Below are 144179 nucleotides of genomic sequence, written 5' to 3'. Positions count from 1 at the left end.
TCTTTTAAAAAATATGTAAAATTGTAAAGTTTCATTTTAGCTCTTTCAAAAGACTAGTGCTTATTAATTCGCTACCACAAGCCTGGAGCAATTATGTATCTTTCTCTCTCTTTGTAAATAAAATTTTCACTTTATTCACAGTGCACAGACAAACAGTTTTGAGCTCAATTTTCCTTCCATTCTGCCCAGATTTTTGCAGTGAACTTGAACAAATGATTTCTTTTTTACTCCTTTTATCAACAGAAATGAAATTACAGGATAATCTTTTGACCCTTAGTAGTTGATGGCTTTAAAAAGTGCTGAAATTTCAGGAAAAAATGTGTTATATAAATTTTAATATTATCAATTTGTTCTTTGATAACCTATTATTTTAGATGTGCTGTTTTGGGGAGTCACATTGAGAAAAAACACATTTTAGGAAAAATGAAATTGTGTTAAGAAACTATTATTTGTTACCGAATTGGTAAATGCTTATTGAGTACCTTCCATGAGCTAGGCATGTGATTAGATACAATGCAATCTTCAAATAATATGACATTCATGGTCCAATGTAGTATTCAAAGAATTACATGATGCTTCTACTAATCAGGCCATATTTGTAGTGGTTAATAACATGGATTCTAGAATCGGATGGATCTGGGTTTGAATTTAGGCTTTATCATTTGCTAGCTGTTTGGCCTTGGGCAAGATGCTTGAACTGTTTAAGCCTCAGTTTGCTCATCTGTAAAATAAGAACAGAAATAATACCTACCTCATAGTGTTGTTGTGAGACTTAAATGAGACAATACATATGGCATAAAGATACTAATTTATTTTTAATTTTCCTTAATGCCTAGAAATCAGTAGGAATAGAATGGTTACCATTTTATTCCCCTTTGTTTTTTTCTTCCTTCTTCCTTCTCATCTCCTCCCTTCCTCTTTCCTCTTTCATCCTCTTCCTCTTTCTCTCCAAAGCAGCCTACGTAAAATTCCTCTATTTTGGTGTGATGGTGGGATGGGGTGTGAAGATAATTTCCTCTTATGGCTTTTCTTGTGTTTGTGTAAACTTAAGCCAATTGTGGGAAATATACTACAGAAAGAAGTGGAAAACAGAAGTGACAGGAAGGAGGAGAAAGATTTTTCTTAGACTGAGAAGGGCCCAGAGATATGTGGGTCCCATGATGAGGAGGAACTTGCACTCTGCTCCCTGTAGGCGGGGCCCAGCACCCAGACTTCCAGCCTTTCAACATCCCTACAACCAGGCTTACCATGGACATGCTAGAACTGCCTGTTTTCAAAAGACCAAAGCGTTTGAACAATATTAAGAGAGTTTATAATAAACAGCAGTCATAAAAGTGGGTCAAATAATAGAGATTGATCCTCATTTTCTGGAAATCCCATAAACCTTACATATTTTTTGGTGATCCTGGGAAGAAAGAAGTACCCATCAATAATGACTGAGTTTGAATTTCCTAGTCAGTTTGGCAGGAATTCGGATTGGCATATAATTTAATTTGATTTCAAGGCTGAAAGTATATATAACTTCCCGAATAGCAGGTACATGTATATAGAGCATTCAAGACAGTACCTGGTAAATAGTAAGCACTTAATAAATGACACCTGTTACAATGACATCTTTAATTCCCATAGAAAACATTTTACTACTTTAATCTTTCTAAAGTTGTAGCTGTTTGGAAAAGTTGTTAAGTTTCCTGTGCTAAAGGAATCACCAATATCTGAATTGTTCACGTGCTCTCGTTGTATTGTATATCAGACATAACATCAGGTTGCAGCACAATAAGAACGTATATCACATCCACTTGAAATTGAGTGTTCTAAGTATGTTAAAATATGGAATGGGAGTTGTCAATTATATGGAGCTATCACTCTGTTGTCAGCCAAGATTCCAATGTATATGCTAATGTCAATGACTTAGAGATTTCAGAGTAAGACAGTTAATAGACCTATGAGTTTCTCTCTGCTCTCCATGATTGAGCTTTGAGGCCTTATGCTGGAACAGAAGTTATCTGGATGGAATGGAATGAACCCCTAGGGTTTCTACCCAAGTCCGAATCTAACCCAGCTGCAGGAAAGCTCATTTAACTTGCAGACCTTTGCATCAGCTTCTGATGAGCTCCTCCTTCTTGAGGATTGCGTTCTCAGCATTCATCTCTCACCCTCGCCATGGAATTGTACTCTGATGAGCATCTGAGAAACCCAGAAACCCAGAAATGAAACTATGTGGCTCTGGCACTGCTGATGTGGAATCACCAACAGTTCAAATAGAATTCTCAAAAAGAAAAATATAAACACCCTCTTCCCATTATTATTCAAATTATTATCTTTGAACACTTGTATGTTTCTCTATTGGACCTGATTAAAGTACCAAGACATATCTTACTAAATATTTTAAAGTTAGTAAGTGTCCTGAAATGAACATTTGAAAAATCTCATGTTAAACTAAAATCCCTATTTGTTCTGTAGAAGTTTGCCTTTTGGATAGAGCATGGGCAAATTCGAACTAAATAAACAGGTGAGAAAATAGAGGCAAAGAGAGGTCAGAAGTCATGTGGTTAAGCACTGGCAAAGCATGAGTTTAAACTCAGACAGTTTGGCTCCAAGCCCTGATTTGACCATTGTGCTGTATGTTTGTTTTTACACTTACATTTCTCCTTTTCCAAGTTGCTTATTCATGTCATTTGCCCATTGTTCTGTTTCCTCAGATATATGTAAGAGTTCTTGGAATGTTACAATTTTGCCCTATATTAGTTGCAAATAGTTTTCCTAGTTTGTCCTTTACGCTTTATGTTGTTTACATGTTTTGACGGTTTTAAAATTTTGTTATTTAAAACTTTTTTGAGTCAACATCTGTCAGCCTTTTGACACATTTAAAAAGCATTTTAACTACTTAAATCACAAAAAATATTTGTCTTTTTCATTTATAAATTAGTTTTTCCTTTTTTAACTTTAATTCTTGAATCTGTAAGGAATTCATTTTGGCAAAAGATAAAGCTCCAACTGAATTTTTTCTCCCAAATGACTGTGCAGTAATAAAAATAAGTTTATTGATTAATAAATCTTTTAACACTGATTTAAGTCACAGCTTTGGTTATATGTTAATTCCTCTTATAGAGTTGGGTCTCTGTCAGTACTATCTGACTAAACTTAGACTGCATTGTTTTATGCATTATTTCGTGATTTTAGTTTTATATCCTGCAGTAGCCAGTACCGAAGGTCCCTACTTCATTATTCTTTTTCAGAAGGAAACTGCCTGTTATGACTCAATGATATGGTTTGCATTTGTGTCCCTTTCCAAGTCTCATACTTAATTGTAATCTCCAGTGTTAGAGGAGGGGTCTGGTGGAAGGTGATTGGATCATGGGGCAGACTCTCCCTTGCTGTTCTCATGATAGTGAGTGAGTTCTCAGGAGATCTGGTTATTTTAGAGTATGTAGGCCCACCCCTTTCTCTCTCTTGCTCCTGCTCCAGCCCTGTAAGATGTACCTGCCTCCCCTTTACCTTCCATCATGACTGTAAGCTTCCTGAGGCATCCCCAGCCATGCTTCCTCTACAGCTTGTGGAACCATGAGTCAATTAAACATCTTTTCTTAATAAATTACCCAGTCTCAGGTAGTTCTTTATATCTATGTGAGAATACACTAATACACTGAGTATTTGTGCTCCTTGCTAAATTTTCATGTTGAAATCTTGATCCCCACTGTGATGGTCTTAGGAAGGGGGGACTTTGGGAGGTGATTAACTCATGAGGGTACAGCCTTCACAAATAGGATTAGTATGCTTATAAAAGAAACCTCAGCAAACTCCCTATAGTCCTCTTGCTGTCACATTAGGGTACAATGAGGAGTCGGCAGCCTGAAACATGGAAGAGTGCTCTCACCAGAGCCTGATCATGGTGGCACCCTAATTTCAAATTTCCAGCCTCCAGAACTGTAAGAAATGTATCTCTGCTGTGTATAAGCCACCCAGTTTATAGGACTTTGTTGCGGCATCCCAAACTACAATACTGACTGCCTTTCTCTAACTTTGTTATTCTAGTGAAGTTTAAGAATAATTGTAGAAACAGTATCGCCTGTCTACCCAAATTCCAGTGAAATTTTTATAGGAACTGCATTGACCTGATTAAGTTGATTGATTTGGATGAAACAGAAATCTTTAAATTATCAAAATTTTTTATCAAAGAATATGGGATTTTTCATGAATTCAAAGTCTTTTAATAGAATTTTAATCATAGATATTCCATATATCTTACTAAATCTGTTCACAGATTTTGTTTTATCCAGTTATTGTGAAGAATATCTTTTCCTTTTTTTTATTTTCTGGTTGTTGCTTTACAAAGGCAAGTTTTTGATTTTTTTAGTGTATTTTAAAATAAATACTAACTAAACTATTTTAAATAATAACTGTGTTATTGAGCCCTCTTTTTATTTCTAAAAGTTTTTCAGTAGGTTTTCTTGGGTTTTCAATTCAACAAATATATTACCTGCCATAATGGTACTTTACTGCATTGTATGTATATGTCTGCATATGTATACTTTTATATATATCCTTGACTTTTTTGAGTATAATTGTATTAGTTAGTATTTAGAAGTCTACTGCAAGTGAGCAGCCATTTTTACTGTAGACTTGGAATTTTTGATTAATTTGATATTAATCAAATTTTATTATAGTAGCATTTTTCAACTTATTAAAAGCCGTAGCCCCTAAATACCTTATCGTTCTATATTTTGTGTATCTCACACTGAAGAAAATATTGTCACATTTTGCCTTCTGGTGCTTTTTAAAATTGTGAAAACAATTTGTAGACTGAATATATACATTTTTCAAATGTATCTCTTTCCCATCCATCTCCATTTCTACCCTATAGACTCTGGCAGACTGGGGCTGGAGGCTGTGGTTAAGAATCAATGTTCGGCTTTTCATCATATAGCGTGATTCCAGTTGTTTGCTGGATCTTGAGTATTTTTAAAGGTCTGGTTAGTTATTTTAAATGGATCTTATCATCTTGAACTATCACCATATTACTGGAATGAACCCCACGTTGACCTGATATAGTGTTATTTTAATATATTCTTTTAACATAGCATGAGATTTAAGGGTTTCATTTTTTAAAAATTTCTCATAGATCCTTTCAGTATGTAACAAATCAAAACCCTCTTAACAAAATGGTTTCAAGAAAAGTGATTTAAGTAATTAATTAGCTATTTAGAGTCAATATTTGATCACTTAGAAGTAAAAGGAAAAGCAGAAACTGCAAAATAGTAAGTGAAAAAAGGAATCTGAATTACCAAAAGCTGAGCTACATACATTTCCTATGTATTAAATTTCTTTGAATGTAACTGTCTGAAGGCTAATTCATTGAGGTAAATGCTTTGCTGGGCCATCAAGACAAAGCATCCAGAAGTTTAAAATGTTGTAATTTACTAAATCTTTAACTTACCAAACAACTAACAGTGAAAACTACTTTATTCCAGCAAGAATCCTGTTTTGTAAACAACAAACTCATATTAGTCCATTCTTATGCTGCTATAAGGACATACTGGGGACTGAGTAATTTATAAAGAAAGGAGGTTTAATTGACTCACAATTTGGCATGGCTAGGGAGGGCTCAGGAAATTTACAATCATGGTGGAAGGGAAAGAAAACACATCCTTCTTCACATGATGGCAGCAAGGAGAAGTACAGAGTAATGTGAGGGGGAAGCCCCTTATAAAAACAGCAGATCTCATGAGAATTCACTCACTATTCTGAGAATGGCATGGAGGTAACCGTCCCCATGATTCAATTATCTCCTACTGGTTCTCTCCCATGACACATGGGGATTATGGAAACTGCAGTGCAAGATGAGATTTGGGTGGGGACACAGCCAAACCATATCAAAGATTTAGTATCAGCTTGGAGAAATAAAAGTTTCATGGACATCTTCTAAACTTCTATCTGCTGCTTTAAGTTTAAATCAGATTAATTCTAGCAGGAAAATCGCCAGTTATCTGTGTATAATTGAGACTGAGTTAGGCAGCACTTTCTAAGACACCTCTTGTGGTTGTCTTTTTCCAATGGTCCATTCAGATCCAAAGTCTAGTTTACCTTTCTAAGTTAGTTAGACTAGTTGCAAAACAGTTACCAGATTATCCGGTTATAGTAGGTGGCCAGATAACTTACTTACTTATTTTCTCTTGGCAGGAGGAAAGCTGAGAGGGTGGAGAAATTGATCAAGTTAAAAAATACTCAGAGCTCTACTTCTTAGGAAATTGAGATTTCTAAGAAAATGGATATATTTCTAGCTTTCTGGATAAATATCCATTCTTTCATTTACTTGTAAGTCCTGCAAGATGAATAAAGTAATAAAAATAAAAAATAAAATGAGAATCATTTAGAAGAGTTAACATGAGCTAATTTAGTGGTCTGAAAAACTCTGATAAGCCAGTATCCTCATGTGAAGAACAGATATTTTGCAGTATTTTGATAGATGAATATATACTTATTGACATTGGTGGTATAGAACTCACAGTCACCACTTAAATTTATTTCAGTTGGAGAAATAATTGTTTGGATTCCTCTTAGCATGATGAGAGGGTATTGTCATCTTCTGCTAGTGTGATGGTACTAGTACAACCTTTACTTGATGGAATTAAAAAAAGAATCTGAAGAGGAAGTAAAAGTCAGAAAAGTAAAAAAAAAAAAAAAAAAAAACAAAAAAGTAAGAAGCAGGAGAAGAACTGTGAAGAATGATTTTCTTAATGCTAGGGTTAAAAAAGAAACTTCTAAATTCATTGTCTTTTCTAAAAAATCACTTGGAAACTGTTATGGGATGGATTGTATGCTCCCAAATTCATACACTGAAGTCCTAACCCTTACGACCGAGGAATATGACTGTGTTTAGAGACAGGATCTTTAAAGAGATAATTAAGGTCAAATGAGGTTATATGAGTAGACCTTAATATAATATAACTGGTATCTTTATAAGAAGAAAAGAACATGGATAGCAGAGAGGAAAGACCACATAAAGACACAGGGAGAAGATGTCCATTTCCAACTAAGGAATGAGGCCTCAGAGGAAACCACCCTGCTGAAACCTTGACCTGGGACTTCCAGCCTCCAGAACTTGCAAGAAAATAAAATTTCTGTTGCTTATGCCACCCAGTCAGTGGTACCTTCTTATGGCATCCCATGCCAATGAATACATACGGAACAAAGTTCTTACTTAACTGAGATAAAAGTGAACAAACATTATACTCCAAAGGAAGTGATATGAAACTATGCATGATTCCATATTCCCTTTTCTCCTCATGAAATTCTACTTCCTATTTGATTGCTGTTATAAACCTGGCATCCATTCAGTATCAAATAGTGTCATGGAGAGAAAGAGGCCAATTACACTGTCATGAGTACTGCTGAGACCCAGGGCGACCGTGGCACCAGGCCAGGGTTTCCCGGGTCCACCTTGTTTGATCTAAGTAGTCCTCTTTCAGTGGACAAAGGATAGAGGATGCTAAGGCTGGGGTGCCCTGGAAGGAGACCCAATCTTAGAAGAATCGATCTGAGATTTACAGGCATATCAGTGGCTTGGTGGCTTGCACATGTCAGTTCAAATTGCAGTTTCCTTGGTACCCTTCACATCTAAGTGGAGCTTTTTGAACGTAAAATCCCTCTTAAAATCCTGCCTCATCTCCTCTTCTTATTAAGAAACACTGATGCACACAAATGAACAGTAAGGGCACACTGGCTTTATCCCTGTTTCTTCCCTCTTTCTAATGGCACTATCAAAGACAAAATGGATTGAAATAAAGAGGTTGTGTTTTATTGTATTGCCTTAGGCAACTAAGTCAGATTGGTATCTGTAGAAATGATGTATTTTCTGATTCTGCTATGCATCTGCTTAAATATTCCTATCAAAAATGAGGCTCATCTTTGTAACAACAGAATTCTTGCAATATAGCTAAAGTGGTATGATCCTCAATGATTTGCTGAGTAGAAGTTTGTCTTATTAAACAAGTTACTTGGCCTGAAGGTACATATGTTACCATATTACATACTCATGCTGAAAAGCAAATATAAAATGATGTCTGTGCATATAAAAAAAGAATAAAAATAGGTTTTGATAAGGCAACTGCTTTATCAAGTATTCTGTGCCACCTGCATTTTTTGCATTTTTTTGATGCAGAAATCTGAGTTACTACTGGCTTCCAATAAATAAAATGCTTAGTAAAATATAAGCATTTGATAAGTTTATCATGTTTGCTTTAAGCACATTTGGAGAAAGGGGTTCTTTCTACTTAGATTTTACTAATACTTTTGCAAACCATGGTTCCTGGTATGCAACAAACTTACCAGGAAGCATGGTGAGATCATATCACCAGTAAATGGCAGCATGTAAGATCCCTTCTTTGTTCACATATTTTTCTTGTTTCTTGGACTGTTTTTTGTGAGTCCTTATACAAACTTTGATTTTGTCAATCAGAATTGGAATTAAGGTTCTGACTAAATGCCAGACTATAATGGATGCTGAAATATCATTGCTGCATTAAAATTCCCCTGGAAATATAATGAAATGGAGAAAATGATATTCATTAGAGTTGTTCTCATGGAGATGTTCTCTGTGCAATTGGAAGGAGTACTTTGATGTTGCACTCTCTAGTAGCAAAGCATGGTTGCAATTGCCAGGCTGCTTTTCAGACAGGTGGTTCTGTTTGCATGCAGGGTTTTATTTTGCTAAATAGGATATGTGAGTTTGGAGGCAGAGTGCGATTACTAGAGATAATAAGAGAAAGGCCAAACTGCAGCAGTGATGCATCATCACCTGTTTTCCATGAAGCTTTTGGCATTACCTCAAAATAAATATCAGACAAATGCTTCAAAATACCAGTGTGACTATCTATAAAAATAACAACAGAAATGCAGGGAAAAGCTCTGAATTGGAAGATGACAGAACAGAAACCCAAGAGCAAATGTATACATGAAAAGATGCTCAACCACACTGGTTATCAGAGAAATGCTAATTAAAACCAGAGATATTGTTTCATACTAATTACATAGTCAAAAAATTTAAGGCCTGGTAATAATAGGATATGGTGAAGTTCATTACACTATTTTCTATAATTTTTGGTTTGTCTGTGAAATAAACACAGATAAATTTGAAAGAAAAGAATATTGATTTGAAGACGTTGTCTTGGTCTGTGTAAACCATTTGTCATTTGGTCTTTGATCACTATCTTATGTGAAAGACTTTCTGATATTCCAGTTTCCATGCATTAAGCTGCCAAATACCTTCACCAAAATTCCTCGCAGGCACTGGCATTTTAGGTTCCAGGCATTTTGTGAGGAGCCGAAGGACTTAGAGCTGAAGGTGTAGGTGCTGGAAAAGGAGAGTCTCAAAACCAAACTACATGTCTGTTTCATTTTCTTCTGAGAAATTTCAGAAATAAAAGTTACAGATTTTATGTTGGGTTGCATGTCTTCCTGGTTCTTAATAACAAGGCCAGAATTATTAAGCAATGCACTTTGGATTTAGGTGAGAAGTCAAATAAAAATGCATTAAAGACCAAAAGAGGAAATTATTGCAGACAATACTATATGTTCACCAAATTGTTTCATTCTCTTTTTATGTACAAAGGAAGACTACCTTGGCAGCTGTACTTATTACCACTTGTGAATATGTGACTGAATTCTGGCTAAGGTGATTTTTGCTAATTCTAGACTTGGCCATAAAACATCTTGTGCCATCTTCCTCTGTATCTTTCACTGTTCGTATGTCTGGCACTAGAGCACTAAGAGATGTGGAACAACCTGATGAAAGGAATCTCAATTGCTCAGTCATCACCTGGGGTAGAGCCACCCAGGACAGCAAGAAAACCAGGAATACCTACACTGGGACTATACGTATATGCAAAAAATCTTTTTAGTGCTAAGCCTCTAAGATTTTGGGGTTGTACCAGAAATTATCCAGTAATTTCTCATAGTAAGATATGTTGTTTTAAATGTCCCAGGAGGCTCTGTAAATGTGCCAGGACAGCTACCACTTATCTTAGAATAATTGAACTATTAGTTAGACATTTAAAATAAACAGCTTTGAAATGATAAACTCTGTTTTCCTCCTGCCATTGTCACTATAGTGAAGGCACAATGCTAAAAATACTAGAAGCTGTATGAACAAATAGTGTGAAAGCTGGAGACGAAACTAGATTTTTGCACTCGACTACATATGCCTCAAGGTTAGATGTTAGTATGGACTATTTCCTTTGACATACTAAGGGTGAATAATTCCCAGGAAAATGCAAGGAGGTGGCTTGCTTTTTCTGGCCGTGGTAGCTCAGCAAAATACATTTCTGACTGCTAGGACTCCTTAGATTTTTCAGTATTAATTTTGGATTATTGTCATATGAAGTGTTGGGGTTTTAAAGATATTCTTTACATTAAATAATTTTTACTTTTCAAATAGGGTAATGAAATGAAAAAGATTTGAGATGTAGTAAATTTGGTGGGATGGATCTGAGCGGATCACTCCATTTAGATACTTGGAGGAACATAGGCCCCCTGGGACTGGGAAGGAGTAACTGTGTGATGGTAGATGACGGCCTTTCCAAGATGTGTAGTCATAACTCAATTCAAACACTTTTTGTCTATCCCTGCCACACTGCCACCATCTCTCGCCTGGATTATTTTAATAGTTTCTTAACTATTCTGTCTGCTGCTGCCTTTGCCCATGGCTTCCCATGTCATTCAGAGTAAAAGTCATCTCCGTAAAATGGCTTCTAGGTTTTACACCGTCTGTGCCCTTCTCCTCCCTCAATTTGTTTCTCACCTCATCAACAGTCTCTAATCCCTGCACTTGCTCCCCTCACACTGACTTCCCTGCTGTTTCTAGAATATAGTCACCCCTGAATGACCTCAGGGCATGGAATTTGCTGCTTTCTCTACTTGGAACACTCTTCCCTCTGTGGACTGAATGAAAAAAGACATCCAAGACGCCAAGGTCACTTCATCAGTGAGACCTTCTCTGACCACCCTAAATATAGCAAACCTTTTCCTAGCACCCTGTCCTCTGGAGCACGTTCTTCCATTCACCCTCCCAGTGGGTGCTCCTAATGCTCTCTACTCATTATATTTTCCTCTGTAGTACATATTACCAGTTGATATTTTTATGTTTTTTAAAAATTTGTTTTATTTTAAGTTCTGGAATACATGTGCTGAACGTGCAGTTTTGTTACATAGATATGCATGTGCCATGGTAGTTTGCTGCACTCATCAACCCATCATCTAGGTTTTAAGCTTTGTATGCCTTAGGTATTTGTTCTAATGTGCTCTCTCCCCTTGCCCCCCACCCACCACCAGGCCCCAGTGTGTGATGTTTCCTTCTCTGTGTCCATGTGTTTTCTTTTTTCAGCCCCCACCTCTGAGTGAGAACATGTGGTGTTTGGTTTTCTGTTCCTGTGTTAGGTTGCTGAAGATTATGGATTTTAGCTTCATCCATGTCCCTGCAAAGGACATGAACTCATTCTTTTTTATGGCTGCATAGTATTCCATAGTATATATGTGCCACATTTTTTTTATCCAGTCTGTTATTGATGGGCATTGGGTTGGTTCCAAGTCTTTACTATTGTAAATAGTGCCGCAATAAACATACATGTGCATGTGTCTTTATAGCAGAATGATTTATAATCCTTTCAGTATATACCCAGTGATAAGGTTGCTGGGTCAAATGGTATTTCTAGTTCTAGATCTTTGAGAAATCACCACACTGTCTTCCACAATGGTTGAACTAATTTACACTCCCACCAACAGTGTAAAAGTATGTGTTTCTCCACATCTTTGCCAGTATCTGTTGTTTCCTGACATTTTAATGATCTCCATTCCAACTGGTGTGAGATGGTATCCTAATGTGGTTTTGATTTGCATTTCTCTAATGATCAGTGATGATTTTTTTTCATATGTTTTTTGGCTGCATAAATGTCTTCTTTTGAGAAGTGTCTGTTCATATCCTTTGCTCACTTTTTGATGGGGTTGTGTTTTTCTTGTAAATTTGTTTAAGTTCTTTGCAGATTCTGGATATGACCACCATGTTTTTTGTCTCTTATTTTAAAAAGCATCTTAACCATTTTTAAGTGTACAGTTCAGTAGTGTTAAGTATATTCACATTGTTGTGCAACAGATCTCTAGAACTTTAATTTGGCAAAATTGAAACTCTAAACCCATTAGAAACTAATTCTCCCTTCTTCCAGCCCTTGGTAACCACCTTTCTGTTTTCTGTTTTTATAATTTGACCATGTTAGATACTTCACATGAGTCAAATCATATAATATTTATCTTTTATGGCTGGATTATTTTGCTTAGCATAATGTCTTCAAGGTTCATCAATCTTGTAACATGTAATAGGATTTTCTTCTTTTATCAGGCTATGTAATATTCCATTGTGTGTATACATCACATTTTCTTTATCCATCATCTGCTGATGTACACTTAGGTTGCTTCTGCTTCTTGGCTTTTGTGAATAATGCTGCAATAAACATGGGTGCGAGAATATCTTTAGAGAGCTTGCTTTTAATTCTTTTGGATGTGTACCCAGAAGGAAGATTTATCTCTTTTTAATTATTTTTTCTCCCACCCCTAGAAGGTAAGCTCCAAAAGGGAGGGAAGCTCTTTTATTCAATTCTAAATGCCCAGTACCTATACAGGAACATGCAAAACATGCCTGTTGAACAAACAAATGAATATTATCTCTTTATTTGAAAACTATCTGCCTCTCCACTAGGGTGCAAGCTCTCTGAGGGCAGCATTACTTTCTGTTTTGTTTACTGCAGTGGCCTTGGTACCAAGAACAGCTCTTAGTTTGTGGTAGGCCCTTGTCCTAATTTGTTTTGTGTTGCTAATAAGGAGTACCTGAGGCTGAGTAATTTATAAAGAAAAGAAGTTTATTTGGCTTCTGGTTCTGTAGACTGTATACAAGAAGTATGGTACTGGCATGTCTAATGAGGGCCTCAGGCTGCCTCCACTCATGGTGGAAGGCGAAGTGGAGCCAGTGTGTACAAAAATCACATGGTGAGGGAGGAAGCAAGAGAGGGTGGGGAGTGTTGGCCCCTTCATTTTAACAAGCTCTTGTGGGAACTAATAGAGTGAGAGCTTTGCTCACCCCTGAGGAAGGGCAATAATCTAGTCATGAGGGATCCACTCCCATGACCCAAACACCTCCCATTAGGTCCCATTTCCAACATTGGGGATCCAATTTCAACATTAGGGTTGGAGGGGACAAATATTCCAACCATATAGTTCTCAAAAAATATTGCACATATTTTTATGAAAAAATTAATGTTCTTATATGAGCAGATAGGTAACAGAGAACCAAATATAAGTTGGCCAGAAAAATTTAAAAAAAAATTATTCTATCTAGGGATAAAAATACGTAAGATCTTTTTGCCCTATCACATTAATACTTTTTCAAGTGTGTATTTTAAACTTTAAACTTAAAAGGGAAGTTGTGAGAATAAGTTCAATGAGTTGAATTTCAGCTCCATTTTCCTTTGTTGAAATTTTTGTTCAGATTTGCTTCTCTCTCTCTCTCTCTAAATCTCTCTCTTACTGTATGTTTATTCATTTATTTGCTGTCCCATTTGAATTTGCTGCAGATATCATGACCCTTCATCTTTAAATACTTTGGCCTGTATCTTGCAAGAAAAAGGAAATTCTTATACATAATCATTATTCAAAACTGCACTCACATAATTTATCATTAATATAATACTACTGTATAATTGTAGCCTGTATCAGTTCATTATTATGCTGCTGATAAAGACATGCCCAAGACCAGGTAATTTATAAAGAAAAAGAAGTTTAATGGACTCACATTTCCACGTGTTTGGGGAGGCCTCACAATCATGATGAAAGACAAAAGGCACATCTTACATGGCAGCAGACAAGAGAGAATGAGAACCAAGTGAAAGAGGTTTCCCTTTATAAAACAAACAGATCTCATGAGACTTAATATCATGAGAACAGTATGGGGGAAACCACCTCCATGATTCAATTATCTCCCACTTGCTTCATTCCAAAACATATGGGGATTATGAGAGCTACAATTCAAGATGAGATTTGGCTGGGACATAGCGAAACCATATCTTAGCTCCTATTCAGATTTTCCTACTTTTTCCAACCATGTTCTTTATTAGTATCTTAAAAAAAAAAATCCAATATCTACTCAAGGATCATTCTTTGCATTTACTTGTAATGTTTCTCTGAGTCTCCTTTAATTTAAAACAGTTTCCCAGACACTTTTTTCCGCTTTCATGACATTGGCATTTTTTAAAAGTCCTTGCCAATTGCTTTGCACAATTTCTCTCAACTAGGATTTGTTTGATTGTTTCTTTATCATTATATTCAAGTTAATCATTTTTGCAGGAATATTACAAAGTTGGTATTGCATTATCAGTGCCTCATGTTAGGAGCACATAATATCAGTTTGCCCCAAATTTTAAAAAAATCAAATTTAACCCCAGGTTTAGCAAGAGTGCAGCTTATAGGCACTCATATACTGCTGTGTACTTCCACGTTATCAGTTAAAAAAACTTGTATGAATCTTTGATAGCTTGTTTAGCAAATATGTATTTTCTCTTGGAGGAAGAAAGGTCAACTGTTTTCCCCTCCCCTCCAGTGACGGAGAAACTGAAAGCTTGTGAAGTAGACACTGGACATTAGCTAAGAGAATTATAAATTTGAGATTCTGAGCACTGCAGCAGTTCCTGCCATTGTCCTTAGACAAGTTATTTAGTTATCGGTTGCCTTGTTTTATCTTCAAAATGATGGGAAATCATGCCTGCTGCTTACCTAATCTCTCAGTCTGGGCCAAACAAAGGCATTCAAAGAGGTGCTAATTTTGTAATGTAGATAAAAGACATGTAGAGGCAACACTCTAGTATTATACAGACTGTTTTTATAATTAGCTTAATAGCATTTTTTGGAAGCTGCAATTTCAATGTATTGTACATTTACTAAAAAGTAAACAACAGATGAGGCTGGGATGAGCATATCCTCAAGAGCAAATAATACTCTTATATCCAAAATCTTTCCTGTAGTTAAGAATTTACACGCTTAAATGCAATCCTGTAATTATAATTAAGTCTCATTTATTATGAAAAATTAATTGTCCTTTTGTAAAAAAGTGGTATATCAGTTTAATGGATCAAAACCTATTAGGCTGGATATTGTCGTAATTCCAGATGTCAAGGTTTTGGGATAATGGCACTGCAATTATTACACTAGTATCTGTATAGAAAGTGGACATGGTATAGCTGAACAAGATTAATTATATTTTAGCCAATTATTTTTTAGATAAAGTTTACATAACTGTAAAAAATGCACATAACTGTTAGTCAAGGTGCTCTGTCTTCCTCATTGTGCTTCTTGGGTTTGATTCTTGACAGAGTATAGTGCACCAGGCAGCAACTTGCTCTCCCAGATCTCATGTACCAAAAAGTTATGAAGGGCATTCTTTTGGCTGACCTTTGCTTTCAGACCTTGGCTGTTTTATCACTGTGAAGCTTAGGCATCTAGCTAGAGCCTCCAAAATCCCATTTCTATTAACAATCTGATGTTCTAACCTTTTGTCCATGTTTATTCAACATCTTGATATCTAGCTGATCATCTGCCTCAATTCATGCAATGGGAAATTTCAAAGTATATAGTCAGATAGATAGATAGATAGATAGATAGATAGATAGATAGATAGATAGATAGATATTGTAATGCCCTTGTGGAAGGTGCTTGGGTCATGGGGGTGGTTTCCCCCATACTATTCTTGTGATAGTGAGTGAGTGCTCATGAGATCTGATGATTTTATAAGGTCTCTTCCTCCTTGCTCTGTCTCCTTCCTGCTGCCTTTTGAAGAGGTACCTGCCTCTTCTTTACCTTCTGCCATAATTGTAAGTGTCTTGAGGCCTCTCCAGCCATGCAGAACTATGAGTCAATTAAACCTCTTTTGTTTATTTTTATTTTTATTTTTTTGAGATGGAGTCTCACTCTGTCACCATGCTGGAGTGCAGTGGTGCAAGCTTGGCTCACTGCAACCTCTGCCTCTTGGGTTCAAGTGATTTTCCTGCCTCAGCTTCCTGAGTAGCTGAGACTACAAGCATGTGCCACTACATCCAGCTAATTTTTGTATTTTTAGTAGAGACGGGATTTCACCACGTTGGCCAGGATGGTCTCGATCTCTTGTCCTTGAGATCCACCCACCCCAGCCTTCCAAAGTGTTGGGATTACATGTGCGAGCCACCACACTGGCCTCTTTTGTTTATTAATTATCCATTCTCAGATAGTATCTTTATGGCAGTGTGAGAATGGACTAATACAGAGATGCTAGCTGGCTAGATTCTTATATAGCCAGCTTCATGAGTATGTAGCCTATGCAGTCATACAGAACTGTGCTTAGAAGGGCCCATCATATGGTAGAATGCTCTGCTATTGCCATCTTGAAGTTCTTAATTTTTTAACAAAGTGACTGCAGTTTCATTTTTCTCTGGGCCCCATAAATTATATAGGTGGTCTTGACATTTGTTACAAGTTGAATTTCCCAGGAAGGAGATTCTGAGATGGAGATTAGCAGAGAGGAGGTTTATTGGGATTGCTTTTGGTATCACCTCTTGTGAAAGTGAAAGGAAGGAAAAATATTGAGCAAGGAAGGAGCTGATATTCTGATATAAGCAAAGGGAGGAGCTAAGTTCTGATGTGGTCTTGAAGGAGACCTCAATAATTCCATAAAAAATTGATGATAGGATGATGTTTCACAGTTGTCCCAAACTGAGGCAAGGGAGCCAGGCAATTATAAAACTATGTTACCCAGTCACCGGATGTAGGACTTCCCAAGAAGGGAACATGGCGTTGGGAGAGCTGAATCTCTTTTCAGCCAAGGAAATTCCAAAGGCAGCCTGCAGCTGAGGGCTGTCTCTCAGCAGCCTGGGGAATGTTGGCAGTGCACCACAGCATTCACTTCGACTATCCACTCAACAATTTAGCCCGTAGGTCTTTTTCAAATGCCATTCATCCAATAAGCTCAAAACATTCCTTGGCACTGTGTCATTGCAGGGACCTGCTTTATATTAGAAATCTTCATGTCCACGTCCTCCCACAGCTGCTGTGGGTGAGTTGATGTATGTTTACCATATAACTTCCTTTTCTGGGGACAAGGCAGACTAAAATTTCCTTGTATTTAGGTTGCAACTGAGTCCTTGTCAATAGAAGTATAAGTGGCTATAATGTGCTACTTCCCATCTGAGACAGTTAAGTGTGGATATGGGTGCTTCCTACTTTTTAATTTTTTCTCCATTGATTGTCTGTAAAGATCTCCAGCACTGGGCAGAGTTACAAGATAGAAGCAGCTCACGACTTATCTCCTTTGGAGGAAAGCTTTGAAAGAGAACTGCCTTTACCATATTGGACTATGATGAAAGTGACTGAAGCACTGCTCTTCTACTTTAAATCAAACCAAATCAAAACAACTCCATGATATCCTCCAGGAAACTTTGGGCTTTTAATTTCTGCTTGTATTTCCCCAAAGCTGTCGGTTCCACTTGGCCGTCTGCCTTCCCAAGCCAGTCTGCAAATAATAGTTGATAAAAAGCAGTCTTTCATCTACACCTTTATTTGCTTTGCACATTTTTCTCCTGCTGTGTTCTCTTAGCAAAACCCAGCTCAAGAGCAATTCAGCAACCCATTTTTTCGACTCCAAGGCCAGAATGGCTATGGATTGCAGGAAACAATCGTACCATTTATCTGACTAACATCACTAAAAAGTCATTATTTTAATTTTCAGTGGGGTCTTTAACATTGCCTGGAAGTCCTGGGTCAGAATGCTCCTCAGTTACCTCAAAAAACTTTCCCCAGTTTACCCCTTTACTACTATATACTACTGAGTAGTAGTATGCTCTCTACTCAGTCCCTATCCCAGTCAATCTTAGAAACCTTGCTTTCTTTTCAGAAAAAGAAAATACTCTATGAAGAATCTTCCTCTGACTTCCTTCATCTATAAACTTTTGAGCCATACTTAAGATAGACATGGAGCAGAAGGCATGATTTTGCCCCTTTAAATTTTTCTCCTTTGTGTTTTGAAACTAAATTACAAATTAAGCTTGACTTTGGGTTCCCATTCACCAGGGTTGTGAAAACTTCAATTATATCTTTGTCCTGAGGTTGATTGAGGATCCTAGGAACTTGTGTAGGGCCTGGCCCCTTGGAACTTCATCTGCTGTGGTTGCTGTTGATACTTCAGGGTCCAAACCTGAAGCCTGGCAGCCCCATTATTTTGTTTCTACGTTCGGCTTGTACTCTGAGAGGAGGAGTACTTCTCTGCCTGATGTCCAGCATCCCTAGATGGGCCACATCTCATTCTCCTCTGAGTTTCAGCCATCTCCGGAGATGCTTTCAAAGACTGGGTAGTGGGGAGTGGGTGGCAGTGGTAGTGGGGAGCGTCATCTAGATTTCTCTCCAGACAAGCCAATGCCTTCATGCCTCCCAAGCTGAGGAAAATTCCATCACCATTCTTCTCTATTTCAGCCTCTTAAAATTACTCAGCCTGTCTCCCTACTTGCCAAAGAAATGACCTAGTATTGACTCTCTCAGTGCATTTCAACTTTCAAACAACAAAAACCTAGGGCAGTCTGTCTTCAATAGACTTCTGCTTTCTGCTTTCTCTATGCAAGTGTCCCTAAGAAAGAGAACACAAATTCTCAGTCACATCATTGGAGAGAAAAATAAGATCAGATTTAAAATTCATAAATTTGTCACTTATTTTGCCATACTTAATTGCATTTGTCTCCTTCCTCTCTTTCTTTAGGCTTAAGACAATTTCTTAAACTTTAACTGTATCTTTTTCCTTTCTTCTCCTCTGAAATCTAATAGGAAATGTCTTTTCTTTTTACAGCATCTTCACTCTTTCTCTCTCTTTTTCCCTCACCCTGGAAACATGCTCTAGTCTCTCCTTGTCTAAAAATTGTCCTTCAATCCCATGTCTCTCTTGAGGCTTTCCACTTTTCTTTTATAACCAAACATTCTCAGAGCCAGTTTTCACTTCCTTGCCTTGCATTCACTTCTCAAAACCCAGTTATCTGCCCTCTGACCATAATTCACTGAAAGCACATCTGCAAAAATGACCTGTGACTTCCAGTTGCCAATGCCAGTAAAACAAACAAACAAGCAAATAAATGAACTTAATTCTTATTTCACTAGACCATCTTAATACCTTTTAAGTCACTGTTTGGCCCCCTTTCTAGAGGCTGTCTATACAGTTTCTGCTTAACTCCACAGTCTTTCTCTGACCCCTTGCAGGGCTCCTCTTCCTTTGGGGACCTCTTATATCTTGGTGATTCCAAGGCACTGACCAATAATCACTGCTTTCCTCATTGTGCTCACCCTTCCTGAGTTATTTCATCCACTCCCATTTTTTTTAATAGGTAAAAATGAGGTCAACAATTTATATTCAGAGGTCTACTAAATAAAAAACTCCAATCCTAAGCTCTCTGCAAAGGCTCAGATGTTCTTATCCCGTGGTTTACTGTGCATTTGTGCTGGGTGAAAAACAAATTTACCCTTAGTGGCCCCCAAGTAGACATATATGGCAAAGTCCTACCATCTTGTTATGATATCTGCATGTTGCTTTAAAATACTGTCTCATAGGTAGTACAGAAGTGTGTATATATATATATATATATATATATGTGAATATTTTAAAGACATTCACCAACCTTGCATAAATAGAATATAAGCATTTCATGAGATCTATAGGCTGTAACCTTTGGAATGGTGTTCTAAGCTGAAGTGTCCCGTGGGCCTGCAGACAGTCCAGATTCTTTGATACCGTATGATTAAAACAAATGCTAGCCAAAGGCTATCTCTGGAATGGCTTTATACTTGCCTCAGGTGAAGCTTTTCATGAAAAGTATTTTTGGAGCTAAAGGACAAAGAGCTGAGACTTTATCATTTTTTCTCATCATTGTTAAAGAACAGGTCGTATGACTGTGCTGTGCCTGTTTGCTAATTTGTGGCAGATTGTATTTGCCACAGCCAGCCAGCATAGGTTGTATCTTCCCCAGAAAGATGTGACCTTGTCATTCTCCCATTAAGATACAGGAGCCTCTTTCTTTACCCTGTTAAATCTGGAGAAGCCCTGTTGGCATTCTGGTGATAGAATATGGCAGAAATGACTCTGTGCCAGTTCTGGGCATAGCCCTTAACTGGCCTGGCCATTTCTGTTTCCAGTTGCTATGCTGTGGGAGGCCCAAGCCCCATGGAGAGAATATGCATAGGTGTTCTGGCCCTAGCTGAGCTCTTGGCCAAAGTGAGCATCAAAAACCAGCCATGTGAGTAGTCATCTTGGATATTTAGTTCAATCTATCCTCCAGAACCCCAACTGGAATGACTCCTGAAACTCCTCAAGAACAAACAATCCAGCTGAGATTGGTGATATCTCAGAATTGTAAGAGATAATCAAATTGTTTTCTTTTTTTTTTTTTTTTGAGACGGAGTTTCGCTCTTGTTACCCAGGCTGGAGTGCAATGACGCGATCTCAGCTCACCGCAACCTCCGCCTCCTGGGTTCAGGCAATTCTCCTGCCTCAGCCTCCTGAGTAGCTGGGATTACAGGCGCGAGCCACCATGCCCAGCTAATGTTTTTTGTATTTTTAGTAGAGACGGGGTTTCACCATGTTGACCAGTATGGTCTCGATCTCTTGACCTCGTGATCCACCCGCCTTGACCTCCCAAAGTGCTGGGATTACAGGCTTGAGCCACCGCGCCCGGCCAAATTGTTTTCAATCCATTAGGTCTTAGGGTGGTTTGTTATGAAAATAGCTAGCCAGAACACTAATAAATGTATGTCTGTGCTACCGTGTTTGATTTGTTTATAACCTGACATTGAAGTTTTAGGGAGGCTTAGCCCTACCTCTAAACATTCTTGACCACTGAGATATAACAAAAAGAATGTTAGAGTTGTACATGACCAAATTGACTTGGGTGGATAAGGTGTTTTCCCCAGTGCTAACACAGCAAAAATGCCAACGCCCATACCTCAAATATTAGGCCTGTGTGATGTGATTTGTGGAATAGCAGAACTGTGGCTTTAAATATGACCTTAGTCACTGGTACTGGCATGACTGAGAGTACAAAAGACAACAAGCCCATAGATTCATAATTCTTTTGTCCTAGTGGGCAAAATTTCCATATAAATTGCTAAGACAGTGCTTTTTTAAATGCATCTCCTTAAGATAACAACGAGACAGGGAGCTTTGTCAGCCAGTTACATCCTTATCTTTGCATTGCTCATTTGTTGCTTAAGAAGCGAGCCAAGCAGAAGCAACCTTGCATGAGTCCAAGTCAATATTCTCACCCATTCTTGAATCTGGACCAGGTGGCCTAATGCAATACATCCACCTGAACACTCCACAGGCATCTCAAATGCACTGTGTTCCAAACAGGCATGTCATATTTCCTTCTCAACATACAGCTATTATTATCTTCTCTATCTCAGTAGGTGTTAATCTCCTTCCACCTGTTCACCAGATTGTTCTTTCTACATCACTCGGCACTTCAAACAGTACTTGAGGCCAACTAATATGACTTCCTAAACAGTTTTTAGGAATCTCTCCCAAATGCTGTGTCAAGAGTCTGTTCTTGATGGTGGTTCTCTGGGATCTCCTGATTCACCTCCCTGCCTCCTCTCAACTAACACAGTAAGTTATCCATCATGTAAATCTGACCATGCCATTTCCTAGCCTTAAATCTGTTATCTTAAAGGCAGTACACTGGGATCCCTGCCCATCTCCCAGTCCTCATTTCTCACCACCCCTGTGGTCTGAACTTTCATGCCGTGTTTTTTTTTAACCTTTTTTTAGAATGCCTTTCCTGCTCACCAAGCTCATTCTTTCCTTAGTGCCTTTGCTCACACTCTTCTTTGCTTGGCATAGCTGCTCTCTGTGCCCTTTCTCACCCTCTCTGTCTTCATCTTGAATAGTTTCCATTCATTCCTTGAAATATTAGAGCTTTAAAAAGTCCTTATGCAGAGGCAACATCCCAGGTCAATTACTACAGAATTTATGTGAGTGAATTAAAAAATACAGGAATCAGAGTTTTAACAATCATTTTCCCAGGTGACTTTCATGGAAACTATGGCTGAGAACACTGCTTTAGAGTCAGTTTAATCATCCTCTCTCCAAGGATGCTTTATCTGATATGACACTCCTTTTCTCCCCAGATTGAAATGCTCTTTTATGATCCCATAATGTTCTGTAACATCTCTATTATTGCACATTCAACAGTGCGTTATAATGAGCTGTTTACAAGTTTGCCTTGCTAGAGGATATGAGCTCCTTTAGGGTAGGAGCTGTGGTTTCACTATAGTTTGTATTTTCAGCATTTAGTGTAGTGACTGGTAGGTACTAAATGTTCAGTAAGTCTTTATGAAAGAACAAATGAATAAGAGAACAACTAAGCTTAGGCTAATAAACATTTTCAGAATATCCATATATAAATAAGTGAATTGTCCTTCTGTGTCACTCCAGTGCTGTTCATTTATTTTTGTAAGTTCCAATGCACATAATAAATAGGGTTGGAATAACAATAGTGTTAGAATAAATAAAGTATGTTTTGTTAATTTTGGAATAAAGGTGATATGATTTGGATCTGTGTCCCCACCAAATCTGATGTCAAATTGTAATTCCCAATGTTGGAAGTGGGGCCTAGTGGGAGGTGATTGGATCATGGGGTGGACTTCTCCTGATCCTCTTGGTGCTGTCGTCCTTGCGATGGTGAATTCTCATGCAGTCTGGTCATTTACAAGTGTGTAGTACCTCCCCCCAGCTGTTCCTGCTTTTGCCATGTAAGACTCCTCCTTCCCCTTTGCCTTCCCACATGATTGTAAGTATCCTGAGGCCTCCCCAGAAGCTGAGTAGATGCCAGTATTATGCTTCTTGTGCAACCTGTAGAACTGTGAGCCAATTAAATTTCTTTTCTTTATAAGTTACCAAGTCTCAGGCATTTCTTTATTGCAATATGAGAACAGACTAATACAGAAGATTTTAATAAAGTTGTGCAAACACTGTGGGTTTTGAACAAGGTCCCCTTGAAAAGGTACTGACAGATCCAAGAATGGGACCCAAGCTAGTGAGCTGGCAATGGGAGGTAAGGTCCTGCATCACAGAGAGAAATAGAAAAGGGAAACATTTAGTATTTACTCAATATCTCTGTAGAAAAAAAAGTCTTTTATTTGCTATAGGTTGACAAGAGACTTCAAAGGGATGGGCTAGATAGAATATAAATGTGTACTTTCAAGAGTTGAAAATCGTATAAAAAGGACAATACTAATCTAGAGCAGAACATTGGTAAAATGAGAATGTTTGACAAACATATAAACCTGAAAAACCATACTTGAAACCACTTCAATTCACAACCCGTTTCTGAGCATCCACATTTCAAGTTTCTTTGAACTTCAACAAGGATGTCCGTGTGCCAAGAAACTTAGTTAATAATAATGGTAATGGGAACCATAACAGAATACATATTTTCAGCATCAGTTATGTGCCAGCTATTGTCCAAAGATCTTTATATGTGTATGTCATCTAGTCTTCCCAATAACATATGGTTAACTCCTTATCCTCACTTTTTTAAGATGAAGTGCCCAAGGCTTAGGGAAGGTAAGTCGTTTGGCCAAGGTTGGTGGAACTAGGATTTAAATGCATATTTTTTGAGTTTTAACACATTCTGCCTTCCTAATAGGTGAGATTAAACATATATATCAGTGATAAGGTTTAGATTGTGATATATACTATAAGAAATTTTAAAAGCCCATGAAAGATTATACTATAAAATTTTACTTCTAACCAAGGGTGCAGAAGCAGACATCATGGGGAAGATAATATTGGTTAATAAGTCTAATATGAGGAGTAGAATTTTTGCCATTGTTCTGAGTTGATTAACTTTCCTGAAATTTTTTCTTTAGAAAGTACTTATTATAGTCACATTCTGCATAAAGACATTTTGGTCAGTGATGGACCTCATAAATGATACACCCATAAGATTATAAAACCATATTTTTGCTGTACTTTTTCTATGTTTAAATGCACAAATACTTAGCATTGTGTTTCAATTGCCTACAGTATCCAGTATAGTAACATGCCATGTGGGTTTGTAGCCTAGGAGCAATAGGCTATACCAGGGGTCCCCAACTCCTGGGCCATTTACCAGTACCAGTCTGTGGCCTGTTAGGAACTGGGCCACACAGCAGGTGGTGAGCAGTGGGCAAGCTGCGTTACCGCCTGAGCTCTACTTCCTGTTTCAGATTAACGGCAGCATTAAATTCTTACAGGAATCCTAACCCTATTGTGAATTGTGCATGAGAGATCTAGGTTGCGCACTCCTTATGAGAATCTAACTAATGCCTGATGATCTGAGGTCAAACAGTTTCATACCGAGACCATTCCCATTCCCCACTATCATCCGTGGAAAAATTGTCTTCCATGAAACTGGTCCCTGGTGTCAAAAATTTGGGGACCGCTGGGCTATACCACATAGCCTAGGTGTGCAGGAGGCAATACCATCTGGATTTGTGTAAGTGAGCTCTATAATGTTTGCACCATAATAAAATTGCCTAATGATGCATTTCTCAGAATGTATCCCAGTCATTAAATGACACATAGCTGTATATTTGGATTTACAGAAGACTTGTGTGGGAGACCAGAATATGCCTTACCATAGCATGAAGGACTGTTGAGCTGAAGGCATTTAAGAAGAAATGATACAGCAGAGCTTTCCGCCCTCCCTCTGTTTGCCTAAAAGCTGGACATAGATTTATAAACACAAAATATATTCTGGCCCTACCCTTTGTTCCTCTCCCCAGCAAGAACAAAGGTTAACCACTGAAGACAGCTTTAGATCCTCATCTGCCTGGAGATGATACCAGAGGAATTTATATTAACAATCTTTACTCACTAGCCTTTATCTGCCATATATTTTCCTTTCCCCGTGTTACTATCCATAGAAACTGAAAGTTATTTTCCTTTGTGTTGTTACTTCTCTTAGAATTTACTATTCTTTGTTAAAAATGCTATATAATCCAGAATTCAAAGCCACCTCTTTGAGCATTACTCATTTTCTAGGTGTCTTCCATATGTATATGAAATATACATGTTAACAAACTTCTGTTTGTTTTTCTCTTGTTAATCTGTCTTTTGTAGCAGAAGTCTGTGTTCCAATCACAAATCTATGAGTGTTATTATTTTTCCCCTAAGCTTGCAAACAATACACATAGAATTTGTGTATATCCTTCACCCAATTTTCCCTCATATGAAGAATTTCCCCTTCATGTTACATATCCTTGGCACAACTAGAAAACTAATATTGGTACAATGCTATCACTAAACAATAGGTTTTATTCAAATTTCTCCCTTTTTCCACTAATGTTCTTTTTCTGTTCCAGGCTCCAAGGAATAGAATTTTATCAAAAGACAGAAGAGGAGGATATTTGAGAGGAGGGGAAGTACCTAATACTGAAAACTAATACAGTCCAGGATGCATGGAAGATGATCAGTAACACTTATTCAATCTAAACTACCCTATTAGATAGTGCAGAATTTTCTCTGCATTGCTGTTTTCTTTCCTGCAGTTAGCTCTGTCAGGTTGAACAGAAAGTGATCAATAAAGAGGAAAATAATTCATGTTGTTCCCTTGCTGCCTTGTTGTGTTGCCTACTGCACCACCAGTAATAGAAAATTAGGCCGTGAGCATTTCAGTGCTAATACACTCCAGTGGCTTTTCTGCCTTGGTCTTCCAGCTTTGGCCTCATTGCATCACACTAGTGATTAGAACAAATATGCCAGTCTGTGCTGTGTTTTCCCAAATAATTTTTTTATTTTGCAGGGTAGAAGGAACTAGGTGTGGAACCTGCTCTATAAAAAGGGATAAACAAAGGCATTTTCATCATGGGCCTTCCTTCTAAAAGGCTTTTCCAACAGCCTATTTTTGAAAATGAACAAATATCCATAAACCCATAGATCAATAGTACACTAGCATACATTTAAGGAGTATGTCTCCATTAAAAACAACTGTGTAAGAAACATGCACCTGAGTTTCTGGGGGAATATACATAATAGAAAATCTTAAACCTGGCCAAATTCTCCAAGTTAATCTTATTTGTTCTAATAGGATTTGATGCCATTTAACCATGCTCATCTACTTTTCCATCTTGTCCTATAGGTGGACTATCTATGTATATATTTTTAAAAGAGAGTCAGGAATAACTGATAGAAAATTTGTGGTAAGAACATTTAAGATCTCTCTTAGAAAATTTCAAGTAAAAACACAGTATTTTTAACTCCAGTCACCATGCTGTATATTAGATTTAGATCCCCAGAACTTACCCACCTTACTACTGAAAGTTTGAACACTTTGACCAACATTGCCCTATTTTCCCCATTCCCTTACCTCCTGGCAAACACCATGCTACATTCTATTTCTATTAGTTTACTTTTTTTAGGTTACCTATATAAGTGAGACCATACAGCATTTGTTTTTATGATTTTTTTCTTTAAAATAAAAGAGCTAATGGTATGATCTAAGGCAGAGGCAGGGCTGCAAGCTAGAGGTGCCCATGTGATCATGGACAATGGTGCACAGGTCACCACTCATCACTACTTCTCGTTATTGGTGGGACTGCAAACTGGCACATTTTTAGTGACATTACTCATAAGCACACTGTGGTTGTTTAAATTGGTAGGGATGATAATGAGAGTAACTTGTGGGTAATTAAGTCTCTCCTTTCCACCTGACAATTATGCAAACTAGAAGGAGATGAACAGCATAGTTATGTGTTGCTTCAACTAAGAAACATTTTATAAGAATTTTGAGTAATGTCGGTAGGTGATTAAAATGTTAAAGAGGAAAAAGTTAAAAACTGTTATGTTTTTTAAAAAGTTTTATTGAGGTATAATTTACATGCCATAAAGTTCACCCATGTTATACAGGTCAGTGAATTTTAGTATATTTACAGAGTTGTACAATCATTACAATCTAGTTTTAGAACATTTCCATTATTCAAAAAAAATCCTTTGTGTCCATTTATAGTTACTCCCTATTTCCACCTCCTGTCTAGGCAGCCACTAATCTACTTTCTGTCTCTATATACGTATTTGTCTTTCCAGGACATTTCATTTAAATAACATAACACAGTGGGTGTTCTCTTGTGTATGGCTTCTTTCACGAAGAATAATGTTTTTGATGTCCATCCATGGTGTATATCAGCACTTCATTTCTTTTCATTGCTGAGTAGTTCTCCATTCTGTGGCTAGACCACATTTTATCTGTTCACTCATTAATGGATATTGGAGTTATTTCCAGGTTTTGATCAACGTGAATAATACTCCCATGCATACTAGTGTGCAAGTTTTTGTGACATTTAAGAGTGAAATTGCTGGCCTGGCATGGTGGTTCATGCCTGTAATTCTAGCACTTTGGGGAGCTGAGGCAGGTGGATCACCTGAAGTCAGGAGTTTGAGACCAGCCTGGCCAACATGATGAAACCCCATCTCTACCAAAAATACAAAAATTAGGCATGGTGGCTCACGCCTACCAGCTACTTGGGAGGCTGAGATAGGAAAACCACTTGAACCCAGGAGGAGGAGATTGCAGTGAGCTGAGATCATGCCACTGCACGCTAGCCTGGGCAACAGAGTGAGACGCAGTCTCAAAAAAACAAAATGAAACAAACAAAAAAAAAGAGTGAAATTTCTAGATCATATGGTAAGTCAATGTTTAACTTTTTAAAGAAAATTGATAAGCTGTTTTCTGAAATGGCTGTGCTATTTTATATTCTCACCGGCAACGTATGAGTTTCTAGTTTCTCCTCATCTACAGCAAGACCTATTATTTGGTGGCTTTTTATTACGCTTATCTTAGTGGGTTTAAAAAAAAAAAAGGTGTCTCATTGTGGTTTGATTTTGTACTTCTCTAATGAATAATGATGTGGAGTATATTTTCATGTGACAATTGGCTTATTGGTATAGTTTATTGGTATAGGTTATTTGGTTAAATATCTGTTCAACTCCTTTACCCATTTTTAAATAGGGTTATTTGCTTATTCCTTCTACTTTTTACCTCCAGGATGGAAGCACTATCTCAAATTTTAAGGTTATTATTCCTTTGCATTAAAAAAATTTCCACCATGTATTTCTAAATAACATATTGTTTTGTTTTGCTTCTTTTTGAACTTTATAAAAAATGGATTTATACTGTATGGAGTCTTCAACATAAAATCCTGAGTGTCTTCCTATATTAAGTTTTCATGTTGGGCAAAAACAATTGTTTTCCAACAATGGTACTATGATATTTAAAGCAGAAGTTGTCTTTGAGAAAAAAAAAAGATTACAAATGGGAACACAGAGCTGCTGATTCTTGCCTTTTGGAATATTGTAATGGAGTTATTTTAAGTGGGGTATAAGAACTACAAAAAGGTTTCTTAGAATGTATGAACATCAACTATTATGCTCGTTTGATATTAGAGCGTAAAGGTATTTGCCTCTAGGTAGTTTTATCCTACAGATTTTTATTTTTCAGTTTGTGAGACTAATTTTTCTAGCTTTCATGTCTCTTCCTTACCTGGAATCTGTTAATTACATCTCTTATTCATTTTACTGCTTTCAACATGCTGTTTCTTATCTGATACTGTGATAAGGATTAGACTGAATAGGCTCTGATTAGGAGTCTGAGGGATTCCCTCTGGGATAAGTTAATGAGCTTTACCACATGGACTTTGTGACATTTATTTTGGTTGCAGAGGTCTATTTTTGTTTCCTTCCTTGTTCTCAACTTTTACTGAGCAGAATTGTAGGAGTATGGACTTGAAAACAAACAGATTTGGTTTTGAGCCCTTGCTCTGTCATTTGATTGTGTTTTTTAAAGAATAAATCACTCCATTAAAAACATTTTCTAAATGAGGCTAGGAAGGTATTGATCACAGTATGACATAAAATAGGATGATATATTTAAAGCACTCAATAAATTATAAATATTATTATCTTTTTAATATATAAAAAGCCTTAACCTCAAACTCTTAAATTGCTCTTTGGTAACATCTGAGAATAGGCAAAATAAGAAGAGTTTAGACAATAAAATACAAAAATTAGTCTCATGAGCTGAAAAAAAATCCCTGTAGTATAGAACTACCTGTAGACAAACTGTACTTCTTAGGTATATAATGCTTATTAGACAGGACACGGGAGGCAAAACTGAGAATAAATATTGGATTGGTTGGAAGTGGTGGCAGTAGGCATGGTGATAGGAAGAAAGAACACCAGCAAAGTTAGATAAGAAAAAACTTCCACATTCCTGGTGAGCAAGTTAATGTCAGAAGTTATACCATCAAGAAAAAGAAGCCCTGTAGGGGGGCTTAAATATAACATAGCTCAGAGTTCTCAAATTTGATCACCACCAAGACTTTCTTTTATTACTTTTCCCTCCATCAACTCTGTTGAATAAATCGGTTTACCAAGAGAGCTGATCTGTCAGTGAATTAATAAGTAATGTGCCTGGGAGAACAGAATCTGGTGAGGAGAAGGATTTCTTTTTCTCATTTTCCTCTCCAGATAATCAATAGGGGATGAGTCTGGGACAGCAGAGACCATGAGATAGAGAGGTTAAGAGGAGGTGGACTCTTAGTTCTCAGTTTGGCCAAGGTTTATGGGCTTTCTCTGAGCCTTATGTAGAGACACCATTATTTTTCCTTCTGTGCTGAATTGAGTTCAGCATAAGTGCAGTAAAACTATAGGCTTCATTAGCGCAAGGGTCTTGCAGCATTGGAAAGTCAGGAAGACAACTTCATGGGCTTGGTAGCCAATCCCCAGAAGGTACCTAGAGCTGTGGTACTGTATTTATGATGGATTTGCAGACAGCAGACACCATCTAAAAGATAGGAGGGGAAGAATACAGTTTTACTGTTTTGTGAACATTTGCGTAACTTCCCAGGGATTCTCAGAAGTGGCTATGGGAAATATGATTAAGGATGTAGCTGATAATTGTGCAGATGAGGGTAATCAGATACATTTTGGTTTAAGTCATGATATATGGTCACTCAAATCCATAGAGATGTAAGAGCTAAAGATTTTTGAATTATGTAAATAATTTATTTTTTCAAATGTATTAATCTAGGACAAACGTAATTATAATTATGCAATTATAATTAAATTCTTTAGAAATATGTTATTTTAGTTAGCATACACATGCCATTCATGCATGAGTCTCTGGTAAGGCATAGATCCTTTCTATTCCATTCTAGAATAGCTGTGTGTTAAAGAAGATAACTCAGAACCATGAGTGGATTGTACAGCAGTCAGCTATGCTTGTAGCCAGTTTTGCCCACCTCATCTCTAAAGATAAAATACTTCAGTTTTTTGGGTGGAATTGGTGAAGAGACAGATGTCTAAGGTTTGTGGCAGAATGTCATTTTGGTAATTAATGGGGAAAGCAAAGACCCATGGCTTCCTTACCACTAAGTAAAAAGCCACAGTACAGACCTAGGGAGAAGAAAGATCTAGCATGGTGGCAGGTTGGAGCGGACAGGGTGGAGGCTGTAGCAACTAGCTGAGGGAGCATTTATGGGCCTAGTTATTTGAACAAATGTGAACTTGAAAGAGCCAGTCCTTCAAAATGGAACCAACCAGTCAGAGCTTGCCTGTCTCAGCCAATCAGGTTTTGGCTCTATCAATCAATCAATCAGGGCTCAGCTGTATTGACCAATCAGAACTCAGCTGTGTCAGCCAATCAGAAAAAAAGGAAGTTTGAATATTTACATAAAGGGACCTGCTCAGGGAAGGGAAGCTGGGCTGAAACTTTTGCTATAAGACACAAACTCTTTCTTTGTTCTCTGGAATCACCTTTATTTTACACCTAAGGCTATGTCTCACCAGACTGCAAACTGTTCACTGAAATAAAGTCTCTTTCCTTCAAATTTATTTTCAGATAACTTTTGTTCACAGTTGGCAGGAGGAAGAGTGGAGGGGAACCACCTCTAGGACCTACCAAGGAGTTTCAGAGACAGGTCATTCAGACCTTTCCAGCAGAGGGCAGTCACAGCTTGGTTTTTCTCAGGCAACTGTGGCTATATTCCTTGGGTTTCACTGTTTGGGCAAGGCTAACTCCAGGTTCCAATACTTTGGGTAGGGCAGTTTCCTCTCTTTTGTGGAGAATCTTCTCTAATCCGTGGACAGGGAAAAGGCTTTTATTGAGGCCTCAAATTCCAGAGAAGACCTTGGCGATATTATAACTACATTTTTTCATACAGGGTATAGAAATGATGACATATACACATAGATTTTCTTTTTGCCTCCCTGTTCTCAGCTTTGATCAATGATCACGTTGGAATGTGTCTGTTCAAAATTTAATATGATTTAGACAAAGTCTTGAAATTATGGTTGCTTAATTAAAATTTTCTCTTTCAAAAGAAAAAACATAGATGTTTGAAGGTGGAAAACTTTAAGAGATTTAAGAAATATATGAGGAAACTCCTCTCCTGCCTCCACCAGCTTAAGGAACTTCAAACACTTAGAGGGTACTTATTATTCAAATAATTATTTTGCTAGTGATTCCTGATAATTTATTAAAGCCTATTGTCCACAAATCTCTGTTAATTAACTTTATATTTAAAAATTAAAAATGAAATGTTGTACCATTCTTACCACATTGTTATTTTAGACAACGATGTGGTATGAATGATTTCAATTAATTACTGTTTCCTTCTTTTCTTTTATTTAAATTTAGGATTCAATATTTATTTTTGCCAAATTATTTAAAAATTTTTTTCTGTTTCATTAGGGAAGTTAGTTCAAGAGACTTCCCTTGCAATAAACTGCCAAGCAGACAGTTTATTACAAAGTCTTACATAGTGCATTCTTAATTTAAATATTATTTGTTTCTGGCTGTATTTTCATGAATGATGTAAAGTTATCAGTTACTGATACTACAGCTGAGTAAAGTAAGTCTTTGGTTCCAACTGAACCAGGAGAGAAAGGCCATTATATTTCTAAGAATTGGGTCCGCCTTACCTTGGAGGAAGGGTATGAGAGAGCATAGATTATATGGTCTAAAGATGGCGGCACCATTATAGTTATCAAACTTGCGTGCTTTCCTTACAAGATGATTGACACACCTCTCAGTGGGGCTTGCTTTTCCCCCTGGAATCTGGGCAGGGCTTGAAACTTCCTTGACTAATAGAGTATCTCAGAAGGGATGCTATATAATCCTTAGTGCTAGTTCATAAATGGGGTGTAGTTTCTGCCTGTCTCTACTAGAGGGGCCTAGGAATGGTATGCCAGGTGTAGGGGACATCAAGGAGTTCTGCTGATAGCTACAAACACTACCACTTTTAAGGTGTCAGCTTATATTACAGGCAGCATGTGGGCTTAGAAGATTTACGTATTACTCCTATTCATGTTGTGGGTATAGAAACCCTCTGAAATCTAAGTCAAATTGTGAAAAGAGGATTTCTCTTGGGCTCTTTTGAATTAAACCAGAAGAAATTTAGTTTTAAAGACTCGTCAATATCCCAAGAGTATAGTAGAGACTAAAAAAGAAAACCCAGGCCACCATAACCTTACCTGTTTCCGTGACTAAGACATGCATTAAACACAAGATAAGCATTATGAAACATAACTGTACAACCTTTGACCATGTAGGACAAGGTTGGAAAACAACAGTGTTGTCTCTCAAGAACTCAAAAGGATGTGTTAGAGAGTTTTTGAACAACGGCAAAATTTTTTATTCATTCCTGTTTCTTCTTTAATTTCATCAATAACCAGTCAAGACATGGACAGTGGGGAGCCCTGTCGTCTGAACAGGGCTGCTAATGCATTGGTATCTGCTGTCACAGGAGTGCAATCATTAAATTGCATCTGCCTCAAATCCTGACATAGCAAAATCCTGATGGCTGTGTGAGAAACACTCCTTCTGCACTCTAGTTCCTAGTGTGGGGGTGTGAGGATACTGAGCACTTCAAGGCCAACCAAGTTAGAGGTCCCCAAGGTGAGCACGATGAGAAGTAGATTCCTATTTTACACCAATTTTGTGTTGATTCACATGACTTCTCCACTCAAGAATATCATGTGATTTGTTGTTTTTATATTAAGAAACACTGAACACTGGTAGGCCATTTTTTTTCTGCACTGACATCTGGCATTCTTTGTTATATGTATGTTCTGTAAATCACAAACACAATAGGTAAAAGTAAAAGGAAACAATGAGTCTTATAGATTTTGTAGGGAAAAAAGCACACTTAAAGATTATTTTGAAACAGATGTATCTTCCTCAACTACTGGTTTCAAACATGATTTAGGGATTCTGAATAATGAAGTTCATCTCTTCATGTCATATATCATACTGTAGCATCTCCTCATATTACATATATATTTTACATAATACATAACTTTTTTTGTTTCAGTGTTCATTCACACAATGATTTTTCATGTTACAGTCCACTTAAAAGTATCACATCTAATCAATTTTGTGACGTGAAAAATTATATTAGTAAAAATTTATCCATGTGTCTAGTGACAACTTATGACATTATAATACAAGAAACTATAAATGTACAGGAGTGCAAATATACATACAGATAGTGTGTACTGTGTTCTTCTATTTCCATCCTTTGTCTTCATGATTGAACTCTATAGGGAGGGCCAATGCTCATCTTCTGGTCTCCTATAGTAACTGATATGGCTTTAACATGGCCCTTCTCATACTGCTGTGTTTAGTGGTTTACGTATCTGGGAGCCTCTGAATGGTAAGAGCTGAGGGTCATTCACATTTCTAACACATGTTGGGTGCAGGTGCTTAATATATGTCTACTGAGAGTAAAAGAGTGGTTCTTCTGATTTCATTTTGTTTGAATCTATTTTGGGTTCTAGGTTTCAGATTCAGGTTGACATTTGACCTAGTGCAGAAAAATTCTCCTAAATATAGGCAGAGCTGGTTATTATGCCTTGGAAAGTTTTCAGGAGGAGATATGATCTGTTCCTGCTTTTTCTAAATTGACCAGTTATCTAGCAAGTCATCTGTGTCAGTGCTTATTTCTTTAGTGTTTCTGATACTTTTCCCAAAGAGTATTATTAATGCATTGTGTTTGTGACTTCCTTTCCTTTCTTTATAAAAAAGTTTATTTTAAAAAATGTCTCCTTAGCTTTATTGAGATATAATTAACAAATAAAAATTGTATATCTTAAGGGTACACAACATGTTTTGATATACATATGCATTGTGAAGTGATGACCACAATCAAGTATTCCTTCTTCATCTGTGTCAGATGTGTGGCTGGCTCCTGTTTTGTTGCAATGTGCTTCCTTTGAAAATAGATTAAAAATTGTCACAAAATGAAATGATTGCATCACCTATAAAGTCATTATTACATTAAAGTCCTACCTTGGGCCAATGTTACTAAGATTAGTATCTTTATATGAGCGGTTCACCTTAGAGGGAAAAAGGAAATTACATTAGGTCTCAGTTCTTTCATCAAGGAGGCTGGTGGTAAAATTAAAAATTTATTTATACTTTCCAATAATTTTCTTAATTATTTTCAAATATGCTGAAGGCTTGCTCATATATTTTATGAGTTGCATATATAAAAATCATATAAACTTAATTATTAAAACACTAGTGAGGGTAGAAAGCAGTCTCATTTGCCACAGTCTCATTTGCTATACGAGACAATACATAGCCTTTAGTTAATCTGTACAACCGTACTTCAGATTGAACATAAAATGCCTTCATGTACCCATAGTTTTTTTCTTTTCCCAAGAAAAGGTCAAGTAATTTTATATCCTTTCTCTTTACATCTTTGTATCGTTTTTTAGTGTTTTCCTATGTTTTATGCAGTTACGGCATAAAATTGTTAATGTGAATATGAGGTTTGCATACAGTATGAGTGGATATTTTGATGGTTTAATCTTTTTTTTCTTTTCTGCCATTTTCTATATTACTTAGAGGAAATATATTTGAATGATTCTTATTTACTTTGTAAAAGTAATTTTTCCCCTTTTTATATTCTGACCCTGGTTTAGGGAAAGTTGTTACTTTATTAGTGACATCAAATAATTCTCTGAGCTAATAAAACATTGTGTTACTAAAACAGTGTAATGGTCCACAGGAGAATGTATTAGATAGGTCACAAGGAGAAAACCACTTTTGTTTTTATCAGCATGTCAGTGTACAATAAGGCAGTGCCTGGTTAGGTGCCTGGATGATGACACCAGGCTTGAGTGGTTTGGGTCTTGGTGCCACCATTTGCTTATTATATGCTCTTCTCTGCATTTTGGCTCACCATGTGTAAAATGAGCACAATAGTAATAATAATGCTTACATTGTAGGTTATCGTGAAGCCTAATAAGATAATTGATATGATTTGGCTCTGCATCTCTATCCAAACTTCATCTCAAACTGTAATCCCCTTGTGTCAAAGGAGCAACCTATAATCCCCACATGTCCAGGGAGGGAGGTGATTGAGTCATGGGGACAATTTGCCGTATGCTGTTCTTGTGATAGTGAGTGAGTTCTCATGAGATCTGATGGTCTTATAAGCATCTGGCATTTCCCCTGCCTGCACTTCTCTCCCCTGCTGCCATGTGAAGAAGGTTCTTGCTTCCCCTTCACCTAAGCCATAATTGTAAGTTTCCTGAGGCCTCCCCAGACATGTGGAACTGTGAGTCCTTTCCTTTACAAATTACCCAGTGCCAGGTAGTAGAGGGTGGAAGGGTTTGGAAGGATCAAAAGAAGATAGGAAGATGTGAGAAAGTCTGGACCTTCTTAGAGACTTGTTGAATGGTTTTGACCAAAATGCTGATAGTGATGTGGACAACAAAGTCCAGGCCTAGGTGGCCTCAAATGGAGATGAGGAACTTACTGGCAACTAGAGTAAAGATCACTCTTGCTATGCTTTAGCAAAGACACTGGTGGCATTTGCCCTTACCCTAGAGATCTGTGGAACTTTGAATTTTAGAGAGATTAGGGTATTTAGCAGAAGAAATTTTTAAGCAGCAAAGCATTCAAGAGGTGACAGAGCATAAAAATTTGGAAAATTTGCAGACTGACAAGCCAATAGAAAATAAAAACCCATTTTCTGGGGAGAAATTCAAGCTGGCTGCAGAAATTTGCATAAGTAATGAGGGGCCAATGTTAATCATCAAGACAATGGGGAAAATGTCTCCAGGGCACAGGGCACATCAGTGACCTCCACAGCAGCCCCTCTTAGCATTCTATAGATAAGAAACACAGAATAATGCTTAGTATATAGTAAATACTTAATATACTTCAGCCATTACTATTAATAATTGTAACAGTCTGAAGAAAATACTAAAGCATAATCATTTATGATATGATTTGGCTGTGTCCCCACCCAAATCTCAAATTGTAGATCCCATAATTCCCATGGGTCATGGGAGGGACCCGGTGGGAGGTAATTGAATCATGAGGGTGGGTCTTTCCTGTGCTTTTCTTGTGATAGTGAATTAGTCTCATGAGATCTGATGGCTTTATAAAGGAAAGTTCCTCTGCACATGCTCTCTCTCTTGCCTGCCGCCATGTAAGACATGACTTTGCTCCTCATTTGTCTTCCGCCATGATTGTGAGATCTCCCCGGCCATGTGAAACTGAGTCCATTAGACCTTTCTCCTTTATAAATTACCCACCCTCAGGTCTGTCTTTATTAGCAGTGTGAGAACAGACTAATACAATTTATATATAAATTTGTGATCAGGGACAAATAATACTAACTGTCCTATTTTGTGAATGGGGAAAATGAGGCATATAATTTCATGAAATATTTATACGTGAAGACATCTGTGACAAGTTAGTACCTATTTTACACTAGTAGACTTCTCTTTTACTAAAAATGACATTTTATCATATATTAAAGAAAATCATACATACATATGAGCTACACTATTTACACAAAGAAGTGCTTTTCAAATTTTATGCAGTATTATCCTTAAAGGTGGGTGAGAATAGTAAACTAATAAAACTGGAGGGTAAAGGGGAATTGATGAAAAAAGCCAGCCAAAGAAAAATCTATCTAAAATCTCATGTTTTATCATTTAAAAATTGTGAATTTGTCCTTTGATGCCTGTATTAGTCAGCTTCTGGCAGGAGACAGCTGTCATTTTCAAACTGAGTAATTGAGGAGAGTGTTACAAAGAGACTATTTATAAAGATATAGGTAGGTTTTAGGGCAGTCACAAAGTAATAGCACAGTACTATCTAGCAGCAAATTGGGAACAGGCACATCACTTTTAGACCTGATGAGTCAAGGGGAAGGAGGAGTAGCCAGGACCCAGCCTAATGGAGAGGTCTGCCTGGTAGGGGTTCTGACTTTGTTGAGTTTGACACAGCCAACACGAAGCATCCTAATGGCGGGGTGAGAGGGGGGCGAGGGGGGCGGATTAAGGAAACAAATGCTCTAACCTTGCTCTCCTCCCTGCAACTACCTCTAGCCAGCACTTCTGAATGGCTGAATGCAATGGTTAGCAGGATGGCAAGGGAACCTGTTAAATCTGCCTATGCAAGTCAGCCTCCAAGTACATAGGACAAGGTGAATAGGGGTGAAGAATGGATATAGAAGAGCAAATGACAGATATCCAGTATAATAAATTTATATTTGCTACAATATTCAAATGACTTCAGCATTTACCCATTGAAACTACCATCACATTTTTCAGTAAAATTGATGGTTCAGGATGGAAGGGTTTGTGTGTCATGGTTTGGGTAGCATGGACACAAGCAAATCCTTTACTACAAAATAGATGTTTGGCAATTTTGAATCTGTAATTGAGTTGAATGGTGTTGTATTAGTTTTTTGTGGCCACACAATGAACTGCTGCAAACTTAGCAACTTAATATAAAATAAATTCATTATCTCACAATTTCTGTAGTCCACACACAGGCTAGCTGGATTCCCTGATTAGGGTTTTGTCTAGCTGAAATCAAGGTGATCACCAAGGCTTCAGTCTTCATCTGAGCTTGGGAGTCCTCATCCAAGATGACTGGTTGTTGGCAGAATAGACTTCCCTGCAGTGTGTAACTGCGTTCCTGTTTCCCTTCTGGCTGTCAGCTGGGATCATTCTCAGCTCCTAGAGGTTGTCTGCAATTCCTGCAAATGATGCCTCTGTAGGCAGTTCACAAGGATGTTTGCTGTCTCCCAGGGCCAGTTGGAGCATCTCGCTGATTTCGTCTTCTGGAACCACCAGAGAATACTCTGTCTTTTAAAGTGCTCATGTAATTATGTCAGGTCTACCCAGATAATCTCCCTAATTACAACCTGTATTACATCCAGCAGTAATTGAATAACTGGGAAAAAGGTATGTGTACACCAGAGGCTGGGAATCTTGGGGACCATCTTCAGGTTTTGCCTACCACAGTGGGCCTTAAAAAAATTGCAGTGCTCTTTCTTTCCAGTCCCTGTGGAGGATCTGATGTTGTTGCTGAGCCCTAAAACCTATGGTAGCTTTGGGGCCTCTAGACTAGCAGGAACCACACATGTAGATGCCTTTAGGGGCTCAGCAGATTTCATAATCATGATAAGGTCATCATTAGTGACAACATCTATTTCAGTTTTGAGGACACTTCTTGATTCAGCCACAGGTCATTCAAAATTGCAAATATAGTCTCAATTCAAATTTAAAATGTGAAGTCTCATGTAGTAATCATGTAAATAATACTGTAATACTTGCTTATAATTCAGGACTCTCTCCTTACAAGCATGATAGACCTACATTGGGGAGAGGGGTGTGATTTTGATTATTTTCTTTTTCCATCCCTAGAGATTCCATTTTTGCCAAATAATGTAGTTGAAGATCAGGGAAGGAGAGGAAGAGAGAGGATCTGGAAAGGTCACACTTTCTGAGTACTGCACTCTGCCTGTGTCAGGTTTTTATACTGAACTCCTCTCATGGGCTTCCAGTTTCTCTTTGGAGAGCCTTCCCCCTACAGCCTCACTCAGACACTCCTTAAGCTTTGTGTCCCCACCCAAATCGCATCTTGAATTGTAATCCTCATAACCTCTATGTGTCAAGGAAGAGAGCAGGTGGAGGTAATTGAATCATGGGGGTGGCTTCTCCCATGCTGTCCTTGTGATAGTGAGTTGTCATGAGAGCTGATGGGTTTATAACGGGCTCTTCTCCCTTCACTTGGCACTTCTCCTTCCTGCTGCCTTGTGAAGAAGGTGACTTGCTTCTCCTTTGGCTTGCCATGATTGTAACTTTCCTGAGCCCTCCCCAGCCATGCTGAATTGTGAATCAATCAAGTCTCTTTACTTTATAAATTACTCAGTCTCAGGTAGTTTTTTATAGCAGTATGAAAACCGACTAATACATACACTCACACATCGCCAGATATCTCCAACTGGAAGATCTCTTAATACAGGCGAAGGACTCTGTTCTAACTCTTGCACATAAAGTTCTTAATTCAGCTTCCATGAATCTGGAAGATTTCCTCCAGCAATATTAATCTGTGGGGATTAGAGATTTGTTAGTGAAGTTTAGCATATTTTCTTTTTTGTTTGTTTTGTTTTTTAAATTTATTTTTATTTTATTTTATTTAAAAAAAGTTTTTTCCCATTTATTTATTTTATTGCATTTTAGGTTTTGGGGTACATGTGAAGAACATGCAAGATTTTTGCATAGGTACACACGTGGCAGTGTGATTTGCTGCCTTCCTCCCCATCACCTGTATCTGGCATCTCTCCCCTTGCTATCTCTCCCCAGCCCCAGTGTGCAGTGCTGCCCTCCCTGTGTCCATGTGTTCTCATTGTTCAACACCCACCTATGAGTGAGAACATGCAGTGTTTGATTATCTGCTCTTCTGTCAGTTTGCTGAGAATGATGGTTTCCCGGTTCATCCATGTCCCTACGAAGGACGCAAACTCATCATTTTTGATGGAAAGTTTAGCATATTTTCATATGTTTATGATACTTGCTTATGTAGTTTGACTAATCTATTTTATTGTTCATCTTTTTAAACTAATTTGTAGGTGTTCTTTCTATTTGCTAGATTCTAGTACATGACTTCTCTTAATTTTTCTATGAAGTTTTTTTTTTATCAAAGTTTTAAATGTTAATGTAGCTCAATTTACAAATTTTGCATCCCCTTTTCTCTCTTTTTTGAATTGGTAATATTTTATTAGTATTTAGCTTTATATTTTAGAAATCACATTTAATATGATGAAGTTAAACTTAATGAAAATCTTTTCCTAATTCTTAAAGGTGTGACAATTTTACATGTTGAATGTATTGCCCTCATGCTTTAAACAAAAAGAAAAATACTTTTAAAGTCACATGTATCTCACAGGTATACATTAATACCATTCTTAGTATTTACCTAGATTTACAAATAGTTTATTAAATAGAATAAAATGGCAAAATTCAAGGCTTTTAACAACAGAGTGGTAAAGTTCAAGTTAAATAAAAAACTAAAGTCACAAGAGTAGGAGAAGGAATGAACATTATTTTGCCTATGTCATTTAATTCCCATGAATTTGCAAAGTGAGTAGTAGTATTCTCAATTTCCGGAAGAATGCACTGAAATAGTTTGGACATTTATCCTCTCCAAATTTCATGTTGAAATTTGGAGGTGCATCTGGTGGGAGGTGTTTCCATTTTCTCGGTCAAAGAATTTAGCTTGTTTGATTTGAAGCTGAGATTTGAACCCAGTGTCCTTTCATTTCAAGCCCAGGTATTTACCATGATATCTCTGTGATCATCCAATTTATATGTTCCAGATATCTGTGCCATTGGGAAAAAACTGAAAAACTGTTCTTGTATGCATTATACCTCCTAAGGTTCAGACAGAGGTGCAAGTGCTCAGCAAAACACTTGCCACAAAGGCATTATTTTTTGTTTTGGCTTTGGGCTAAAAGAACATAGATAACAAGCAAATGCTTTTGAGCCCTTTAAGAAGTCTTATCTTGCTTTTAAACACCTATGATATCTTTGGCAATGACATTCTGCTTATTATTATTTTTAATGGCAGGTCAAGGCTCTTTTGTACTTTGATTGAGAGGTGTCAAGTGGGACTACAGAACTGTAAGGAAATAATCATTCTTGAGATGCCAATACTCCCACAAGAAATCTTTGCAAGCAATTTCAGCTTCCATCCAGAAAATCTGAATTTCAACTATGTTAGACCTCGGTGATATATTTAGAAAAACCAGCTGCAGAACATTGTTAAGGTAGTTATAAGGGTCTAAACATTTTAAAACTCTGTAAATTAGCTCAGTGGTTGTGTAGAATGGTGTTGAAGCAAGTATGATAATGTTGGCATTCCAAAGTTCATTAAGAATGTGTGTGCTATGGTCTAAATGTCTGCATTCCTCCAACCTCATGTTGAAATCCTAACTCCCAAGGCAATGGTATTAGAAAGTGGGGGCTTTGAGTGGTGATTAGGTGATAGTCACAGAGCCCTCATGAGTGAGATTAGTGCCCTTCTGAAAGTGGCCTGGGAGGGACCCTTCATCCTTTCCGCATGTGAGCATGGGACACAGAAAGATGGCACCGCATGTGAGCCGGCAAGTGCGCCCTCAGCAGACACTAAATCAGCCTTGATTTTGGAGTTCCCAGCTTCTAAAACTGTAAGAAATAAATGTATTTTATTTACATGCCTCCCAGTTTACGATCCTTTATTATTATAGCAGCCCAAATAAACTCAGACAGAGCGGGTGACCAAAAATGATCTTACATGGTTTATAAAATGCAAACCCTTCAGAAGAAACAATAGATATTTTGAGTTCACATAGTCCAGTGAAGCAAGACTATGCTAAGAAAGATGTTCTTCTGTTTGCTACTCAACACTGAAGATGTGGAAGAGTGGGAACATTTGGCTGGAAATGGCACCTAATGAAACAAACACCTGTTGGTGGGATGTAAACAGCTATAGGCATAAGACAAACTATCTCAGCCCTCCTGAAACTTGCAAGATCTACCTTCTCCATGAATGGCATTTATATCTTTGGAAATGCATGAGGCTTAATTTGGCCAAGAATAAATGTCTAAGTGTGCAAGAGTTAGATAATGGCAGCCACAGGGCACGATTTTAGATTAAAATAGTGGGCATTTATACACACACACACAGCAGTTGGAGGGAGAGTATGGCTCTTGGAAATTTTGAAGCAATCACTGTTTAAAGTTCATGGAAAATTCACTAAATCATTGTTTTGAGATTTGGGCTTCATATACCTTGTACCTCTCCTTCTTTACAGATCCTTAATGAATTGAAGACATTCAAGGAGGCAAAAAGGGATCAAAATGCGTTAGTTTTACTACTGGTCAAGTCAAACTGGAGGATATGGCTGGGCTTTCCATCTCCTTCTAAGAATCCAAACTGCAGGAGCCCAATTTATCTTCTCAGGAGTAGGCAGAAAGGCTGGACTACACAGCAGACACCTGATGGCTCTGGGCAAGAGGCAGCTAAGCCTGGACAATAAGGCAATCTAAGTGCCCTGGAGCCCCACCCAGCCCTGTTACCTTGGCCCCGCCTGTATTTTCACCATGCTCAGCTCTCATCACTCTCACCAAACAACACACACACAACACACACATTCTGCTGTGCCAAGTACAGGAAAAACCTCGCTTTTGATGACCAGGAGGCATTGTTGATTCTATGGGAATTCTATTTTAATTAAAGAAAAAAGTTCTTTCATTGCAAATACTTCCAGTTCCACAGCAGATTCTTGGCAGAAGTGTGTCACATGGAAAATCAACTGATTCTGCATATCCACGGTTAAAAGAATGATTTAAATAGCAGTGGAAAAAACAATAACAACATTAACAAAGCAGAATAAAATGTATTCTATATTACATTTATTATGCAAAGTGAGATGCAAAAAAATAATATTCTAAATTTTTTGAGGGTAAAACTAAGTCGTTAGTTGAATTTAGGAATTTTAAGCATCCATTCAAAAATCAAATCCAAATTGAAGGTGTAAGTATATGTAATTCCAAAAGCTTTCTCCATCTTTGTATGAATTATAACATTTCTTCTTTTGTCTAGGAAGTTAAGTTTATTGGTCAATATCTGGAGGATGAGAACTTTCTTAAATGATTTATGACATTTGTATATAAACATTATAAAAAACATAACTTTAGATTTTAATATTGATATATTCATAAATGGACTTTCCATTTTAAATATTTTTGTCTTCAGTGATTTCATATTATACTATACTTTTGATCCTTCTCAGCTGAGTATTTACACACATAATTGATTCTCTTATTGAAAGTTATCATTTTTCTGGGTATTATTTAAATTAATATACACCTTTCAAAAATAATCACATTTATCTTTTAAGCAACAGTAAGTATTGACAAACATCAAGATTTCCGGTATGCTACACTTATAAACATGTATACTTTTAGCAGTTAAAAAACACTGCCACTCTATTTGTAATTGTAGTGTTCTTATAGCTGGTTAATTTTTATTTTTATTTAATATATAAAGATGGCACATTGATTCTTTAAAACATGAATATGTATTTAAATGTTATTCTTAACTTTCTACTGAGAAGTGGTTGTTTGTACTTTGCCAGATGGAATTCTCTATCAAAGGGTGATTCTGGTACTTTTTGTAGACGGAGTCTTGCCCCGTCTTCCTGGCTGGAGGGCAATGGCATGATCTTGACTCACTGCAACCTCCGCCTCCTGGGTTCAAGCGATTCTCTGGCCTCAGCCTCCTGAGCAGCTGGGATTACAGGCACACATGCCCAGCTAATTTTTGTATTTTTATAGAGACAGGGGTTTTGCCATGTTGGCCAGGCTGGTCTTGAACTCCTGACCTCAGGTGATCCACCCGTCTTGGCCTCCCAAAGTGCTGGGATTACAGGCATGAGCCACTGCGCCTGGCCTCCATTCATATTTTCAATCCAATACCCAACCAACATAATTTTTAGTGTCAAGGAATCAGGGTCAAATTGCATTAGTTGTGATAACCAGATCAAACTCTTTGATCCCTAATAGAACATTTCCTTTGAGAAAAAATGAGATGAATTCGAACAATAGCAATTCACTGGTTGGAACTTTGATAAGCTGACCAACCTTGTCTAGAGACACTTGCCAGCTAATGATTCTAACACGTTACCTAGTCCACACAGTATCTCCTATTACTGAGAATACTTTTTATTTGAGTCCATCTTAAGGAACTCAAAATATGAGGCAATTTAAGTGCCCTGGAACCCCCCGCCCCCCACCAAGGGTTCATTGCTCATATCCTATTATCTCACTAGCATCATCTGCATTTTTTTTTTCATTTAAATCTTTGACTTCTCTTTGGTGTTGGTAAACATAGTTTTGCTGAGCTCAAAAGAAGAATGCCTGTAATGATATCCACTTTGAGTCATTGTACATGCTTGAAATCTAGGGATCTATCTCCAAAAAATGTAAGGCTTTTATTGGTTTGTGCAAATCAACACGTTGATACATGTCTAAAAGGAGTCTCATTGGTTTTCACCACTGTTTGCCATTTCCAGATATAAAATTAGGTGCTTAAGGAACAGCATTAATTCTCTGTAGCTACTCAGGTAACAGTATGTGTTTCACATGCCTCGGGAGCCCGATTTTTCTTAGCACAAAATCTGCTACGAGGGAGTAACACCATCAAGCGAGGGGCATCTAATACAATATTAATATTTGTAAAACAAAGCAGTCATGGAAAGATGTAGCTTTCAATTAGTTGTTTTAATTGGCGATTTATTTGAATATAATAGTATAAATAAAATGCATTACGTGTGCATATATATGTGGATAAGCTATTTACATTTTTATGTGTAGAAATGAAATTATATATTGACTAGCCCTTTTGAGGCTTTTGAACAACCATTTCATCTTCCCTCTTTCCTGCAACTGCTTTGAGGATTTAGATAATTCATACAAGGTATGTACACAATCACACCCATAGTATGTACATCCTAATCACACACTTAACACAGAGAGGATGTGTGAGGAATGTAAATCATCCCAGTGGTCAAAGAACTGACCTTACCTGTGACTAATGGCATGGTTAATTAGCCCTGGCATATTTAATAATATGCCAATGTACTGATTACTATATTCAGCCTTTGTGATAATTATGTTACCTACTCAAGGAGATGATAAAAAAACAAAACAAATCAAACAGCCCTTTCTGACCTTCAAAAATAAAAGAACAAATTCTGTTACTGAATACATGTGGACACTTTTGTTGGCCTTTTCACGTATGTACATGTGCCTACCTGATGATAGAAATTGGCCTTTAAATGGGATACAACAAGTTATCTTTTTCTACACATAAAAATAGAAAACTGATCACTCAGACTGTACACACTCACAGAATGTATTGACATACCACAACCAGCTACAGTATTATGCACAACATATTGTTCACACATTAGGACAGCAGAGATAAACACATTTAGAAATTTAGTAATTGCTAGTATATATTTTTCTTGTTTTCAGGCTGTGTTGACCTTTCTCAACCTCAATAAAAGATATCTCTAGGGGCCCTTAAAATAAGAATTATTCTTTCCTCTCCTCTAGGGATTGGAGAGTATGATTATAATACTGCAATCTCCTGATATACCAGCATCATTTTAAGACATGATGAAAAACATTAGGAAAAGTAAGTTACTTAAAGAAGTGATCTAAAATAAATGTTAAGGAATCTAAAATCATTAAAGATGCCGATTAACATGAGTAAGCCCTTTCTACTCATTTTATATAGTTTGCTCTATACACAGCCTTCACATGTTATTAAAAGCAATGCTATGAATCAGGAAAAATTATTTAACTGCTAGAGAGTTTTTCTAAAGAGACACAATTTTTAAAGCAACAAACAACACCACTAGCAGCGATGTCAAAAAACAAGCTATAATTTTTGCCTCAGAAATAAATGGATGACATTGTCTTAGTTAAGAGATCAAGAAAGTTGTTAGCATTTCTCTCCCATTTAATTCTTTTTAACTTGTTTAAATCACTGGGGTATCCAATCATAATTATCACCACGCTGGTTGATCATCAGTATCTTTTTCTAAAGTGTAAAATACGAGATTTTTATTCCTACTATTTTGCAGCCAATTAATTTTGAGCTTGGATCAGAAAGATACTTGATAAAGAGTTACCATTTAGAAGTGCTCATCTGGAACATCATTTTCTGTAAGGCATCATTTGAAGCCTCTTTGGATACAAGTACTCATGTTTTAGTGATTTTACATCGGGGAGCCCATTTTTTTTTCACAGCTAAAGCTGGTAATCCTCTGGGCAGAGTTAATTGAATTGCTTTCTACATGCTAGTGTCCAGAAAGAGTAATTACCATAAGTTTAAAGTCTCCATTTCAACAAAACTTCTGGTTGGAGCTGTCTTGAGTTTTAAGCCAGCAAGACTTTGAGTGGTTCCTCTTTTGTCTTGGCTAGCACAAAAACAGGGATGCCAACTGTATTCTTACAAATGATCACTAGTGTTGTACTTCCTTATGAAGCTTCCAAACAAGTTTTTCTAGGAAGAAAGCAGAAACTATGCCTTCACTTATTTTGTCCTGTGGGTTACAGTCAGTCTTCATAAAGCAAACCATCATTATATAAAGGTGTGCCCATAATAGATGCATTTGCTGGTATAACTGCCTCTTTTTGGCACATTATTGCTTGGCTTTAATTTCATATTCAACAGTCTTTATTCTCATGATAAGTATCTGAGATACTTGGGTCTTAAAAAAAACTTGTAAATTACACCTTGTTGCACCATTCTGGCCACCACAAGTCATTTCACCAAGGTCCATGGTTATTTGAATGTTCTTTATAATTATCATCACTTTGATTTACTCAATAGCCAAAAGTAATGTTTCAGGATTATTTGTTGCTGCTATCTACACATATATACAGATGTACTGGATTTACTTTGAGAGAGGTTATTTGGTTGTGGAAAGTGAGTAGTTTAGCTGGTGACTGTTCACAGTAAAAATAGCTGTAATGACCTCTGGCAGATGTCACTGATCACTTGGGAGACAGAATTTTTCCACTTCAATCAATCTTCAGTTATGTTCTTGGTCATTGCAACCCAAGCTTATTTGATTTCTGCAGCCAAGGAGAATTGTTTTCTTTCCAAGAGTAGGATAAAGTTCACGGAAATCTGTTTCAGTATTTACAAGACCATTTTCTCCCCTGTTTGCAAAAAGGTCTAAAATATTGTAGACATCCTTAAGCCCATGTATCTGCACAGATGACATTAGTAATTACTCAGCCAGTTGAAGAATTTCATTAAGAAGGATATCGTTACAAGGATGGACAGGAGATTCAGCATATTGCCTGTTATTTGCCAGGTGGCAGCAGCTGACCCAAATTTGGAGAGAATCAACCACAAAGGGCCACGCACAACATCAAGAAGCATTGCTAGCAGCAAACAAAATGCTCAGATACATATGTAAAATAACAAACAAAGAAGGGGACGATTGACTTCTGAATTCACCATATAGACAAAAACGGTGTGGGGACAAGGTAGTCGGCTCACTTATCCAAGATACTGCTGAGTTCACTGTTCTATCACAAAGGGAAATTCACAGGTCTTATTTCTCAAACACCACTAGAACAAAGCAGGAGAGAGTAAACAGCATCATCTTCATGACAGCATTAGAGATAATTAGTAAATCAGGCAGGTAGAGGTCTACACAAGGCTACAAGTCCCCAGTTTTCAATAAAAACACATATACATATGTGCAAACCTTATCCTAATGTATTGTTTTTCCTTATACTGATTCATAAAAGTAGACAAGGGATATGGTGAATTATGTGTTACTAGAAGTAGACAAAATTTTAAACATTTGGCACAATATATAGGAGGAAGAGAAGACACACATTTCTCACATTTCGGCAGCAAAACAGCAACAAAGTCAATGCAGCAAAGGCCAAACAATTTATATTAACAGCACACTTGCATGTATCCTCTGTAAACACATTTGAAAGTCACATCATACTCTGTTCTTGGTATGATATATACAGGGATTCCCAGAATGACAGGCACTCCCAGAAATGAGAGGAAAAAACATTAGTATAAGCTAGGAACGGCGAAACCTCAATATGCTGGAATACAAACGAATGCTATTTTCCTCTTCTGCTTTCTGCTTTAAGACAGCAAGCTCCTATTAATTTGATTCCGAAATCCAGCCTCTAAGGTATATGTTACACATGCATATTCAGTCCAATTTATTTCAATTTTGATGTTTAAACTTATAACACAATGAACACTGATATTCAAAACAGTATCAGAGAATTCTCAAGATTAAAAAAATTATCAAAGATCAAATTACATTCAATATAGGTGAACTTATCAAGGTAGGAAACATACTAACACATTTTATAAATATTTCATTTCAGACGCGAACAAAAAGGTTTCTGGTTAACCTTGACTTAACAGGGTGTTCAACTTTTGCCACTGACCCAAAGCACAAAGGTTAATCAGTATTTTACTCTATGTAAAGTAGTTGGTCGGTAGTATTCAAAGTCAATAATCCAGAAACACATAATTAGAAAAGCATTCAAGATAAACATGACAGCTGAAGCTGTGACATTTTTCTCATGATCATAAAAATAGAACAATCAATCAACCTTTAAATTCAAAATTTTTAGTATTCACTTGTTAATTGGTATAGCATCTTAATATTTTAAATGTTGAACTGTCTTTCAGGCATGGAGTTCATCTTTTTACTACTGGTTTAAGGAATGTTTCTTATTTCTTGATTTAATAAAATATTTCCTCTCTATATTTCAAAAATAAAAATGCATGAAAAAGAACCAAATTATATCTAAAAGAAATGAAGGGTAAAACCAAATAACTTTCAACCCAAAGTGTGTCATGCAGGTAAAGTAAGGAAAAAACTGAGCAAGTTCAAAGAGTCTGCCATAAAAACTGTCTTGCAACTTAATTTTTGAATGAACCTTAGGTTTCACAAGTAAGAAATACTAAACACCTAATGCTATGTCACAGATTGATGTGAAGGAAAATTCTTAAATAAGGTTTTATTGTGAGAGTAACTTAGGGTAGGTATCACAATATAAAAATGCTGCTGTCTTGAATAGGTCCCTATCTTATTTATCCATCTGAAGATATATTTCTGTTATTGTCCTTAAAAGCTGTTAGTTCTATAGGATTTAATGAGCAACAAAACAAACAATATTTTGTAATATTTTGTGATAATTTTTTGAGTGTTGTAGAAGTAAAGAATTTGGTTCTAGCACCAAAGAAAACCAGTTAAACTTAGTGCATTAAACAAATTTTCTTAAAGTTTTGAGTGGCATAACCACAACAGCAAATCTAGCAATTCTGATATATTTAATGTGAGACAAATGTCTACAACTCTGTCAGGCCTCTGCCTCATTTAACTGTTTACAAATCATGTGGTTATTCTAAAGTTGTGAAAATAAATATTATTACCAGATGCGAAATTCCTTTTTCTTGCCTATTTTAATGCAGGGACAGCCCGTTCTAGCCACTTCACAGCAGAGGATTACCTGGGGCCCACCCATCTGGACTAGGCATTGTTGACAGCTGCTACTGTGTACACAGGCTGTACTCTGTGTATACGCAGCATGTATGCCCACGTGGGAGGGAGACGCCAGTGAGCGGAAGCCAGCAGAGAGGTTTATGTTCTGGCAGAGGCATCCAAGACAGAAGTGACACAAACACGGCTACAAATGGGTATGTAAGGCCCAAGCAGAGAAGTTTAGGCTAAATCTCTAATCATTAATAGTAATTTGCTTGGTAATTTGATGGCAATTTTGACATTACATAGTATTCTTAATAGATACCAATGAGTAAGAAACTGAAAAATGTGCCTTATTAAAAAATTCCTCCTAAGTTCCAAATAGAACAACTATAACAACTCTCAGGCTCTGAGAATACTGGTTCACGAATGCAAGCTTTGTCTACAGTTAAATTGCTTCAAAATAAATCAAAGTCTTTTTATTAATTTAGGTTGTGCCGGGTGTAGTTTGTGCTGTTCAAGTTCAGGAATGATTTTTTTCCCTGCATATGTTCAGAATGTGCAAAGCAGAATTAAAGTGAAAAAAGCCAGAACAGATAGTGTCAATTGACTGTACCCATGGGACACATGAGTCTCTGGAGAGAATACTCATGGTTAGGTACTCTTTTCTAGCTCATCATGGGGAATGAGTTCAGAGAAGGCAATTGGTGCCTCTCCAGCGTCTAAGTCTGGTTTTCTAAATGCCAAATGGAGATCAGCACTCTCCCAACAACGTCTGCAGGAAGGGAAGCCTTCCCAGGGCTGTTGTTCGTTCCTTCTTTCCACACTACCCCCTCAAGCCACTGCTGCTCATCCAGGCCAGTGCCTTTGAGGATACTCGTGTGTCTTGGAACATGCTTCTCTTCTGGAGACACGTGAGGTCTGAGGTCAGACAGGTGCCTATGTTCCCAAGGAGCATATTCCACCCAAAACACAAGTCATGTTTTTGTAAAGGCCTCTTCTTTCATTGGGTTTGAAGAATATGAAGGATATTTCTCTTAAAATCAATAAGCTTGCTGAAGTTACCTTTTTACTCCAGAGTATACACTTAAGCAATTAGATGATAGTCTATGTACAAAAACTGAAAAGGAGCTCACGTTCTAATTTGGTGTTGACTACATTTGCTATTGGAAGTTACTGCACGAAATTAAAAATAATCACAAATTGCATCCTGTTTACAGAAGTCTAAATTAAACATTGTTTTTGTTACTTATGAGGTTTTTATCATCACAGAAAAAGCAGTGTTTGGTAATCTGCTATTTATAGTTCCTTACCAGAATCTTAGCATCCTCAGTAGAATATCACTGGAGAACACTTGTACAATATCAATTTAGTATTATCCCTAATTCGATGACTCTTTCAAGAATTCAGTCCCATGTACTTCCTCTAGGGCAAGAAAATATGAATATGTCTGGTCAGAATCACAAAGATGCACCTTGCCTTCAGTGCAGGAAAATGTGTCTATATAAATCCATGTTTAACGTAGGCAGTTTTCACATTCAAAAGCTTAGCTAATATTCCTAATGTAACTTTCTTATATTTATTAACAGCTGTAAGAAGGTTTATACAAAGGTTGTCTGCAGATGTTTACAAACATTAAATCACAGTTGGTATATTTAATGTTATCTGGCCTAGGAATGAATCAAATTTTTTCTCAATTTTTTATGATTCTTATCATCTATTTAAAATTTGTGTGGTTACAGTATTATTATTGCAATAGAACTAGAAATTATAACAATGTTTTTTGCCAATAGTGTTTTTGCTACTTCCAATATGAAGCAGGGATTTTAATGGAAATACTATTGTGTGATTAACTGAGGCAGTAATACAAAATGATACATGTATAATAATATAATAATAATGCTCTCTCTATGAGCAACATCATATTTTTAAAAACCCAGTGAGTATTCTTTTCAATTAATTAAGATTGCAAACCTTCAGTGAAGCATGTTTCTCTTCTCTTGTTCCTTCTTTCAAATTGAAATGACATTTTTGTTTATAGAGCTCTAGGTCAATTTTTAATAGCAATTTCTTACAGTGAATACTTGCTTTTCCTTCCTGGTCTTGCAAAAAAAAAAAAAAAAAAAAAAAAAAAAAAAACAACTAAGCAAGCTTTGACACAGAGGGACACATGTGAATACCATAAATTTATACAAAAACTCCCATAAATATTTCCTTTCAGTCTAACACAGAAGAAGGGGCAGGACGGACGCAGCAGTTGGGGCGTCGGAAGTTCTGCAGCATGGCCTGGAAAACACTGTGCTGCCTTCCTTTGAGCTTCTTATTTGAAGAAGTATCTGAGGAGATGGATCTCCGGGTCTGGCTATTTTGAGTTTTGATTAATTTCTCATGTTCCCTGATTTGTCTTTGTAAATGGTTCTGGATTGCGATTCCCAGGGACTCTGCATCCAAGGAAGCACCATACACTTCCCAGGTCATTCCCTGCTCATCCCACACCACGTCCCTGACACGCTTGGACTGTTTCAGCTGGAGCTTAGAGTCCGCGCCAAGCTGCTTTTTCTTCTCTCCCGAAGTGAGTCCCACCTGAGCAGCAGCTGCTGTCACATTTAACTTCTGCTCCTTGAGGAACTCGCTGACGCGGCTGGGCCTGCGGGGGCTGGCTTTGACGGAGCGAGATGGTGTCTTCTTGCTCGAACCTGGGCTGGAGTCACTCATGGGATCAGACGGCAGGCTCAGGCTTGTGGCTGTCTTGGTCTGTCTGTCTTCTTCTAAGGTACTCTCCTGGTTGTTCCTAATTGGGGAGGGTGTAGGATTAGCAGCTGATTCTGTGCCTCCACTTTCTTGAGATTTAGGATTGAGCAGCCGGGTTTTGGCTTCCGGGGTTTCGGTGCCAGTGGACTCTTTTTCTTTTACTATCTGAGGAGATGCAGGCTTCTTTTCCCTTGCATCTCCTTTATTCGTGGGCTCCAAGCTTCCAGAATGGTCAGCTTTGCCGGTAAAGCCACAAGAGTCAGATAGTTTGCAACCTGACTCTGTTTTGTGGCCATTTGTGGTCTTCTCTGCAAACTCAGACTGCATGGTTTCAAATTTTCCCAATCCATAACTTGTTTCAGCTTGACTGCATGCACTGACAGAAATCTGGTCAAGGGGGCTAGATTTCAGGGAGCTAGAATTAGTACCTGCAAGCTTTTTAGAAGTTGATTCTTCCCTCATTGGACTCATTCCTGCTAACCTCCCATCTTCTTTAAATGTATCCTGGGCATTACTGGAGGCCAGACTGATTGATGAGGTTTTAAGGACCTCATCTGGTAGGCTCACTAGTTTATTTTCCTGTTGGAAGGCTGTAGAAACAGTTGCTGCTTCCTGAATGTGTACCCGTGGCATGATGGCAGGGCACTGACGGGATTCCTGGGGGGCTAGCATGCTATCAGAGAGCTCCAATGTGTGGCTCCCACTGCTGTGGCAAATGACACGCAGCTGCTCTTGCTCAAAATGCTCAGGGGCAGGGCTTTCCTTCAGGAATGCAGTGAGGATACTGGGGCTGGTGGAGACCGATCTGCTCTCCACACTTGCCACTGCCTGTACCTCTGCATCTTGCCAAGCCCTGCTGGGAGCTTCCTTGATCTCACTTTCAGTTTGGTTGGTCATAGTACTGGCTTCTTTGAACCTTGACATCTGATGCTGTGCTGGGAGCAGCACCTTCCCTGGACCTGGAGGGCATGCCGAAGGTTTGCTAGTGACAGGGGATGGTTGAGGTGTCACTGAAGTTGTGCCCTGGGGGCCTGAGGCAGTGACAGAGGGCTGCGTGTTCTCTGAACATCCAGATTCTCTAGTTAGAGGTTTATAGGATCTCATTTCAGAGTCAAAGTTGGCTCCCTGCCTTTCCTGTTCAGGTCCGCCTGCAGGAGAGGATGAATGACTGACCACCCTGGCTGCTGTCACTGGAGTCTGCACTGTTCCCTGGATTGCTTCTGGAGAAGGAAATTCACAGGACACCTGATCTTTGCTGCTACTGAGGATGTCTCCCACAGGACAACTTGGTTTCTCAGATTGCTCTCTATTTGAGGTTCTCTGTGATCTCATCAGGGAATCTTCAGGCGTGGAAGAGGTGATGGCATTGGGCTGATCACCTGGGATGGACTGGTGGGTGTGCTGATTGGCTGGCATTGTCATTGGTGTATGTATAAGATCCCTTTCTGCTGCAGAACTTGCAGCTGGTGCCGCAGGCTGGTTGCTCCCTGGCAGCTGGGGATTGCCTGGAGAGTTGAATGTGGCAGAAGCTTTCTCCACTTCATTGAAGACACCAGGAGAAGACATATCTGGCTGGGTGGTCTCATGTTCACAAGCCTGCATCAGGGCTTCAGCAGCTGCCCTGAGGCTGAGGTCTTCTTCTGCAGGGGTACCAGAAAAGCCATTGGCATTCTTACACAGGAGAGCTGGTGGATGCTGAGGTGAGGCAGCCTGCAGCTCTCCTAGATCCTCTTCTTTTCCGGAAGCTGCAATCAAGGAAGTTTTAGCTGATCTCAGAGGGTCAGGTACAGTCCCCATGGAATTTCTCTTCAGGAGCACTCCAGAGCTCTCTCTTAAGTAGTGTTCCCACTGGTGGGGGAGGAGTGATGCAGTCAGGGCTCAGAGTATTGACACGGTCAGGGTTTATTCCTCTGAAGAGCCAGTCTGTGAATCAAGGAAACAGCATCATTAATACAGTATGTCACTTAAGGATTGAAAAAAATACCAAACTGTCATTTTTATAAGAGCATATTAAAAACTTTTCTTCCCATATCTGCTGATATAAAAATAGACTTTGGTGGAGAGAACAAAAAATAAATAAAAATAGACTTCGGAAAAAAGGTTTTGAAAACAATTATAATTACAGAAATATTATTTTGCCATATTAGTTTCTACTTGCATCCTACTAATGTCTAGCAAATAGGTTTCTCATGTATCTACCTAAGTTTGCTAACTACCTCAAAAGTTATTGGTGTAATTTGATGTAGCAGATGTCAGAAAATCCTGTAAAGTCACTCTCATTAAATCAATACGTAAGCATGGAAATAGACATAAACAGATATGCGAAATAGGAAACCTAGGGATAGATCCAAATATAAACGGGGATTTAATGTATGACAAAAGAGGCATTGCAATTTGGTGGTGAAAAGCTGAGTTCTTTCATAGAAGAAACTGGCAAACTTTATTCATCTGGAAGAAAAGAAAAGTAGATCTTAATATTTACCAATTCCAAAAATAAATCCTAGGTGGATATAGGTGGATTAAAGTTTAAAATAGAAAATAAATAAATAAAATCACATAAGAAAACCTAGGAATCATAAATGTAATCTAGGGACAGGTGAGCAGGCTTTTTCTGAGAAGGCAAATACACTGTAAGAGAAAACATAAACATAGGTGACTACAATTTGAAACCTGAATTTGATGGCATGACAAAAGATGCCATAAAAAATACAAGATATTTGGGGGAAATAAAAAGTGTATAACCCTATAGGACAGGCAAAAATACCTAAAATATAGCAGAAGCTCTTAAATATTTACAAGGTGACTAAATAACCCATTGAAAACATGGATTATGAATATAAAAACATAGTTTACAAGGTATGAAATTCAAATAACCATCAAGCTTATGGAAAGACGATCAAATTCATTTGTAGTCAAATAATGCAAATAAAGTAACAATACAATTTTACTTCACACCAATTGCGTCTGCAAAACTTAAACAAAATAGACTTTCAATAGTAAGGCCTAGGGAGACCTAGCAAAAGTATTTTGATTTTGTAGGTGCAAATAAATATGTATAGTTACAGTTTTCTTATGGAGGCAGTTTAGTTTCTAAAATGAAAAATACACATTTCCTCGACCCAGTGATACCAACTCTATCAACAGAAATGAAAACACCAGCATATATGAATACAGGGATGTTTCCTGAAGTACTATCTGTAGAAGAAAAACAGACTGGTCTTTATAAATAGGGGGAATGATAGGATAAGTCATGACATACGTCAACTACAGAATATTATGCAACCAGTAAAGTAAATAATTTGGCTGTAACTTTTCACATGGAAGAGATTTTCTCAAGATATGACTGAATGAGAAAAGGTTCAGAAAACAGTATATGCATTTTCATTTTTGTAAAACAATGATGTAAAACACTACATATGTATGCACACAGACATGCACACACACACAGATACGTTTGTGTACAATTACATAAATTCTAAAAACATTTGGCATGAGACATATTAGGCGTTAAATACAGGGGGAGTGATAAGTTGGGGACAAAAGGGGAGATGAAAGTACCCAAAGGTGGAGAAATGTTGAATCTAAAAAATCTGATATTATTTAGGGCATATGATTATGTAAAATTGTATGCGTGTGTTTATGTATAAATATTTTTTTTCTTTTCACACAGGGTCTTGCTCTGTCACCTAGGCTGTAGTTTAGGAATACAGTCATGGCTCACTGCAGCCTCAACATCCCAGGCTCAAGCTATCTTCCCACCGCAGCCTCCCAGGTAGCTGGGACTACAGGTGCATGCCACCATGCTCAGCTAATTTTTAATTTTTTTTTTTTTTTTTTTTTTTTTTTTTGTAGAGACAGGGTCTTGCCCAGGCTAGTCTTGAACTCCTGGACTCAAATCATCCTCCTGCCTCAGTTTCTGAAAGTGCTAGGATTATAGGTGTAAGCCCATGCATGTGGCCTGTATGCATTTTTTAGAAAGGATAACTAAACATTAGGTCATGTGGATAAAGCAATGGATCTGAAATTAGTGGATGACTGTGTTTTAATATTTATCATTAATAAGCCATGTTACCTCAGGCTAATCACTTAATCTTTCTGAACCCCAAACTAACTCATTGGCAAAATCAATTAAATAATATCTAAGGATACTTCCAGCTCCAAAATTCAAGGATTCCACTTCTTTGCACACGATGAATAATACATCAAACTGTTGAATCTTCACTCAGGCTACGAAGTGTCAAAATAAGGCAAAATCAAATCCAGCTGGGCTCAGGTTTTGAAAATACAGAATTTTATCTTTTAGTTCAATGTAATGCAGCTGATTTACTATTACATAAAATCTAACAATAAATGGAATGTATTTTCTCCTCTAAACAAGCTCTTCCTTCTAACTTCATTCTTTATATCAATGGGTTTAATATTTTCCCATCCCTGGTCTGAACTGCTTTCTGCTCAAACCATTTCTCTAGGTTTCTATTCTATTTCTTCCTTACGCCAGTATTCTGTTGCAAAATCACTTGCTGTGCCCCAGACAGTCTTTCACTGTCTTTTGCATTTGTATTTATTATACTTTTCCTCCCACTGTCTGCCCTCCTCATCCTCAAAAAGCCTACCCATTCTCCAAGGCCCCACTTAAATCTCATTTTTTTCTGAAGCCCTTTAAAGTCTTTTTTTTTTTTTTTTTTTTTTGAGACAGAGTTTTGCTCTTGTTACCCAGGCTGGAGTGCAATGGCACGATCTCGGCTCACCGCAACCTCCGCCTCCTGGGTTCAGGCAATTCTCCTGCCTCAGCCTCCTGAGTCGCTGGGATTACAGACACGCGCCACCATGCCCAGCTAATTTTTTGTATTTTTAGTAGAGACGGGGTTTCACCATGTTGACCAGGATGGTCTCGATCTCTTGACCTCGTGATCCACCCGCCTCGGCCTCCCACAGTGCTGGGATTACAGGCTTGAGCCACCGCGCCCGGCCCTTCAAGTCATGAAGTTTCTCAAAAAAAAAAAAAAAAAAAAAAAAAAACAAAAAAAGAAACAAACAAAAAAAAAACTCCCACAGGTTGGTTGGTCATCTGTGTCCTTTGTATTATTCTTTTCAGGCACTGTTTTTGCACCATTGTTACTTACATAAATGCCTCATTTCTCCAAAAACACGTCAAGCCCCAGAAGGAAAATAAAGAAACCTGTTGATTCTTTTGTTGACTCCACAGGGCACAGTGCAGGGTCTTGTGCATAAAAACTTGTTAATTGATCCTGTTACCCTCCAACATGCCCATTATTGCAGCTCTGTCAAATGTCAAACTTACAGGAAAACTTAATCCATGGCATGAAAGGTTAATAAAAACACAATGTAAAAGAGTGCTTTTGGAAGTGAGAAAATGGTGTTATCTTACTTATTAAACTTTACGTATCTGTAGTCCAGGTTTAGATGATTAAAACCAAGAACGCTGGGCACCTGCTGTGAAAAGTTGGAAGGTCTCATAAAGACAGGAAGACAGAATATCTCCTGTGTTGTAAGGCTGGTGCCAAGGAAGCTAGTTTGCCAAAGAAGGCTATAAAATATGAACAGCTCAAAGTTCGGCAACTGAAAGTTAAAAGATTTAGATGAAGATGACTTCATAAAAGTCTCAGAAGTCCATTGCATTTACTTTTATTTCCAACACACAGCTGTTTAACTTTGAAAGGGTGTTCTCTTTCATTTGCTTTGCTGATAGAGGTTTAATTGTCCATCAATTGAAGATTAAGAAGAAAAACCACCACATTGCTTGGCTAACACCTAGCACTTGAAATCTCTGGATTTATGCATAGATAACAAATCAACATTACTCTCCAACCTGTCTGCTAATGGAATTGTCACCGCATCTCCCCGAGCCCAGAAGACTCACCCAAGCTCTGAACCAACACTCCTTCCCTCCCTCACTAAATGGGAGAAATCTATAGGTTCCAGTAGGTCAGACAAATTGGACATTTAAAAAGTATAATTACTTGTTGGTTTGGAGTGGGGAGTATGTGTGTCTTTATCATCAACCAGAGTCCATTATGATAACAAAATTTAATAACTTGCACTAAAAATGAAGTGCAAATGGGTGGTCCCCAGACTGAATGAGTCCCTTCTACAGAAGGGTGTGATTGCATTACTGTGTGTGTGTGTGTGTGTGTGTGTGTGTGTCTAGTGTATGTCCTGCATGGTTTTCCTTCTTCCTTCTCTTCCTCTTTCCTTTCCCCTTTCCCATCCCTTTCTTTTCCTCCTTTCTCTTTTTTTAAACTTATTTTTAGGTTCAGGGGTAAATGTGCAGGTTTGTTATATAGGTAAACTCCTGTCACAGGGCCTTGCTGCACAGATCATTTCATCACCCAGGTATTAAGCCTAGTACCCATTAGTTAGTTTTTTCTCACCCTCTCCGCCTCCCATCCTTCACCCTCTGATAGGCCCCAGTGTTGATTATTCTCCTCTGTGTGTCCATGTGTTCTCATCATTTAGCCTCCACTTAAAAGAGGACATGCAGTATTTGATTTTCTGTTCCTGAATCAGCTTGCTAAGGATAATGGCCTCCAGCTCCATCCACCTTCCTGCAAAGGACATGAACTCATTCTGTTTTTATGGCTGCATAGTATTCCATGGTATATATGTATCACATGTTCTTTATCTGGTCTATCATTGTTGGGCATTTAGGTTGATTCTTGTCTTTGCTATTGTGAATAGTGCTGTGATGAACATACACATGCATGTGTCTTTATGACAGAATGATTTCTATTCCTTTGGTATGTACCCAGTAATGGGATTGCTGAGTTGAATGGTAGTTCTGTTTCTAGGTCTTTGAGGCATCGCCACACTGTTTTTCATAATGATTGAACTCTTTCCCTTTCCTTTCCCTCTCCCCTTCCCTTTCTTTTTCTTTTGAATTGAAGAGCTCTTTCATAAAAATCCAGATCTTTCTTGCTTCTATTTAAATATTGCAAGGTTTGCATTTCCAGATGGCCACAACTAGGTGGAGCTGAGAAAGACTGTTCCCCTTCCCCACTCCACTGCTCGGTGGTGTGGACTCTCTAAGTGACCCATTCCCCACAAGTCCTGCTTCACTTGTTAACACTACTCACCTGGAGTTGTGTGTGCAGCTGGGTTTGAATACCTTGCTCGAAGAGTACTGACAGGGTAGACTTCCCACTCTAATTTTCATGCCTCTGAGGGCAGTCTGACATTGTGTTTAAGAACATGGATTCTGGGGCAGACTCCTTGGATTAGAATATCAGTTCTACTACCTAGCTCTAGCTCTGTGTGCTTGGGCAAGGAACTTGACCTCTCAGGGCCCCAGTTTAATCTATAAACTGAGGATAACAATAGTACTGCCTCATTGAGTTGTCATGAGGAATAGATTTGGCATTTAGAACAAACATCATCTTGGCACATATTAAGCACCATATAAGTGTTAGCCTCTTTTAGAAACCTTGATAGTTAGACTTTTATCTGTGTGAAAGAAACAGTTATTCTGACACTTCTTAAAATGGCAAGAAGACTTTATGCAGGACTTTTGTGATGGGAGTCAAGAGTACTGCAATAGGATGGAGAGATGGGACACAAATTCAAATACAACCGGAACAAGTAGAGATACATAGCCAAGGAGTGGGCTGAGGGGAGGCAGGCGTGTCACTGGATGTAAAATTACTAAACGGAGACATCAAGGGAAGGGGGATTTCTGCTAAACCACTTAACAAGATTCTTGCTGAAAGCATGGTTGGCCAAAGGGATCAGATGTCAAGGGTGGGGAATTCTCTCTAAACTGGCTTAGCAAGATTCTTGCTAACGCTAGTCTCTGCAAAGGATGAACACAGAAGCCTAAGGTCACAACCTGGTTGAGAAGAGGGCTCAGCAAATAAGGATTTTCTTATAAGACTCTGTAACATTATAAATTCTTCCTGAACTGGGCAGAAATCACACAGAAGCTAATGGTACCTCTAAGTGAATTTATCTTTAATGGGAACTGTATCCTTGACAACAGACTCTTTTGGCACCTATCCTTAAAATCGTGAGCAAGACTTAAAGCCTTGTTCTGGCAATATAGCAAGACTGCAGGGCAAACATTATCCACCTTTTACGGGGAAGGAAACTGAGGCCCAGAGGCTAAGTAACCCACTCAAGGTGGAATACCTGTAATTCCTGTTGAACTGAATTTTAATGGTTGCTAATGCCTGGGCCCTTCCTATGCTACTTCCTTATTGACTATAACTCTGAGAAGAAAATGGAAAGAAAGAAAAAATCTTAAAATTAATATAGATATCTATATAGCTATATATACATATCTAGAGGAGAGGGAACCTTCTATTTGCAAATGACTTTCAATCCAGGGGCAGCCTACAATACCCACTACAGTGACACTCATAACTGGTCACCTTAGGAAAAGTCCAGCCAGCTCCTTGAAAACTGACACTGCCACTGCCCATTCTGAAAATAGTGGTTCTGCTACTTTGCCACGCTGCCTATTTTCATAACAGACACCCACACTTGATAAGAGAGGCAGCAGGGAATCTCAGCCCTTTGTGACTTCTTCCAAAGCCACGCTGATGGGAAGAGCATTAAGCAGAAAGGATGGGGAGAGGCGTGGCGGCCCTGGACCCACAGGAGGCTGATGCAATGCAGGTCATGGTGATAATCCTTTGGGCATTAATTACCTTTGCCCACTTCAGAACCACTGCACTGCTAGAACAAGGGCTCCACTATGTTATCATGCCTCTTTAGTGACATTAAATAAGAGTTACTGGGACCTCTGTGAACATCTTTCTTTCCAGCCATCTGAGCCATTTTTAGTCATCAGATAGCTCATGCAAAGGCCCTTAGAGAACACCAAGGCAAAAAGTAAGAGATTACTAATCCTCAAGAAAAGAGTAAAGAAAAAGCATCATCTGGCATCCTATTCAATATGATCTAATTGCTCCCTTTAACTGGGAACTTTTGCCTAGATAATTTGCATTCTGAACCCAGCAGATTCTGCCAGTGCAGAGTTTTAAGGAAAGGTGATTCTATCCCAGGAAACACCCACAGGCTGGGAAGAGCAGTTCCTTCTTCTTTCATTAAAATTTATACCCTGGCATAACAGCTGCCTAAAATGCACTTTTCAAAGATACTAGCTGAAAAATTGTTTTGTTCCTTCAAACTGTGGCTAAAGCAAGTTAGAATGACTGAAGAGAAAGGAAGGCTGCTTTACCTCATGCTACTAACAGTAGCATGTGGACTTTCAATGGTAGTGGTTACTTTAGTAAAAGGCTCCTGAGAAACAAGCTGCATCCCTTCTCCCCATCCAGTTTGTCTTTTCAACATTGTTCTAGAAAATCGAGTGCATGGCCTGTTATCTTACTGAATTCCATGGTAAGCAGGACTGGATAAAAACCAAGAGGTTAAAAAAAGGGGCTTTAAGAAGCATGATGACCCTATATGTACCCCCTCTTTTGTCAAATACAATTTGAGCAGATGGCTTCTAAATTCACAACAGATTAGAATCATGGGACAGCAAGCACTTATTTATCGCTTCTCTATTGCAGACACTATTCTGTATGTGAACTCTTTCACTCCTTAGAACGACTCTTTGAGGATGGTCTTACTATGTGCCCGGCTTTGCAGATCGGGAATCTGAGGCAAGGTCACACCACTAGTGAGTTGTGCAGACCGAATTTAAATCCAGACCATCTGGTTCTTGAGTCCACATTGTTAACCAGTTTTACACAGGGGAGAGAAACGTTTTTTATTTGTAATTTTTTTGTGGAGGCAAACTCAATGACTTGGGCAAGAAGCATCATCATACAATAAGAACAGTAACAGAAAACTCAAAAAACATAGCAGTATAGGAACACTCCTTTAAACCCTATTGCTAATCCAAGCTAATAAAGGTCAATAAGGCAATACAGAGATCCCTGGTCTTCATAATGATTAATCCAATTTGGACATTTTAAGAGCCATTGCCTCTTCTGAGAAATTGATGAAAACCATGAACCCTCTAAAATCACATGCATGTACGTGTGCACACACATATTTGCAGATCATTTTAGGTTTACGCTTGGTGTTGAAGGGGAGAGAAAATTCTTTTTCCTCCTACCTTCCCAGGTTCTCTGGCTGGGGCCTTGAAAATCCAGGAAGGTAATAGGATAAAGAGCTTTCCAGACGAAAGCCAGATTATCAAGAGAAAAGAATGTGACTGTATTTAATATAGGTTTTATGTAACATAGAAGCCTTCATAAAGAAATGAAGGCCTGTAGAAATGGTTAAACCTGAGCATTTTTTTCTTTTTTGGAGATGGAGTCTATCTCTGTCGCCGGGCTGGTGTGCAGTGGCACAATCTTGGCTTACTGCAACCTCTGCCTCCTGGGTTCAAGCGACTCTCATGCTGGGATTACAGGCATGCACCACCACACCCAGCTAATTTTTATATTGTTAGTAGAGACGGGGTTTTACCATGTTGGCCAGGATAGTCTCGATCTCCTGATCTTGTGATCTGCCTGCTTTGACCTCACAAAGTGCTGGGATCACAAGCCTGAGCCACTGCACCCCACGAAGCCTGAGCATTTTTATAATAGGGTTGATGAAGAGTGGAAAGTCATGGAAAAATGTGATAAGACAAACGGGCAGGAGCTAAGAGTAGTAAACTGCGAGAAACTTAGCAAGGTCTGTTTTTTTGAACCCACTTGGATTCCCTCCTGGTGTAGGGAAACCTCCTATACCTGAGGGTTTGCCCCTCACATGAGGGTTTTATGACCTGCTTTGTTGAGAAAGGGGGGTCAGAGTCTCTCCTGTACTTGCCGTTTCCCAAATTCCTTCAGCTTAAAATACTCACTATGCCAAGGCACCCTATTTTGGGGTAGTGTATTCGGAGCCCTGTTGCTGGTCACCTTTCCAAGGCTGCACATCAGTATTCTTTCCTCTATGGCATTGCAAAAGTGTCACAAAATAAAATTCACCTGCTCAAAGACTTGTTATGGAGCTCAAATGGAATAATCTAAGTTAAACACTTAGTATGCTGCTTAGAATATAAGTTATTATTCATAAGTTATGAATAATTATTAATCATAAGTTATTATTTTTAAAAATTATTATTTTGGCATAATTTACCTATGGAGGCAGAAATTATGCAATATATTTTACAGAGAGAGTCCATCTTACAGGGCTTACTTACATTTAAATAAGTTTACTATATGTTCCCCCAAATCCCGATCTAAAGACTATCACTTGAAGAAGTAACATTTAGCTAACTTGAAAATTAACACCAAAATGAGCTTTATTCTTTTTCAATCAGGTGGGAGGAGTAGACTTTTTTGGCTCATTTTCAGCAAATTTTTTTTTTAAAAAACTTGAACTCTTCTCCAGAAGAGATGATTAAAACATTTAGGTTTGTTATTCTTACCTTCTCTAATCAAGCTGAATCTTATCTACTTGGTTTGCCTGATAGATATTCAAATCTGAATATTTTCTTCTTTTGCAACTCAGCTTTGAAGGGCTTCAGTGCAACAGGACTCAGGGCTAAGTGGTGGTTAAACAACACGCTAATACAAGTAAACTAGGCAGCCTCCATTTGCATGTTTTTGAATCTGCATTTTAAAATCCTGTGCTAGATATGATCAAAGCTGCTCTGCATCCCAATTCTCTACAGGATATATTTAGCACCAGTAAAGTGCCACTCAGCCTTACAAACAAGTATTCTTGTCCTTGCTGCATTCCTGACCTTGCTGACCTTGCTGCCTTTTTCCCTGGCTACCACAGTGACCTCCTCTACCACCCCCAGTCGTTCCAGGTTCTCATTAAAACAAGGCTTCCACTCCACTTGCTTGCCTTGCGGCAAAGGCATATTCCAAATGCAGAGGTGGATACCTAAGTGGGAGACCCCTGCTGCACTGTAACAGGCAGAGAGCTTATTGGTGATTTCTGCTTTTAGCTCACATCAGACACCACCATGTCTTTTCTCTGGGTCTTTTTTTTTTTTTTGAGATGGAGTCTCCCTCTGTTGCCCAGGCTGGAGGGCAGTGGGGCAATCTCGGCTCACTGCAATCTCCGTCTCCCGGGTTCAAGCAATTCTCCTGCCTCAGCCTCCTGAGTAGTTGGGATTACAGGCATGTGCCACCACACCCAGCTAATCTTTTTATATTTTTAGTAGAGATGGGGTTTCGCCATTTTGGCCAGGCTGGTCTCAAACTCCTGACCTCAGGTGATCCGCCTGCCTCAGCCTCCCAAAGTGCTGTGATTACAGGCATGAGCCACCATGCCCGGCCCCACTTGGGTCTTTAATCACATTGGACAATGGAAAAATGTATGATGGCAATATATATGCAGTGAAGAATTGATATGGAAAGGGAGTTGTTCACTGAGATGGTGTCTTGGGGCTCTTCGGCTCCTAGAGAGCACAGAGAAACCCAGAAAAAGGCAAAGTTGTGAAGTAGATTCACCAGTCTTGTGGTCTATACTGCTCTGTGCTGCCCTTTTGCTGTTTGCAAGGCAAACTAGGCTGCCCAAGAGAATCTGGGGTGCTCTGCTTTTGAGAATGAATAGCTTATTTTCTGGGGCCACGATCTTCAGATTTGGTCTGTCAGTTGTGATTTAAAAAGCGAGGGAGAGAAGGAAAGAACCCATCACTCTCTTGCTTTACAGTCTGTAAAACACTAAGATAGGCATCGTGAGTACAGAAAGGCTTTGCTTGTTGCCCTTAAGGAGATGTCAATCTTCTTGAGGAGACAAGACAAATTCAGTCAGAAGCTATAAGTGAGCAAGAGTGTGTATAATTAAGTGACTTAATGCTGTGGTAATAAACGACTTTATAGATGTTCAAATCAGGGAAAAGGACAATATTTCTAATTCAATTGACATTTCCTGGTATAGCTATCCTGTAGGCTAGAAAAAGTTGCTCCTATATGAGTCTAAAGAAAACATTTGAAATTAAGAGAAAGGTGAATTAGGTACGAGTAAAAAAGAATGGTCTTTGATTAAAGATAAAATAATCCCTTAAGTCACATGAAGATAATCAAGAAATACTGTTGACATCCATTCATTCATTTAATAAGCTGACTGCCTTTTTTGTGCCAGATATTTAGTATCCAAATATAAAAATAAGATACACTTATGCCTCTGAGGAGCTCACACTTCCTGCATTAAATAGAATTAAAGTGTTGTAAAAGAAACAAAACACAACCCCCCCCCCCAAAATGTACTACAGAAGTAGAGAGGATTTGTCATTTTATTCAGCATAGATCTTAGAGTGGAGAATCCTAAGCTTTGTAAGATGTATTTAATATGATCAAGAGGAGCTAGATGTTAATCTAGGGCAGAGTTTCTCACCCTGGAACTATTGACATTTTGGACCAGATGACTTGCGGTGGGGAAGGGAAGAAGGGAGGGTTGTGGGATGCACCATAGGATGTTTAGCAGTGCAGCCCTGGCTTCCACTCCCTAGATGCCAGTAGTGCCCCTCCTCCAGCTGTGACAATCAAAAATGTCTCCAGACATTTCTGGGAGGACAAAATTGTCCCTGGTTGAGAGAACCACTGAATTAGGAAGTGAGCATATTCACCTTTGATAGAAATAAACATCCTTAGAATGAATGCCTGTGAGTTGATGTAAGAGAACTTACTCCAGCTGGATATGACTTAATGATACTGTTTTCTGCTTTCAAGTCAAAGAGAGCGCTTCTCATACTCTACCTGCGAGAATGCAAATTAGTATAATTTCTATAAAGAACAATTTGGCAATGTGTATCAAAAATACCAGGTCGTATACACACTGACTAGCAATTCCACTTTAGGTACTAATGTGAGTAAAATAAATAAATGTGCTAATGATATATGCACAAGGTTTTTCACTGCATGAAATAATAAAATATCAGAAGCAATTTAAATGCCCATTAATAAGGAGTTAGTTATAAAAATTATGCTACTTTCATGTAATGAATACTAAGCAGCTGTATTCAATATTGAGGAAGCTCTTTAAGAATTGATATGGGGCCGGGGAAAGTGGCTCAAACCTGTAATCCTAGGAGTTTGGGACGCTGGGGGCATGGATTACTTGAGCTTAGAAGTTCAAGACCAGCCTGGGCAACATGGTGAAATCCCGCCTCTACTAAAAATACAAAAAAAAAAAAAAAAAAAAAACTAGCCTGGCATGGTGGCACGTGACTGTGGTCCCAGCTACTTGGTTGGGAGGCTGAGGTGGCAGAACTATTTAAGCCTGGGAGGCAGAGGTTCAGTGAGCTGAGATGGTGCCACTGCATTCCAGCCTAGAAGATAGAGTGAAACCCAGTCTCAAAAAAAAAAAAAAGAAAAAAAGAAAAAAGAATTGATATGAAATAATCTCCAAATACATTTTTAAGTAAAACAGCAACTAAAACCAAACAAAAACCCAATAATAATAATAAAACTTCAAGATACAGAGCATGTTTTGTATGCTACCATTTGTATTAAGAAGAGAAAAATGAGTATATTTGCTTGTAGATATATAAAATATTTCTGCAAAGGTAAATAAAAAATTGCTATCAGAGAAGGAAAATGGTACCTGGGGGATAGAATGGATGGAAGATTTTTTTCACTTAATATCTTTTTTTTATTTTTGGAATTTTAAACTATATGAACTTATTACCTACTAAAAAATAATAAAACATTTAACACCTGGTGCTCCTCACCTAGGCAAAACTGAGCAAGCATGTACTCTGAAGTTTCTCTATCAGTGATGACAGATTTGTGCTGGTCTACGCCTCAACACTCTTCCCATCTCCTCTTTGCTGTGCAGGGAGGTCAGCCTGGCCATGCAACTAAGGAAACCGTAATTTTCTTATCCATCTTGGTTATCTAAAAGCTCCAAGCTGGGTAATGTGAATATTTTTCCAAGTCAACAGCTAAGAAATGCTTTTTAAAGTAATGTCTGTTAGGCCACAAAATAAAAGTTTACTTAAGTTACTTTTCCCAGACTTTCTGACTCCTGTTTATTAGTTGATTTCTCCACTCTGCCCACCCTGGCGCCACTGTCCTTCCCATCTACTTTCCTGTTCCTGGTAGCTCTAGCGGTTGGTTTTCAAAGCATACATCCCTCAAACAATAAATCCAAAGATGACCTAAGACAAACAACTGAGAAATTAGGTCAAACATCAATAAAAGCGATTAAGAAAAAAAATGCATTTATTTTTGTTTCTCTATATTTTGGGAATTGACTAAATGTCAAGATACAAAACTTGGAAAATATATTTTAATTGCCAGTTATTAAATCCACCTCTTCTGTCACTACTGGGCTTGAATGAATTTATCATATCTCACGAAAGCACAATATTATACTAACTGGTCTCATTTAGTGAATGGGAAACACCCTCCACTTGCTGCTAATGTAACCTTTGTAAAACAAATATGCCACTTCTCTGTGCAGGAAAAAAAATGTTAATTATTCCCCATTCACCTAGAAATAAGATGTATACATTTTGGCACAATTTAAAAGATGTCCTTCACTATCTGATTCATTTCATTTTCTGATTGGTATGTTCTCTTATTGAGATAGCCAGGTGGGATGGGGGTCCCAGAGCATCTCCAACCAGCCTGTGCACTGGGAGGAATGTGCAGTGGGTGAAGCCTGCACCATCTGCAGCAGGGAGGAGCCTGGCCCCTCCTCTTCCTGGGTGAAACCTGGGATTCAAATGGTCGCTGGGCAGGAAGTGCTCTAGCAGGGACTCTGGCCTTGCGAGCGTCCCTGTTTCCCCCTTTTCTTCCTTTTCACTCAATAAAACCCTGTCTTAGTAACCATTCGAATTGTCTGTGAGCCTGAATTTTCATGGCTGTAGGGGAAAGAACCCCATCTTTAGCTGAACTAAGTTAAGTCCTGCAACATTAGCAACATTTGTCAGATTCTATGTGTTATTTACATATCCGAAAACCAGCTTCAAAGAAGGATTATTGTCTTATTTTCCTCATTTTACGGATGAGGAAACTGAGGCCCAGAGAATTCCAGCTCATTAAAGGTGTGCATTTACTAAGTGGCAGAGTTGAAATTCAAAACCTAGTCTGACTCCCAAACTCATGTTCTTAAGTGCCACTACTGTCTCCAAGAATACAAAATGTGAAATAAAGATGAACTCATGATGTATGTGGATAAAGAAAATGTAGACAAAAGGGCTACATTTTGAAAGCATTTTGAAAGGTAATTTTGCCCCAAGAGCTTTTCTGATAACACCAAACAGTAGCGATTGTTCCATTTCTCTTCCTCTGTATCAGTTTGTCGTTTTACCAAGCTCAGGACACTTTGCACATATTGCCTCTTCATATAGTTTGGATGTTTGTCTTTCCAAACCTCATGTTGAAACTTAATCTCCAATGTTGGAGGTGAGGCTAGTGAGATGTGTTTAGGTCATGGGGGTGGATCACTTAGGAATAGATTCATGTCCTCCCTTCAATATGAATGAGTTCTCTATTATTTCCCATGAGAGCTGGTAGATACAAAGAGCCTGGCACCTCCCCGCCCCTCTTGCTTCCTCTCTCCCCATTTGATTTCTGCACACACTTGCTTTTTTTTTTTTTTTTTTGCCTTCTACCATGAGTGGAAGCAGCCTGCAGCCTTCCCCAGAAGCAGATACAGGTGCCAGGCTTTTTGTACAACCTGCAGAACCATGAGTGAAATAAACGTCTTTTCTTTACAAATTATCCAACCTAAGGTATTCCTTTATAGCAACACAAACAGACTAAGCCTTATACTTGGTTCTGGCCACCTTCTATTCCCTGAATGCTTGGGGAAGAGGGTTCTAGGCAGAGGGTGCAGCTAGTGTGCAAAGGCCCTATGCAGGAGCTCATGGGGAAGAGTGAGAAGTTCAGAGTGGCAGCTGGAGCCAAGCAGGTGAGGACAGAACAAGGGGCAAGGTTAGAGACATAAGGTGGAGGGTCATGCAGGGCTTCTTTAAGTCTTGCTCATGTGTCCATTTTCAAAGAGGTTCCTGAAGACCAAACTATTGCGAAACTTCAAGCCCACTGACTTCTGCTTTCTGCCACTTCCAAAGCCCAGCTGAACTTACTTATGATTTTTTTTCCGTAACACTAATCGCTTTCTAAAATACCAAAACATTTACCCATTTATTGTGAGCATTATATACGTAGTGTCTTCCCCTGCTGGAATGCAGGGGTTTCAAGGGGGCAAGATTTTGTCTTTTATTTTGGTCATTGATACCTGAAGTGCCTAGATCAAGTAGCAGCCCATCATAAGCTCACAGCAAACATTTGTTGATTGGACACTGCCTTTTTTGTTTTAGCCTGCTTTTGTAGTATGCCACAGTTTTAATGATTTTCAGTTAGCTTTTACTAATTGCACTCAAGGATAGATTTTTCTCTGAGGACAATGTAGATGAGGTAATCATAAACCTGGATGTTTTGGGGATAATGATAGTTCAAATACCAAGCACTAGTGCCACCATAAGTATTCTTATGCTACCTTCAATTTTTACTTAAGCTATGGTTTTAATATAAAGGGATCTTCTATATCAGTGTTTTGAGAGGCTAATTTAAATAATAAATTCTGTTCCTCTAACGTTATCGCTGTGGAGACAGGAAATTTCTAATTCTATTTGTAGATAAGGTACATCTTATTTGGGGACTTGGAAGTAACTGATTACAATACTTTTTGTTTAAAATACTTTGGATAAAATGTAACAATAAATACATTTTCAGAAAAATATCCCAAATTAAACAATATTCTTTCAAATTTGTTTTACTAACCTAGGGAATACTTACTATATTGCTCCTTGGATGTTTTCTGGAACATTTAAAACTTTGTGGTGAGTTACTAGGAACATATGCTGACCTTGCAGACTGCTATGCTTTAGTACAAAGCTAAACATTAAAATATTGCTTCCCTTCCAATAAAATTTCAGCTGATGCTTATTTATTATACTATCCCATGAATTATTGGGCTTTCCTTCCTTCCTTGCACCCTTCCTTCCTTCCTTTTTTCCTTTCTTCCCTTGTGCCTCCTTTTTTATGTTGGCATAGGCCTAATATAATTTATTTTCCAATATTTTATAACAGAATCAATATGCTGCTATTCATTACTTACTTTGTAACAATGTAATATAGTTTGCAGCTAAAATGATACTATATGACAATATTTTATAACAGAATCAATATGCTGCTATTCATTACTTACTTTGTAACAATGTAATATAGTTTGCAGCCAAAATGATACTATATGACAATATTTAAGCTTAGGAGAAGCTGAAATGCATGCAGGGGTGAGTTCTACCACATTATGTAATACCATATTCAGGTAAATTAACACAAAATGCTGTATTTTTGTGTATTTCATGTCAAAGGTTAAGAATAATGTTCAGTTGTTGTAAGGGTGGGTGTAGTATTCTCAGTACTGATTATAGGAACACAAGTTGACCGATGGATTAAGAACATGACGAATATCTGTACCCTTTGAGGCAGTAATTCTACCCCTTGGAATCGAATTTAAGGTAGTAAACAAAATAACTGGTTGGGGTTTATGAACAATGAAGTTCACTGTAGGGTTATACAGAAGAAACTTGATCAATAACCTGCCCCTAACAGACAGACGAGCTTTCCATTTCCAAGGTGGGACTTACTGACGTGGCCATGACTCAAGGAATTGGCAGCTGGTGGGCCCCTCTCTGGCAAGCCTGCCCAGTTGATAATTGGCAGGCCTTCCCGATGCTGATTATTGCATGAAGACCAGGAATAAATAGCTCTTCAGAAACTTATGCATGCCACTTACTCTTGGTCTTGTCACCACATAATTTGACTACAATTATATAAAAAGGATGAAGCATGAGTGCAAAAAGTTTTCTTGTTCCTTTGAGATGAAGTTGAATGGTCTGGGAAAACTTGACAAAGATGGGTTGCTAAAACCAAGTTGCTATTGAATTAAGGGTGAGTGAGACAGCTGTAAAAGATAGGAAAATCACTGTAAACATCTAACATTCTTATTCTTAATTGTGATTGCCTTGCTCCATTGTAACAAAATGGAAGCAGAAAAATATTGAGGTTCCATAGTGAGTTTCTGTAAGAAAGATGATCCAAAACTCCAATCAATGGATCCATTCTCAAAGAAGACCTCTGGCCTTATAAATGATTAGTGTGGGATACAAATTCACTAAATCGTTAGTGAATGACACAAATTCATGTTTTTTAATTTGAAAGAAAAATCTTAGGAATATATATGTCATTTTTATAATTCTTCATTTTCATTAATTTTTGATAAATTATATCAATAAATTGTGATGTTACAGGCTGCAAGAAATTTAGATCCAACACAACATGTAAAGAAATATATATGTAGAAAAAATATTAGAAGGAAGCAGACTAAGTGTCAGTTGGTTACTATATGGTGGGGTTATGGGTGATTTTTAAAATTATTCTTTTGTATTTGAAAAGCTCTGGAAACACAGTCTTATTTCCACTGTGTAAAATGTAGCAAATGTAAAGAAGAGTAAGACTGGGAAAACAAGACTCCTACCAGCTCGAGCCCCATAGCCAAGAGGTTATCCATTTTATAATCCTTGTTAAACCTTCTGAGTTCACACTGCTAAGACTATCCATGGTGCAAAATTGAGAAGGATGTTCCTCTCTGCAATTTCACTTTTTGATCTTGTTTTATCTCAGTGCACTCTCTGGGTTTTCTAATATTACACCAGTTCTTACTTTGTTTAAACCAGTTCTACATGCAGGTATCAAGTATGTAATTAGGCTCTACTAGATATCTGGGAATAAATCTGGAATTCGACCTGCCTAATTGAGGTACTCTTATTATATGTGACTGCTTGATAGTACATAACCAGCTTTAGAAGTTTCACTGTCCCCCTGACATGGAGGCACATGATGCCTCTGGTTCAAAAGTATTAGAATGCCTTTTCTAGGGGTTGCTTATCACTGCTTTTCATTGATCCTTAACATTCTTTCTTTTCTGGGCCCCAGTCCATCTCTGGCTTCTGGTGTAAGCCATATAGATGCCACAGTTGTTTCTCTTTAACTTCTGATTTAGGAACTATTATCTCTTGTTATTAATGTCTCTAAGTGTTACATGCATTTGAGTTGGACTTTGAATGATAGGGAAGATTTCAACTATACAGGAGGGAGGACATCAGAGAACTTACACAAAGAAAGATGCAGATGTTGGGGGAATATGGCATTTATTCAGGAAAGGGTGGGTTGTCCTGAAAGCTTCAGCATAGTATATTCATAAGCAGAGGTATCATCAAAAACATTTATCATCTGGTACATACCGAGATGTGCCTGACTTGTTAAAGTGGGTGATATTTGTAAAGCCATAATACTGGGATGTAGTCACACAAAAGTGGCTATTACTGGGAGACAGCAGAATGTTTGAGTTAAACTGGAAAGCCTTAATAGCCTCAACGAGTTCGGGCTTTTTTGGTGGGCAACAGGAAGCTACTAGAGGTTTTCCAACAGACCAGTGAAACAATTAGGAAACTTACCAAAAAAGCAGATTTAAAGTTGCACTGATTAGCAGGGGAAAGTCCACAGGTAGAGAGATCAACTATGAGGCCATTTCCACACAAGAGATAAGAAAGAATCCATCAGTGTTGTTGGTAAGAATACAAAGAGAAAAGAGATATGGAAACTATCACAGAGGTGGCATTGGCAGCATTTAATGACTGGTGGCATGTAGGATGCAAAGCTAGAAAAAGAATCAGGGATGATTCTAAGATTTCAAACCAGAGTGATGAGAAGAATGCTGGAGAGATTGCAAAGGTGTTTCAAGCACAAGGAACAAGACTAGTGTAGAAGATGTCTATGGCTGGCTATGCCAAGGGCAGGTAAAGGGCACAGGCGGGGCAGCTCTGCTATCCCTCCCGAATCCCCCCAACTCACTTCAATTAAATGCATAGTCCAATAAAAGAAGTATAGTCCCTATGCAGCCTCCCCTTCCAACTGAGTTGATCCTGAAATTCCCTTTTATGTAAAAATTCCGAAGCCACTACTAAGGTATACAAATGTAGAAAGATGGGAATAGTGGGCCCACAACCAATTGTGTGGTGGCACTGGCTCACAGAGCTGGTTGTGTTATTCTATTTCCAACCTCATGATCAGTGACATCATGTAGGTAGCTTGAAATTGGGCCACTGTGGGAATATTCACACCCCAGAAATTGGCAAACTCTCCAAATTCAGGCACTTTTCTCCCAGAAAGCCAGTTGTTAAATATTTATATCTCTCTTAAAGAACTGGCTATGAAAGCAAGAAAAATAGTGAAGTATTACATAACCCTTGAATGATTGTTAAGATAAACTTTAAGAGTATCAGCTGAAGGAGAAAAAGGAGAAGCTCATGAGGTTGAGGCATGATTGATATGCATGGCTCTGGAGGTTCAGGAAAGGTGGGATGGCAGATTTATTCCCATGAAGGGATTTCCAAATATTTCTAGGTTCCTCATTGGTACCTTGAGGAAAAATGGTTTTTTAAACAATATTTAATGATTTTTTAAACAATATTTAATACTCTGGTACAAATAATGTTCTTCCAAGATGACCATTCTTCCTGCTTCTCATTCTTCCTGTTAGAGTGGTCCTGCTGGGTTTCCTCTACAAATTAGATGAATACTTCAATTGAGCAATAATGAATTTTTTTAGCAGGCTAGCCTGCTGAATGTGGGAAGCAATTATTAAGGAGATAGCAAATCACCACGGTAGTATTTAACTAAACTTCTCTTTCAGGGCATCTTTCCAGAACTAGATCTGTCTTACAACGTCCACACCGCCCCCTCTACAGGCCCCATCTGCGCAGTCTTTCTCCTACCTCCTCCAAAAGGCTAGTGTATTTTGTACTCACTCTTTTCATAATGAATCATTTCTAAGGCTTAATCCTTCAACTGTGAAATTTATTACAGAAATTGTTCACTAGAGCAGGCAGGATACAAGAAATGATTATATCTAAATGACATTTTGCTTGGATTAAGGTTAAGATACCCATTATTTAGAAACATATTCTCCTGTACAAGACAAAATATGGTTCTTCAAGCCTACTCGACTGTTGAAAAAATCATAATAGGAATTTCCACTTCATCTTCAAGAAAGGTGATTAGGTGCTACAAAATAATCCAATCTCTTGCTGTGTGGTTTGAGCACATAACTGGTGTTCAAAAATATTTGTGGAAAGACTGGAATATTTTCCCGTAACAGTAGGGTTCCATCACACTGAGCTTTAAATCAAATATTTGAGGAACTAAGAGAATAAATGTGCTTTTAACTTAAAATAATGTTTTGAACTGCTGGATTAATTTACTCAATCAATAATATGCAAATCTTGAGTATTAATTCTCTTGAGTATCTTTAATTCTCATTTAAGGAGAAAGTATTTAGCAAGATTTGTCCATTCATTACCATTTTAAAGTTACCAAAACAGAATACATAGTGACATTTAAAAGTATAAAGGAAGTGACAAGAGAGATATGATGACTTTATTCACCATAAAAAGGGGCAAAAGGAGCAAGAGAAATAAAGATAAAGGGGCTTCCCTTTGTCTAGTGGTAGTACAAAGTCTCAGGAATAAAGACGATAAATTAATAAGCACACCACACCACCTAGCTAATTATTTTTGTATTTGAAGAGAGGAGGTTTTGTCAGGTTACCCAGGCTGGTCTGCTATAAATTTCATGCATCAAGGTACACAAAGGAGAAACAATAACTAATTAGACATATTGCTAAGGGCCAGGTGAATGAAAGAAAACAAGAAGTACTATCCAGATCTTGGAAGTTGGTGCAGCCTAGAAGAATAAATATTCATTGTAGAAGTAGTGACTGAAAGAGAAGTCAAACGTTTCAAAGACTACAATGCTCAGGGATAGGTACAGTGGTCAGGCTGTGAAGCAGAAGGATCTGACTAATGTTTTAACTATAATGTTCAGATTATGGAAAGTTGATTTGTGGTCTGAAGAGTATACACCTCATCCTAGAGGTTAGCAATATATTGTGATGTGGGAACATATTTTCTTGAACAGTTACTATGCTATTGGTGCTTTTATGATCCAAAGACTTCATAAGCATTATCTCATCTAAACCTCGCAATGATCCTAGGAGGTAGAACTCATTTAACTAGTATTTTATGGTCAATGAAACTGAAGCTCAGAAAATATAATCAACTTGCCCAAAGTCAAATAGCTAGTAAGCAATACCACTGACTTTAGAGCCTGCCTTCTTTGTCATCTTATTGACATGCTTCCATGATAGGAATGGCAGGATCAAAGACCCATTGTCAGTGCATGGTATATACGTACCATCATCCAGGACCCCCTCTGGACACCAAAACCCACAGATGCTCAAGTCCCTTAAATAAAATGTTGTAGTATTTGCATATAACCTACACACATTCTCATGTATTTTACATCTTTTCTAGATTACTTATAACACCAAATACAATGCAAATGCTATGTAAATAGTTGTTATAAGGTATTTTGAAAACTTGTATTATTTTTTATTATTGTATTGTTATTATGTATTTTTTTTTAAGGAAGTTTTTGATCTGTGGTTGGTTGAATGCATGGATGTGAAGTTCATGAATATGAAGGGCTGGATGTAATGGGGTTAGTGGATTAAATGTTGGACAGATGGTTAAAACAATAGTCTGGACAAGCAATGAGAAGGGCAGCAGAGAGAGAAAGACAAGGGTGCAGTACATGTTTTGAAGCCAGAATGATCGGAACTTGTTCTCTGCTACAGACTGATTATTTGTGTCTCCCCACAACTCATGTTGAAACCTCAAACCCAGTGTGATGGTTATTTGGAGGTCGGCCTTTGGGAAGTGATTAGGTCATGAGGTCAGAGACCTAATGAATGATATTATTGCTTTTATAAAAGAGACCCCAGAATACTCCCCAAATCGCCTTCCACTATGTGAGGATGTGGCAAGAAGACAGCTGTCAATGAACCAGAAAGGAAGCCTTCTTGAAACACTGACTGCCAGCACCTTGATCTTGGACTTTCGAGCCTCCAGAAATAAATTGCTGTTGTCTGAAAGCTACACAGTCTGTGGTATTCTGCTATAGAAGCCTGACAGGACTGAGACAGACCAACAGGTTATGGAGGGCGATGGAGGAAACAAGAACCTGGAGATGGGGCCTGTATCTTAGTGGGAAGGCTGTAAAAGTTGTTTTTTCTTTTTTTACTTCCCACTTTGCTTTAATGTAATATCTAGGCTCTTATAAACTTTCTCTGTTAATCAGCTATATCAGCGGATTTCATGCTTTTTCAACACAATCCAGTGTAAAAAAATATATAACAACCCAGTACGCACATTCATATTCAACCACTTACCTATTTTACCAAAATCAAAGTTAATAAAACAATACTTACCTTCTGATATTTTCTATTCAATTCTATTCCATTTAAAAATGCTCACTGAAACACACCAAATTGATATCCATCATGATCCACAGATTGAAAACAGAAAGCTTATTTCAGAGCTCCATCCAAGTACATAACCATGTGTTCAGCTTGGGCCCTCTGGTATCTATCACAGAATCTAGCACATAGAGCTTTAGAAGTGCTGAAAACAAGAAAGAAGGAGAAACCACATTTTTTTTTTTTGAAGATCATCTATTTTTCTTAATTTAAGAAATAGTAAATGTGTTACTGGCAATCTCACTAAGTTTATGCCATCTGAAAATTTAGTCAGCTTGGTCCCAATCCCAAATTCAAGTTAATTAATAGCCCCAGTTATAGCTTTAATCCAATCAGCACTAAAAATTGGAGCTTAAATCTACAAATTGGGGTTTACGTCTCCTGAAGGCCATATTAATGACAAAGCAGAATACTACAGCAATTTGGAATGTAACATTAATTGATTTAGAATTTCAACAAGCTGCAAAAAATAATCTGGAGTGAAACAGATTTATGGCAACAGAGCCTTACCACTCCTGACTCTGTAACCGCTAGAACATATACTAATGTTAAAAAACATGCCTCGTGATTACAGAAACACTTTTTTCACAGGCTCTCCATTCCAGCAAGCAAATCTCTGTGATATGCCCTGCAGATGACCTGTGTGTGACACCCATGACTTAATATGTTATGTTATGTATCCTTTTTCCAAATGGCAGATCTTCCTCATTATTATAGTCAGTTTAATTTAGCCCAATTACTTAAGCAATAGTGTACTAAGTGCTAAAGTGGGCACTGAGGATACGACATGAGTAAACATAGACTCTGCCCTCAAGAAGCATGTTATGAAGTCAGAAAAGCAGATGTCTAAACAAATGATAATTCCAGAGTGGGAAAGGCAGATGAGAGGATGAGACAAATGGGGGAACAGGGCTTGACCAAGACAAAGATTCATTTCTCTCATCACAAAGAATCTAGCACATACAGCAACACACCAAATAAACGATTGGTGACAGAAGACGAAATAACCCCAAAGTGCTATTTAACTGTGTTGTTGTCAAGGTGAAGTATGTTTGTGTTTAATTGTGCTTGTTGAAATGAAACGTATTTATTTTTGCCTGTTGTTGCTATCCTCATTAAGGTGTGAGATAACAGCAAGGAATCTGATTGTCTACTTGGAAGTTCCAAAGTATAGTTCCTGGGCTTTTTGGGGTTTCAGGGTCTCTTTCCAGGGGGTTCATGAGGTCAAAATTTCTTTCATAATTGTACTAAAAGTTACTTGCCTTTTTGACTATGTTGATATTTGCACTGACTGTATAAAAGTGTAATTATTTGATAGTAATCATGTTGATTGTCACAGTGTCCCTGAAGGCACAAAAGAAAACTTGCAGCAAAGCATCACAGGGCAGTGGAGAAAACACCATTGTTTAAAAGACACAGACTTGAGTTTTGGGAGCCTCAGTATCTTCACCTGGAAAATGAAAAGTTTGGCATAGATTTGGATCCCAAACTTAGTTGTCCAGCAGAATGATCTGCAAGGCTTTAAAAAATTACAGGTGTGTCATTCTCTGAATTCTACAGAATCAATCCTTGTTTTAGTTAAGTAGGATCAGCTCCATACAAATGCCAGCCAAGATGGAGGCGTGGTTTAGATCCTATCATGGAATTTCAGGTTGGGGGTGGGCCTTTTGCCTGGTTAACTGGCCATCCCTCCTGCCAAAGGGTCAAAGTTCCTCAGAAACCTATTCTGGCTTGGCTCCAAATGTTCTAGTCTATAATACATGGCTGCAATAGTTTAATTTTGGAGAAGAATGTTAAGTGGATATTACCAAACACCCACTGCAGATACACTCTCAATAAAACACGTGGAACATCTAACTTTAAGCACTGAAACTACCTGGTGAACAGAGCCCTCGGTGACTTAGTGAGTTGGCTTCCTGGGTCAGAGAGTGCTCTCAAGAACCTATCTCCTGGGCTCAGTCTCTCACCTGCCAAGCTGTGCCTGGGCACTCCCTTAGCCCCTAACCACTTCGGCCATGCCTGCTGCCAGATGTGAATTGGAGAGTTGGCAGTGAGCAGGGGAATAGGGGCATAAAGAGCTGGAGTGGGTGGCAGATCCAGATGAATCAATGTCAGGAACTTGCAGGACGAGGCAGAGATTGGGCCTTCTGGGATGATGCTATGGGCAGGGAAGGGTTAAAAGGACTACATTTGTCAGCAATTGTCTTCCAGCCCCTTGTCTTTCCAGTGTTGCCTGGCTTCTTGATAACCTTTCAGAGCTAATAAGATTGGCATTGAGGTTGAGGAGTGACGACAGGTAGCTGCTGTCCTACTCTGGGAAAGACCCATTACTGACAGGTAAATGAGGTAAATGAGGAGGTGCAGATGGCTGGTGTTTGGCACCAAATATGAACACTGAGGCAGGATGGGTATAACAGCTGTGGATGTGGACAGAAGAGCTTCAGGCTTCCGCCTCTTTGGCAAGCACGGTGTTCTGGTAGCGTCTACATTTTCCAATAACGGACCAGGTAACTCGTGCGTGTGTGTGTGTGTGTTTGTGTGTGTGTGTGTGTGTGTATGTGTGAGCACAGCATATGGTATGTGAGTCCCCACATAGGGGATTGATAGGAAGCAATTTCTAAGAGTAAAGCAATGACTTTGTTTGCAAAGAAGGCTCAGTTGCAAGACAGGTTTGGCTCTGTGATTTGGGTAATAGAACAAAAGTTGGGTATCTAATTTGAAATTTTTACTGATAATCTCTATATTTTGCTATTCAAGATATTCTAATCAATGTTAAAATAATAGAACGCTGCCGACAGCCAGCAGCCACTCAATGCTAGATTGAGTTAGCACATTCCTTGACCTTAGGTTATGTGGGTATCTTGGTCAGTAGCAAAGAAGAATCAAAACAGACATAAAAGACAAAAGAAAAGCTTTCCTCTTCCTTCTTCAGAACAGATTCCCTGACAGTCGGACAAGATCTGCTCCAGCAGTTCAGTGCCCTGGCTAACAAGATAACAATTGCATTCACTCTTGGAGGAGCAGAATGCAGCTCTCCTTCCTGGTAACCCATTTCCTACCAGCCCTGCAAAGAGCTGTCCAAGAAATGGTTGTGTAACCTCTCACTCAGTTGTTATTTTTTCCTTCCTTTAATGAAGTAGACCTTTGTTTGCCTCCTTGTCCACGTCACCAGCAATGACGAGCTGTAATGCCGTCACAGTAGTGCAATCTGGGATACCGATCAGATGGGTTAATATTTGCCAACACATTTCACGAAGAAAAAACTCCCATCTGCCTAACTCACCTTAACGGGGGTCAGTTTTATGTGGAGCTTCCAGTTCCATAATGAATAATGTCTACAATTAGCCTAGGCCAGGTCGATTTAATTTCAAGGAAAGGTTCTGTGAGTTTTACCTGCCTCAAGAGAACTGAATTCCAAGAAATTCTTGCTTTAATTAGTAGAAAAGAGATGCACAGTAATACTTTTCTCTGCGCCCAGAGCCATCTTGTCCCTCACCACACGGCAAATAATACAGGATATTTTTTGATGAAAACAATGAATTTTGAATAGACCAAATATCTTTAACAGATATTATTTGAGCACCTATTATTCACGAGATATCATGTACAGTTTTATTTTATACAATTTTTACTTCTTATTTATGCTACAACTTGTCTATGCATTGATCTTTGCTGTGTTTTAAATATTTATTTTAGTAAGATTATTATAGTTCTTGCTGGTGATATTCTAATTCATCTTTAATGGAATCTTTCTTAATTACAGACCCCTCTCATTAGATAATACTGCACTAGTCACTTCAATTATCACCTAGATTTTGAACTTTGCTTTTGCTTATCATTTATATGTGCAGAGAGACTAGTTGAAAAAGATACCATTAGCAATTTCTTTTGAAAACTAGATATCTCTCTAGTGTTCCTCTGCAGAAAATACAGGTAATCTGTTACACGTGAGATATATAACCTCCCCTCATCTGAAAGCCTTGAAAGGTAAAAGAAGATAATGTGAGTGCACTGCAAACCATTAGGAAATGAAGGCAAAAGTTAGAGATTATTATTCTTGTCAGGCACATTAGCATAGTACAGTGTTTCCCAGCCACTTTTCTATTACCCCATGATGGGAGTTCAAAGATGATGGCACCGTTTCTCCTACTCTCATTTGTGGAGGGGGCATGCTGGCTGGGTGGTGCTTCACCTGCCGAGCATCTAGCAGGATGAGATGAGCTCCTGCAGCTCTAATTGGAACTCATAATTAATATTCCTATATGGGGGTGTGAGGAGGATATGTTCTACGAAATGAAAGCTCATAAAGGTATGTGTCAAATATACTGGTTTAGGTGGACCTATGTATAACAATTTACATTTAAAAAGACATTTTCAATGTGGCTTTTGGGGTCATGGTTGGATTCTCAAAATAGCTTAGAAAGTTTAGATCCAGGCCCATGGTAACCACAGTGGTCAGTATTCCCTGCATCTGTGGGCTAAATTTACAAGAAAGTGACAGAATTTGTCTAGGTGGGAGGCATGAGTGACCTGCAGGAGCAGAATGTCCATCCCCAAGGAGTCGTCTGCAGTCCACACACTGGGCATGCCAGGGGAGGGACCAGGACCTCCAGGGAAAGCAGGACTGATGTTTCCTGTTCACTATCCCTGGCTGCTGGCCCTCATTCCACCCATCAGGTCTACAGCTTGGCTTTGTCTCTTTTGTCACAGGACCTTATATTGTCAGTGGACACTGCTGACCTTCAGGCTACTTGTCTGCAACAAGGAGATTGCCATGTATGCCCTGTCCGTCAACTTCTGAGTCACCTGATGTGGATATCTTACTAATTCCAAACTCCTTTTTCATCCTCTGCCTTTGTGTGTCTGAACCTTCTTGGCCCATTGTCTTGTCTCCAGTTGCCCGTTGTTTGACTCAGAAAGCCCAATCTTGGTTACTAGAGTCTATCTAGTCCATGCTATGGGTAGTGGTGACCTTGATGTGGAGGGATCCAAACGACTTTCTGCCCTCATCTTAGGTGACCTCTTAGCAAAATGTGCACGTTTCTTCCTTGAAATATGCGCTTCTCTTGGCCTCCATGACCCACAGCCTGTTTGTTTTCTTACGTCTTTCTGCCTGGTTCATCTTGGGTAGTTCTTGCTCCTCAGCTCAGATCTATTTCTTGGTGTTTTTCACTACGCCCTTTTTTCCCTGGGTGATCTCTCCTAATCCCACAGTTCTATAATCCCATGTATCAGTTAGTATATTGCTGCAATATTGCTGTGTAACAGACTGACCTGAAATGCAGTGTCAGAAGTAGGCATTTTTCTGAGTGAGGAAAGTGAGACTCAGTGAGAACAATTAACTTCTTGAAGACGTAAGTGACATGAGTTCCAAATCAGATTTCCAGTTCACTGTTTTCTCTACTGTGTTCTGAACTTAAAGAAAGGACTGATCATTATCTGTCTCATTTCTATGAATAGCTAATGAGCTACCATATTTCAAAAATGTTTCAAAAATCTCTCCCTTATTTTTATTCTCTAAAATTCTGTAAAAACATGCCATTAATGTCTCTCGTTAACTTCCTTTATCTGATTCTTAAATGAGAGCTTTCGTTCATTTGCCACAGATATGATGGCATATTTAAATTCTCCTTTTTCTGAATTGTCAAAAATAATCAGTTTCTACAAAATTATTAATTATGTCTACATTTTCAAGTGCAGTACAATAAAATGTTACTAATCCAGAATAAAGGAGGTATCCATTAGGGTTCTTTGGAGGCACACAGAAGCAAATAATCCTGGCTAGCATACAGACGAGGAATTTATTAGGATGATAATAACCAGCACCTGCAGCACCTACTTGGATTAGGCAGCATTCTAAGCACTGTAGTCATTAATTTCTAGATTAATGCCTACATAATAGGCACTGCTATTAGCCCCACTTTACAGATGAGTTACTTGGTTTCAAGGCACAGAGGAGTAACTTGCTCCAGGTTGTGCAGTTAGAGTATAACTAAATCGGGATTTGAACCCAAGCTGTGTAGCTCCAGAGTCTTAGGCACTACAGCCTGTCCAAGGATCTGGGGTAGTGACAGAATTAGGGGGAAACCTATGGAAGAAGATTCAAAGAGGGGAGAAATCAGGTCATGGTAGAGGACTGTCACTGGAAGAAACTCTAATCACCCTCCTCTCCCAAACCCTTGATTCCATTTAAAGGCTCCAGATTCAAAGTCCTGGGAGAGAGGCCCAGTTGGGTCTTCACAAGAAGAAGGCAGGGCACCTTGACGGACAGTTTCACCAAGGCTGAGCACAGAGGGAAGAACCAGTTCCCCTAGAGAAGACAAGAGCATTGTAAAAAGAAAACAATGAATTTGGGAGGTTGGACAGCAAAACAATGCCCATTACATGGAGCATGAAGGAAAGGAGATTTTTATTTCATGTTAACAAATAGCTCACAATGGCAGTTGTGTGAGAAATTCCTGAACTGTCTTAAAAATGTGTCCTCAGTAGACTCCTTTATTTGGAAGAGATGTCCCAACTTTTTCCTGCCTCGCCATTCTCACCCCGCTACCATAGCTGCTCTATAGAGCACAGGGTTCCCACTTCAGTTGGATCACAGCACGGTCAACCCTATATCATCAGGGAAATCTCTTTCCTAGCCCATGTAGCGACTGATTTCTATATAGCTCTGCTTTCCTCAGAACTCAACTTTCTAAAAAGACAGTCTATAGTCCCCCCACTCCCCACTTCTTGCACGGTCACTCCCAAATCTACTATCAGGTGGTTTGTCATTCCCAGCATTCCACTGAAACTCCCCTTGCTCAAGCCACCAATGACTGGACTTTGCCAAAACAAAAGAGCACATTTCTCTCCTTATCTTTGTTGCCTTCCCTGCAGCACTTGACATACTGACCACTCTGTCCTCTGGAAGCTCTTATCTGCGCTAGGCTCTTACTTGTTTTTCCTCTTTTCTCTACAGAAGTCTCTTCCTTATTGCCATTCTTCAGTTCTTTATTCTAAGTTCATTTTCTAAATGTTGGCATTTTCCAGAACTTCTGTTCTCACTCCATACACTCAACCTGGAGGACCTAATTACTTATATGTTCATAAATCTCAAGATTCATCTCCAGCCAGAACTCCGTATTGATCTCCAAAATAGCAACTCTCCATTTAGAAGTCTTACTGATATCTCAAATTAAATATGCCCCAAACTCATCAGTTTCACCTCTAAGCATCTTCTTCCTTCTTAATTATCTCATTGAATGTCATCTTCATCTTCTCATCCAAGCCAGAAACTTCAAAGCCATTCTCTCTCTCTGCATTCCTCAGATCCAACTAACCACCAAGTCTTATAGATCCTTCCTTTGTAATATCTCCTATACCTACCCACCACTTCCCTGGTCTCCTTACTAATATAATGTGGGCTCTATCATTTCTTACCACAGTAAGCCTTCTTAAGTGGTGATCTCTCTTCCTCCAATCTGTACCTTCTTTAAATACTCCACATTGCTGCCAGAGACATTTTTCTAAAATGTAAATATAACCACGTTAGTCCCAGAATTAAAATCCTTTTATGGTACCTACATATTTCAAGATGAAGTTCAAATTCCTGAGTTTGGCACATAAGTGAGATGAGGCTTCTGTTGCCTCTTAAGCTTCACTTCTCTTGTTAGATTCCCCCAGAGCTTTTCAATTTAACCATAAGGTAGGCTAAATGGTTGTTCATATATGTCATGGTCTCTCTGCCTTCTTCCATGCTGCTTCCTGTTAAATGGATGCTCTTTATTGTGTTGAACACTGTCCCCTATTCAGGTTCACCTAGAACTGGTGAATGTGATTTTATTTGAAAATAAGGTTTTTTGTCTTTTTTGTTTTTTTTTGAGACAGACTTTCTGTCACCAGGTGCCAGGCTGGAGTGCAGTGGCACCATCTTGGCTCACTGCAAACTCCGCCTCCTGGGTTCAAGCAATTCTCCTGCCTCATCCTCCTAAGTAGCTGGTACTACAGGCGTGCACCACCACACCCAGCTAATTTTTGTATTTTTAGTAGAGAGGAGGTTTCACCATGTTGGCCAGGATGGTCTTGATCTCTTGACCTCATGATCTGCCCACCTTGGCCTCCCAAACTGCTGGTATTACAGGCATAAGCCACTGCGCCCAGCTGCCACATAGTTTTAAACAGTCAGATTGCACTTCTCACAGAGAAGTCACTCACTATCATGAAGACAGCACTAAGAGGATGGTACTAAACCATGCATCAGAAATCTGCCCTTGTAATCCAATAACCTCCCACTAGGCCCAACCTCCAACCTGGGGATTACATTTCAATATGAGATTTAGGTGGGGACACAGATCCAGTCTGTATCAGACGTGGAACAGATTATCTCTTAGAGCCAGTGGAAGGAACTGATACTGCTGACACCTTGATCTCAGATGATTAGCCTACAGAAGAAGGACAGAACACATTTCTGTTTTTTTAAGCCATTCAGTTTGTGGTATTTTGTTATGGCAGTTCTAGGAAACTAACATACCTCTTTGCTCTTTATTGCATTGCTAATAACTTCAGCATAACTCAACTTTTCTTCTATGGGAAGAATTCCTTGACTTTCCCATTCCCAAGCCATTCCCACCCCTTCCCCCCAAAACCCCTAGCCAACCACCATTTTTTGAGACTGAGTCTTGCTCTGTCACCAGACTGGAGTGGAATATCGTGATCTTGTCTCACTACAACCTCCACCTCCTGGGTGCAAGCAATTCTCCTGCCTCAGCCTCCTGGGTAGCTGGGACTACAGGCATGCACCACCACGTCTGGCTAATTTTTGTATTTTTAGTAGAGATGGGGTTTCACCATGTTGGCCAGGATGGTCTCGATCTCTTGACCTCGTGATCCACCCACCTTGGCCTCCCAAAGTGATGGGATTACACGCATGAACCACCATGTCTGGCCACCATCCCCCCTCATTTACAGGTCTTTCCTGTTGTCTCATTGGAGTTCTAGAGATCTTTATTTTAATGCATTGCTCTGCTGTCATCTTTTTTTTGGTCTCTTTAGTAAGAGAGAATAGAGAGTGAGTTGGTGTCTACCTAGTAGTCTATCCTGCAAATGGAGTATTACAAATCATTAAGTACAGTGGACATGTTAATAGGAAAAGACCAATGTGCATAATGCATTGCCAACAAAGTTACTGTAACATACAAGAACAGCTGTCTCTATTACTGAAGTTAATTATATTCACTAGCAATGGTGAGAATTATGTCCATGCTATCTCAAATCATGAATTATTTGCTTTGAATTTGTTTTACTGCTTTGAATAGTAGTTTGCAACTACTATTAAAAAAATCAATACAGTGTGCGTATCTAAATAATAGAAATATCCTTTGTAAAGAATAAGATCCCGGGAGTCAGGAATGTTTCCAACATGCCTTGTTATCTTGACCCTCGAGGGATTGCAATCTCTCACCGGCTTCAGTGGTGTGCATGTTACATTGGGATAAACTCACAGGTTTATAAGGCTCATTAGGAAAGGAAGGATCCAAAGTGTGTAGAACAAGCTTGCCCGTACGCAGTCCAGGACAGCTTTGAAACCGGCCCAACACAAATTTGTAAACTTTCTTAAAACATTATGTGATTTTTTTAAAGCTCATCAGCTATTGTTAGTGTTAGTGTGTTTTATGTGTAGCCCAAGACAATTCTTCTTCCATTGTGGCCCAGGGAAGCCAAACGATTGGACACCTCTGATGTAGAACATTAGTCTGAGAAATCACTTGTCAGAAGCATGGGATTTTAACCCATGAAAAATTACCTCTTAGTGGCCTGAGGTGGCTTAGTGAGCTATTCCCACTTTGCTGTCATGGGAACTATGAATCACAGTCTCAGAGTCTACATAAAAACCTCACAAATCTGTGGAAATCTGCTTAATAAAGACATAATAAGCTGGACCTGTTTACTTTTAAGAATTCACTAATATAATGACTTGCCACATATGCAAATATTACCCTCAGATGATAATGGAGGACTGTTTTGCCAAAACTGATAAGAACATTGTGCACATATGTTTGGGCCTAAAAAGATCACTTGTTATTAATATTAACAAAGATAGCCAAAGTCTTTAGTGTTTTGTTTGTAAAATCTCTTGCTTCATTGAGGGCTATGAGATGTCATTATTTTTCTTATTCACTCAACTCATGCAGTTAAACAAACAGACTTACGTAGCACAAACATGAAACATTACTTTTTAGGCTATCCCAAATTGTTTAACATATACAATATGCCAGGCCTGTGGTAGGTACTAGAGAGTCAAAAAGACTCAATCCCTGTCTTCAGAGGCTCACATCTTCTGGGGAGAAAGGCGATTTCACTGCCACAGATTTCAATGGTAACACAAGAGAAGAATGACTCATTTCAACTTTTGTAATCGGGGAAGGCTTCCGGGAAACCAGTGGAGAAAAACAGGGAAAAAAAATATCAGGAAAAGAGTAAGCAATCACACAGATCATGGAATATAGAAGGTGGGTGGACTCTGCCAGTCCTGACCTCAGGAGGTTTCTATCTAGTGGAGGAGGCAGAAACATAAAGGGAGACTGGATTGCAGTATAGTGGTGAGCCCATCGGTAGGGTTCAGCATAGGGAGTTATGCATGCACACTGCTAGCACATCTAAGAGAGAGCCCACCCAAGGCCTCTGAGTGTAAGCAACAGCAATGCTGCCTTGAATACTGAGCAGAAGTTCACCAGTGGGAAAGAAAGGACATTTCAGGCACACATGGACAAAACATGAACAGATATACAGGCCACCTGCTGGAGAGGTAGTTGAGGGTGGGGTGAGACTGGAACAATATTTACTTGGCATGGCTGCAGCTCTAGATGCAAGATACGGGGCTAAAGGGAGTGACAAAGGAAGACTCTGGTGGGCTTTATAAGTGAAACTGTGAGAAGTAGGGCAGTGGCAGCATTAATTGAGGGAAGGATGGACCTAGAAATCCTGAAGAGGTCAAATCAGCTGTGCCCTCTGACTGAATGTGAAGGATGAAGGAATGGAAGGATCCAAGGTTTTAAGATGAGGCAGAAAGGCAACTGTGTTAAGGTAAATGCCACGACAGATGGAATCACAGGGAACCCACCACAAGCTGGTGAGGTGAGAGCCTCAGCAGGGTTCTGGAAAGGTGTGCTGGGCAGGATGAGCCCGGAAGGAGGGGAGTCAGTCAGGTGAGGGAATAGGGGGGTGGAAGAGGCCACTAAAGCAAATGAATGGCATGAGCAGAGGCAGGAGGCTGAAGACCACACGCTGGAGGACTGCCAGTCATTCAGAATTACTGTCCCTTACCTTCTGGAAACATTTATCTGTGTGAGGGGCATGGTGGTTAAGAGTGCATCTAGGATCAGATGATTCAGGTTCACAATCAGTTGGCCACTTATAAGCTGTGTGGCCTCAGGCAAATTAGTTGAGTCCCCAGTGCTTAAGGCTTGTAACACTTGCCACCCAGAAATGAAAATAACATCTACCTCTAGGATTGTTGTGAGCTCTTGGAAGAGAGCTTTGCACACAGGTTAGCTAGTATTAACAGCAATAGTACTAGTGATCATGGTAGTAGAATTTACTTGGGCTTTCTTACTAACAGGAACTTACCACCAGGTCTACCTTCCAAGTCCACTGCCCCTTCCCTACCTCCCTTTTCTCACCCTGAAACCACCTTTGCAAAAATTATATCAGTGTGAATATTGTGGCAGTGGGGGAGATATGATCTAGCCAACCCAACTCCCCATTCCTTGCCTTTAGTTTTCAAGCTACCTTAATTATTCCTGGGCTTAGGTCTAGCTAACATTGGAAAGATATTTAAGTTATAGTTTAAATGAGACTAATGAGACCATCAGGCTAGGGGAAGGAAAGGAGCCTGAATTCTGTTAATAGGCTGGTCACAAGATATGCAACTTCCCCAATTACTCCTGCAAATAACATCACCAGTGTAGATTGGCCTTTTGAGATATGTTTTCAGGCTTTTTGCATGTCTGACACTAACGGCTCCACCTGGTCCTGCGAAATTGCTCCTGTGGCCCCACAGAGGAGTGACTCAGCTCAAGAGTTCAGCTTTGACTCCCTGTGATTTCATCTCCACCCCCAAAAATCAGCAGCAAGCACCCATTTCCTAGCCACTTCCACCCCTTCCCCTAAACTGCCTTTGAAAAATCCCTAACCTATGAGTCTTCTATGGGATTGATGTGAGTAATAACTTTGTCTACCGTGTGGCATGGGCAGCCACACATCAATTAAACTCTTTACTTCAGTGCCATGGTCTTTATTTGTGCAGTGGGCAGGAAGAACCTGCTGGGTGGTTACAACTTCATCCTCTCCACAATCATAGAATAACCAAAAGATCATGCTTTATAACATGACATTTTAATTCTGAAAATGTGTTGGACACCTCAGGCTGCATCACAAATATCTCAACTTCCTGTTCTGTTACCCAATTCACTTCTTTTTACTTTTCCCAAATTTTACTATCTCCTTTCTCCAGAACTACTCCTAAAATATTCATCTGTAAACAAACTTAAACCAACAGAGATAAGGAAAAGGCATAAAAAATAAATCAGTGTATCCAAGAACTGGCTCGGGTACTGGTGTTTCGGAGGGAATTACCATGGATAAGTAGCTTGTTAGAATGCTCATTCTTTTGCCTAAATCTCTAACTCTGCTACTCCAACTGTTTAATTTATTCTTAGGGGGAAGAGATGCCATACCCTAGTTCTTCATTTGGATTAATCATTTTCTAGCTTGACTGCCTCAGTTGCACAGACTGTCAGCTCTCTCACTTTTTCTTTTGCAGAACAGATCCTTTTCTTTAACTTTCAGACATTTTTCTTTTTGCAGAGGTTGCTCAATTACACGTGAATGTATATACATGTAAACAAAGATGACATAAGTATTTGTTAATACAAATTTAAAAAATTAATGCTTGAATAGTTGTGATATTCTCTGTTTTAACAATGGTAGTGAAAGGAGGCAGAAGTTAGGAGAAACACCAATTTGCAAAATATGAGAATGTTTCAACTACACTAAGGTTTCTGCTGATGGTCTTATTAAAGTTGTACAGTTGGAATCGGGTGGGGTGTTCATAACAACTATGGTATAACGATGGTCCCCAAAATCTTGTGCTCAACTTTTTGATGGCTCGTCCTCTGTCTGGGACCTGCTTGGGAACAGGTTTGGTATTTCTCTTTCAGCCAAGTCTGCCTTTCGCTGGTGCTTTCCTACATTGTGTCTTTATCACAGTGGGTATTTCTTTTCATCAGAGTCTACCTCATCATCTTCAGAAAGCTTACTTTAAAAAATTTTATAGTTCGCCCTTTTTCTTCATATTTTTTAGAATGTGACTTCAATTTCATTTTTAAAATTTCCTATGTAGATATGCTTTTATACATTAATTTTCTCTTTTTCCTTTGAGAAAACAAGACTCTGAAAAAAGAAAAGTTATCAAGTGCTGACAGGGAAAATACTATTTTTCTCCCATTAAAATAAAGATACCAAGACGCTTAAGACCAAAAGAAAAAAGAAACCACTATTAATCTTACAAGGATTTAGAAGGTAATACTCCATAAATACTTAGAAAGCAAATTATTTTTGAATTCTACTTTTCCAGCTGGACCCAGTGGGATGTGCCTGTATTCCCAGGTACTTGGGAAGATGTGGCCGGAGGATCACTTGAGCCCAGGAGTTTGAGGATATAGTGAGCTATGATCACGCCTGTGAATGGCCACTGCACTTCAGTCTGAGTAACATAAGGAGGCCCTGTCTGTAAAAAACAAAACAACTACTTTGGCCTTAGAATCTTGAGGAATTCAGTAGTGAACTCAATGGAAAACGGAAATGAATTCAACAACTATTTATCGAGGCTTCTTATGGATAAGGCATTGTGCTAAATTCTGTGGGGGCTGTACAAATATATATACAAGATATACAGACTGCCCTCCAAAACTAAATATTTTAGAGATGATATACCATGAAAAATAACTCTTGTACTAGACATGTAGAGAAAAATGCCATGAGAAAGCAAGAAAGCAAATGGCTAATTAACACTAGGATGAACTTAAAAGGTATTTTGGAGGTATTTGGCAGAGATTTTAAAATATGCATATAATTTTATTCAATAGCTTAAGGCTATTGAAATTTTGGGGTTGTATGTTACAACCTGTGGTTAATACTGTGAAACACCAAATTGAACTGCATGCCATTTCCCAGCACAGGATAAAGATTTGAGTTGGGTTTTAAAAGCTGAGCCTTAGGGCAAAGGGAAGAGGCTAAGGAAAGTTTCAAAGGCAGGGAAGCACAGACTTAAACTGTGGTCCATGTGGTACATTGTTACCTGGAACTTAAGAGTGTATGCAGGAAGACCTGGGGTGGGGAAAAAATGGGGTGGAGGTTGGGATGCTCATTGGGAAATTCAGTTCTAGACACAGGCTTATTAGGAATAGACTTCAATGCCAGGTTAAGAAAATGGATTTAATTCCAGAAACAATTTCAAAATTCTAACCCTGAAATGGGTAAAACATGAATGACTCCATTAAATAAATGTGGAATGAAAGAGAAGAGAGAAATGTTGGGAGTGTTTAGAAGCCTTTTTGAATATTAGGAAAATCATAATAGATCTTAAGAAAGACGGATAGGCTGATGCCATGATAATTTTGATTTTTACTGACCACTGCAAATATAGAAGAAAATTTGCAAACTTATATCAGATAATGGCCAAAAAATTATTTTCTTGTGAGTGCTCATGATTTTTGATTGATCATTTGAACACATGGAATAATGTACTATCTAATTTCAGTGCCTTAACGACCCTTACAAATCACAGAATCTTGCTCCTGGCATTGGATAGTTTTTCCCAGAGCAGATGCCCCTGAGCCTTGACGGTTTTCTCACTGTCATTTCTTAACTGCATACATTTTTTTTTTTTTTTTTTTTTTGAGAGGGGGGGTTTCCCCTCATGTTACCCAGGCTGGAGTGCAATGGCGCGATCTCGGCTCACCACAACCTCCGCCTCCTGGGTTCAGGCAATTCTCCTGCCTCAGCCTCCTGAGTAGCTGGGATTACAGGCATGCACCACCATGCCCAGCTAATTTTTTGTATTTTTAGTAGAGACGGGGTTTCACCATGTTGACCAGGATGGTCTCGATCTCTTGACCTCGTGATCCACCCGCCTCGGCCTCCCAAAGTGCTGGGATTACAGGCTTGAGCCACCGCGCCCGGCCAACTGCATACATTTTTAAGGTGGTGGATTTGAGAAAAGACGTGTGATCCCCAAGACAGGTTTTTTGTTTTTTTTAACTTGCAAAGTCAACTGGCTCTTGGTTGGCTTTTTAGATCAAGATGAAGGAATAATTAATATGACACAAGTAGATCTGATGGTTGTTCTATGCTGTCTTGGTCTCTCATTTATAACAAATTGTAAAAGGGTATATATGTTAAACCAATATTCGACTTTTTCCTTTTCACAAATGATTTTCTGGGTCAATAGAGTTTGCATAAATGCATCTCACTGCCACCTTCAGGAGTGAAATTCAGGTTTAATATATTCTACATGAGGGCAGCGGGCAGCTGATGAGCAAGTTGTTCTTATTCCGTGTACCTTGATAGGATTCAACTTGATAGGAGGAGGGGAATTTGTTTTTCCATGCAGGGCACTCCCATGAGAGTTTCAGAAAAACAATATGCTCTTGTCAGAACAGAATGCAGTTCTTCTAAAACTGGGGATGAACTACATTTTACCCTTTAAAGGTCAGGAGATGTTATTATGCAGCAAATTTAGCCTATGATTTATCTTAAAATAAAAAGGCACCATCACATATAACCCTCACAAGATCTGGGTAACATTAAAAATGAGAATAAATTTCAATAACAGTACTAATAGTAGCTCCTACTTTTTGGGCTCCTGTGTATAAGAGATGGCACTCAGCACTGTCTCTTACCTACTCTCCACAACAAGCCCACAGGCAGGTATTATTTTTTCGGTTTTAAGATCAAGGAATGGAATTTTATTCTTCCTCCATCTTGAACTCATGGCATCGTTTTCACGACGGTTATCTCTCTGACGTTTTCTGTGTCGACTTTTCTTTCCACTTTCAGATCATCCTTTTGTAGCCTTAGATCAAACTAATCCCTTCTTTGACCCGAAATGTCGGTTTTACTGAAAATTCTCTTTCAGCCCTCTTCTTTCCTGTCCTTGATCATAATGTCTAATCTTAGGCTATCTAATGGTACTGACCTTAATTGCTCCCAGTCCAGGCATCTCCCTTTCCTCATGTCCCTGGTCCTCCTCTATTATATAGTAAGTGCAGGCCAGATATCTGACCTGCATATTCTGCCAGGGTCCCAAGCAACAGCCAACACTAGACTCAATATCATTCTGTCAAAACAAACTTTCCCTCTTGACATCACTAATTCTGTTAATGGCAGCAATGTTCTCCCAGTCAGACCCTGGAGTCATTTTGACAGTTTTTGTTCTTTACCTCCTAGAGCCACAGAGTCATCAACTCCTGTGGCATCACTGCCAGAAATATTTGCAACTATCTTTCCAACATTCAAGACTCAAATGTCAGTAACTGTTGCATTTAATTTATACAGCTCTTTACAATAAAACAAGCTCCCACAGATGCTATGTCTTATAATGTCCACATTAACCTCACAGATACAAAAACTGAGGTTTCAGAAACGTATGAGTTTTGCTATACAGTGTAGAAGCGAAGTGAGGACTTGATCCAGGTCTTCTGATTCCTGTTTTCCAGGTGCAATACTTCAACAACTGCCCGTACCTTCATGCCTGAGGTGCAGCTGCCTCAGACACCATCTTTCCGCTTGCTCCAATGCAGCTTATGTAATCACTAATAGTCACTGTCTAATAATCACTGTCAAATGACATCTTTTTTAAAACACAGATCTGATCACATCATTCTTAGCTCAAAACTCTGTCAGTAGCTTCTTAGACTGAAAAATGTTCAGATCACCTAATCTGGCACTCTCCAGTTTGTTTCCAACACCATTTTGGAACATTGCTTCCCATATCCTCCCATACTCCAGCCAAGCTGAACTATTCTCAGGAGATGTTTTGTTTTGTTTTGTTTTTGAGACCTGGAACACAGGCGCACATCACCATGCCTGGGTAATTTTTGTATTTTTTTGTAGAGATGGAGTTTTGCCACATTGTCATGCTGGTCTCAAACTCCTGAGGCTCCACCTATTCTCTTGTGTAGGCCTCCCAAAGTGCTGGGATTACAGGCATGAGCCACTGCACCTGGCTCTACTCTTAGTTTTTCAAATATGCTTGAATCATTTGCTTGCATTCCTCCACTCATGTCTTCTCTGCCTTTGAAAATGCTGACTGTCCTTTATTTTATTCATTAATTAACACCAAAGCATTGATGGAGCAATAGTGTATGTCAGGGACTGGGCTAGGTATGGAGAAAAGCCAGTGAATAGGGCAGGTAGGATCCATTTCTCAAAGGGCTTAGGATCCACTGGAAGCATTAAGTTTCAGGACAAATGCCAAATGCCACACTCTCCACAAAATAATCCTGTTCCGATACCCCCAGCAGGAAGTGAGAACTTCCTCTTCTCAATAGCCATAGTACAGTGAGGAAACCTCATAGGATTTATCATAATCTGATTGAATTACAGTTATGGAGATATATGTCTTATCTCTCATGCTACATTATGAGCTCCATTTTTGATAGGGACTCTAGGAAGCTCCCTATGTAGCCCTCACAGCATGTAATGCAGCACTTCTCATTCAATAAGACCTCAATAAACAATATTGGAATAAATAATTTCTCTCAGCATCTGTGAATATGAGGTTGGAGAGAGACTGCCGCATGCCCCATTCATACACAAACAGCAGAGGACACGGTGAGCACACACTACTCCCACACACGCTCACCAGATGGTGAACATAACATTATTTTAGGCAACAGAACTGTCAGCTGACATCCAGGGTCCCATGATACTTGCCTCCATCCATTCAAAGAGATGTTTGAGACAGAAACTAACCCAAGATTTCTGGATATCAGTGTGCAAGTCTGTTCAGAGAGTACATTTTTCTTTGTCAATAAACAGAAGGCAGGATTAACATCTCCACATGCCTGCTTTTCTGACCTCAGAACTAGGAGGATGCTATATTCCCGACCATGATTTGGGATTGCATTTTTTCTTTATGAATTAACACAATTTACATACAGTTATATTTACTATTTTTTGGTGTACAGGTGTATGAGTTTTGACAAATGCTTCTGTGTAACCACTACCACAATCAAGACAGAATAATTTCCATTGTCCCCCACCAAGAAATTCCTCTTCATGACACTTTTGTAGTCAAACTCTCCTCACCTTTAATGCAAACCTCTTTCTCCATCTGCATGGTTCTGTTTTCTCCAGAATGGTACGTAAATATAAAAGAACTTAGCTGTTTGAGTCTAGTTTTTTAAATTAACAAAATGTTCTTGACATTCAACCCTGTTGTTGTACATGTCAATACTTTGTTCCTTTTTACTTCTGGACATTGTTTCACTGCATGAATGTGTCACTGTTTGTTTATTCATTTACTAGTTGAGAGACATTTGAGTTATTTCCTATTTTTGGAGAGTACGAATAAAGCCACTATAAATAGGTTTTTATGTTATAGGTTTTCTTGTCACCTAGATAAATAGGAGTGGGACAGCCAGGTCATATGGTAAGTGAACATTTAACTTTATAAGAAACTGCCAAAATATTTTTACCTGTATAAGAAACTGTCAAAATATTTCCCATGGTGTCTCTACCATATTTTGTATCCTTGCTAGTAACATAGTAGCATTCCAGTTGCTTCACATTCTTACCAACACTTGGTATCGTCAGAGCTTTTTAATTTTTTTTCTTTTTTTCACTTTTTCTCTGCCATTCTTATTACGGAGTGTGGGATGAAATTTTAAAACTTAATCTTTTTAGAACCAAAATATTTCTGCTTTAATATTCAGCCCACATTCAGTTTTTCCTCCTCTCTCTTCATTTGGTTCTTTGTATTAGCTCTCCCACCAGACTAAAGGTTTCTTTGTGGGTAAGGAAAAACTCTTAGTCATCTCTGTATACATGAAGCTCTGTCACCCCATCCCAAGTTCAGGGATTTTCCAATAACACACGCTACTTAAATCAATGCTTCTATGTGATCAGATTAGATTAACACATACAGTGACACAATTAACGTATCCAAAGGCTAATCTAGTATTGCCTAATTTTGTCAACTGTGGAATACCAAAAGAATTTTAGTAAAACTATGCACTTTCTTCCCTTTTCATGGATTTTTCCATTTTCATTTATACGTCTGAAAAAACAGATTTCTGTTTTCTTGCTTTACCAAGAGGTAAACTGAAAAATATATTTGGGATTGTTAAATATTTGTGTAGTAAATTTCTTATACTTATACAAAAGACAAGATTGTTATTACTGGCACTTAAGTAAGAGATTAAGAATTATTAATTAATTAATTAACTTCACAAATTAGATCACATATATTTCAATGTGTTTTTTAGGTGAGACAGAAGAAATTACAGAGGGGACCTGACCTGTACATACTATTTGTCAAGCGAGTTAAGGCAAAAAGAGGTTGAGAGTCACTGATAAAGACTCAAAGAATCTTGAAAATGGAAAGGTTCTCAGAAGATGCAGAGGTCAACCTCCCACTTATTGAAAGAACCCTGGCTATAGCATCTGTCTTCCACCATTGGTAGGCTCACCACTTCATACAGCACCAATTCACGCATCCTTACAAGCAAGAGACTCAAAACAAAACAAAACAATAAATAAAAGAAACATAGGGGAAGCAACTTCTTAAAACTTTCATTTTTCTGTAACATTATACTATATAAACCTTCTGTAGCACCTACAGAAATCTAAAAATATTGTTTAGAATTTTTGTGGCAGAAAATAATTTTGTCACTACATCAACCAGCCACATGTGAGTTAAGCTCATTAACTTTTATATTTCAGGATGATGCATAGTTTGGAGATATGAGTTCAGTGTCTTAAATGACATGAACCTTGGAACTTCTTTATATTAATATCTACTTCTTCTGAAACTTCAGTTTTTGAATGGAAGTAAACCAGCAACTTCTAGTTGTGTATAGAAGAAAATTTGTATAAGTCTGTAGAAATCTATACAAGAAAATTTCTTAAGCTTAGTTCATGAGCAGCATGGATTACTTATCTTCCAGTTGGAAGGCTTCCTGGAGATCTTAAAAGCAAGGAACTTCCTGACTGCAAACACTTCTCCTTTTATAGATACAAAGCCTCCTCTGTGTTGGTTTTGTATCAACTGTCACCTTACATCTGATGGAAACTCATTCCCAGAATTCCCTTTCCTAAATTGTTCTTCATTCCAGTCGGCGCTACAAGGGAAATTTGTGTGACCTTTGGAAGGTAGAAGTGAAACAGCAGCATTCTGCTCTGAAGGTCAGTGTAGTCAACAAGGTGCAGCTCACTGACTTCCCAGCTCACCTTGTCCATGTCAGCCAGCAGCCAGGCTGCCAGACTTTTGGCTCCCCCCAGATCTCCTCTTTCGGTTTCTGAGCCAGGTGCATGAATGTCTTTGCAGTGAAGAGTGCCAGTCCCTTTTGGGTTGTCCAGGTCACGGTCATTAGGCTGGAGAGGTACGCGTCAAATACAAGTTCCAGTTATCTTTATGGGTTTCGTTTTCTCCTGCAGGTTCCAGTTTGCCCTTGCTCAGCTCTACTTCAAATCCAGTTTTTCTTTCCGGTTGCCATCTCTGCTAACCTGTGATGACTTTAGCTCCATACCAGATGTGAAAGCCACTGCAAAGCTCCCACAATTGTGTAAGGTCTAAAACTTAAAAGTAAATCCATTATTCCATATTACCACAGTGGTTCTGCATCTTTAAGTGATAGGGATTCCATTAAATCTTTTCTATTCAGAATACATACTTGGCTACAAATATTCTTTTGTGCATGCCTTTCTTTTTAAAAATTTATGATATTGTCAAATGAAATAGTACTAATATATTGCACCTAAGTATATTTTTTATTCTACCCTGTTTTGGGGATAGGGACTTGGAATATGCTCTTTCACATAATTCTTCTTAAAACTGGTAAGCTGAGGAATTGAGAGTTTGCTCCATAAGCGGAGAATACAGAAAAACTAACAATTAATTTGAACTTCAGAGTAATAATGAGTTAAAAATCACCTGAGTGAACTAGCTTTTTCTTCGAATTATATTTTAATGTGACACTTTGAAAGTTATATCACTCATGATGAAATCTAAACACTAAAATTCTGAAAACAGGCTGGGCATGGCTCACATCTGTAATCTCAGCATTTGGGGAGGTGAAGCTGGGAGGATCACTTGAGCCCAGGACCAGCCTGGACAACAAAATGAGATCCCCTCCTCTCACAAAAATCGAAACCAATTTCAGTTAATCCATTTTTATCATAATGTATGTACACTGAGAATAAATAAATACTGCCATACAGCACTTCAACCTCTTTACTTAAATTCCTACTGTTTTACATAATTTCTGAAGATTTTATGGTCTTTAAAGGCAGGGATACATCTTCTCATTTTTACATCCTCCCATACTGGCACACAGATAAGTCCTTATTAAACATCAACTGAACTAAGTAAAGAGCAAATTTCAGCTTCCTGTTTTTTACAAAAAAGAAAAGAGCAGCAGGGTATGAGCAAATAACCACAACCAACTACATCCTCTGATGCTTTTCTCACTATTATATAGAAACTCCAGCAGGAAACCACAGCTTTATGCTTTTCACCACTATAGCAAAATCTTATGAATTGCTGGCAAACATAAAACATCTACACTGACATCACATAAATGTCTGTGACAATTATACTCACCACACTCAAGGGCTTTAAAACATCTTAACAGTATTTCTCAGGGACAAATTCCCAAGGAAAAATAGTCATATACCTTTAACCACATGTTTGGAGTTTAATTATATGAAAGAGCAGTAAGCACTATCGAAACTTGACTCCCCTCTGAATGTAGCTGTTTACAAAAAGCCCAAAAATCTGAGAAGGGTTAAAGTTCCTCGTATGACTCAGACTTACAAACATTTCTAACAGACCAAAGATGTATTAACCTCTACTCCAAAATCACAAAAGTACTAATTTTTTCCTTGGTATTCAAAACAACCCAAGAATTACACATTTCAGGCTATGAAATGTAGAAACCCCTTTTCTCCATTCTCACACATTATGCATTCGGATGTACAGCAACACACATTTTAAATTTGTGACTTGAGCTTTGATAATGCGTTTTATCAATGAAGGGACCTTCCACTGAAGATCCCTTAGTTGTCCAAGAACTACAAAGACAAGATGATGGCAGAAGTCCAGGACTTTCATTCAAGGGCCTTAACTTCGATATGAAACACAGACACGTATACTCATTTTACACAGAAGTCAGAGGTCTAGAACTCTGTAGCTTTCTTGCATGCCCACATTACCTAGCCCATAAGCTCTACATGGGGTGTTTGTTAAATGACTACATGCGTAAATGAATGAAGGCATACATGCTTGGTGATGATGAAGAAGGGGAGAGGAGAAGGGCTCCTTTGGGTTCCAACCAAGGCAGAAGGGGCCTAAAATTCAGAAAATAAGCCCATGTATGAAGAAAAAAAACAAGCAAGAGTTAAAAAAATAAGTGGTGGGGCATCAGAGCTAGAATTGATCTTAGGGATTTCTGGACCAGCCCTCTCATTTCTAGAGAGAACCTGGGGTGCTGTGGACAATGACATGACTTCATGTACCACTTTCAGGAACTGTGACATTTGCGTATCCATTTCATGATTTTAGCTTCAAGTGCTTCTTATCTAAACCATTTTTTTAACTCAATATTTTTCATTAAATTGACATTAACTGGTACACTGGTTGAAAACATTAGCCTAGTGCTAAAAAATAATATCTGTGAAATTACAGGTTTGATGGACTGGGTATATTATTTTTCATAGCATATATTTTTTAAGATATACTTTGAAAAGTGTTCCGAACATATTTCTACCTTTAAATAAATTCATAAGTATTAAAATAAAAAGCAAATGTGTATACTACCTAAGACCCTCTCACAGGTCACTGTTGGAAATCTGCACTTTGAGAAGCAGTGCGCTCTGATGTGCTGCCTCCTGGAACAAACAGTTTGAATTCTGAACTGACACAAGGTGGGAAAGACATTCCAAAATGATTAAAAGGGTCCAGTAATAAGACTAATGCCTCTAGGTGACTTCAGTCGTTATTTTTTTACTAAAAAAAAAAAAAAAAAATTACTTATAAAGGACTAAACAAAAAAAATAAGGTAGAAATCATGGCTTTTTTTTTTTTCAGTTAGTGGATTTGCACCTTCCAAATGGACAGATAGGGATATTCATCCTCCTACCAAGAGTCATTAATTCATTAGAACATAGTTTTAAGAAGATTTGTCTCAACTGGGCCTCCTGTGCATGGATTACCTTTTTTTTTTAGTAATCCATTTGCAATGAGAACACTTAGCTGTAAGCTATAATGAGGAATTGCTTAACTTTCATAAGTAAATGAATGTCTATGACTAAAATATCAATCACGGAAACACTAGTTCTATAAATAGTTTGTAGGTCCAAAGTCCATAGGCAGTTAAACAAAGACACATGTTTGTTTTTTCTTGTTTTTCTGTGTGTGTGTGAGTGTATGTATGTCTGTGGGTGTGCACGCACATGTGACATATGAAACCCATTTGGTTTTTCTTTTGAGAAACAAAGAAATGTTGTTTGCTGAATATATGTGTTATCTGGTATTTTGATAAAAAGTTATGTTTGCCAATTTTATCACCTATGCAATGATCTATAAAGTTTTAACCTAAAATACCTGTCCTTGAACTCACCCTGTTTTTTTTCCTAAACGTCTTATCGCTGATTTAGAAACGCTCACATTTGTTTTTTAAGCAACACAAGATGAAATCCAAGATAGAAGACAGCAGTCCATAAAATCGCACTGAGTCCCTGCGTTTTGACCCCCTGTGATTTGCATCACCAACGGAATCCTGCAGGGCAGCACAGTGGTGAAGCTCACGGCCATTGAAGTTGGACAACTGAATTCACACAGCCCCATTACCATCTGTGGGACTTTGGGCAAGTTCTGTTATCTATTTCCTCATCTCCAGAATGGGGAATTATTAATGTGCTCTTTTTTAATAGTACAAACCTCAGAGATTTCTTTAAAAGAGAAGTGGTTTTAGCAAGATGCCACTGGCAGAGAAGCCTGAAGAATAAATTTTTGAAGTATTTAAATATATCTGTAGTCTAGCCTTCACCCATTTCCTTTGGAAAGTAGATGGATACATATGGAGACATGTTTTAGGGTACGCTTATGCTCTAGAATCAAGATGGCAAAATGCCTCAAGTGGTTTTTTGTTTTTTTTCTTGTTCTTTCTTTAATGAATTTTGAACCCTCTTCCGACATGTGTTTACTTGGTCTTTCATTCTTTTCCACTCATCGTTAAATCTACAACGGAGGTTCCATCTCTTTTCTTTCATTGCCCCTACACCAGCAGCCTCTGGGCTCCGAGGCAAAGAAGGAGACTCCCAGTCAGGGCAAATACACAGAGATAGAATCACTTGCCAGGCATTCCAGAGGCATAAATTACCACTTAAACTTCCAAGGTTGAAGCCCTGGAGAGGGAGACCAATGGGGAGTGGTAGAGTACCTCCTTAGGATAAAACAGCAAGAAGGCATGGGGTATTTCACAGAGCAGCTATGTAAACAGCTGAGTATCTACAGTATCATTGGAATGGGTACATTCCCCAATAGTGATCTAACTCAAGATCACCCCGCAAAGGTGGAAGAGCTTCCTGAGAGTCTAAGCAATTATCTAAAACAGTGGCCCTTAAACAGTCTTAAAATACAATTGGTGAGCAAAGATAAAGTACCAATGACAGCAAATTATTTATTGAAAGCATAATTTAGAGGAGTTTTCGCTAACGAATTATACTAAACTCAAAAATCAAGTTATTTCTATCATAATGTCACTCTCACTTATCTCACTGGCACATGTGGATGTTTTTTTTTTTGAATAGAAAAAAATAGAAATGAAGTTACACTGGGGTTCTGGTATACTCATGAGAAAGAAATTTCCTGTAGTACACAGACCAGCAGAAACTCAGAAGAATTCTACATCTTATATCTGTTCCATTTTTGTCACTTCTGCTACCCTCTGCTTCTTAGTTGTTTTTAGCAGAATTAAGTTGGAAATGCATGTGTCTGTGATTTTATTTTCTATATCAAGGAAGTGGAGTATGGGAAAGATGTATAGTTTTCAAGCTAGCCTGGCGGGGAGGAAAGGAACCCAGGTGTGGCAAGCAGGTGGTGAAGCTGTGAAGAGGAACGGAAATGAAGCTGAACTGCTTGGCATACGGGAAGGAAGAAAGAGGTCCAGGGCTGCTTGGTTAGGACAGGGGAGGTACCCAGGTTGTTAGGCTACCGGGGGAATTCTCTGAGATCGTGACCAGGAAAAGAGCCCATTCTAATTTTGTTGAACTATATTTATTACTGAGCTTATTCCCGTCATCTGGGAATTAGTTGAGAGTTCAGACTATGTTTTATTCAATTTCGAGTCCCTAGCACACAGAACAGGGTTTAATATATATGTCAAGTGCTCGATACAGATTTATTAAATGATCCAAAGAATTCACCTTCTCTAAACCAGGACCTTCTGCCAACCCCATTTCACATCCTATCTCTCACCTCCTAAATAGATTCCTATTTCCAGTTGGAAGAAAGCTTTGATTCAATTTGCAATGTAGAAGGAACTGACATACCTTCAATCCAGTCCAGCTCAGGTTATTAATTTTTTGCCTCCTTGGAGACTCACACTTCACCACTCAAAAGCCACAAACCCCAGAGGGAGGATCTCTTAAAAACCCATCATTATACTTCTAAACATCAAAATAGCCACCAGGGGAATAGCAGAACAGTTTCTTCATAAAAGAGCCTAAACATTTCAGTGAACTAAATTTGTGTTCTAAATGGCACTTTCATAACTACCTCTCAAGACTTTTACACCTATGGTCTTTTATATATTATCAATTCATTTCGGGTGACAGGACACCAGATACTTAAACACGGCTACCATTCTATAAGGAAATGCCACTCTCTCCAAAGAAAGCGTGGAGTCGATCTGCCACTGTGCCCTCTGTTAGTTTCAATTGGTACTATTCTTGGCACTGTCTTCTCGGAGTGAAGCTGCTGAAGCACCGACACTTTAGGATTAATAATTAGATGAGAGGATGTTTTTAGAAGTAAAGTAGGAGGCACAAAGTGGGGGTGGTATGTAGCGAAGTGTGGTGAGGAAGGAAAGTGGCAGCAGAAGTTAAGAAGACATGAGGGATTTCAGAGTGCTACGAAGACAGCTCTCCCTACCGAAGAGATCTGCCTAAGTTTCCCGTCGTGTTGCCTCAAAAGGGCATTTGTCTTTATTTGCAACATGAATAAATCAACCCTGATGTGGTCACCTTATTTTTTAGCCATATTAACAGTTCTACACAATCAAGTGGCCAGACTGCAGTGATCTGCCTAGCCTCCGAGAGAGGTTGCAAACACAGCTTACTGCAATCATTAACTGAGCATTTCTAGACTATGCAGGAACAGAAGATGGGATATGAGTTGATACTACTCCTAAAAGTTTATCTCAACTGCTGGGACTGCTAAATAAAATGCAGCATCACTTGAAAGATTGAGATATACTCTGAGCTTTCAGGAAGCTATGCAAGTTTGGTCTATATGTAAAAAGTTATACATAAGATAAATATATGGTGCATTTAAAAATACATAAAACAATCCAATGTGAGATCTCAGTCATTGATCTTTAAGGTAAAGAAAAAATAAATTACCTTATTGTTAAAACTGCTAATGTCTTTTATTTGCCACTGGTGATACAGTAAAAAGCAATCAAGTACACAGATGAAAACCTCTGCTATTCTTTAACAGACCAGGTTAACTCAATTTTTATTCATTAAACTTTCACGGAGTCTACATATTTTGATGTTTGCAATTTTTTAGACCCTCTCTATGGTTCATGGGAGTTAACTATATTTGGTACCATTACCTTTCTGCATTGTAAACACATCAATTTCATAAGTGTGGTCATAGCATTTTGGAGCTCAATGGTATTTAGAGAACACCTAAGTAGTCCAGACTTTACAGACTCAATACCTACAGGTTTGAGGAAGTAACACAATCAAGTGAAGCTATTGGGCACAAGTGACTTACATAAATGCTCAAAGTCAGCGAGACATTGAGAAGTGGGGACTACAGTGAAGTAATAAAGTAGCGTATACTTCTGTTCAGCTCCAGCCTAGAAAATCTGGATCAGGGTTTCATTTTTTGTAATATAGCTGATGTTTAAACACTGGTTTAATTAAAAAATAAATACCTGGAGGCCACAGTTTTCCTGCTGAGCCCATAGACTGCCAGTTTTCAATTCTAATTAGGCATGTACATCTCCAAATCTGGGGCCCAGATAGGTAAAGTGAAGTACACCAGGTCTCTCAGATACTCACAGCAAAGCTTTCTTCTGCACTGAGAATCCACTTAGGTAGGCAATCTTTCATGTGAAAGGAGATCGTAAGTGCATTTTTACTCACTCAATCAGAGCTCAGCCCATTACCCTGACAATGATAGACTTCTGCTCTCTGACTGTTTTTAGAACATGTTCGACATTGAAAACAAGAACAATCATCTGTACCCATTTGTCATAAGCAATTTTTACCCAACCAAGAGTGCTGGTGAAAATGAGCATGCATTTACTAACTTTAGCTCTAACTACAATTTTTACTTGAATTAAAAATTCTTTATTTTAATTAACAATTAAAATTCTAGCTGCTTCATTTTTGCCTGCATTTTTTAAGGAGAAATGCCTTATAAAAATTCAAAAAGGCCGGGCGCGGTGGCTCAAGCCTGTAATCCCAGCGCTTTGGGAGGCCGAGGCGGGTGGATCACGAGGTCAAGAGATCGAGACCATCCTGGTCAACATGGTGAAACCCTGTCTCTACTAAAAATACAAAAAATTAGCTGGGCATGGTGGCACGTGCCTGTAATCCCAGCTACTCAGGAGGCTGAGGCAGGAGAATTGCCTGAACCCAGGAGGCAGAGGTTGTGGTGAGCTGAGATCGCACCATTGCACTCCAGCCTGGGTAACAAGAGCGAAACTCCATCTCGGGAAAAAAAAAATTCAAAAAAAGGCATGCTTAATTAACAATACAACTAAGTATAAATTTAAGAATCATGCTATGTATAAAACAAATTAGAAACAGGTCTTAAGGATTGCAAAAGTTTTGCTGCAATCATGGAGCTTTAAGCCATGTTTTGAGTGGATTGAGACACTAATTTAGAGTGAATGAATGAGCATTTCAAAGTGATGTAATGGCAAAGACAAAGACCAAACTCCAACTAAGTAGAACTCACAATAAGCCAAATGTCTTTTGCATTTCTGAACAACAATTTTTAAAAAATGTATACTGAGAAAGCACATTCATATCACAGAGTAAAAAGGAAGAAATACAAGAAAAACCTCTATGTTATATTCTGTCCTATACAGTCATAATTCAGAATAAAGACACAAAGGCAATGCAAAATTTTGAATGTTGGTAATATTTGGAGGCTATTATATTTTAGAAAAATTGTCAACAAGAATTGAGACAAAAAATGCTCTGATTACTCAGAAAATATAGTTAACACAAACACTTTAGTCCCTCAAGCATCTCATTTAATCAAAGTTATACATTATAAAGAAAGAGAAGATTTTCCCATAGACACAGTATGGTTATTTCAATTTTATGCTATTTAGAAATCAATAACAACTGATTTCTGAAAAACTATCAAGAATCTATCAACATAAAGCAACTGATTATTCTTCATAGACTAGATCTCCCACTCGGATGGACAATTTGCAATTCAAGTTAAAAAATTCTCTGTAACTTTTTTTCTCCAGAAAATTAACAGATGCAAATGTGATTATCAAAGGAGCTTTGGAGATAGATCTGCCTCCTCCAGCTGTCCATTGCTGAACTTGCAACAATGCTGAGGTTCCCAGAGATGCCTGACATTGTGAGTTTTTACTGTCTAGCCTCCAGAATATTTTTAGGGTTCTCTTGCTTCTGCAAGTGTCACAAAGCTGCAAATCACAACTAAATCAATCTTCTAGAGGTGGCTTCGTATCCTCACTTAGGATCCAAGAATTCAAATTTTTAAATGGAATATGGAGTGTAAGGCCAAGAAATTGTCTTGTCTTAGATCACCCAGCTGATCTTCACAATATTTCTGCCGCACTAGACCCTTGGGACAGAGATGAGATTACGGCATTGTCATTTAGACAGACCTACTGCACTGACTGTCATTTTGGAGGAAGGGTGCATAGTAATTAATTCCCCTCCCTCACCATGGAGAGGACTCTTAGACATTGTCTTCAGGTCCTGTCCCTTCTCTCCTTCACCAAGAATTAGCAGAGAATTTGAAAGAGAAGTTCTGGATTTTAGCTTCAGCTCTATCAGTGACTTGAAACAGTTATTAACCTCTACGGGACTCATCTGTAGTCATTTTATTTCTTTGTAAATAAAAACAATAGTTTCCAAATCTGATTATTGGAATCCTTTTGGTACCTTTATAGAAATACAGATTTCTAAGCCCTACCTCTAGATTCAGATTCAGATTAGGGTCATTTATAACTGCCTGGTAATTATAATTGGGGCCCCAGATTATGCTGCTAGCTTCAAAATAAAGCCAATAATCTAATAACAAACATGAAAAATTAGAAAACTGTTACTATGTTGCCAACTCCAATATGCCCAGTTAAAAAGCTGTGAAAACTTTTCTCACTGGTTTTCAAGACAGTAAGTAATTTAAATTGTAACAGTATATACATTTTCTCTCTGAAATTCAGTAAATGTTATTTCAATCCAAATGCAGACTCTAAATGTTTTTATTATTCCATACTTGAATCTTATGCAAAAAAGTTAGAGTATCACTAATTTGAACATTCTGATGTGGAAAAGAAAGGTAAGAAAATGGTCCAAGTTATCTTTATTAAATATATAAAAAAAGACAAAGTTCCATATTTGGTTGCACTCCAAATCAACTAATTTGAGCAGATGAATCTCTGACTTAACTGGCACTGTTCTTCTGTTTAAAGGTGCAGCTTCATTCAAAAGGGTATCAATATCACAAAATTGTTCTATTCCAGAGAAAAGACAGCAAGAGCTGAACAAAGCCCACCAAGAAAATGTTCAGAAACACAAGTAAAGGTTTTCTTCTCTGACTTTGTCTCCTCAAAATAACTATTAGGCTACAAAAGAACACAAGAATGAAATTTCTAGAAATGCATACAAACATATTTAAATATCTAACTAAGAAGATGGGCAAGTCATAGAGCAACTGACAAAAAGAAAATATGGCAGATGCTGCCCTTCCTTCAGGAGTTCATGGCTACCAAGAGATCTGGTTCCTCACATGACCACCTCAGCCTTCTGTGCCAATGACTGTAGTTGCATTCTGAGAAATGAAATATTCACATCACAATGTGGTGTATCTTGTAATGTCAATAGTTCAGCAGTAAGATTCAACTGAATCAAGGCCTAACCTGTAAATCACTGCAAAATAAATAAAAAGATGGCAGGAAATGGCAGATTTATGATGTTGTCTAGATTTTCTTATAAAGTAGCAGTATTAGGAAAATAGATCTTAGTCATAAAATAATTAACAACCCAACAAAGGTCAAATATACAGAGATAGGAAATAAGAAAGTGATTATCAGGCTGAAGGTGGTCAGGAGAAGGAAAGGAGACATCCAGGTCAAAGGATACAATGCAGGAGATATAACAGATGATGTGTATTACCTTGTTCCACTAGAGTTATCATCACCATTTTACTAAATATATATTATATATATATATGTATGTATCTTATAACATCATGTTATATACCTTAAATATACACAATGAATTTTTTTTAAAGTAACTCACATGATACTTCAGCCCAAGCAGAAATTCTACTGCAATTCTCTTCCCCCAACTTGATATTTATTTTTTCCTTTCTAAATGATTCTTAAATATCACTGTCATTGTCCAATTCATTCTTCACTTCCTCCTTCAACAGACACAATATCAGCCAGCACCCCTTCCTCACTGCCCATCCAGATCCATCCGTCTTTTATAAACTAACTCAAGGTCCCCATTCCTCCTTGAAGCCTTTCCAAACGAATTCAGTCCCCAAGGATATACTTTACTGCCATGCATTCAGTAAGTCATAAGTCTTGACTTCCTCAATCAGGCAACTATGCTATTCAGAATACTGGAGAAAATGCTTGTATACCAGATCTGTCAGATCTTGGTTGAGTCTTGGCATCTTGCAAACTTGGAGCATTTCTTCTTTGTATCACTTAAAGCAGTAGCTTTCAGACTTTTTGGAACATGAGGCATAATGAAGTATACATTTTACATCACAGTCCATTATGCAGGCATGCGCACACGCACACACACACACGTGCACACACACACGTATATATATTTAAGGAATTTCATGATACTTACTATTCTGTTTTACCCTTTTATTTTTCAAAAATACAAATACTGATCAGACCTATTAAACTGACTTCACAGTGGGTTGGTTTGAAAAGCCCCATTCTTGAAGGACACTTAATGATTACTATGGGATTACTGTAACTATTTCTCTCATTAAAAAAATAATTTTAAAAAGAGTATCTAGCCTTGAGGGTCTCTTTAGCCTTTTGGAGTCATCTAAGACAAGTAAATACTTGGAATATATACTATTTGTCATTCTTTTCTCCTGAGCCCTGTTCTCATAAAAATAAGAATCCTTGAATTTTTATAACTCATTTCGCTAAAACTCAAACCTCTATTCCCTCATTCTCTCTCTTATTTTTCTAATATGCAAAGTAGGTGGTAGATATTTGTGGATGATTATCTGAGTCAAAAAAATTAAGATTTATTTCTCCTTTAAGCAGGCTATTGTAAATTAAGGTAAATACAGTTTCTAGATATTTGAAGAATATGAATTTGGGTAATCAGAATACCATAGATCCTCAAAATGAATGCATCACCTACCTCACCCGGATCAAATGGTTTACTGACCAGATGAGTTGGTAGCCCTTCTGGACTTCAGTTTGTAGGTGGATCCTGCTGCCCTCTCCATTCTTATCTTTCCACCTTTATGTACTCACACTGTTTTTCAACTTATTTTTCAAACTACTTGTTTTTCTTGGTGTCTACTTATTTTGGTCCCTATGCCAGGAATGTCCTTCCCCTCTCCTCTTCACCAGGATAGGTCCTCTCATTCTTCATGTCAATGGGAAACTCTCCTTATTCTCCCCACCTCTACCCTGGCTTCCACAGCACCCTGTCAGGGCACTCTACCAGCGGTTGCTGGCAGTCTCCCTCCCAAGTTTTGTAGGTTGAGCTATGTCTTTTTTATTCTTTGGGTCCACAATCTAGGACCATGTCTAGTCCAGGATTAACTGTATGTTGAATGTATTAACATATATTCATGAATGAGTGAATGAATGAGTGCAAAAGGGCAGGAGCAGCTGCCACTGAAAGAACTCAAATCTGAGCTGTGGCTAGAATCATGTGTCCTCATTCTCTGAGGCCAGTATCTTACAATTTTGTGATTCTAGGACCGATAATACTGTGCTTCCTGCAGGCTGCAGATTTTGTGACTGGAAATTCAAACAGTGAAGTATAGCTGGATCTAAACATAGTCTTTTAAGTATGTTGAGGCATAATTAAGAAAATGTTGCAGGAACAAATAATTAAGTATATTGGGCAATTCTTTTGAGGCAATTAAAACACTCAAATTTCAAAACAGCTTGCTGGAATCCAGCCTGCCCTCCAACTGACACTGATCTGACTCACATTACGCTTCAGTCCTCTTGTGATTTTGTCCCAATCGTTTTCATAGAAGGCTAGTTAGTGATTAGGTGAAACCTCATCACACCACAACACACTGTACATGGCTCTCCATGAGTTCCTCTGCTGTTTCCAAAATAAATTTCAATCATATAACATCTAGACTTGCAATTGCTTTTTTTCCCCTCTTTTGAATCAATAACCTATTTCCCCAATTAAAGACACACAAAACTTGAAAAATTAAACACACGCAAAAACTCAAAAAAATGTTCTTCCTGCTGTTATTTCAAAAGGACATTCTCTCATGCAAACTCCTGTCTTTTGCAGATAGCAGCAGAGAAGATTTTCTGCTTTGTGCTGTGACTCATGTATCTTTATTCCCACAATTGTTACTCAGGGCAGGCCAATGGTGAGCACAATGGGAAAAGAAAGAATAGTTTATAACTGGAAAATAAGCACATTTGGGAGAAGTACACTCAAAGCATTATCAAAGTAAAATATGCAGCAGCACCAACAAGAGCAAACAAAAGCCCACGCAGGAGATGTGTAAATATTTCATGAAGCTAAGCCTTAATCAACCCTCTCTCTCAAATCTTGCTGGTGTTGTAAACACTTCAGTTTCTTCTAGTCCCACCATGACCCAGATACCTTGCAAAAACAAAATGAAAACATGGTCCAATGGATCTTTAAACAAATGTGTTGTGAAAATATTTAGATGGAGCATATCCAAGTACTGCTTTAACCTAGAGGAAGAAGACACCTTACTCAAAGGTGGGTGCTTCTTGAATGACTGCTCAGAGCTCCGTTTCTCCCCTCCCCCTCCAAGCCCTTGCCTTTGCCCACCTCTTCGGCTGCTTTCTGGACATCCACATCGTCTTAACCTTGAACTGCCCACACCCCAAGCAGTGATTTCTCCCAACGCCCCTCCAGAAAGCCCTTGAAACCTGGTCTGGATTCGATGCCTTCCCACCACACAATTCACTTCCCAGTGTCTATTAAGTATCTCTCCTTGTTTTCGTCTTTCAGTGTCCATTGTTGCGTCTGAAATTTTGCCTACATCGTTTCCATCTGCCTGGAGAGCATGAAGATCTGTGTGTGTGTTGGCTGACGGTCTCCTTCAGACCCCTTCTAAAGCCCATCTTGAAAGAGCCGTTTTTCACCTCTAGTCTCTACCTTGATTTAATGTGGTTCCAAAGTTCGCCTCTATTACTGAACAGGTCTCTACAATGATTTCCCTTTATCAATCTCTGCCCGCCCTTCCCAGCTTTCTGCCTACCTCAAGAAAAACTATATACATATGAATGTGTGTGTGTGTATACATATAAATGCATATGCAGTATATATTTCTATGGTGTTTTGACCTTAACGAGGATAAGCACAGGAAAATGAGATAAATGTTTTATTACACACACACACACACACACACCCATTCGGATATTCGCAGTGTGCAGACCTGACTGATTATAAATCCCCCTGCCCACGATCCGCAGGCGTCTTCTCCCATTTACCTTCAAAGCCAGAGCCTAAGAGAGCAATGACCTTGCAGAGAAATTCATCACCTGCGAGAAAGACTGCCCCTCCTAGAGCGCAGGGTGGGACGGAGACAGGAGCAACAGGCAAAGGATCCCCGGGCAAAATGTGGGACCGAATCCCTTCCGCATCTCGGGAGCACACCGCCAGGCTCCGGTCCCCGGCGCCGGTCGCCGGGCTGAAGTGCGCAGGGGGCGTCTCCTCCCGCGGCCGCGGGTCTCCTACCTGCTCTGCGCGGCTCCGCGGCGCGGCGGGGCCACTGCCTGAGCTGCGGCGGGGGCCTCCCGTCTCATATCCCAAGCGCCTGCTCTCGGCGCCACGCCGTTGGCTCCTGCGGGCCCGCGAGCTGAGGTCCTTCTCAGCCCGGTCCCGGAGCGAGCTCCGTGCGTTCAGGAACTGAAATTACTATGCAAAGAGCAGAGGCGGCGCGCAGCAGCCGGGAGGAGACCGAGGGGGCTGCCCCCACCGCGGGGCTGCAGACGCCGCCGCCGCCCCCGCCGGGCGCAGAGCCAGTTTGGAGGTGAGAGTTCACTTGCCCGACTGCTCATCCGTCAGGCCCAGGGTGCACCCATCTGTCCAGCGCTGCCCAGCCTGAGCATCAGAGACAGGGGCGACAGCTTTGCAGGCGGCAGCGGCGGCGGTGGCAGCGGCGGCAGCTGGAGGCCCAGCTCCGCCCCTCCAAACCCCCGCCCCCGCCTTCCCGGTCCTGGGGGAAAGAGTTGCAGCCCAGGCAGATGGGAAGGGGCAGGTGTGTTGTGGTTCTGCACCCCTGGAGACCAGAGACAGATGGAAAGTTAGGAAGGGATTAAGGACGGGGGCTGGGGGCACAGAGCGATTCAGTAGGCATTCTGGCCCTTGCTCCTACCCACAGGTCACCAGACTCCATGACTGACTCTGGACTCTGACAGAAGGTTTCCAATAAAACCACGTGCAGCGAAGATCTGAAAGCAAGATCATCCGATGAGTAATATGTTTTGCAAAATGTACAGTATCCTGCGTTTTTGGAGAGGCACTGCTGGCAGTGTTCCTTTCCCCACCCCTTCCCCCTATCCCATGGGCTTGGAGGGTTTTGGAAATCGTCCCTGTTGAGCAGCTCCAGAATCCTGAATGGATGTGTAGTATGTTTAGCAGCTGTAGATGGTGCAAAATGATTCCATAAGAGCTTCATTATTAACTGGGTATTTGTTGGAAGGCTCTGTGCAAATGCCTTATATACAGCATCTGTAGTTCTTACTACAACCCATTGAGGTGGGAATTATTCCTCACTTTGTGGAAGAGGAAACAGGCTTAGATGATCTAAACACTTTGAGGTCATGCAATAATAATCTGCTTAGCTGGAATTCAAACCAATCCAAAATAGATCTTCTCAACTAGTACACAGCGCTCACCTAGGAAATCTTGTTAAAATGCTGATTGTGATCTAATACATCTGGGGTAGGGGTAGGGACTGAGGAAACGCTTCCCCCCGCCCCACCCCCAGATGAAGTCTCGCTCTGTCTCCTAGGTTGGAGTGCAGTGGTGCGATCTTGGCTAACTACAACCTCTGCCTCATGGGGTCAAGTGATTCTTCTGCCTCAGCCTCCCAAGTAGCTGGGATTACAGGCACCTGCCACCGTACCTGGCTAATTTTTGTATTTTTAGTAGAGATGGGTTCTCACCACGTTGGCCAGGCTGGTCTCGAATTCCTGACTTCAGGTGATCCACCTGTCTTGGCCTCCCAAAGTGCTGGAATTACAGGCGTAAGCCACGCCTGGCCCAGGATAGGCATTTTTAACAAGTTCCCACGTAATGCCCATGCTACCGGCCAAAAGATCAAACTTTCTAAGCCACTAGATCAGGGATTTTAAATACGTTTCTTCTTTAATGCCAGGTCTAGTTAATTGATAGCTGCTTCCTGAAGGTGGGTTAAGAAAGATTCTCAGGCTGTGTCTGGGTTCTTGGGCTAGCCACGTTCATTTTGGTTGAAGATGAAGGGACTGGGTGGTCTTCCCTACACTAGGCCACTTCTAAAAGGACATCTTTATTATAGGAGTAGTTGTGGCATAATATTTATGTCATCATAGTATTTATATCCTAAATATGCTAAGCACAGATGTCTTTATTCCAGTTCTCCCCCCATTAAGCAAACTAAGCCAAAGTTTTAGGCCTAACATTTGCATAGGATGAAACACTTTACAAAGTGCTCATGTGAGTAATTTTATTTGTCTTTATACAACACTGTAAGGCAGATATAATTTCACTTTACAGGAAAAGAAACTGAGGTAGAGTGACTTTCTTGGGATTATATAATCAATATATTCCACGTGTGGTAGGGACTAGATTGTGACCGATCTCCATTTCTGCTTAGGGCTGTTTTTATTATGCTACTGTATTCATTTCCTATTGCTACCAACAAAGTACCACCGACTGAATAAAACACAAATTTATCAGTTAACAGTTCTGGAAGTCAGACATCTGAAAATCCGTCTTTCAGAGTTAAAAGCAAAGGCCTGCAGGGACTGTGCACTCTTTCTGGAGAGTGAGGGGATCACCTGTTCCCTCCTTGTCTTTTCTGGATTCTAGAGGCTGCCTGCATTCCTTGGCTGGAGAACTCTAACCTCTACTTCTCTTGCCTCATCTCTTCCAACTCTGGTCCTCCTGTACCCCTCCTGGAAGGACCCTTGTGATGACATGGGGCATACCCGGATAACCCAGAGTAATTTCCCCATTTCAATATTCTTAAGCATATCTGCAAAGTCCCTTGGCCATGGGAGGTAACATAATTATAGGTCTCAGGGTGCAGATATCACTGGAGGGTCATTATTCTGCCTATCAAAACCACATTTAGTACTTATTCTGGAGTGTCTACTAGACCTAATTCATCCTTCTCCTCTGCTTTATTTCTCAGACTGCTGGGAAGTTCTTTCAGCTCAAAAATTTACAGGAAAGATATTCAAGAGACAATAATTACAAATCAGTATTGGCAAGAAGTATCCCAAGGTCATGAAAAAAATCATGAAAAGGACACATAGGATTATGATCATGAAAAAGACATTTAAGATGTGGAGCTGCTTTTGGTCTGATTGACACTGGGGTGATCCTTGAGGGATGTCCTAAATACAATTAAAGGATCTCTCTAGCAATACAAAGGTTTTAAAATTTCTGCCGCTCAAACAGCACACAGTTCCATGATGAATAAGGTGATTCAAAACTCATGCAGAATTGAGTACAGCACCAAATTCTAAACAGGGTGATAGTTTCCAGAGTGATGATAAACATCAAATCAGTCCATCAAACAAAATCAATAAATGCTATTGAATGCCTTTTATACTCAAGGCACTTACAGAAAGACTGATATACAGAAGATTGTCATTTCATTGGGGACACAAAATTTATAAAAAACGAAATCATAAAGGGTTTAAACAGAAGAACAATAGAAGAGACTTGAGCTGGTACATTATTAATTGCCAAGTGAATTAGATGAAGTGAACATTTCATTTGCAAGTTAAGTTTATCCAGAGGAATGGAGACAAAACTAGAAATGCAGGTTGGAAGGCTATGTTGTAAGGATGTTAAATGTCAAGCTGAGAAGTTTAGACTTAATTCACAATAATAACAATGGTAATAGTACATTATGTTGACATAGAGCCGAGTAATTTACTAAGTGCTTTTTATATATTTTCAATCATTTGACCTTGTCTCGTCTCCCCCTAGACAAGCAGGCCAGTGCATGTGGGAGTGCATAAAACACACACACACACACACACGCACACACATGCACACACACACACATACACATACCCCCGCATGGAAAAGGAAATGCAAGCCTCTTATCAAAGAGACTTTCTTGACCGTTCCATATAAATTAGCAACTCCCCTCAACACTTATCTGCTTTACCATACTTTCTATCCTCTTTACCCTGCTTTACATGTTTCTGTTGGACTTAGTACTACAGCTTGATCGGTATGCATTTGCTTATTGTTCGTCTACCTTCTGTGGCTCATTTGTTCACTGCTGTATTTCTATTGCCTAAAACAGGGCCCAACACTTATTCAGTGCTCATAAATATTTGTTACTGAATCATTACTCCCAGTTTGCAAGTTAGGGAAACGAAATCCCAGACATTTAAGTGAAACTTTACAATGTCCTACAGCTACTTAGTGGCTTTACCAAGGCTAAAATCCATTGTCCAGTCCAGTGCTTTTTGGATAATGTATTTCCTTTCCAAGTAAAAGTGTTAGTGGTGTTTATATAGGAGCAGCAATGAATTTTAAAAACATAAGAATTTGAGACTAGAATCTTCTCTAAATGTCACATCTTTCCTAAAAACTTCATCAGTTTAACTGGATTGGCAAGAGGAATTGGCAGGGCAGAGTTACCAGCAGTGGATTCTGGAGGACTGCCATTCGTTCTGAGTTATTTGGCACTGAGTAATACTGTAAGTTGCTCTGTAATTTTTTCAAGTTAATTTGTGTGTGCACATATTGACACTTGGTATTACAGGCTCTTTGGGCATAGGGACCATCACTTCTAACTTCTTTATATCCCTGCCATCTGCTCAGTACTGGACTCAAAATAGACTTGTCACTGAATGACTACAAGAAGGCTGCCATCTTTCTAAAAATCCTATCATTACAAACTGCAATCGAGGCAGGAAGAAAAAGAATCTCAGTGAAGACAAAAGGTTTATATATATATATATATATATATATACACACACACACACACACATATATATATTCTGCAAAATATATTTTTCCTCCATGCAAAAAAATAAAATATATATATTTTTTTTTCATGGAGAAAAAAAATGTATATATATATATTTTTTTTTTTTGCATGGAGGAAAAATATATTTTGCAGAACCCGTTGCCTCCCCTCAAGTCATTGGCCAGAATTTGCTCACCAGATCATCCAGCGAGGCTGTGGAAGTAAGCACTTAGCATGCAGCCATGGTCTTGCTTTGCTTTTTCTAGGCATCTTACTGCCTCACTTAAAACTGAACTGTGTTGGTAAGGGAGAAGGAAGGAAGGTTGTAGAATCATCCCATAGCAGTGTCTTTCACAGAGAATCAGTGGGAAAACACTGAAGGCTCACATGAAGGTCTATTTTGATGTTATCTGAGTGTCTTTGGATTTTTAGAAGATCATGGCAACCATATACGTCAGGCTCCTGTTTTTTCCATCTTTTTTCCTTCCTTCGCTCCCTCCCTCTCTCCTTCCTTCCTCCCTGCCTCCCTTCCCCCCTTCTTCCCTTTTTCTTCCTTCCTCCCCTTCTTCTCTCCACCCCTTTCTCTTTGTTACTAAATAAGGCTTCTCCAGCGTCAATTTTTGGTCATACTTAGTATTCCATTGTAAATTTAATCAATGCCCTATCGTTGAGTGTTTAGATTGTCTCCATCTGGAATACTCTTAACGTAGGCTTGTTCAACTGATTGGATAATAGATACTTGAATCATTCCTTGTACTACTGCCTCATCAATTGCGGCTCCTAATTTTACATGTTCCATTCCTGCAATAGTAGTTTTTATAACACACTAGCATATTGTTCCACAACAGCACAAATTTGTTACTTTTGCCCCATCCTAACCCCTCCTGAAATTCCCTTTCCTCACAGTCACTTGTGTTAGTCAGGGTTCTGCAGTGAAACGGAACCACTGGGAGAGATACAGATATAATGAAAGAGATGTATGATGATGACTGTGGCTCACGTGATTATGGAGGCTGAGCACTCCCATGATTTGCCACCTGTTAGTTGGAGGGGCAGGAAAGCTGGTGGCCCAGGAAAGCTGGTGGCATAGTTCCATTACAAACCCAAAGGTCCAAGAACCAGGAGTGTTGATGTCCAAGGTGAGGAGAAGATGGATGTCCCAGCTCAAGACAAGAGCACGTTTGTCTTTCCACTGCCTTTTTATTCTATTCAGGACATCAGCCGATGAATGGATACATAAAATGTGGTATATATATAATATTATTTGGCAACAAAAGAGTCAAATAATGATATTAATACATGCTTCAGTTTGTAAATGGACGACAGACATTTCTGTAAATAAGACATAAAAATGGCCAATAAGCACATAAAAAGACGTTCAACATCATTAGCCATCGGGGAAATGCAAAGCAAAACCATAATAAAGTTTAAAGTACCACCTGATACCCATTAAAATGTCTACTGTCAGGAACCAGAAAATAGCAAGTGCTGGTGAGGATATGCGGAAACTCAACACTCACACATTACTCACGGGCATGAAGAATGGTGAATCTACTTTAGTTACCAAATGACCCAACAATTCTATCCTGAGTATATACCCTCAAGAAATGAAAACATATGTCCATACAAAGACTTGTACATAAATGTTCATGGGAATATTGCAAGTGATATCCACACAGTATAACCAACTCAAATATTTACCAACTGATCGATGAAATGGATAAATAAAATGTGGCATATTAGTAAAATGGACTATTGTTCAGAAACAAAAAGAAACAAAGTATCGATACATGCTACAGCATGGATGAACCTTGAAATCACTACACTAAGTTAAAAAAAAGCCAGTCACAAAAGACCACATATTGCAAAATTCCACTGATATAAAATATCCAGTATAGGCTGACCTATTGGACAGAAAGTAGATTAGTGTTTGCCTAGGGTAGTAAGGCTGGGGGAAAGAGGAAATGGGAACTGACTTCTAATGGGTATGAGATTTTTGTTGAGGTGATGAAATGTTCTAAAATTAGATTGCAGTGATGGTTTCACAACCCTGTGGATGAACTAAAACATCGAATCGTACACATTAGAAGAGTGACCTGTATGGTGAGTTATATCTCAATAAAGCTGCTTGAAAATATTATTTGAACAAGTAGTTTAGCCTGATTGAATACTTTTTAAGATTTCTTAACTGCCATTACACTTAGGCTGGGCTCACTGAGCAACCTTTTAATCTGTCTCAGTTTCCCCGGTGTGTGACCTGACCAATGGCACTTATCCTGCCAATATGTCTACTTATGTAAATAAAACTGATACTCTGGTTTTCCTGTCCATCTCTTGGAGATTTTTCCAGTCCAAATAATTTCCATAGAGTGTGATCACACTTGGAGTGAACTGATAGAACTGACTTTAGCAAACCACACAACTAAACACCTGGCCTGTGTTAACCTCACACAGGTACTATATCCCCAAATAGCTCATGAACCAGCCACATGACCTCTTGTTCTTTCTTCTTGACAAGTTTAATCTGCGACATATTGAATGGAATATTATTTTTTCAATGCAGAACTGTAAATATTTTTGGCAGAAACGTGGTATCACACAACAAGAGAAAAATAAAGCAAAATAAAAGTAAAATAGAGTTCTCGATTTTGTTTTCTGTAACGGATGTGGGGACAATGCAAGAATGAACAGTGATTTGGCATTCAGCACCACTACTAGAACAGTTACTAATGAATGAGTTAATGAATGAACTCATACCATAAGCATAATGTTTATGGATTGATGAATGTGTTCAGTTTGCCCCAGATTGGTTAAGTTTGTCTAGTTATAATGAAATTGCACCACTCAATGACTATGACTTGAATTATACTCTTTGCACACGTGATGCCTCCTAGATTGCAGAAGATGGAAAGTCTAATTTACCCAATAAATCTTCTATAATGGTACCTCAAAGAAATTTGGAACCTCAAACAAATGGTTCTTCATATCCTATTTTCTCTGTTGCTTATTACACAGAAAATATATATATTTATATAGAGATCCATAAATCGAGATGCAAAAATAATATTTTTTATTTTATATAGATTGAAGGTGTCTCTGATAAGATTACATTTGTCAAAATGTTGCCAGATTTTATGAAAATCTTTTATACACGTGAAAGATAAATACAAAAAAGCCATTTCTAGTTAGCAAAATACTTAGTTTTTCTAATCATCTGATTCAAATCATTTCAATTTGTTATTTCTAGGAATGACTTGTCTAATTGTCCATTTACTATAGGAAATCTCCATGTTCATGGTAGTTGAATCATAACTCATATGCCTATGAAGTGGATTCTTTTTCCCTATAGCAACAGTGTTGTAGTTAGGCCTGTCTTCTCTGATCGTGAATATAATAATAAAATAATTCAGAGTTTAAAAACTAACACTGTTTAATAGAAATAAATACTAAAATCTCTGCAGTCATTTAAAATAAGGTTATTTTCTAAAATCTATAAAAAGATAAATAAGTTGTGCACATCAGTTATTCAAGGAATCCCAATGTACTACCATATATATATATAAAACCATTAACAATTATAACATATACTCACATTACTTATTTAAAACAAATATGCCATCTCTAACAGCCATTGTTTAAATTACATATGATTCAAGCATTAATTTTGTTTAAATTCTTGTGATTCAGAAGATGACAGAGGAAATAATGTTTTGTCAAAGTTACACTGAAACTGCTTAGGGAAGTTTGCATACATTTTTTTTCTTGATTTCCTGCAACAAGAAGAAGTCTTAAAATTTTTTCAAAAGTTTCAATTAGCAGATATTTGCTAAAATTCTATAGTGTGCCAGACACACAATATTAGGCAATGAAGACACAAAGTTGAGTAATATGTAGCCTTGTGCTGGTCGTGTAGCAGATTTCCAAACAAGCATGAGTTATGCATGGGGCTCTAGAGGGCACACGGCAGCTGGAATTTTGGGAAAAGAGAAGATCCTTGAGATGAGAATTAAATGTAAGATAAAAAGGGGTTGGTGAGATGAGGAAGTGGAATGAACAGGAGATAATTTAAAGAGGGTAATTCAGGCTCTGCTCAAGATTGGGGAATCAGAAAATAGAATCATTGTAATGTGTGCATAGTTGAAGTGCTTATTAAGAAACATAATTCATTAAATAAAATGCCTACTGGGTGTTTTGTCACGTACTGGGCAATGCTCTAGGTGCTGCATACTTGATGATTAATGAAACAGTAAAATATCTCTGAGCTTTTGGAAGTTACACTCTAGTGTGGTAAACAGATAAAAATTGAATATACAAATAAATGTATGCCACAATGTCAGAGAGTAATAAATATAAGAGAAAAAAAGCAGGGTCAGGGGCTGGAAAGTGACAGAGTGCTATTTTAAATTGTGGGGTGAGAGGTTAAGGGAATCCTCTCTAAAGAGGCAGCTTTGAGCAGAGACCTGAATGAAGTTGGGGGCAAGCCATGTGACTGTCTAGTGAGGAACAGCATTGCAGATACTAGGAACAGCCTGTACAAAAGCTCTGAGACAGGACCATGGCTTGGTATGCTTAAGGATCAGTAGAGACGCCAAAGTGTCTGCAGCAACCTAAATGAGAAGACGAATAACAGGAAATGAGTTGGCAGAAGTGGCCAGCTTATGTAAAGTCTTTGAATTTACCAAAGCTATTTTTTCTACTTCCTAATTAGGTAGCTATACTGTATTTCTCAGCAAGCCTTGCAGTTAGGTGTGTAGACACATGATAGACTTCTGCCTAATGGAATGCACCACTTCCAGACTTACTCATGTAAATTTTGTGGATGATTCTGTCTTCTGTTTGCTTGCTAGATGCACAGGATCCCACAGAAGAACCAAAGGCCTTGGGGAGTCCTGGGTCTCTGATCACTTAACTAGGAATATTTACATTGGACTTTATATGAGCTCAGAATACAGTCAGCCACCAAGATGTGGGGGCCCTCATCCTCAAATAAAGGTTTGGAGTAATTATGGTTTATAAAGAAGTGTTTAATAAAGTTGACACTTGAGTTTCTTGTTTTTATTTTTATTTTATTTTTGTTTGTTTGTTTGTTTTTCATTCTTTATCCTATATCCACCAGATTAGAAAACCCTAGAGAAGCAAAGTGGCCACAGAAGACCAATTTGAAAGTTTTTGTTTTAAAGAGAAAAGGGATGGTCATCTACTTTGTCTTAGTGACGCCAAAAGGTGCAGACATCAACCTCCAGGCTGTGGGGTCCTCAGCTGCAACCTCCGCCCACAGCCGCCTCTACCTGGTTCTTCCCTGTCCAGTTCCAACAAGAACAGCAGAAGTGGTCAGAACAGATCAGAAAAAGAAAATTTTAGTTCTCTATGAGACAGAACTGAAGTTGGGTCACCTCCTTTATAAGTAAAAAAAGATGATATGAGACTTGTGTATCCGTGCATTTGGTTCATTAATTAATAAATTCACCTTAAAATTTGCATAATACTTTGCCTACCTCTTCATTTTTTGGGTGCAGACATGCAGCTAAGATAGTTATGTTTGTAGTCCCAACAGCATTTAAAAATATTTCTTTTTTCTCCATGTGGAAATGTTCCCCTAGCTGCTTTTTAAATTTGCCTGGCTTTGGCAAATTTTTTTTTTTTTTTTTTTTTAGGATGGAGTTTCGCTCTTGTTGCCTAGACTGGAGTGCAATGGCACATCTCAGCTAACCGCAACTTCTGCCTCCCAGGGTCAAGTGATTCTTCTGCCTCAGCCTCCCAAGAAGCTGGGATTACAGGCATGAGCCACCACATCCAGCTAATTTTGTATTTTCAGTAGAGACAGGGCTTCTCCATGTTGGTCAGGCTGGTGTCGAACCCCCGACCTGAGGTGATCTACCTGCCTCAGCCTCACAAAGTGCTGGGATTACAGGAGTGAGCCACCGCGACTGGCCATCTTCGGCACATTTAAAATGAAGTGCTATGGTACTACCAAGCATTGGTGCTTTTTTATTTTATTTATTTATCTTTTATTGCACATGTACTGTGTTTCTGGCACTGTTCTAGATACTTGAAATGCAAAACTCCCTGCTCTTGTAGAGCTCAGAAATAATATGACTTCATTTGGTTTCACTTTTTGTATTAGTTTCCAATCATCATAGTTAGAAATTACCACAAATTTAGTGGCTAAAAATAGTAGAAATTTATTCTCTTACAGTTCTGGAGTGAGGCCTATGGCACTAAAATCAAGGGGCTGGCAAGGCTGGTTCCTTCAGAAGGCCCCAGGAAAGCACCTGCACTTTGTGTCTTCCAGCCTTCAGAGGCCGCTGGTATTCCTTGGCTAGTGAATACATCACTCCAATCTCTGCTTCTTTAGTCAGGTTACCCTCTCCTCTGTCTGACCTTCAGTGTCCTTCTTATGAAGAAGCCTTGGGATTTTATTCAGGTTCACTGGAATAATCCCAGATAACCTCAACACAAGATAACTAACTTAATCACATTTGCAAAGTGTCTTTTGCAGTGGAAAATAACATATTCACAGGCTCTGGGGATTGGAATACAGATATATTTGGGGAAGGGGAGCATGCTGTTTAGCCTACCACACTTTTTCAATATTTAAGACTGAAGAACTTATTTTCTTTTTGGGAAAGCTTCAGTTAAAATGTCATACAAATTGTTTTATAAAAGAATAATTCCATTCTCTTTCTCACAGATTGCAGGTAGACCGCTACAACATGAAGGCATGTGTGAGTTCCATTATGCTATGGGAGCAGGGTGTTCAGAAATCCAGCTCTATTACATTGTTTTCTGATGATCTCCAGCAAATGATTCAGTCTCTATGACCTTTGGTTTCTTCATCTTTCCACAGCGGTGATAATAGTACATCTGTCAACTGTTGTCTGTTGTCTGAAGAGCAACTGAGATAACAATGAAAACCAGTCGACATACTGTGATTGGAGTTTCTCAAACTCTCACACACAAATTCTTAGGGAATTAATAGATGGGTTTTAATAGAGTTTTGATTCTCTGGATTTGCATGCAATTTTTGTTCATATATGTGAACTTGGGGGAAATAGTGTCTCTATTTTTCATTATATTTTCTGAGTCTATATATTTTTCAAATACTAAAAATCATTGCACTGGATAATTATAATAACATTTCTCTTTTCTTTTAACTTTCCTAGGAATGGGATAGGTACTCTCCCTTCCTTCAACAAAATCACAACATTAACGTATAGGGAAACTTTTCTAACTGAACACTAATATCTAGAAACTGTAGTGGCACATCCTTTTCTCTTTCTACAGTGGTAATTTCTAGAACACAGTACACATCCTGTTTAAAGTAGATGACATACTTACATAAAACATCAATATCCATATGATATTGTTGCACTTAAAGTTTTATGCCCTGTTCCAACTTCTGCTGCTCCACTGAAGCCGCTAAGTATGGCTTTCACCACTGATAACAATTTAGCCTTGATCTGTCTGGATTACTCATCACACTTCCAACCACATGTTTCAAAACTCATCAAGCCCTCCTAGTGTCACTTTGCCAGCACCCACTGCCATCTTTTTCTACCTGCCCTACTCACCCCAACTCACTGAATCATGAGGCAGAAGAATCACTTGAATGGGGAGACAGAGGTTGCAGTGCTTTGTAGACTAAAGTGATTTGAATGGAGGCACTTTATGGAGCCCCTGTTCATGGCTTGCTTATTCTAGGACACAATATGTCCTTAAAACTATGGCACTATGACATAATATTATCACATTGTACGATAGACTGCGAGTTCCAGTAGAGTGGAGCTCATATTTTGTCTTCTTCCTTACCCCTAACACTGGATTTCATGCCTGGAAGAGCTCGGGAAATATTTGTCATATTAAATCAAATATTTACTAACTCCAAACCCATTGGTTTTTTCCCCCCGGGAACCTATCTGTCTATGTTCTTCTTTATTAATGGCATCACCCTCTACAAAGACATCCCAGTTTGGAACTGTGATAATTTATGTCGGGGTCAATAGACTATGGCCCTTGGGCCGACTCCAGCTGCCACCTGTTCCTGTCAGTGAAGTTTAACTAGAACAGACCGGAGTTGAGTAGTTATGATAGAGACTGCAAAGGCTAAAATATTTGCTATCTTGCCCCTCTACAGAAAATATTTGTCAACTGATAATTTATGTGATAATGCCCAGCAATGTTACCTCTTGTCCATATTACTTTCTGAAATGTGAATCGTCTTCCTGATTCTTTCCCAACTCACCCTTAATCCCAACTTACATCGAGTGCTACTTCCATAAGCCAAGAACAATGGATGTCAGCCCCCGAGGACAGGAATCCAGTCATATGTACCTCACATCCTCAACTGAACTCAGTGGCTGTTGCTTGCATGAAGTACCTTCTCTAAACATCTGGCCAAGTATCTTACTGTCTGTGGTCATCTCTAGGCTTTCCTGTAGGTATTTCATGTAGAGCATAAAGTTCTCTTTTTTTATTTTTTTAAAATTTTTGAGATGGAGTTTCGCTCTTGTTGCTCAGGCTAGGGTGCAATGGCGCCATCTCTGCCTCAGCCTCCTGAGTAACTGGGATTATAGGAGCCCACCACCACGCCCGGCTAATTCTTTAATTTTTTTTTTTTTTTTTTTTTTTAGTAGAGACGAGATTTCACCATGTTGGCCAGGCTTGTCTCAAGCTCCTGGGCTCAAGTGATCTCCCTGCCTCAGCCTCCCAAAGTGTTGGGATTACAAGCGTGAGCCACCGCGACCGACCGCGAGCATAAAGTTCTTTATAAGAGATTTACCTACACTGTTAGAAGCCTCTGTACAAGTAGATGCTTCAGGGCTTATTAAAGGAGAGTCTTCACAGTGGGCAAAAAGCCCAGAAATGGCGTTGTGGAAAATACAATGAGAAAATTATGCAAAGAGATAAGAGTGAAATACACACTGATTTTCTGTAGCAGTTTTAATGTTTGAGAGTGTATTGTCTAGCAACTAAATAATCAATAACAGGAAGGAAAGAAAAATCTACGCGGCATGAATTGATATTTTATGTTTCAACTTTTATCTAAAAAAAAAAAAACCCCTGCTAACATAAAAATAAGTATAGAGTAACCTTACTTTGCAGTGTTAAGAAATACATGTTTTATTCTGGACTTGTTGAATGACATTATTTACCCACAGATGCGCGAGGTCGAAGGATTTGTAAAATGTTTCTCTTTTAGGGCTCTCTCCAGATTTTAAGCATGGGGAGGGTTGGTTTCCTCATCCTCTATGTTGTCAGTGGAGGAAAACTTAAAACTGATGAACCGGCGGGGCGCGGTGGCTCACGCCTGTAATCCCAGCACTTTGGGAGGCAGAGGGGGTGGAGCACAAGGTCAAGAGATCCAGACCATTCTAACAACATGGTGAAATCCCGCCTCTGGTAAAAATACAAAAATTAGCTGGGCATGATGGTGCGAGCTTGTAATCCCAGCTACTCTGGAGGCTGGGGCAGTAGAATCCCTTGAACCGGGAGACAGACGTTGCAGTGAGCCGAGACTGCGATACTGCACTCCAGCCTGGTGTCAGAGCGAGACTCTTGTCTCCAAAAACAAAAACAAAAACAAAAACTGATTAACCTATTTCCTCATATATTCTTTTTTTTTTTTTTTTTTTTTTTGAGACGGAATTTCTCTCTTGTTGCCCAGGCTGGAGTGCAATGGCGCGATCTCGGCTCACCGCAACCTCTGCCTCCTGGGTTCAGGCAATTCTCCTGCCTCAGCCTCCTGAGTAGCTGGGACTACAGACATGCGCCACCATGCCCAGCTAATTTTTTGTATTTTTAGTAGAGACGGGGTTTCACCATGTTGACCAGGATGGTCTCGATCTCTTGACCTCGTGATCCACCCTCCTCGGCCTCCCAAAGTGCTGGGATTACAGGCTTGAGCCACAGCGCCCGGCCTTCCTCATATATTCTATTGTTCCTGTGACAGAAACTGAAGCTTCATAGGGCTTCCTAGAGTATAAAGGGATCTTTTTGCTGTTCAATTTCAGAACTTTATGAGCATACAAGGTAAACCTTTGGGACATGTGAGATAACATGGCTACAAAATAGCATTAAAATTATCAGGGGCATTGAGAAAAATGGACTTATCCCAAACCTGAGCTGATTACTATGCAAAGAGGTAAAAAGACCACGAAAGGTTGTCTCAGGGAAGGGCTGGTTGGTAGGTAGGCATGGAGGGATACTGGGCAAGAGTGTGTATTTGTTTTCTCTTTTGAATATTTTTTTCCTGATTGTTGCAACATAGGCTAATTTTGTAATTCACAAGAAATTTTAGTTCTAAAAACCTCAAAAGACCTCAAATAGCCAGATATGAGCCTAGAGATGAGTATTAAAAAATTCTAAAGTCTAGGTATGTCTTAATCAAAATTTGATCAAAATAATAAAATATTCACAAATCACAGGGACTTACACAAACATATGCATGTATTTCCCTGCCTATCCATCTCTATCTATCTATCTCTATTCATCTATCTATCACTCTATAGCAAATATCAATTTCAGAGCATTGTTGCCAACTATGTGTAGTTTGAAAACTACAGTTACAGGCTGGGTGCAGAAATTCCAGCACTTTGGGAGTTTGAGGCAGATGGATTGCTTGAGCCCAGGGGTCCCAGACCAGCCTGGGCAATATGGTGAAACCCTGTCTCTACAAGAGATAGTTTTTTTTTTTTTTAGACATTAGCCAGATTTGATGGTGCACACCTGTCATCCCATCTACCTAGGAGGCTGAGGTCAAAGGATTGCTTGAGCGTGGGAGGTCAAGGCTGCAGTGAGCCATGATTGTGCCACTGCACTCCAGCCTGGGTGACAGAATGAGACCCTGTCTCAAAACAAACAAACAAAACCATAGTTACAATAGTAATGAAGCCTATAGATTAGGGTGAACAGTAACAATATTTTTTAATATGTTGCTTAATAGTTGAGACCCAGGAAACAGATATTATATGTTTTTCATTCATACGTTATAAGGCACATACTCTTTACCTTTTAGTCCATTCCAATCTATAATTGCCTTTGAGAGTCAATAGGCCCACTCCTGTAAGGGTAAAGATAACAGTTTGATGCACCATTGAAATCAGAGAAAAAAGGCACTGGATTCAGAAATACTGTTTCTTTACTGATTTAATATATGAACCAACTAAATTATTACTCTCACTAGAAACATAAGGCCTAATTTCTGTTGGGCAACATATAAATGTTACGAGATTGTTGAAGAGCCCTGGACAAGATTAACTTCTATGTTATTTTGAAGCGTAGGTCAATTTTTATTGCTGAGGGAGTCAAAATAATTATGTAATATTTTAAAAGGAGTTAAGAGACAGTAATAAATCTCTGATCCTGAGTCTCTGTCTATACCTTATTCTAACCTAGAAACGACTCCTCTGACAGCTCATGTTTAAATCTTATTAGGTATACACTTAAAATTATACCAAAACTCCACCCTGCCAACCACACTATTACACTCATCACCTCCTACATTCCTTCTATCTTACTTAGTATTTCTAAAACCTTTTTAATCTTATTGTTTCCTTCTCCCACTCTATCCCAAAGTTAGTACTTATTTTTGCTCCACTTTTTTGGATTTGAATATTATTCTGATTAAGAAGTGTCAAGCTTCAATCTCTAAGTTTTCCTTTGCTCAAACATCTTCTTCAACCCACTCAAATGCTTATCTCATCAGGGTCCCCATATGCCCTGCTGAGTTGGAGAGTCTAGGAATGTGGATTTTGCTATATTTCCTATTGAAAATGTAGGCTGCAGCTGAAGTGAAACGCACAACTTCCCCAGCTTTGTTATTTCAACCTGAACAATGAAAAGAAAGCAAGCTATCTCCAAGACCAGAGCAAGAGCAATTTCTCTGAGGGTGGACAAACCTTCAATTTAGGTGTAACGTAGCCAGAGTATGGGATGGTAAACCAGAATAGGGTTAGAAGAGAGGAGAAACCTGTAAAGATCCCCTGAATCAGTTGAAACACAAGTGGAAGTAATCTCTGTCCCTACCTTACCTGCGTGACTTTGGGAGAATTCTGGACCTCTCAGACTCATCATCTATAAGGGGTGCATCATAAGACCTATTGTTGTAGGTTTGTTGTGAGACTGTGACTAGCACACAGCCCAGCGCTTCGTATACAGATGGAACTCATTTAATAGCAGTTATTGTTATTATTCTTTGCTTTGCAGAGAGCAGGGCTTGTAAATGAATTGAGAAAGTTAAAATTTCTAGGGGCATTGTGGCAAACATATACTTATCCTGGGGCATCAAGTAAATGTGGGAGGGAGTCTAAAGAGCTTGGCTCTGACAAGGGAAGTCTTTAGTACACAATTAGAAAGCTATCCCCATAAATTTAATTAATATTTTTCTCACCAAGGCTCCCAAATACCCTACCAAGTTTGAGAGTCTGGTAATATGTATTTCACTTTTCTTCCTATTGAAAATATAGACTATAGGCTAAATAAAATTCACAACTAAGAGCAACAGTCTGCCTCTCTTGATCCACCAAACATTTTGCTTCTCCCCAGGGACCTGCTTTCTTTTTAGCTAAAAAGTGTCATATTAGAGCTGTACTCCAATGACACCTCATAACTTCTATTTTCTTTTGGGATATCCACAATGTGACTGTGAGGTTTAACCCCAAGTCAGGGCAGAAGACAGCTTTGTTCCTTCAAGGACCATAGGCAGGGGGACATGACAGGCAGATTATTGTGTTTCTTTCTAAAGGCCAATTTTATGACATTATTAAGTTAAGGAATTTAGGAATGTCTTGCAGATTTTCATAATTTGGACCATTGAAATAATTTTCCTTACTCCATTTGGAGAAAGTCATCTACACAGAACTCTATAAGACACAAGAAGATGACAGAGACAGTGAGGTCTCTGGAACTGGCCTCATTTTTTCAGGTCCCACTACAAAGAGCCTGTTGACTGCTGATGGTGATGGTGGTCGGGGGACAGCTCCTCTGGGCTCTGCTTTTCCTCTGGCAAGGCATCTGATCTCAGTCTATCTGAGTTTCATATTTTTCATCCAAAAAATATGAGAGTTGGATTAGATGTCTACATTCCTTCTAGCCCTAACATTATATCAACATCAGTATTTGTATTCTTGGTCTGACCCTTCATATCCTCCAGGGATCCTAGATGCGGGAAATGAAAATTGGACGGGAAGTTAGGAGTCCTGTTCTCTTAATAGTCAGTGGAGTGATGATGGTCACCTCACTCTCTCTGGGCCTTGACTTCCTCTTTTGTAATGAAGTTCAGTGAAGAGCAAACAAGGCAAGTTATTTGCCCAGAGAGTCGGCCTGTGGGGTGGGTGGGAAGAGCACAGAGCAGATGATGTCAATGTCCTTCCCACTTCTTGAATCCTGTGAGTCATCTTAGACACTCTGTCCACCATTAGTCAACCAAAGCTGAAATTAAACAATTTCATGAAATCTAAATTCCTGTTTTTTGCTGTTCTGTGTTAGTTTTACTGTTTTTGTTTTTGTTAGCAGCTCTTCACAAGTAGAAAGAAAGACTGGTTGGTAAGAAGATGACAACTCCTAAAATATTTTAGGAATCAGTTTCCTGACATCATATAAAAGGACTTCTTATAAACCCAGGAATCAAAACAATTCACAGAACAGAATTTCACCGAGGAATTGTGTCTTACCTATCTCCACTGCAAGAGTTTAATGAGCAACATTTGTTTAATGTTACTTTAAGTTCTAGCCCTTATTTGTTAAGAAAAGCAAAAAGCAGAAAAACCCACATTGGGTTACTGTATATTATTAACCTTATTGATTGCTACTTCTCTGAATCACAAAGAACAATTAATCTTAACGATCAAAGAAAGGCAGTGCATTGCTATTTACCATTGGGTAATTTATATGAATGCAGTTAACTGCCCTTTCCAGCTCAGAGAACCCTGTGGGTTAGGAAAGACGTGTCATTGTTTTCTGTTTAGTAGACATCGATTGGTAAATAAAAAATCAGATTATCTTCTGTTCACATTTCAATTAGGTAACAAGGAAGATAAACAAATAAAATTAAACATAGCTTTGCAGTAAAAAACTCTTTTCAGTTGTCTTCTTTAAAGTTTCCCAAGCTCGGACTGCTGTAAGAAATATGAACTAGAATCCTTTCTTCCAAATTGTGAATCTATAGAGACCACTAGCTTCCATTTTATAGATTATCTACAATCAGCTCGACTGAGTCATTAATGGGTAGAGACAATGTAGCTATGTACAAATAAGAAAAATAATGTATGAATAAAACTAATACACTATGGCTTTTAAAAACCTAGTATTTATCCTTATGAATGCCTTACAATTCCTCAGTACACAATAGGCCCTAAAGAATTCTTGTTTCTAATATGATTATTAATTTATCTGTGGTTTCTGTCTTGACACATGTAATACCAAAGTATGAATATCTAGAAGTGTGTTTTTTTTTTTCTTGATAATTCTTTACTGTTTATAAGTACATAAAACACATCCAGGGGCCCAGTGAGATTTCAGTCATTATTAATGATAGGAAGGTTGATACAGAAAGGGATTCCTCTATTAAATGCTTTGGTGAAAGATGGTTTTTAAAATTATTTCTTGGAATTTTTCTCTTAACACAAGGGCCATCCGTTCAATGTGTTTATTCAATATATTTAGCCATTTGCCAACCCCTTTTCACGTTGCTGTATTTGATACTAATGATTATCCATTCATTCACACATTTGACAATTTTAGAAGATAACAGCAATGAATAAATCTGTCCTCATGGAACTTACAGACTAATTACATAAAATAGGAACTAAAGCTGATGACACAGTGAAAAACTAGGAGCATTTCATTTATAAGTTCTTTTTTAAATTTTACTTTAAGTCTGGGATACATGTGCTGAACATGCAGGTTTGTTACATAGGTGTACATGTATCATGATGGTTTGCTGCACCTATCAACCTGCCATCTAAGTTTTAAGCCCTGCGTGCATTAGGTATTTGTCCTAATGCTCTCCTTCCCCTTGCCCCCCACCCCCAGGCTTCTGATCACATGCTGGAGCCAGAAGTATCTTTAAATAGGGTTCTGGTATTTTTAAAAAGCTAAATCAATAATTTGATTATTCTTAGGATTTCAAAAATATAGTATAATCTTTCTAAAGACACAATCTTTTATTTTAAAAGTATAAACTTAGCTCATTACAAAACAAGAAAGAAAATAAACAGAGATTTACTTAAGAGAGAAAGCTGGCTTCGGTGCTTTAGTAATAAATGTAACTTTCCTTGAATGAAGAAAATAATATATTTTTGAAGATTTCTACTTTAAAAGCTTCATTTCTTTTTCTCAAGCACTTTCTTCAGAGATTTATGATTAAATCCCTTCAGAATCCCTGATTAATTCCCTCCAGAAGACATCAGAAGCCAGGTAAATGGCGAAGTAGAAGGAATATCTTGCCAGAAGTACCTAGGCCTTCTCTGTGTTGTGTCAAATCAGCCAAGCGAGTTGTGTGTTTGAAACCTTGGTGTTTGGCTATTACAGTTTAAAACCATTATCAATAGACTCATGAGCCTTGAATGAGGGACCTTGATATGGCCTCTGAGGCATCATCTGGAGGGCAGGAATATCCTTGAAAAAATTGGCATGACCTCAGTGAGAATATTCTGAGAAGTCTCAGTAGATATAAACTAGTGTGCATGGTAACCCTTATATTGCCAGACTATGGGGCCTTTGGGAACACCTGGAATTTCTATGATAATTGCAATCGTTATTTCCTTGATTTTCCTGTCCCTTCCCCACAATTCTCACTGGGATCCCAGCACTCTCTTTTCTTTCCTCTCTCACTGAGAGGGTCCTGGGGACCCCATGTTGTTTCTCAGTGGCTGTTGCAACTCAGCTTAGGTGATCCCAGGCCAGCCACTTTATTGCTGCTGCTTCTTCCATTCAGTAGCCTTGTTACTCTTTCTCCCTATCTATACTTTGACTTGCTGTAAGAACTTCTGCCATTGGTACCAACAATGTTGGAGGAAAGTATTTCCATCACCAATTAACGATTTCTGGACCCCCAAGGATCAAATTTTCTGCTTTTTCTTTACTAATACCATATTAGGAATTTCGAGCATGATTGCCAAAGCCCAAGAATAACACAGCAAACTTAATCCTCACCAATGATTGCTCAGTAACACAAAAAGGGCACATGTTTGGCATGTTTCAACAGCCTACGATCCCTGCCTTCTCTATATTATATGTCCACAGCCTCTCCTTCTAAGCTCCCTTTTGGTGTGGGTGTGCTAACATCATCAACCTGAAATTCAGGCCCAAAGTTTCCTTCCCCAAAGCCCAGAGAATCTTTCCAAAAGAACCTGGGTGGTATTGTCTGAGTCTCCAGACTCTCCAAGGCAAATATAATGATTAGAATCCATATTAATTTTTTATTTCTGGTGTAACAAATTACTGCATATGTAGTGACTTGAAACAAGACAAATTTATTATCTTATATTTTGTTGGTCAGAGCCCTGGTGTAGGTCTCATCAGAAGAAAATCAAGATGCCAGCAGTCTGTTTCTTTTTGAAGGCTCCAGGGGAGAATATGGTTCTCAGGTTGTTGGCAGAATTCAGTTCCTTGTGGTTGGAGGACTGAGATTCTCATTTTCTTCTAGTCTGCTGAAAGTCATTCTCAGCTTCTAGAGGACACACATTTTTTGACTCATGGTCCACTTCCTCCAACTTCAAAGGAAGAGTATGCTCCATGTTAGAATTTTTTTGATTAATAAATTGAGATAAAGAAAAAAATAGATATTTATTAGGTCATTAAATGAAGAAGTCTAGGTGGCTTCAGGCACATGTGTATCCAGGGATTCAAACAGACCTTCAGGAATTTGCCTCTTTTCATCGCTTGGTTCTCCTTTTCTCTGTGCTGATTACCAATTCGGGCAGGTTGTTTCTTTGTAGGCTTTTGCCTCATCATTCAGGTAACTCCAGTGGAAAGAAAGTTTCTCTTTCTTAAGAGTTCCGTCAAAAGTTTGGGTTATCCTGCAACGTTATAGGATCATCTTGGAAACAATTACCTTGTGCCAGGGTAATACAGTAGTATGATTGGCTAGACCCAGTCAAAATCCAGATGCAAAATTGTAACCAAAATTCCCAGCTCTGGAGCCAGGAGATGGGGTCAGGCTCAGTTTAGTCATCTGGATTGAGGGTGCATAGAAGTGTTATTACCTGAAGTGGATGTGAATGCTATACAGGCAAGAAAAACAGATGTCTGTCATTGCTTCTCAGAATTTGGGGTAAACATCAATAGAGATGTAATAACTGAAGGTAAAAATATAGGTTGCGGAAGTAAGAGAAGTTGGTCTTTAGAAAAATGCACATTATAAATTATTCATGTGAATAAAACAAAGTGACCTTTATCTGTCATGTAAATATTACATACTTACATGTACCCTTCCATATTCTATCTGTGCAACTTCAAGCAAAGTATTTAATCTCAAGTTTCTCATATGTAAAGTAAAGGTATTATCAATTACCTTTTGGAGTTGTTTCAAGGACTTGAGATGATGCTGATAAGGAATGCACTCCTGTGTCTGGCATATAGCTGATGCTCAATGAATGGTAGCTGTCATTATCACCATGGTTATTATTTTAATGAATCTCAGCCCTTCTCATTGCTGAAGAACCGTTTGAACTCACCACACTTCTACATCTAAGTTTTCCTTGAGGGTAAATCAGCTACTTATAATGTTTTGCTTTGTCAGACTTGAAATAAAATTTTTATCAATTTGCTCTGAAGCCATTAAAGGCCTTTCTTTATTGATTCAGCTCTAAGGAAAACCCCAAAAGTCTTAAATAGAGCAACACTGATTGAGGTTAATTTTGTTTTCACATAAATCAAAGGCAAAAAGTGAAGTTGGACTAGCAATGTTGCTGACATGAAATTCACATCCTTCTGAGATGTTCTGTCACTGCTGCTCTTCATCAAAAGCCGGTTTTATTTTATCAGCCAAGAGGCACATGATTTTGAGCCTATATATCTCTCTTCTCAATTCTAATTCTTACAGAATGGCTTCTCCTACTGAAAAGTAAGATAGCTAAGGCCTGGGACATGGTCTGGGTAGTAGGTTGCTGGAATGGGTGTCGAGATGGGAGCTCTGTGTGCAGACTAGGCCCATTAGGGGACAGGGTGGGCAGAAAGTGCTGTGGATTCAAGGGCTGCAAGATTCACTCAGGATTCTCTCCAAGGGAGTCAATTACTGGGCAGACGAGGGCACAAGTTAATTCATGTTCTGGTAGGCAGTGGAAATGAAGATCTTGACACACTTCCTGTCCTTATCCTGGCGTTCTCAGGACTAAGAAAGGGATGGGGCCTGCGGGGACCCTGCAGTACACACTGAGTGTTAGTTTCCTAGGACTGTAACAAATATTCACAAATTTGGGGTGGCTCAGAACAGTGCAGAGTTATTGTCTCACAGTCCAGGAGGTCACAAGTCTAAAAATGAGTTGGCAGAGCTGTACTCCTTCTGGAGCCTCAAAGAGAAAAATTAATTTCCTTGCCTTTTCAGCTGTATTCATTGGCTATGGCCCCTTCCCGCCCACTCCATCCCCTTGTCTGAACCTTCAAATTCCTTTCTGTGTTTGAGCTCTGGTTCCATCATCACATCTTCCACTCAGACTCTCCTGCCTCTCTCTTTCCTTACAAGGACCCTTGTGATTATATCATAATGGCAGTCCAGGGTAATCTCCCATCTCAACATTCGTAATCCTTTGCCCATCTGCAAAGCCTCTTTACCATGTTAGGTAACATATCCACAGGTTCTGGGGATTATAATGTGGGGATCTTTGGTGGCAGGGCATTATTCAGCCAACCACACCCACCCATTCCAAATATAGGCTCAGTTATTTAATTCAAGGGCAAAAATATGAAATTCCCCTTGCAAGAGAAACCAAGAAACATCACTGAGAAAGAATAATTTTTGCGCAGAAGTTGTTACTAGTCCCCAGGATCCTTAGTGTGTGCTTACAACATCCAACAGCAGGGGAGTAAGTCCTATTGTGACATATTAATTTTTAGGATATTTTCATTTTTTTAAAAAAAGATCTTATCAATGGCCAGAGAGGACTGGCTGATATGGATGAAAAAAAAGTGGTAGATATGCTAGATATGAACAAGAGACTATTTTTAAAACTTTTATAAAGTCATGGTCATTTATGGGCATAAAAATGAACCTTCCATTTTACCCAGACCCCAGTTAGGGGTTGTATTAGTTTACAAGGCTTCCCTAACGAAGTACCACAGACTGCGTAGCAAAACAACAGAAATGTGTTTTCTTACATTTCAGAGGCTAGAAATCTGAGATCAAGGTGCCAGTAGGAGTGATTTCTTTCTAGGTCTTCCTCCTTGGTCTGTCTTCTCCTTGTGGCTTCACCTGGTCTTCCCTCTGTGCCTGTCTGTGTCCTTAATCTCTTCTTATAAAGACACCGGTCGTATTAGGCTAAGCCCCACCCATATGACCTTATTTTAAACTATTTACCTCTTTGAATACCTCATCTCAAAATATAGTCACATTTTGAGGTACTGGGGGTTAGGACTTTACCACATGAATTTTTCAGAGACACAATCTAGTCCACAGCAGTGATCAACCAAATTTACGGTTTTATATTATATTTTAGTGGAGTAATTTGTTCCTGCGGCACCAGTCTCTCTTCCTGAAAAACCCAGAGAGAAGGGTTGGCATAAGGGTAAGCTTCCTTGCAGACACCAGGTGTTATTTTCAAACCTTGCTGTCATCAGCCAGCACCATAGTGAATCCAAGATAAGATCAATTCATTCTGGATCCATGTCTTTATCAAAGTTACACAGAACCTTAGGGATTTAGAAGTTATCACAGAAAGTTATGTAAGCTATCCAAGCTGTTATCTATTCCTTTTTTTTACGTATTCATATTAACTCACAATTCTGTTAAAACAGAGGGTTATATTCTTTGGCTTTTCCTGTTTCAGTTATTTTATTTTCATATGTAGTGGGGTGGCTACTTAAAGTTATGGCTTAGAAATGCAGAAATGTAGTCTTATTTTCTGTACCTGAACTCAACTTACCCATCAGACCCCTGATTCTGGTCAAGAATGAGGAAAACCTTTAAGTAGCCCATTCAAGTTTTCTCAGTCATTTTCAGTTTAAATCTTCCTCTTTTCCAGGGTGAGTCAGTGTTTCTGCTCCCTTTCCTTCCCCAGGATGAGACTCAGACCCTGGGTGGAGAAGCAAGGGGGAAGGCTCCTAGTCCTCCCTCTGTCCTCTTGTCTTTTCTATTCCCTAAGGTGTCTCATGCCCAGGGTTGAATTTGCTATGTAGTCAATGAAGCTCAAACTTCAGAGCTACTCATTTGCAGGTCTTCCTCTGAGCTCTTGGAGAGGGCCTTATTGAGGGGTTCACATGATCACAGTTTTTCTAACATTAATGAAAGTAAAACATTTTAACAGCAATTGATTGAGACACTGTGGCCTGCCACTTGACTTCCCTTTCACTAAAGCTATCTGCCATAAAAAGTGGCCTTGGAGTGGTTGTAAGAACATCAGTCATCTAAGAGGAAGGTGACATGGCACTACCCTCAGTTTGTATTTAGTGTGATATATTTATATGGTTTGCAGTCACTTCCACACATGGTTAAGTTATATGCTGGACAACCTGGGGTAGGAATGGTTTCTAGAAATATTCTTGTCACTTGCTGTACCCACTTATAATGTGCAGGGCTGGAGTGGCATCAGGATATACGACCTGCAATGCCTGGCACCAGAAGGGTGTTGGGAGTGGAGGAGAAAAAGGCTTGGGAAAACCCTATAGAAGTTTCCTCCAGTCATCAGAGGGGTAAAATAGTAAAGGGAGGATTCAATTCTCACTGGCAACTGGGCATACAAAAGTTTTCTCAGGCCAGGAATACACTGAAAAATGTAGCATATACACTTGTAAATGTTATGCATGTATATATATATATATATATATTTTTTTTTTTTTTTCTGATGGAAATTCTGCAAAATGGGACTTATAATTTCTGTTTGTAGGACACAGGCACAAACAGTAGGTACATCTATGCATGAAGTCACAGGTTTTATGCTTTCAAATTATCAGTAATAGAAAAAGTCAACCAATTGATGAAAATGTGAATTATCTATCTTTTTATCCTCTCTATAGAAAATATTACAAAATAATTATCCTATGAAGAGGTGATCAAAGAGTTTGCAGTCCAAAATGTAGGAAAAATATCTTACTAAGGTATAAACAAATAATTAATACAAATGTTGTCTAGATTTTGTGAGACTTGTAGTATCTGGAAGCTTTCTTATATTTTTCTTTCCTCAATTTAAAAAAAAATTTACTTTTGGCCAGGCACAGTGGCTGAGGCCTGTAATTCCAGCACTTTGGGAGGCCGAGATTGGAGAAGCGCTTGAGGCCAGAAGTTCAGGCCAGTCTGGCCAACGCGGCAAAACTGTCTCTACTAAAAATACAAAAATTAGCCGAATATGGCGGCCCATGCTTGTACTACCAGCTACTCAGGTGGCTGAGGCAGGAGACTTGCTGCATCCCGGCAGGTGAAGTTTGCAGTGAGCCAAGATGGTGCTACAGCACTCCAGCTTGAGCAACAGAGTGAGACTCCATCTCAAAATAAATAAATAAAAATAAAAATAAATATTCTCTTTTATTCTTAGAATCATATTGATCATTTTGTATACCTTTTTTTCATAAAGTGGGCTTCTAAAATTCTATGCACTTTAGGCTCTGTGGACCTGAGCTGGCCGCCTTCTCTATGCCCCTTGATCAGTGAACATTGCATGCTGACACGAGGGGCCTGACCCCAGCCCGAAGCAGCTCTTCCTGCATTCTCATTGTCGAGACCCCGGAAATGTCCTGGTCAGTGTCCCCTGAGCAGGAGCATTGCAGCACATCTCTGTCCATTTCTGAATTTCAGAGGCACTGGATGCCCCAGTGACATTCAAGATGCCCCACTGGCATCACAGGCATATGAAGCATGGGGAGCAGAGGGCATGCAACTCCAAGTTCCCTTTCAGAACAAACACTCCATGCCAGTGTGCCCATCAATGTTGAGATGTGTGTGGTAGGGGTGGCGGTGGGCCTAGGGACCCTTTGTGAAGTCATCTTTTTTTGTTGTTGTTGTTAAATAGAGGTGTACTTTATTCAGCGATGAAAGGAAGACATGATGAGATGGGACAACCAGGTCTTGAGAGAATGCTTGCCTTGGCGTAAGACCAATTTTATTAGCCGAGAATGACAAGACACATTGAACAGAGGTGTCAGAGTTGTGAGAAGTATACAAAATAGAATTCCAGAGCAGAGAGGGCAGCCAAACAAATGAAGAAAGTGACCCCTGCTCTGAAGTCAGCTTGTGCACTTAGTTTCTGTCTCTGGAATCAGACAAGGTGAGAATGAAAAACATTTCCTTAATACAACAAAGTAATCACACCATGATGACCAAGAAAGAGACTGATACCATATGGAACCATTCTGTAAGTGTGAGGCCGTCTTGACACAGCCTTCTTTGCTTTGGAATTTCTAAACTAGTCTGGAAATTTATTTATCTACCCCCTCCAAGTGTTTGGATCTCAGGAGGCAGGCCAGTTTTATACTTATACTAGTAATGCTTTCTAAGCACCTCCTCCCAACTTCAGGACCAGCTAGTATAGCACTGCGGTGTAATTGCTAAGAGCACAAAGTGGAGATAAATCAAAGGGGTCAAATACCAACACTATCAGTCACAAGCTGTGTAATCTAGAGTAAATGACTTAACCTCTCTGAGATTCAGTTTTCTTATCTGTACAAAAGATTGCTATAAGAATGAATGAGTTCATATATGTAAAGTACTTTGAATACAAAATGTGTATGTTGTAACTATTATAATTCCCTCATTGCAGAGCATGCACTTGTACCATATTTTCCTTTACAGTGAAAACACTGTGGTCTGGCCTTCAGGCTTTGGTCCCTGATATTCAAAAAGAAGCTTTTGGGATTTAGAACATTCTTTTCTATATCAAAGACTAAGCAGTTACATTCAAAAGCCTGCATTTCAGGACTATTGTTCCTGAGATGGATTTCAAGTGACTATTTTGGAAGTCTACAAATGAACATAGATTTTTAGCTTATGCGTGTATCCCAGCTGTAAAGATACTAAACCTCTCTGAGACAATGGGAACTGCTGGCTATAAAGAGAAAGATCATGAGCAAAGATGAAGAAAAGGGGCAGTAATTAAAGTAATAACAAATTTCAAAATGCTACACAAATAACCAATGAAGGAGAATCAACATTTAAAATTTCCTTTAAAAGTGCCAGGTGTCAGGCCATGAAATACATATATATATACACACATACACACACACACACACACACACACACATATATGTGTGTATATATATATGTATATATATTAACTTCGTCTTTACAATCACCTATTATATGGATAGTTTTATTTTACTGGTGAGTAAACGAAGGTTTGTAGAGTTTTAAGTTACTGCTCAAACAATACAGTGTGATAAGGGATAGGCTAGATTCAAGCTGATGTTTTGCTTCCAAGGACGAGGTCTTTCCACTCATTGTTCCTGCTACTCCATCCTCTGCTCTCTAAAATGTAATTCTCTGAAAGAAAAGCATCTGACTGGAAAATAGCATTTTCTCTCAAGAGGTTTCCATCATCATCTGGGAATGTATCAGTTGAGGGGAGCATCTTCCTGAACCTTCAGAGCCTTTTCTCTGTCAGAAGAAAAATCTCAACCTCATCAGGATCTAGGGTACTGGTTCCATTTCCAAGTTTGATATCTCAGTGTGATTATGTAGATAGTCAATTCTAATTTACTTTCCTCTTCCAGCAAATTCTGCCAATATATTGGTTCTATTTTAAAAATTCAAACTATCCTTGTGGAAAAACCTTATTTCATCTCTCTCCAAATATTTTTAACTTTGACTCTAAGACTTCATCTTTATTCTTACCACAAATTCCTCAGAAAAACGGTTAAATTGATTATGCCTAAGATGATGACAATGAAATTTTGTTTACTTCAAAATGGAAATACAGACATCAAATATATGAATTCATTGCTCTGATATTAAAGATCAGCACCGTACTGAGGGAATGTGTTCTCTTTCCGGGTCCGCGAGGGGGCGTAGTTTTAAGGGCAAGAACTTCCCAGCACCACGTCCCCTTCCCTTCTCTCACCATCCCGGAGATTTAGCAGTTTCTGTTCGAGCTCCGGGGAAGAAGGAAAAAGTCAGTCACTCCAGCGGAAGTCCTAAGGAACTCCTTTCACTGGCCCAAGGTCTTAGAGAAGGTGAGGGTTCCTCCCAGGTTAAAAGTCCGCTTCTTCCACACCCTTTTGGACTCCATGTTTGGGTCCCCTTCCATGAACCCTACCTTCGGGGTAGCCGCCTTTCTCTTTCCTGGGTTTCTCCTCTGGAGTCTCCTTCCACACTCTCTCGTGGACGCCTGTCTTCCCCTCCTAAACTCCATCTCTCTCTCTATTCCCTTCCACTGTGGAAGGGAATTCCCTTCCAGTGTGGAAGCTGCTTTCCTCTCCTTGATTCCATCTTTCTGGATTCTCTCACTCAGTGTGAGAGTTAGCTGTTTCTTTCTCTCTCCTTCTCCTGTTTTTTTTCTCTCTTTAAATCGCTTTCTACAAACACCTTTGGGTGCGGCATTTACTGTGCACTGCGCCATGGTCCCCTCTCTCATTCTTGAGAGGGCAGGAGACCAAGAACCTGGAGAAACGTCCTCTCAGGGAAGCTGAGGGCACCCCGACCCCTGAACTCCAATATAACAATGTAATATGTCATATGATTTCAATCTTGATCCCAGGTGAGACTACGAGGAATTCAAAATTTGTTTTTTTATGGTCCATTCCCTCCTTTCCCTCCAGCCGCCACCTTGCCTTTGTATCTCACTAACCACGTTGCATCTAACATTCACATTCACTCTTTACTTCCTTCTTCCAAGACCTGGTTGCAGGGAAGAGTCTGGTAGACTCACTTACGCTAATGCCGATGGATCCTGGTTTGCCTCTTACAGCTTCTGTCTCAGTTTCCCATATGTGGATTCATAAATGTGCCTGTCTCCCTCTTACCTTCCATCCTTCTTTTAGGATGATTTCTCCTCTTGTCTTCAATTTAATTTAAGGAAGTTAGGAAGCATCTAAATTCTTTCTATTTTACCACATGGAAGGGTTTAAAAACAGGTAATTCTGCTCACAATCACACTATCATTTATCAATGTTCTGCAAGTTCTGGCTAAGGTAGTGAGACTTAAATAGAAGTAAGTCATGCATAAATTTTGGAAAAGTGAAGACAATATTATTTTTATTTGTAGGTAGGAAGATATACCTAGAAAATATATGTGACTGAAGTAAAAAAGTATTATGATAAAAAAGTTTAGTAAATTGGTATGCATGAAAAACATTTTAACAATAAATGTGGTTTATTCCAACAACTCCCATTTAGAAAATATAATGAAAGACATGCTCATTCATGGTATTGGCAAAATACTTGAAATAAGATAGAAATAAACTTTTCAAGAACCACAAGGCTTATATGAAGCAAACTAATTTTTTAAAATAAACAGATGATATACCTTGAAGAATTGGAGAAACATGGCTTCCTCTATACATGAGGAGTCATATGCCAATGTCTTTTTCTTCTAAGTGAATATATATACAAACACAATAAATATTAAATAATAATATTCAAGTGGGATTAAAAGTCAACTTTGCAAATATTTACATTGTTTATCTGGAAAAATAGACGGGCCAAAACAACTAAATTCGTTGCTAATAAAATGTAGTAAGGTTTAAAAAGTTTAAGTAAAGTATTGCATACCAAGAATTTGAGATTGATCAGGTTTTTAATAAATCATTACTTTTATACATGTTCATTTAGTACTTAAATGTTATAGAATGTCCCTAGATCTTAGTAGTATGTTAAAATGAAGTCACATAAACATTACTTTCCAAATTATAGTGACTTAGCCTCTGCCTTTGATATTGAAGAACTTCTTCCATCCCCTGGCAAAGTCACCGGCAGTTATTTCTGGGATGTCAGGGTGTGTCACATGGTGGCTCATGTTCTTCTTTGAGTGGCATCGCCATGACCTCTGCTGCTAGTATTCTTTATAGGAATCCCCCAAGGTGGTTTCTCTGAGCCCACAGACTGCCAAAGCCCCTCAGTGATGAATAACAAAGTTGGGAGGACCTAGTGCAGTAACGTTCGTGCCCACAGCCTCAGGTGTCTTTCACGAAAACATCTCCTGACCCTTCTGACCTTAATCCCCCTCATCATCAGGGCACAAATTTAGTTCCTTAAGCCAGAGAGAGGTAGATCTGAGTCATCTTGTCTTACTCAGCTCAGTCCTCCTCATCTTTCTTCTTTATTTCTTCTTCGACTTCTCCGTTCTATTTAAGCCCCAAACAAAAACCCCCATGCTCATCAAATAATGCAAATAGGCTAGATTACTAGTTTATCAAATAGGCAGTTTCTGAGTCCAAGTTTATGTTCAACAGAGGCACTGTGCTGTAAAAGAATAATCTTAACTGTATTATAAATCACTTATTAACAGAGAGTTATTATAGTGTATTAGAGGCTAGGCAGCGTACATAGGTAAAAAGTTGTGGTTTCTGTCCTCAAAGAAACTTACTGTCCAGGAGTCACAGTTCTTATTTCACTAGGATATCAGGCAGAGGGCATACCAAGTGCATTTCTAAAATACATAAACTGCATTTCCCTACTTTATCAAATTAAATGTGTTACAAAAGAGCAATTAAATTGACTCTGTCATGACTTGTTCTCAGTTAACTGAGGTTAGCTCCTAGAATTTTTTATTCCATTCTTTATGTTCTTAAAATTCATTTGGTAGTATTTCTGAGAATCCACATCAAACTCACAAGAACGCAGTAGAAGATCAAAACAAGGCTATGGCCAGTCTTCTAGCAGTTCTCCTGTTCTCTGCAGATCTTCAACAGTGTCTCACTGTCTGCTGTACTCTGTTAATAACTTTGAAATAATATGCTAAGACAGGATGCTGGAACTTTGAAAATAATCATGTAATTCCCTACATGATCCCTACCTATATTTTAGATTGACATGACATAGTTATCAAATAAACATCTTATTGACCATAGACTTTTAACTGGCAGTTGTGTTATGTACAGAGGAAAACTGGTAAACAAAACACAGCCGTATTCAAAGGTATCTTGGTTTAGTGGAGAAGATAGGTTTATAAACAAATAATGAAGATGATGATAATGATGAGAGTGACTATGATATGATATGATAATGATAGAAGTCCAATAGGCAGAATAATACTTTTTATTCAATAAACAGTGCTGGGCTAATTGGCGATTTAGCTGATCTCTGCCTCACACCATACCCCAAATCAATTTTGGATGAATTATAGATCATACCTTGAAGCCATATACTCAGGGAAACATTCTTTTAGACCACATATTTTGAGTACTTGGGATTCTACAATGAGCCTCATGCCCAGCCCTCTATTTTCTTGAGAGTCAAGAGCCAAATTTCAATTTCTGTCACCAAGATTGCAGAATGAAATGGGTACAGACTACATGTGCAAAATGGCTTATCATTATTATTTTATTGCCGCTCAATTATAAAAGAGTCAGAAAAGCCAGTTTGAGAACTGGGGAGAGTTAGGGTGCTCATTATCCACAGTAGCTTTTTTGTGTGTATGCTGCCGAAAGAGAAATGCAAGAGCTGGAATCAAAGATTTTTAACCACAAGAGATGAGACTGGCTGTGACTCAGGGAGAAGAAGCAAGAGTTTAATGAGCAGTGCAAATGTAATCACAATTGTGAAGAGAATTGGGGCAAGAATTGAAGTATGAAATATGTGGGACAGATTAGGAAACTGAGTCATTTAAAGAAACGTGTTGGATGTCATTTCAGTGTGATGCCCTGTGAAAACGTCAGATAAGGTTGGACCTTATTCATACCAAGTGTATATCCCTCCTGTTCTGTCTCTCTCTCTTTATTTCTCTCTTTCTCAAAGGAAGATCTAAAAACTTACTTCCATTAGAGATCCCATTCTAGTCAAGGGTGTAGCTGTTTTCCAGACAAAGCACCTTCCCAAAGTTCTTGCTGTTTTCTTCTAATGTTGAACTGATTGGGCAACCTAAGAGACTCTGAAATCTTTTCTTGGCCAGGCGCAGTGGCTCACGCCTGTAATCCCAGCACTTTGGGAGGCCAAGGCAGGTGAATCATGAGGTCAGGAGTTTGAGACCAGCCTGGCTAAGATGGTGAAACCCCATTTCTACTAAAAATACAAAAATTAGCCTGGCAAAGTGGTGGGTGCCTGTAATCCCAAATACTCGGGAGGCTGAGGCAGAAGAATTGCTTGAACCTGGGAAGGCGGAGGTTGCAGTGAGCTGAGATCATGCCACTGCACTCTAGCCTGGGCAACAGTGCAAAACTCCAT

At 38.7% G+C, this 144179-nt stretch overlaps 1 protein-coding gene and 1 long non-coding RNA gene across 5 annotated transcripts; one reads left to right on the top strand and one right to left on the bottom strand.

Annotated features, from left to right (window-relative positions):
- The first annotated feature begins 21468 nt into the window (after positions 1 to 21468).
- Positions 21469 to 25984, top strand: LOC116524404. Its single transcript, XR_004257316.1, has 2 exons — positions 21469 to 21700; positions 24682 to 25984. It is a non-coding gene; the product is annotated as an uncharacterized LOC116524404 (long non-coding RNA).
- A 16653-nt stretch (positions 25985 to 42637) lies between these two features.
- Positions 42638 to 111991, bottom strand: GPRIN3 (GPRIN family member 3). Of its 4 annotated transcripts, XM_032239620.1 has the most exons (4): positions 111256 to 111991; positions 84010 to 84095; positions 76543 to 76735; positions 42638 to 54153 (listed from the first exon to the last, which is right to left on the bottom strand). In XM_032239620.1, the coding sequence occupies exon 4, from the start codon at positions 54025 to 54027 to the stop codon at positions 51697 to 51699; it is 2331 nt and encodes a 776-aa protein (XP_032095511.1). In that variant the 5' UTR covers positions 54028 to 54153; positions 76543 to 76735; positions 84010 to 84095; positions 111256 to 111991; the 3' UTR covers positions 42638 to 51696. The 4 variants fall into 4 exon arrangements, with proteins under 4 accessions (XP_032095511.1, XP_032095509.1, XP_032095510.1 ...); XM_032239618.1 differs by having other exon boundaries at positions 76543 to 84095; XM_032239619.1 differs by lacking the exons at positions 76543 to 76735; positions 84010 to 84095.
- Between the last annotated feature and the right edge of the window lie 32188 nt (positions 111992 to 144179).

The sequence above is a fragment of the Sapajus apella genome, unplaced genomic scaffold, assembly GCF_009761245.1.
Source record: "Sapajus apella isolate SASKATOON/1434 unplaced genomic scaffold, GSC_monkey_1.0 scaffold45, whole genome shotgun sequence".
NCBI lineage: Eukaryota > Metazoa > Chordata > Mammalia > Primates > Cebidae > Sapajus > Sapajus apella.
Note: the sequence above shows the minus strand (reverse complement) of the source record. Positions and strands in the feature narration are given on the sequence as shown.

Bases quoted from the DNA above. Each gene is read 5' to 3' on its own strand.
- GPRIN3 (XM_032239618.1), bottom strand. From the start codon at position 54,027: ATGGGGACTGTACCTGACCCTCTGAGATCAGCTAAAACTTCCTTGATT.